Source organism: Neofelis nebulosa, chromosome 4 (genome assembly GCF_028018385.1).
Source record: "Neofelis nebulosa isolate mNeoNeb1 chromosome 4, mNeoNeb1.pri, whole genome shotgun sequence".
Taxonomy (NCBI): Eukaryota; Metazoa; Chordata; class Mammalia; order Carnivora; family Felidae; genus Neofelis; species Neofelis nebulosa.
The window spans coordinates 78,589,008-78,727,766 of NC_080785.1; the positions used below are offsets into that span (position 1 = coordinate 78,589,008).

Consider the following 138,759-nt stretch of genomic DNA (forward strand, 5'->3'; position numbering starts at 1 on the left):
AGGATGAACAGTTTAAAGAATCCTTTTCCCTCTGTCCAGAGCACACCCAGAGGGGCTGGGTTGAGCAGGGTGTTCTCTTTTCTCGGCATATATAACCTGTATGTAGTTTATGAAGGCCATTCACTGTCCCCCGGGGAAGATAATCTAAGGCAAATTGTGCCACATACCTAGATAGCTGTCAAACATGCCTTTAGAATTTGTTTCCTGCCCCCCTCCATGCACTATTGCTGTCACCACATCAGACCATCCAGCAAAGGTGATCAGACCGTATGGCTCTAGTTTTCCAAACAGTCCTTTAATGCCAAGCGTTTTTTCCTTTTTCTTTTTTTAAGCTTATTTATTTATTTATTTATTTAGAGGAGAGAGAGCACGCACGCACATGAGCAGGGGAGGGAGAGAGAGAATCCTAAGTGGGCTTGATTCCACAAACTGGGACCATGACCTGAGCTGAAATCGAGTCTGACGTTCAACCGACTGAGCCACCCAGGCGCCCCTGTAGGTTTTAGTTTCTTAGCATTGTGACAGACTTATTCATTGAGACTAGATTTCCTACAGTGGCTTTATCCCCCAAAGAAAGCAAAATATACATAGTGCCCCCACTTTGAGGAAAGCTCCTAGCATATGCATTATCACCCACTGAGAATCTTAAAATACTTGACTCCAAAAGAAATTAATTTTAAAAGTGCGTCAAGGAGTTCCAAGTAACATGAAAACCCAGTAAATCTCCTCTGGTAATGACATGGTGAAAATATGCACTCGGGCACAGCCTGGTAACTGATAACTTGGTTGTAGATTTAAAAAAAATGGATTCAGTGAGCAGTTCTGAGCCTCCTGCAAATGCTGGCTGTGGTGGAGCGACACCTTCTGGCAACCTTGGAGTACTGCATGCCAGCTCCCCAACAACCCCCCCCCTCCCCCCACCACCCCCCCCCACCTTGGAAGAGGCTGTTGCTCAGGTTAGCTTTAAAGTAAGAGTTCAGTCCATTCTACTGACCAAGTTCAGTTTCATCAACAGAGTCAAAGGTTGGTGAGCATCTTGTTCCCAGAGTGAATAATTTGCCCTTCTCGGGGCACCTGTGTGGCTCAGTTTGTTAAGTGTCGGACTCTTGGTTTCTGCTCAGGTCATGATATCACAGTCGATACCAAGCCCTGCTTGGGGCTCAGCACTGCTGGTGCAGAGCCTGTTTGGGATTCTCTCTCTCTCTCTTTCTGCCCCTCCCCTGCTCTCTTTCTCTCTCTCTTTCAAAATTAATAAATAAACTTTAAATAGAATAATAATTTCCACTGCTTGATTTTACAAGTTGTTCCTGGCTATGGTCCTTTTAGAAAGAAAGCAGCCTTAAATACACTTATCATTTACAATTATAGGAAGTATCCACCAGACTCTCCCCACCCCCACTTCTTGTCCAACCCAAAAGGAAACTTCATAGGACCAAAAATTAAATGGAGTCTTTGCAACAGCAATCAGTCCAGACACTTTCTGGGTGATATAGGTAGCTGACCAGTTATTACAGGGTGTTACAGCTCATATTGTTCTGGTGGGCCCTGAGACAGTGGGGAAAAAAACCCACAAACACAGTAATGGAGTTCATAACTTCATAGGAGGAAAATAGTGCATTGTTATTTAAATGTATTACTTCCTTACGGCTGCTGTTACAAAGTACCACAAACTGGGTAGTTTAAACAATAGAAATGTATTGTCTGCCACCTCCAGGAGTCATAGATGTAAGCTTCCAGCAAGGTTTGTTCCATTAGAGGGCTGTGTGTGTGTGTGGGATTGGGTGGGTGGAATCTGTCCCATGTCTCTCTTCTCACTTCTTTTGTGTCTCTTGGCTTATAGACACATCATCTCAGTTTTCACCTTTATGTTCAGATGATATTCTCCTAGTATGCATATCTGTCTCTCTACATGGTGTTCTTTTTTTTTTTAATTTTCATTTATTTTTGAGAGAGAGAGAGACAAAGCATGAGCGGGGGAGCGTCAGAGAGAGAGGGAGACACAGAATCCGAAGCAGGCTCCAGGCTCCGAGCTGTCAGCACAGAGCCTGACGCGGGGCTCAGACTCGCGGACGGTGAGATCATGACCTGAGCTGAAGTCGGACGCTCAACCCACTGAGCCACCCAGGTGCCCCTACACGGTATTCTTTATAAGGATACAGTTACATTCGATTAGAGGCCCACCTTCCTCCTGTATGACATGACCTTAAGCCATTACATTTGCAATGACCCTATTTATAAATAAGGTCACATTTGGAGATAGTGGAGCTCTAAGCCTTCAAGATATGAATGGGAAGGGGGGACACAACTCAACTTCTAGCAGTTTGTCCCTTGGTCCTCCCAAAACTCATGTCGTTCTCACAGGCAAAATATAATCACTCCATCCCCACATCCTCAAAAGTCTTAATCCATTCCAGCATCATCTTTAAATCCAAAGTCTCTTTTAAATCAGGCATGGACAAGACTCAGGGTATGAGTAATCCTGGAAAAAATTCCCCCTGTCTGTGAACCTATAAAACCAGACAAATTGTCTGCTTGCAAAATTTGAAGATGGAGCAGACATAGGACAGACAATACCATTTAAAAAGGGAGAATTTGAGAAATCCCATTTACCAGTATCTGTGCCCATGTTTCAATTTATATTTGGAGAATACTGGCCATGCTCTCTCTCTCACCTGGCATTCTATAACCAGCTCTCTCAACTGGAGAAATTTTATTTTGCTCCCCTCTTCTCCATATAAAAATGCACATTACTCCGATTCCTGGATTCCTTTGAAAGGAAAAGCATCTTGAAATTCAGTGCTTTTGCTACCACATCCCTGTGCTGCCCACACACCCACCCACACACATTCACAAACACACAAACACAAAATAATACTTCCGGAGCTGCTGCTTTTGAACATTCGGAGGCTACGTGATGGATACATGGAGCTTCATTATATTATTCTCTCTACTTTTGAATATATTTGGAAATTTCAGCAATAAAAATACTTTTAAACTATTTTTTAAATGGAGATATGAAAAGAGGAAAGGGGCAAGATTTCATTCTTTTTTTATGGCTGGAGATTATTCCATCGTGTATATATACCACATTTTCTTCATCTACTTATCAATCATTGGACACTTGGGCTGCTCCCATATCCTAACTATTGTAAATAATGCGTCTATAAACATAAGGATGGGTGTATCCTTTTGAATTGGTGTTCTTGTATTCTTTGGGTAAATATCCGATAGTGCGATTGCTGGATTGGTTACCAGAAGGGAGGAGGTGGGTGGATGGGTAGAATAGGTGATGGGGATTAAGGAGGGCATTTGTGATGAGCACCCGGTGATGTATGGATGCATTGAATCGCTATGTTATACACTTAAAACTAATATAACACTGCATGTTAACTAACTGGGATTTAAAAAAATTTTTTTTAATTAAAAAAAAAAAAGGGAAAAGGAGTCATGGGTCCCAAGCAAATTGGAAACCTAGCACAGCAAAGTGCATTAGATTTTGAGACATGAGAATAATCCTCTTTGGATGAGTGTTGTCTTCCAGGCCCACTGGTCTGACAACAGCCTTCTGGAACCAGGAAGTGACTTTGCCCTCTGAAACCAGAGAAGAGCTGGTCTCTGCAGAGACATTCTTGCCTTTTCTTGAAGAAGAATAACACATGTTCACAGCCAAATAGCTCTATTGTCCAGTTTCTTGACTGAAGAATCCCAGATGTGTAAAAGCCTCCCTTCATTTCTTCCAGTCTCGGCCCTGCCTTTAGCCCAAGCTTGCAGTTTCTGCAGAGATGGATAACTGGGTCCACGAATCACACACCTAATCTCTTCAGCATACTCTTGCTATTCTCTCTAGAGCACTTTCTCACTTTTTGCAGTACAGATAGGCTGAGAATTTTCCAAACCTTCAAGTTCTGGTTCCTCTATGCTTAAAAATTCCTTTTTCAATTTATTTCTTTCCCCTTGCATTTTACTGTAAGCAGCAAGGAGAAACCAGGTCATAAATTCAACATTTTCCTTAGAAAACTCCTCAGTTAAATATCCAAGTTCTCTGGGACTCCTGAGAGGCTCAGTCAGTTAAACATCTGACTTTTGATTTCAACTCAGGTCATGATCTCATGGTTCGTGTGTTCGAGCCTGGTTTCGGGCTCTGCACTGGCAGTGAGGAGCATGCTTGGGATTCTCTGTCTCCCTCCCTCTCTGCCTCTCCCCTTCTGACTCTCTATCTCTTTCTCTCTCAAAATAAATAAATAAATAACATTAAAAAAAATTTTTTTTAACATCTAAGTTCTTTGCTTAGAGTTCTATCTTCCACCCAACAGAAGAACTCAATTCAGCTGAATTCTCTGCCACTTTATCAAGTGGACCACCTTTCCTCCAGTTTCCAAAAACATGTTTCCCACATCTGTCTGAGAGTTTGCCAGAAATTCTTTTAATGTTCCTATTTCTTTTTTTAAATTTTTTTAATTAAAAAAAATTTTTTTTTAACATTTATTTATTTTTGAGACAGAGAGAGAGCATGAACAGGGGAGGGTCAGAGAGAGAGGGAGACACAGAATCTGAAACAGGCTCCAGGCTCTGAGCCATCAGCACAGAGCCTGACATGGGGCTTGAACTCACAAACCGCGAGATCATGACCTGAGCCGAAGTCGGACACTTAACCAACTGAGCCACCCAGGCGCCCCTTAATGTTCCTATTTCTAATGACAGTTTCCATAAGGCAATCTAGGCTTTCTTCATCAAGGACTTCAAAGCCTTCCAGTCTTTACCCGTTACCCAATTCCAAAGCCACTTCCACATTTGTAGGTATCTGTGATAGCAGCACCCCACTGCCAAATACCAAAATCTGTGTTAGTTTCTTGGGCAGCTGTTACAAAGTACTACAAACTCAGGGCACCTGGGTGGCGCGGTTGGTTAAGCATCCGACTTTAGCTCAAGTCGTGATCTCACAATTCATTGGTTCGAGCCTGACATCGGGCTCTGTGCTGACGGCTCAGAGCCTGGAGCCTGCTTTGGATTCTGTGTCTCCCTCTCTGCCCCTCCCCTGCTTGCACTCTGTCTCTCCTCTGTCTTTCAAAAATAAATAAATGTTAAAAAACAAAATAAAAAAACACAAAGTACTACAAACTCAATGGCTTAAACAACAGAAATTGTATTGTCTCACAGTTCTGGAGTCTAGAAGTCTGAGATCTGCAGAGTTGGTTTCTTCTGAAGGCTCTAAGGTAGAATCTGTTCCATGTCTTTATGTTTAGGTGGCATTTTCTCTGTGTGTGTGTCTGTGTCTTCACATGGTGTTTTTTTTATAAGGTCATCAGTCATATTGGGTTAGAAGCCCATCCTAATCTTAACTGTATCACCAACAGTGCTATTTCCAAATAAGGTCACATTCAAAGGTACTGGGGGGGTTAAGACTTCAACTTCAGTATGAGTTTCAGGTGGGTGGAGAGGACACAGTTCAATCCATAATATTAAGAAAATACTTTCTCTCTTAATCTCTTCACCAAAAGGTAATAGGCGTCCATGAAAGATGTGCACGTGTGTATTTTAGTAGGTTTCATGCCTCAAGAATAGACATGCCAGCAGGTCATACTGGTGAAAATTTTTGAAAAGCAAATTAGGACCCAAACCCGCTGTAGAGTCAAAGAGCTATGACAGTAGCAATTCTTCCTGCCCCTGTGGTGTCAGCTGAGTGTACCATCATGGAGAGCCCAGCCAGGTCCCTCGGACTCCTCCAGACCAGATGGCTCAGGCTTGGGCCAAATACATAGTGGGGATGAGAATGGCTCCAGGCTTTGTGACTGCTCCGTTTGCCTAAGGGCTGGTTGCCTGAAGGAGACAGTTGAAACTGATGGGAAGAAATGGAGACCAAGCTCTTTGGGACGGGGGAGCATATAGGAGGAGATCTCCTCTGCGGAGGGCCCTCTGTCCTTTGATGCTGCAGGACTCTGGCAGAGCTCTAGTTGGCAAGTGCTTTTGGTGTATTTTCTGTGGTATAAATCTCCTTGAAGATTTCCTAACCTTTCAAAGAAAATGTTTACTGACCCTCACAGGACAATCCTGATGAGATGGAAGGAACCAGAAGGTCAGGGAAAGAGAAGCATGAGTCACTCATTTTGTCCCTGACTCTGATAGAGAAGGAACATTATCTAGTTAAGTGGGCTATTTAATGAGTGGTGAGACATGCAGCCAGTGGTGACCCAGTGTGGAGCTGCGAACAGTGGGGACACCCATCTGACCTAGCAGCACACTTCATCCAAGACAGACTACCGAGCTGAGACTTCTGTTTGCCCATCTACATTATAGGAAATGGGGGGAGCCGGTGGACATCTGAGGTACAAGGTTAGTCTGGCTGATAATAAACTCCCACCATTTCCTGCAGTCCTTATTTTGTAAAAGGATGGGCAATGGCTCTCTAGATAGGAGCTACTGTGTAGGGTTTTTAAAAATGTTTATTTATTCATTTTGAGAGAGAGAGAGAGAGAGAGCAAGCTGGGGAGGGTTAGAGAGTGAGAGGGAGAGAGAAAGAATCCCAAGCACGGGGCGCCTGGGTGGCGCAGTCGGTTAAGCGTCCGACTTCAGCCAGGTCACGATCTCGCTGTCCGTGAGTTCGAGCCCCGCGTCAGGCTCTGGGCTGATGGCTCAGAGCCTGGAGCCTGTTTCCGATTCTGTGTCTCCCTCTCTCTCTGCCCCTCCCCCGTTCATGCTATGTCTCTCTCTGTCCCAAAAAAAAAAAAAAAAATGTTGAAAAAAAAAGAATCCCAAGCAGACTCCATGCTGTCTGTGCAAAGCCTGACATGGGGCTTGATCCCATAAACTGCGAGGTCGTGACCTGAGCCAAAAACAAGAGTCAGTTGCTTAACTGACTGAGCCACGCAGGCACCCCTGTTCTTTAAAAACAAACAAACAAAAAAAACCCCCAAACTAATAAAAGGAAATAGGATACCTCTGAGTATTTCCTGGGATCTCTAAATTTTAAACTTAAAAATTGGCTTCAGAAGGAGAAAAAAGGCCTAACCTTTGGGGAAAGGTTTTCAAGTTCATCTCTGAGAAAGGATTCATCAAATGAGTGCCTTATTTATTAAAGAACAACAGCCCCACCCTGCCAAAAAGGGGAGGGGGTAAAAACCATTCCCAGCAGTGCAGTCTAGTTTTCAAAAGCACATTCAATCCATGGTTGTGGATTCCAAGCAGAGGACTTGGGACGAGACAAATACCTTTTGGCAGTTCTGGGTAATGGACAGAAGGTCATATAGGATATCTTTTAGACTGAATATCTAGAAAATGCTAATAAAAGCACGATGGCTTCAGTACTCCTAATACACCCTGTCAAATCAGATATCCTATTTCCAAATCAAATCTCACACAATTACAGAGCTTGGCTGCTGATAGTGTCCTTAGCAAGCACTCTGGTTTCCTTATTTTGCAAATGAAAAAACAAAGCATAACAAAACAAAACAAACAAACAGAAACTCAAAGAGGAGAAGCTGGGGCCCAGAGTCGGCCTCAAATGAGTGGCTGCCTTTAGTTAGTGCCTCTATGGCTAAGGTTCCTAAATGTGAAGTATGTCAGGATCACCTGCAGGGCTTGTTAAAACACATATCGTGGGCGCGATCCCCTCTGCCGCTAGAGTTTCTAGGGCTGGAGAATTTGCATCTCAGGCAATGCTAATGCTGCAGGTCTAGGAGGCCCCCCTGCTTGAGAACCACTGGTCTAGAGACTCGAAGTGAGAAGAAAAGGAAGGTAGAAGTGCCAAGAAACTAAAGCTGTAGATTTTTTGTTGTGTTGGATGAGCTTTTGGGGTTATATGGACCGAAATTAATGCAGACTAACTGCATTAATAAAAGCCTATTGTGAAAATACAGAATATTGTATGAATTTCAGATAGTGTGAGACCATCGATAGAAATTTTTAAAAGGCAGAGTCCTTGTATGCAGTCCATACAAAGCAAGCCCACACTGGAAAAACAGGTACTGCGGCCCGCCCAGGCTTTAAGGTGACCAGAATGTAGTTTATTTCATTTTATTTATTTATTTTTTTAATGTGAAATTTATTGTCAAATTGGTTCCATACAACACCCAGTGCTCATCCCAACAGGTGCCCTCCTCAATGCCCATCACCCACTTTCCCCTCCCTCCCACCCCCCCATCAACCCTCAGTTTATTCTCAGAATGTAGTTTAGAGCTGAAAGTTTCAGAATGCGGCGAATAACCTGGTTAGCACCTTGTCTCCGGAAGCTGAAGGAAATTTATTTGCTGTCATGAAATGCGAACTTTGGCTATGCAATGGACATCTGGGGAGCTTAAAATGAAAAAAACCTGAAGCCTGAGTCACATTGCCAGAGATGGAGAAGTAACGTATTTGTTGGGTGGCCTGAACATAGGTGTTTTTGAAAGCTCCCCAGGAGGTGCTAATGTGCTTCACCTCTAAGGCGAGTCACCACCTGTCTTTGCTTCTGGTGGCCTCTGAAGCTGCCAGTCAACTTCCTCAGCTTCCATTCTGTAGGACTGGTAAGCTGCTCATCATTCAAGGTGTCTGCTGCCTGTGTGCAGCCGTGTTTATCTGTTATAACTGACTGATTCTCGCCTGAATCTTGTTTTTACATTTGGAAAAGACAGTAACTAACCGGTCACTTCTTATCCCTATTGGACAAAACTTTCACATTAGGCCGACCCATAGGCTAATTCTTAAAACAGGTGCCCTCCTGCAGCTCAGTCAGCTAGCTGTTTTGATGATGCTGGGTCAAGATAACTCCGTGGAAAAGAATCCCTTAGAAAGAGACAATTCGTGTAGGATTGTCAGATTCCACAAATGAAAATACAGGATGCCCAGTTAAATGTGAATTTCTTTTTTTTTTTTTTTAATTTTTTTAACGTTTATTTGTTTTTGAGACAGAGAGAGACAGAGCATGAGCGGGGGAGGGTCAGAGAGAGGGAGACACAGAATCTGAAACAGGCTCCGGGCTCTGAGCTGTCAGCACAGAGCCCGACGCGGGGCTTGAACTCACGGACCACGAGATCATGACCTGAGCGGAAGTCGGCCTCTTAACCGACTGAGCCACCCAGGCGCCCCAAATGTGAATTTCAAACAAATAATGAATGATTTTCAAATATGAGCATGTCCCATGCAGTATTTGGGACATATACTAAAAAAGTAGTTATACCCAAATACTGCATGAGATATAGGAATAATATAAAAAAAATATTCCTTGTCTAAAATTCAAATTTAATGGGACATTTTGAATTTTATCTGGCAACCCTAAAGAGGTGGGAATACCTTTGATAGCCATGGTTTGGCCTACCCAGTGTATACAGTGGTGTGCTTTTAAATGTTTCACATCCGGCTCTCTGGAGGAAAACAAAACACCTGAAACCCTTGACTGTAAGTAGTTGTGAATTGGCATGGGGGAAATCCTCCCACTGGTGCTGGTTTTAAGCTGCCAAGATGATGCTACTAAACTCAGAGTGGGAAACAGACATGCAGGAGGACATCCTCAGGTCACAGACCCACCAGACAGACACGACATAGTAAATAGCCTCAAGAGTACACAATATAATGTGCTAAAATGATTCAGAAGTGACGAGTGTTAAGTATCTAATATCTGTGTTTTAAATTTTATTTATTTAGGGGCACCTGGGTGGCTCAGTCAGGTAAGCGTTGGACTTCAGGTCAGGTCATGATCTCACGGTTCATGAATCTGAGCCTCACGTTAGGCTCCGTGCTGATGGCATGCAGCCTGCTTGGGATTCTCTCTCTCTCTCCCTCCCTCTCTACCCTTTCTGTGCTTTTCCTCTCTCTCAAGATAAGTAAACTTTAAAAAATATTTGGTTTATTTGTTTGTTTATAAGTAGGGCTCACGCCTAGCACAAGGCCCAATGCAGGGCTTGAATTCATGATCCTGAAATCAAGCCCTGAACCTGAAATCAAGAATCTGATGCTTAATCGACTGAGCCACCCAGGCACGCCTAAATAAAATTTATTTAATTGTAAGGTTTTGAACATCAGTTTTTCATAATGGCTGGGGGTTTTAATAACTTGTTCCTGGAATTTCTGACAATTTAACATTTCATTCTTGCAAGCTGGGAGGAGATGACCACTAAAAGTCAAGCATATTTCAGGAAGCATATAGTTTGCTAAAGCCAAAACAGTTTCAGAAGCAGAAAGGAACTTGGGGTGGATAAAAATAATCATATCCTGTGTACTTTGTAGTGGTTTATTTCTTTTATTTGAACTGTTATAGATATAAGATGGAAAGTATTAATACCTAAAACAAATCAGTAAAACAAGAAAATTGATTTCGACACATTATAAGGTATTAATGACTTAAAAGGAAAATGGTTCTAAAGTGGTTGTGCAGAAATGCAGATTCACAGCTGAATAAATCCATTGTATTTTGATATACTTTAACAAACTTTCTGCCATATCTGTTAGTAATAATACCTTTTATTATCAAGTGTTGAATGTTGTAAACATTCAGTTTGTATTGCCATGGATATTCCAGAACAGCTCAAATCTCTGGCCACACAAAAGCAATTTGGGTTGTGTAGTCTGTTATTTTGCAATTTAGGTTTGTGATTTGAACCAATTTAGTTGAATTACGAAGCTAAAAATGCAGTACTTGGCACTATCAGTAGACTGTGAAGGTATAAAGCACCAGGGATTCTTATTAGAGTGAAGATTGTTCTTGTAACATTTGGAAAACAACTCAGCGCTAGACAGAAAAATGAACAATTTTCCGATGCCAAGACGTGCAGTTCTGAGAAGCGTGCTGATTTCCTAATCAGCCTTAAAACTTTTTTCTCTGTTAGATATTTTCTAATTTAGTACATCTTTTCTTCCAATATTTAAAAAATAATGCATATGAAATGAGCAGGGAAATATGGCTAACACTGACCTGATATTGGTGTCACCAAAGGAAATAAACAGTCAAAGTTAAATACGTCTAGGTCTCTGTCACTTGAATCTGAAGTTCAAGGGGAGTTTCTGCCTATGAAAGTCCTGTTTACAGTTATTTATGTTTAATATTCAATTCATTAACATCACTAATTTAGTTTTCCTTAAGAGATAAAGTTCAACTTAATCTTTTTTTTTTTTTTTTTTGAGAGAGAGAAAGAGAGAGAGAGAGAAATTGAGTGTGAGCAGGGGAGGGACAGGAAGAAGGAGAGAGAGAGAGTCCTAAGTGGGCTCCGCATTGGGCAGAGGATCTCCGGACCATGAGATCATGACCTGAGCTGAAATCAAGAGTGAGACCCTTGACCAACTGAACTACCCCAGGAGTCCCAAGTTCAATCCAATCTTTTTTTTTTTTAATTTTAAACTTTATTTTTTTATTAAATTTTTTTTTCAGTATTTTTATTTATTTTTGAGAGAGAGAGAGACAGAGCATGAGCAGGGGAGGGGCAGAGAGAGACACACACACACACAGAATACCAAGCAGGTTCCAGACACCGAGCCATCAGCACAGAGCCTGACGCCGGGCTCGAACTCACAAACCACGAGATCATGACCTGAGCCGAAGTCGGATGCTTAACAGACTGAGCCACCCAGGAGCCTCCAACTCAATCTTAAATACAGAATATTGAGTTCATCTTGATTTTCCATTTATAAATAAAATAATTTTGCATACCTTAACAAAAATCAAGTATTCTTTAATCAATGTTCCCCTAACAGTTTAAACTATCCTGGACAAATAATCTCTTTATAAACTTACTTAATAAATTGCCTCAAACCAGTGTTTCTTAAACTTCTGGAAAGTTATTAAAACCAAAGTTGATGATCCAACTCTATAATTTCTGACAAAGAAGACTTAGGGTGAGTCCCAAGAATATTTATATGTAACAAATTCCAGATGATTTAAATTTGATGATATAAATCAACAAATATAGATGTAAAGTACCTGACTTTCTTGAACACTTCAAACATCTTATGAGACACCCAACTGGACACATAAGCAAGATCTTTCTTAGTACTTCACTGTAAGTTGTTGTGTTGTTTGCTTTCCAATTTAAATCCAAGCTTCTTAACATAGAGTATAATAATGGCTTCAGGAGTAGAATTTAGTGATTTATCACTTATGTATAATACCCAGTGCTCATCCCAACAAGTGCCCTCCTTAATACCCATCACCCATCTAGCCCATCTCCCCACCCAACACCCCTCCAACAAACCTCAGCTGGTTCTCTGTATTTAAGTCTCTTATGGTTTGCCTCCCTCTCTGTTTTTATCTTATTTATCCTTTTCTTCACCTATGTCCATCTGTTGTGTTTATCAAATTCCACATATGAGTGCAATCATATGGTATTTGTCTTTCTCTGACTGACTTACTTTACTTAGCATAATACACTCAGGTTCCATCCATGTTGTTGCAAATGGCAAGATTTCATTCTTTTTGATGGCCGAGCAGTGTTCCATTGTATATGTATATACCACATCTTCTTTATCCATTCACCTTTTGATGGACATTTGGGCTCTTTCCATAATTTGGCTATTGTTCATAGTGCTGTTATAAACATTGGGGTGCATGTATCCCTTCGAATCAGCATTTTTTTGTATCCTTGCACTACCTAGTAGTGCAATTGCTGGGTCGTAGGGTAGCTCTGTTTTAATTTTTTGAGGAACCTCTATACTGTTTTCCAGAGGGCTGCACCAGTCTGCCTTCCCACCAACAGTGCAAAAGGATTCCTCTTTCTCCACATCCTCGCCAACATCTATTGTTTCCTGGATTGTTCCTTTTAGCCATTCCAACATGTGAGGTGGCATCTAATCATGGTTTTGATTTGTATGTCTCTGCTGATTAGTGATGGTGAGCATCTTTTCATGTGTCTGTTCATGTGTCTGAAAACAGCCATCTGGATGTTTTCTTTGGAAAAGCATTTGTTCATGCCTTTTGCCCATTTCTGTACTGGATTATTTGTTTTTTGGGTGTTCAGTTTGATAAGTTCTTTATAGATTTTGGATGCTAACCTTTTATCAAATATGTCATTTGCAAATATCTTCTCCCATTCCATTGGTTGCCGTTTAGTTTTGTTGATTGTTTCCTTTGCTGTGCAGAAGCTTTTCATCCTGATGAGATCCCAATAGTTCATTTGCTTTTGTTTCCCTTGCCTCCAGAGACATGTCTAGTAAGAAGGTGCTGTGGCCGAGGTCAAAAAGATTGTTGCCTGTTTTCTCCTTTTGGATTTTGATGGTTTCATCTTACATTTAGGTCTTTGAAAAAGATAACCAAAACTGAAAACATCACAAATGCAGACTTCAAGCTATATTACAAAGTGTAATCATCAATACAGTATGGTACTGACACAAGAACAGACACATAGATCAATGTAATAGAATAGAGAACTCAGAAATGGACCCACAAATGTATGGCCAGCTAATCTTCGACAAAGCTGGAAAGAATATCCACTGGGAAAAAGACAGTCTCTTCAGCCAATGGTGTTGGGAAAACTGGACAGCAGCATGCAGAAGAGTGAACCTGGACTACTTTCTTACCCCATACACAAAAAATAAACTCATTAATGGATGTAAGTCAAGTTCTCATATATATTCAAATTCCATTAACAAACTTAATTAAATTCTTCTACACATGTGCTAAATCACAATAGAAAGTATAATCACACATTTCAAGTAAAAAATCACATGATTAGGGGCACCTGGGTGGCTTGGTCGGTTAAGCATCCGACTTTGACTCAGTTTCATGGTTCATGGCATGGGTTCAAGCCCCGTGTTGGGCTCTGTGTTGACAACTCAGAACCTGAAGCCTGTTTCAAATTCTGTGTCTCCGTCTCTTTCTGCCCCTCCCCCACTTGTGCGTTCTCTCTCTCTCTCTCTCTCTCTCAAAAATAAATAAACATTAAATTTTTTTTTAATCACATGGTTAATATTATCAGAGTCAATAACAAGTCAGATTACAAACACCTTAAATTACAAGATATGCAGGGTTTGTGTCAATAAGAGCAAAATTTATAAACAAGGTTATCATCACTGATGGCCTGAAGTTACTAGAGTCAAGGTTTTGGACCAGAAAATAATCACTGGTATGAAAGGAGGACACAGAAACAAAACTATCAAGAAAAGAAAGTGAGTTTTACTTGCAAATTTTTGTGAAGGAGTCAGATTTTAAAAGAACTGGCTCACACACACACACACAAGACACCTAAACACAATATTTTAAGAAAAAGGAAGTTACCAAGACTGGTCTGTTCATGCCCCCAAAGCAGCATTTCTCCTCCTCTGTGAATATGGTATGTACAAGAGTCATCGATATTTATGGACATCGGCTTTACAAATGTCAGGGTCAGATGGGCTCTGGTTAGGAAGTCGATTCCATCGAGAGCTAGAGAGAGCACCTTTTAAGAAATTATGCTCTGGGTGGCTCAGTAGGTTAAGCGACCGACTTTGGCTCAGGTCATGATCTCGCGGTCCGTGAGTTCGAGCCCCACGTCGGGCTCTGTGCTGACACCTCAGAGCCTGGAACCTGTTTCGGATTCTGTGTCTCCCTCTCTCTCTGACCCTCCCCCGTTCATGTTCTGTCTCTCTCTGTCTCAAAAATAAATAAACGTTAAAAAAAAAATTATGCTCTAAGGTAGCATTTCATATTAGATTGCATTTTAGGTCTGTTTTTTTCTCTAACTGCAGTATGTGATGCAGCAGCAGGACAAGAGGCTGGTTGGTGGTCCTCACTTGTTGACAGTAATTGGGTACCAGGTCGAATTTACCTGGACTGGACATGCCATGCCCTTTCTTATAGTTGGATATGGCCAGCAAAGTAAATGAGGGATTCCCTAACCCACATTTCAGCTAGGACTTAGCTATGCAACTATACAACCTCATGGATCCCATGAGCATTTTCCATTTTTAATTATATTAAGATTGTATTCTGCTCTTTTTCTTCTTTTATCTCCTGATTTTGATAGATTCTGAAACTCCATATTTTTCAGATTGCTGCTAATTTCCTTCACCAAGAATTCAACTAATCTCTTCACTGCCTGATTGGTTCTACACTCTTTTCCTTTTATCTGGACTTAGATCACTTATTGGCAGTCTTTAATGTGGAAAATCAATAATCAAAACTCCATAGTTTTACTAAAAAACTAACCTATGAAGAAAATGCTACAACATAGCTAGAGAAAAATGATAATTAATCTTATTTTACCTCTTAGAAAAAATTACTTCATTAGTAACACAATTTTAAGAAGTATTCTTTTAAAAAAATTTTTTTTAACATTTATTCATTTTTGAGAAACAGAGACAGAGCATGAGTAGGGGAGGGGCAGAGAGAGAAAGAGACAGAATCTGAAGCAGGCTCCAGGCTCCAAGCTGTCAACACAGAGACCAACATGGGGCTTGAATTCACCAACTGAGAGATCATGACCTGAGCTGAAGTCGGACACTTAACTGACTGAGATACCCAGGTGCCCCAAGAAGTATTCTTAATAAATCTATGTAAAAACACAAGATTAAACTTTTTAAATATTTCGAATGCCTCAGTGCTCTGTTGTTGCCTTGGCATATTTCTTAGAAGCATTTTATAGTCTAGGAGAATCATTATATTAAAGAATTATAAGAATTACAACAGCATTTCCAGATACACTAGAAAAACTTGCTACTCAGGCATGTAAATGTGTTGCCCCATAGGGAAGATGGTAACCGTGTAACCATTTTGGTGGTAAAGATTTAAAAAAAAAAAAAAGGAAAAATAACCCTTTTCAGCTCTTAATTAGCAAAGAAAAAGGAAAACTAAAAAAAAGATAATAAGTTAAAACATGAATTTCTTATCAAAAAGCACAGGCACTGTAGATACACTTGCTAGGCAGGTGAAATATTTACTCTGAGGCAATGGCTGAATATATTAAAAAGAAATAGAAAGCATTTGCAACAACATTGTGTTCTGCCAGATATAAACTGCTAATGGAACCCCACTCCTGCGCAAGGAAATAAGGCACTGTTTTTAGATGATTTACAACATGATTGACTATCACTCACTACTTTTTTATTGAATTGAGAACAGAAGACAATGCCAAGCAATTTCTTGTTGATCAAAATGAAAGATTGCTTATGTAGTCCAAGAGAAAGTCCCTTCCTCAGTTAACCAACAAAGAATTAACCACAAAGCCTTTGGGGTTGAGGTTCCCATGAATGCAAGAACATTTCTCTGCAAAGGCATTAGCAACAGTTGCGTGAATGTATGATTTGATGTACTAATGTAGCAAGAAATAATGTGCCCCCGGGGCTTGTACTGGCGTAGGTTCCCAGAAATAAGAGTGACGGTCTAAGCAGCTACATTTGTAAAATTGTAGACTTGAATAAGGGATTTCAGGAAAGGTTTCCTGGTTTAAAACTTGAGGGAAATGAACTGACATTGTTCAGTTTTCTTGTTGCAATTAATATTGATAGTGTGAATGAAAAGCCAGAATCGGAAGTTACTGAACTGTGGTGCAATACAATACTGAAAACCAACTAGGAGGCTGTTGGAGAAGCAAATCTATGGTAAATATTTCTGAAACCATTTTCTTAACTACAAAAATCAGGGATTTTTTTTCAAGTTCAAAAGTACCCATGTTTGTGGATTACTGTTTTTCATTTTAAGTAAAGCCAACTTTTGCTTTCAGTTCAACAATGTATGGGGGAAAGTCTATAATAAACACAAGACCTGAGACTGACAGGTAGAAACGGAAGAAAAGTTCCAGGTTGTCAGTTCCAAATCAAGGGAACATGTAGTGAATTATGAGGTCATGTAATAACCAAGATACTTCTATTTTTCACAGCCACATTTAAAATATCTTCACCATTTGGGTGCCCGGGTGGCTCAATGGGTTAAACATCCAACTCTTGATTTCGGCCCAGGTCATCATCTCATAGTTGTGAGATTGAGCCCTGCATTGAGCTCTGTACTGGGCCTGGAGCCTACTTGAGACTCTCTCTCCCTCTCCCTCTGCTTCTCCCCCACTTGAACTCTTGCTCTCTCTCTCTTTCTCTCAAAAAAACAAAAAAAATGAAAAACATTAAAATATCTTCACCATAATACATGCATAGGAAGTCACATCTATAAGTATGTAAGCAGACGCTGTGTGTTTATTGTTCTGGTTGTTCTTTCTAATCTCTGCTCCTTCCTTCTTCCCACCCCCTAATCAGTAGACTTAACTTACTTGCTTTAGAAGCACACTTATAAAACAAACTTTTTGTATTCAGAAACTAGGTAAGACTGAGGAAGAGGATAGAAGAATGAAGAGAGACCATAAAAGGGAGGAAAGAGAGAATGGAGAACCTCAGTTCTGGAAAGGAAAAGAGGAAGGAGGGCCCATCGCAAGTGCCAGGGCACCATGTGGAAGGGACTGCCCAACGATGATAGAGCCGGCACCAATAGCAGATGGCCCACTGGGCCAATCACCTTCTAATGGTACCTGAAAAGGACTGAATGCTTGTGTCTCCCTCAAACTGATATGTTGAAATCCTAACCCTCCAGTGTGATGGCATTTAGAGGTGGGCCCCTCAGGGGATAATTAGGTCATGAGTGTGGACCCCTCATGAATGAGATGAGTGACTTCATAAAAGGGACCTAGAGGGTCCCCTCGCCCTCTTTCTGTTGTGTGCGGACACGAGGAGAAGTCCATAGTCTGCAATCCAGAAAAGGGTCTTAATCAGAACCCAGACATGATGGCACCCTAATCTCGGGTTTCCACCCTGCATAACTGTGGGAAATCAAATTCTTGTGTTTATAAGCCATATACATACATGAAACAATTACGTGTGATTTTGTACATTTTACGTGAACCTCACCTCAATGCTCTCATTTTATCTCCATTTTACAGATGATGAAAAGGAGGACGAGAGACACTGAGAAACTTGATTAAGGATTCAGAGCTGTAAGTAGTGAAACCAGGACATTAACACTGAGTCTACCTGGCTCCAAAGTCCCTTTACCCCGTATGGTAGTCTTCTTGCCCCAGGTCACCGGGACTTGATCAGTGAAGGGCAAGCCCAGTGGACCTGGACTCTACCTTAGCTTCCTGGCACCTTCGCCTGTCTTCTCTGAGAAGTTTCTATGCTTTCCAAGTGTAACTTGTCCACATGAGCTCTTTTTTTTTTTTTTTTTTAATGTTTATTTCTGAGAGAGAGCAGGGAAGGGGCAGAGAGAGAGGGAGAGAGAATTCCAAGCAGCCTCTGTGCTGTCAGCAATAGATCCTGACTTGGGGCTCAGTCTCACATACCATGAAATCATGACCTGAGCTGAAATCAAGAGTCAGCTGCTTAATCGACTGCCACCCAGGTGCCCCTGTCTACCTCAGCTCTTGATTGCATTTCTTATCACTTCCCCTGGAATCTTTCTGCATTAATTCCATCCTGATTTTCTTACATCTTGTCATTCTCTCTTCACAGATTCCTTCCTCTTAGACTTACACACATGCTTCAATTTCTCCTATCTGACAAAAACAAATACCCTACCCCTTTCCCTTTCTGCTCCTCCTTTCCCAAAGCTTAACTTTGCCCTCAGATTCACTTCCCATGTAATTTCCTGTGTAATTTGGCTCCCCCCACCCCCCCACCGGCCAGCTCACGTCAAACACACCTTTTTAAAGTACTTGAACAAAAACCTAGTCTATTTTGTAAGTGCCTAACATTTAACAATACCCCATACAATATAAACTAAGGCTTATTAAGCTCCTTCTATATGCCAAGTGTGGTACCAGGCACAGATATTAGCATTTGATAGGTCTTTGATTAAACTTGCTAAACTGACCATAGGCTAGCAATCACCTTTCCTGTGTTTTTAGCTGGATGCTTCTCCTTCTGTTCACGGTCTGGCAGATACTCTCATGTGATTTTTGCCAAATGAAATGGAAGCTTCTTCTGCTCCTAGTAGGTCATCTGATATGTGGGGAAAAAATGTTTCCCGGAGTATGTTTTGTTATGCCCAGAATTCGTGATCCCCAAAGACCACTAGGGAGCCGAGTCCGATGCAAAAGCAAAGAGCCTTTATTCGAGCTAGCTCGAGCTCAATCCCCTACCTGCACCAACGCTGACGCTGCGGTGAGATACCAGGGAGAGAGCGAGTTTCAAAAGGACAAAGGTTTTATTGGGGCCTAGGGGCAGTTGGTGAGGTAATGGCTATGGCCTCAGCCGATTGGCTGGGGAAGGGTCCTGGGGAAGGGTCCGAGTCCTGTTAGGCAGGTGAGGGGGGGTTACTTAAGGGGAGGAGGTGTGGTCAAGGTGAAGGACACAGAACAAGATGGAGTCGGCCGGCGTAGGCCCGCCCTTTCAGTTTCTGTCCTTATTTATAGTTTTTACCATGGGGACTATATGTTCCAGCATGTATTGTGGGATTCCAAATACCCTTTTGCCTAATTGTTTTCTGAGTATCGTGATCCCCGGATGAATACAGAAAGTACCTGGTTCCCTTAACACTCATGCAAGGAATGTTTACTGGAGAGTGTGAGTTAAGCATTATAATAGGCACTCAGGGACACAGAGGTAATAAGAGAGGTACAGTTCAAAGAGGGATTTTACACAAAAGCAAATTGATAGGCGTGGCAACTGGGAAAATGGAAAAAGCACACTAGCTGCCTCAAAAAGCAGCATCTAGGGGCACCTGGGTGGCTCAATGGGTTAAGTGTCCGACTTCAGCTCAGGTCATGATGGTTCATGGGTTAGAGCCCTGAATTGGCTCTGTGCTGCAGCTTAGAGCCTGGAACCTGCTTCAGATTCCGTGTCTCCCTCTCTCTCTGTGCCTCCCCACTCATGCGCTGTCTCTTTCTCCCTCTCTCTCTTTCTCTCTCAAAAATAAATAAACATTAAAATCTTTTTAATTAAGAAATTGTGGTTTATATACACAATGGAGTACTACGTGGCAATGAGAAAGAATGAAATATGTCCCTTTGTAGCAACATGGATGGAACTGGAGAGTGTGATGCTAAGTGAAATAAGCCATACAGAGAAAGACAGATACCGTATGTTTTCACTATTATGTGGATCCTGAGAAACTTAACAGAAACCCATGGGGGAGGGGAAGGAAAAAAAAAGAGGTTAGAGTGGGAGAGAGCCAAAGCATAAGAGACTCTTAAAAACTGAGAACAGGGGTGCCTGGGTGGCTCAGTCGGTAAAGCGTCCGACTTCAGCTCAGGTCATGATCTCGCGGTCTGTGAGTTCGAGCCCCCCGTCGGGCTCTGTGCTGACAGCTCAGAGCCTGGAGCCTGTTTCAGATTCTGTGTCTCCCTCTCTCTGACCCTCCCCCATTCATGCTCTGCCTCTCTCTGTCTCAAAAACAAAAAACAAAAACTGAGAACAAACTGAGGGTTGATGGGGGGTGGGAGGGAGGGGAGGGTGGGTGATGGGTATTGAGGAGGGCACCTTTTGGGATGAGCACTGGGTGTTGTATGGAAACCAATTGGACAATAAACTTCATATATTGGAAAAAAAACCCAAAGAAATGTAGATCCTAAACACTGAAAAAAAATTAAAAAAATCTTTTTAATTAAAAAAAGGCAGCATCTACAAATGGTCAGTGGACTCTGCATTTCTGAAATGGAAAGCAAGACAGTAGAGAAAAATTAAAGGCATTCCCTCTGTGAAAGCCAGCTTGTTTGCTCAGTTTCCAAAGCATATAACAGGTTGCCCTCCAATTGTGCTTTCGGTTCGTTTCTGGGAGACTTAGTTAACCCCGGGAATGTGGTCTGATAACAGCTCTCCTTGTTGGTGAGGGTGTGAGTCTTTGTCTTTCTTTTCTTTATTGGCATGGCTCTCCAGGTCACTGGAGACAGGCTGGGATACCTGTATGGGGTAAAATAATTAGATCTCTATTGCACATCAATGCAAACATGTTTCAGATAGATTAAAGATTTAAATGCGAAAAGCAAAACTTTAAAACATCTAGAATGAAACCTAGGAGAGTGCATGACTTCAGATAGAAAAATGCTTTTTAAAGCAAGACTTAAAGAAAACAAATGAAGTAAAATATTAATAAGTTGTGTCAAAATGAAAACATCTGTGCATCGGAGGATACCTTTCAAAAAAGTGAAAAGACAAACCATGGGTTGGGAGAAGATGTTCACAGCACCTGTGACCAACAAAGAATGGATGTCCAGAATTTATCAGAGGACTCCACAAATCAATAAGGAAAGGGGCAAACGTGCCTATTAGCAAAATGAACAAAGGATCTGAACAGGCAGGTTGCTAAAGAGAAAACCCAAAGGCCAATAAGTATTTGAAAAGATGCTCAGTCTGACTGATAACCAGGAAAATGCAAATTAATACAAGATAGAATTTCAGACCCATAATACTGACAAAAATTTAAACACCTGTGTATACTGACCACTGTAGGAATGTGAGGCTAAAGTAACTTACACACAGCTGGGGGGGAGCAGAAAACTGTGGCACCCGTTGGAAAGCCATTCAGCTGTATCTAATAAGGTCACAGATGCTCATATGTTCCTGCCCTTGGTATATACCAAAGAAACTCCCACATGTGGTACAAAATTTGGAACAACCTAAATTTCCATCAGTAAGAAAATGTATAAATGAATTGTATATCTTCAAACAATAGGTAAATGAATGAAGCAGATGAGCTCCATGTATCAGTATAGATAACTCTTAAAAACATAGGTTAAGGGAAAGGCAAGTTGCAGAATTACAATAGCATACATGAGTATTACAAACCCCAGGGCAGACAAGGATGGGAATGAGATGGGACAGTGTGATATGCGGGGCTTCCATTTTATCTGTTGAATATGCATCAAACATGATCAAGTGTTGGGAAACCTCAGGGGCGGTAGACGTATGAGTTAAGTGTTACCTATAAGAAAAGAAAAAAAAAAAAAAAAGAGCGACCTGATTTGGGACTGCAGCTAACAGCTGTGGGCTCTTTCACTTAGGAGCTCCATCCTCAGGTGAGTTCGAGAACTTGCCAGAGCTCTCACTGCGCCACATACAGGCCGGGTGTTGGGATACTTAACACTCTTTCACGGGCAGCCTTTATGGTTCTGATTCTGGTGTCTCCTGCCTGCTGTCTCTCTGAACTCTTGTTCATGGCTGTTTCCTTATGACATTGGGATTGTTGAGAGTGCGTTCAGATTCCTTGGAACTTTCTCTGGGAGAATTCTCAGAGGCCTGACTTTAAAGTGTTTTCCACCAGGGAGGATATGTTTTCCAGAGCCTGTGGCACTACAAAAGCAGGGCCACTTTAAATTTTTGCCCTGAGGGCTTTTCTTTTTCCAGAGTACCCTGATAGTGCTGTGTGTGGGTGGAGATCTATTGTGAGGGCGTTTTGGGGTCATCAGTTCTTGCCGTTGTTTTAGCTTCACCCGATACCGAGGTTTGAGACGATCAATTCTCCTTGTTGCTACATGAAAAGCTCATTCTTTCAACTTTACATTCACACTAAACACGTAGCCCTGTGGCACCCAGCATAAAAGTGGAGGAATAGGAACCATTACGGTGCTCGCTGCTTTGTGTCGATTCTGGGTTTGGGTCTCCATCCCCTGAATTCATGGATACCATTGAGAATGGGAATGAATGCAACTTCATCTGGGTTTAGTTAAAATCCTCAAGGTGAAAGCCAGTTTCAGTTCTTTGCCTGCTCTGATTTTCACTTAGTTTTTTGCCTCTGAGAATTCCTTTCTTTCTTGCCAATTCTTCAATGCATTTTCAAAGATATTTTCCCTTAATTTAATTCAGCATTAAAAAAATTTTTATGTGAGATGCTTCCTGACGATATCTCATTCATGATACTGATGGAAAATGAACTTGTGTGTTCTTTTAAAAAGATTATGTGAAATCATACCTGGGATTTGCATTAAAATAATTCCATCTCCCCCCCCTCCCCCCGCCCCCACCACCGAAAGCCCTACAAGATTGGCCAAATTAGGTGATAGGTACAAAGGAATTCGTTATGCTATTCCTTCTACTTTTATGTTTGCTTGAAAATGTCCTTAATAAAATTTCAGAATCCAGAGATTTGATCACAAAGGGCTCCCTTTTCTGTTCCTCTCAAGGGCTGTCTAACCTGGACTACCTTTTTGCTGCCAGCCACAGTGCCTATACACCTTTCTACTCTCAATACATATAAAAATGTAAACATTTGAAAATAAAAATTATATTTTTTACCAGGAGCTATGGTTTACGGTCTTTACTCTGTCCCAGATGAGCAGCTTCCCCACGGCCTAGGCAGGAGGTGTTAGTATCTCCATGTGCAGAGGAGGAAACAGGCTCAGGGAGGTTCAGAGTAACTTGTTGATAATCACGTATTCCTCCAGTGACGGGGCCATGAACTCAAACTCAGTGACCACAAATCATTCCGTGTCTGGCTGGCTGCTCCTTTTTTTTTTTTTTTTTTTTACTGTTTATTTATTTTTGAGAGAGAGAGAGAGCAGGGGAAGGGCAGATTGAGAGGGGGACAGAGGATCCAAAGCCGGCTCTTTGCAGACAGCAGTGAGCAGCCCAATGTGGGGCTCCAACTCATGAATTGTGAGATCGTGACCTGAGCTGAAGTCGGACGCTCAACCGACTGAGCCACCCAGGCTCCCCAAAGTTCACGCTTCTAACCACCACAGTAGATTGGCTCCCACCACATTGTACTTTACCAGAAAGAAAAAAACAAAGACATAAGCTCCTGCTCCATTTGGAACCTGTCAGTGTCTTCTTCCCACTAGCTTAGGGGAAGAGATGCTTCACCTTCTTTCCCCTCCTGCGTTCTACAATCCTACTGTCTGCACCTCACTGGACCTTTCCCTCACCTCCTCTGCCTTCCCAGGCCTGTGTCTCCAACTTCCTGCTGGGAATTTCCTGTTAGCCATTCCTGGCAACCAGCTCTTGTGGCCGTAATGTCTTTAAGCCCACTGCTCATCCCCAGGGAACTGTGAGGCCTTGAATATGTAATAGGCTCCTACCAGTTTCTGCCCACCAGTCTCTTATTTCTCCAGACTGATCTGTATTTCATACAAGTTACTTGCCCTAAAACACTGCTTTTGTGTGGACTCTGTCCTAAGAACTTCAAGTCTTCCTAGGACTTAGAGCTGGAATGACAAACACGGGTCACAGAAGAGCCCCTCGGTGCTCCCCTGCCATCCCTCGCTCTTATCTGAGCACACAGTGTTCAAAGATCACCACCATCTTCTCTCTCAACCCAGTACTCCTTGGAATCCCAACTAGTCAGGTGCACACAGGAGACACTCTTCTTGCACTGTGGCCTAGAGCCCTGGGGGTAACCTCCTGCATGCACGGTCGAGACCTCCCCAATAATGGTTTCATTCTTCAAGTGAAATCTCTATGGATCCTTGCATGAGCCCTACTATTCTAGCCAAACTGCTCTATTCACTGTCCCAGGGACACGTCTGGCACTTTCTCACCTTGGCCTTTGCTCTTTGCTTATGCTGTTTTCCAAATTTTGCTTCCCACGCCCTCTATGCTTTCCATCGAACCCTCTCCCCTGCTCAGATTCCAGCTCAGATTCTAGCTTTTTAAAAAAATTGAAGTATAGTTGACATACAATGGTATGAGTTTCAGGTGTACAACATAGTGATTTGACAACTCTATATGTTATGCAGTGCTCACAACAATAAGTGTACTTACATCTGCCACCATGCAATGTTATTATAATATTATTGACAATATTCATTAGGCTGTACTTTTTATCCCTGTGACTTATTTATTTTATAACCAGAAGCTTGTATCTCTTAATCTCCTTTACCTATTTCACTCATCCCCCCCAACTGCTCCCCTCTGGCAACCACCAGTTTGTTTTCTCTATTTACGAGTCTGCTTCCGTTTGTTTTGTTGTTTAGATTTCACATATAAGTGCAATCATATTACACGATCTATTTGTGTAATACAGTGCAAGTTCATCTGCCCAATGCACAGCAAAGCCAATCACTGGGACACTGAGTATGTAGGAAGGAAAGGGTTTATTCTTGAGGCAGCCAAATGAGGAGACAGAAAGCTAGTTCAAATCTGTTTCCTGGACTGAGATTAGAACAAGTTTTTTTTATAATCATAGGGATGGGATTACATACATATTGATGAAAAAGGTGGAGAAATTTATGACTATTCATGAGGAAAGATGAAGCATGTGCACTGTGCAAACATAGATGTAAAATGTATCCCATGTTCACTTTGGGGTGGACACTTAACATTAAAATGAGGCAAAATTCACCCTCTGACATCAGGAGGTTATTTTAGGATTAGGAGAGGAGCTACAGGCATGCTCCTAGAGCCCGTATAAACTGGATGTGGTTTTGGGCTCATTAATCTAGGGTAAGAAATGCAGGCTCATTCTTGGTCGTACGGTGAAACAATATCAATGACCCTTCCCGTGGATTTGTTCATGGAGTCTGAAAAGAAACAATGGTTGATGAGGGAGAAACAGGTGTCTGAAAAATAAGCTTTAAATTTCTTGTTAGTTTCAATCAAGTTGATTGCCCCAACTAGACATGCCATTTTGCATCCTCCCCTTCTTTAAACCCTTTCCCTTGTCTGGCCCATCTATCACCTCCTGACAGTGACTACTTATGAATCTTATTATGTCTCTCTCTAGTCCCATCCCTTTATCTCTTACACCGTATAGCTCATAGGCAGATGTTAGAAACATAATTTGTTTCAATCTCATTAGTTAGTTTCAATCTCATTAATTCTATGAGTCATGTTTTCATTAATTCTATGAGTCATGATTTATTTCATGTAGTATAATACCTTCTGGGTCTATCCATGATGTTGATATCTTGCCATGATGTTGTAAATGGCAAGATATCATCTTGCCATGGATGCCAAGGATGATATCTTGCCATTTACAACATCATGGATGGACCCAGAAAGTATTATACCACGTGAAATAAATCAGACATATGAAAACATGCCTCAGACAGTTAATGAGATTGAAACTAACAAGAAATTTAAATTCAGACACTAAATTCAGACACCTGTTATATATATATATATATATATATATATATATATACACACACACACACACACACACACACACACACATAAATACACCCCACATGTTCTTTATCCATTCATCAGTCAATGGACATATCTTGGCTATTGTAAATAATGCTGCACTAAATGTAAGAGTGCATATGTCTTTTCAAATTAATCTTTTTATTTTCTTGGGGTAAATATCCAGCACTGGAATTACTGGATTGTGTGGTATTCCCTTTTTATTGAGGAACCTCTATACGGTAAACCTCCATACAGTGGCTACACCAGTTTACATTCCCACCAACAGAGCATGAGGGTTCCCTTTTTTCTACATCCTCACCAGTGCTTGTTATTTCCTGTCTTTTTGATAATAGCCATTCTGACTGGTGTGAGGTGATATCTCACTATAGTTTTGATTTGTAATTCTTTGATGATGGGTGATGTTGAACATCTTTTCATGTGTCTATTGGCCATCTGTATATCTTCTTTGGAAAAATGTTTTGTCAGATTCTCTGCCCATTTTTAAATTGGATTATTTGGTTTTTTGGGTGTTGAACTAAGTTCTTTATATAGTTTTTATATTAACGCCTTACCAGATATATCATTTGCAAATATGTTCTCCCATTCATTAGTTTGCCTTTTTGTGTTGTTGATGGTTTCCTTTGTTGTACAAAAGCTTTTAGTTTGAGGTAGTCCCAATAGTTTATGTTTGTTTTTGTTCCTCTTGCCTGAGGAGATATATCTAGAAAAAATGTTTTTAAGGTCAACAATGTCCAAGAGATTGCGGCCTATGTTTTCTTTTAGGGGTTTTATGGTTTCAGGTCTCATATTTAGGTCTTTAACACATTTTGAGTTTATTTTTATGTATCCTTGAAGAAAGTGGTCTAGTTTCATTCTTTTGCATGTAGCTGTTCAGTTTTCCCACCACCATTTATCAAAGAGATTGTTTTTCCTCATTGTATATTCTTTCCTCCTTTTCCATCAATTAATTGACCACATAAGGTTAGGTTTATTTCTGGGCTGTCTATTCTATTCCACTGACCTATATGTCTATTTTTGTGCCAGTACCAGACTGTTTTGATTACTACAGCTTTGTGGTATAAATCACAAATTGAAATCAGATTCTTGAAATCAGATTCTTACCTCTACACAAATCTCCCTTGATTGCCCCAACTACAAGTGCCATTCTGCATCCCCCCCCTCCCCCGCTTCTTTAAACCCTTTCCCTTGTCTGGCCCATCTCTCACCTCCTGACAGTGACTACTTATGAGTGTTATTGTGTCTCTCTCTAGTCCCATCCCTTTGTCTCTTATACTGTATAGCTCATAGGCAGATATTAGAAACATAATTTGTTCTTGATTTCCCTCAAAAAGAAACAAAAGTGCAGTGAGGTTGAGGGATTTATGCAAGTTGACACAGTAAGGTACAGCAGACCTGGGTATAGAATGTCAATTTCTGGGTGCCCCTTCAACATCATTCTCCCCTCACTCTGTTGCTTCCTTCACCAAATAATGGGTAACTTCCTTGCGGGAAGAGAAGGTACTTCATACTTTGTATACATAATTGGTCCCTCATTTCCCCCCTTCCCCTTCCACTCCACATAACTTTTCCCATGCCTTGCACCCAGTAGGCTTCATGCCCAATGCAGGGCTCAAACTCACAATCCTGAGATCAAGACCTGAGCTGAGATCAAGAATCTGGATGCTTAACCAAGTGAGCCACCAAGGCCCCACCCAGTAGTTGTTTTATAAATATTTGTTGGTGAATTCTTATACACTAATAATGAAGCAACAGAAAGACAAATAAAGAAACTGATCCCATTCACAATTGTACCAAGAAGCATAAAATACCTAGGGATAAATCTAACCAAAGATGTAAAAGATCTGTATGCTAAAAACTATAGAAAGCTTATGAAGGAAATTGAAGAAGACATAAAGAAATGGAAAAACATTCCATGCTCATGGATTGGAAGAATAAATATTGTCAAAATGTCAATACTACCGAAAGCAATCTACACATTCAATGCAATCCCAATCAAAATTGCACCAGCATTCTTCTCGAAGCTAGAACAAGCAATCCTAAAATTCATATGGAACCACAAAAGGCCCCGAATAGCCAAAGTAACTTTGAAGAAGAAGACCAAAGCAGGAGGCATCACAATCCCAGACTTTAGCCTCTACTACAAAGCTGTCATCATCAAGACAGCATGGTATTGGCATAAAAACAGACACATAGACCAATGGAATAGAATAGAAACCCCAGAACTAGACCCACAAACGTATGGCCAACTCATCTTTGACAGAGCAGGAAAGAACATCCAATGGAAAAAAGACAGTCTCTTTAACAAATGGTGCTGGGAGAACTGGACAGCAACATGCAGAAGGTTGAAACTAGACCACTTTCTCACACCATTCACAAAAATAAACTCAAAATGGATAAAGGACCTGAATGTGAGACAGGAAACCATCAACACCCTAGAGGAGAAAGCAGGAAAAGACCTCTCTGACCTCAGCCGTAGCAATCTCTTACTTGACACATCCCCAAAGGCAAGGGAATTAAAAGCAAAAATGAACTACTGGGACCTTATGAAGATAAAAAGCTTCTGCACAGCAAAGGAAACAACCAACAAAACTAAAAGGCAACCAATGGAATGGGAAAAGATATTTGCAAATGACATATCGGACAAAGGGCTAGTATCCAAAATCTATAAAGAGCTCACCAAACTCCACACCCGAAAAACAAATAACCCAGTGAAGAAATGGGCAGAAAACATGAATAGATACTTCTCTAAAAAAGACATCTGGATGGCCAACAGGCACATGAAAAGATACTCAACGTCGCTCCTTATCAGGGAAATACAAATCAAAACCACACTCAGATATCACCTCATGCCAGTCAGAGTGGCCAAAATGAACAAATCAGGAGACTATAGATGCTGGAGAGGATGTGGAGAAACGGGAACCCTCTTGCACTGTTGGTGGGAATGCAAACTGGTTCAGCCGCTCTGGAAAACAGTGTGGAGGTTCCTCAGAAAATTAAAAATAGACCTACCCTATGACCCAGCAATAGCACTGCTAGGAATTTACCCAAGGGATACAGAAGTACTGATGCACGGGGCACTTGTACCCCAATGTTTATAGCAGCACTCTCAACAATAGCCAAATTATGGAAAGAGCCTAAATGTCCATCAACTGATGAATGGATAAAGAAATTGTGGTTTATATACACAATGGAATACTACGTGGCAATGAGAAAGAATGAAATATGGCCCTTTGTAGCAACGTGGATGGAACTGGAGAGTGTGATGCTAAGTGAAATAAGCCATACAGAGAAAGACAGATACCATATGGTTTCACTCTTATGTGGATCCTGAGAAACTTAACAGAAACCCATGGGGAAGGGGAAGGAAAAAAAAAAAAAAAGAGGCTAGAGTGAGAGAGAGCCAAAGCATAAGAGACTGTTAAAAACTGAGAACAAACTGAGGGTTGATGGGGGTGGGAGGGAGGGTAGGGTGGGTGATGGGTATTGAGGAGGGCACCTTTTGGGATGAGCACTGGGTGTTGTATGGAAACCAATTTGACAATAAAATTGTCATATATTAAAAAAATAAATAAATAAATATTTGTTGGTGATGAAAAGGCAGTCCTGTTTGGAACTACAATATTTGTGTAATAAATAAGAAATGCATTTAAACACTCTTATGTCATCAAACAATTCTCAGCACAAAGAAAGGATATTGCCGGGGTGCCTGGGTGGCTCAGTTGGTTAAAGGGCCTACTTCGGCTCAGGTCATGATCTCGCAGTCCGTGAGTTCTAGCCCTGCATCGGGCTCTGTGCTGACAGCTCAGAGCCTGGAGCCTGTTTCAGATTCTGTGTCTCCCTCTCTCTCTGACCCTCCCCCGTTCATGCTCTGTCTCTCTCTGTCTCAAAAATAAATAAACGTTAAAAAAATAAAATTAAAAAAAAAAAAGAAAGGATATTGCCTCTCTTTGCCCAAGGCATTTTGATAGAGTAGAGAGATCAATGATGTCTTCCTTTTTCTAACTGCCAGATTTTTCTGCTCAAAAATTCATCGCAGAGATCAGATGTGGTGACCGTGATCCCTAGTTCAGCTGAAATGTACTGGGAACGATTGTGTGCACAATTTATGCTCAGCCAGAGAGGACAGTTCCAAAGTGAGAGCTTCCCAGGCTAATTGGGAGAGTCACATGTAAAAGTAACTCTACATCAAGACACATTATCAAGGTGTTCTAGTGGAGGGTCGAATATTAATGGCCAGTAAGCATTTGGAAAATTATTTTACCTTACCAATAATCACAGACAAAGAAATTCACATAAATATCGTGAGTCCTTGATCAAATTGGCAAAGTTTTTTGTTTTAAATCATGATATCCAGTGTTGACTAGAGTTTGGGACAGTGGGCTCCCAAACACTTGAAGATCCTTTCAGGTGATAATTTAGCAAAAAAATTAAAAACCTTATAAATGTACATAGTTCACCTAGCAATTCTATTTCTACAAGACCTAAGAAAGTCTGTTCTCCAAAGATTTTGGTACCAATATATTCATTGTATCCGTATTTACTTGTAAGAGTGAAAAATTGGACACGATCTAAATAATGATAATAGATAACAATTAAGTATTTACAACATCCCACACACTTGCCTGAAAACTTTATATAGCTTAATTCATGCAGACCTTACAAAAAAACAATATGGGGAGATACTATTATTAGTAGTACCCCCATTTTACAGATGAAGGACTGAAGCACACAGAGGTTAAATAATCTGGTCATATGCCTGGTAAGCAGGAAAATCAAGATTTAGCCTCAGCTGTCTAGCTTTAGTGTCCACAGTCTTAACCATTCCTCTCCACTTCCTGTCCAATCTAAACAGCCAATAATAGCGAGAGGGTTAAAATCAACAATGTTCAATGTGTGTATGTGCGAGGGGGTGGGGAAGAGGGAAAGAGAGAGAGAAGGAGGAGAAGAAAAAAGAAAAGAGAAGGAGGAGGAGGAGAGCATGGGGGTAGAAAAAAGAGAGTGTATATGAATTATAGAACATTTATACAAATACTATGCAATTATTAAAAATGTATAACTATATAGGTATAGCTCGTTTTATTGTAGTTTGTAGATATTGTGGCCTTTTTTTTTTTTTTTTTTACAAATTGAAGGTTTTTGGCAATCCTGCTTGAAGCAAGTCTGTTAGCACCATTTTTCCAAAGAATTTGCTCACTTCATGCCTCTCTGTCACATTTTGGTAATTCTAACACTATTTCAAACTTTTTCATTATGATTATATTTGTCATGGAGGTCTATGATCAGTGATTACAACTGGCTGAAAGCTCAGATGGTGGTTAGTATTTTTTAACAATAAAGTATTATTTAATTAAGATACGTACTTTTTAGACATAATGCTTTTGCACACTTAATAGACTATATACAGTAGCATAGAAACATAAATTTTATGTGTACTGGAAAACTAAAACATCCATTTGACTCAATTTATTGCGATACTCGCTTTATGGCAGTGGTCTGGAACTGACCCCGCAATAGCTCTGAGATCTTCTTGTATTGAGTTGTGTTCTAGAACAGTGTCTTTCAAACTCTTTTGACATGACCTCTATTAAGAAATAAACATTTTGCATTGCAACCATGCCGATCCATGACAGGTTGAGGGTAAGGTGGCTTCTACCAGCACAGCTGTGCTATTTGTATATTGTGGGTGTCTCTTTTCCTATGTCATGCCAGTTCTTAAATTTTTTGGAGTATCACATACATTGTTTTATACACACATACATTGTTTTATACACACACACACACACACACATCTGAAATAGAAGTTTCGTGAAAACAATACCTAATCTTACTAAGTATGAAGCAGTCTTATATTTTTTGTTGTATTCTATTCCATTCTTAAAATTCTGGTTGTCACCCTCTAGTTGAGGTCATCATCCTGAATTAATGTGACAAAATTTGAAACAGATTCTGGAAGCAAACCATGGTGCTTGTAAAACCTCAAGTTTCCACAAGAAGGCACCACAATTCTAGCCAGACACATTTTCCGCCAAAGGCTCCCCGCACTGGGGTTCAGGAGAGGGCAGGGATGTTGTCTTTTGCAGGATACAATTAAATGGGCCAGGCCCATTGGCACCTGGAAGAGGAGATAGGATCAATATACAAGGAGGTGCAGTCATGTTAATGGCGGAGCCCCGGAGGGAAGTTCTCACTCCTGCTGCCAGCGTCCCTGGACTTCCCAGTTCTGTAAGGCCTGGTCATACTTGGATTCCCTTTCTAAGAGTCTCATGGAACCCTGTATTCCTTAGTGCCAGGGATCTTTACAGTAAACTCTTGTTTCGTTTGCTGACCAAGCCGCAGTGCCTCATCGAGAAAACAAAAAAGAGAGATGTTCTCAGTATATTCAGTTAAAAAAAAAAAAAAAAAAAGGATATCCCTTGACAGCACTTCTTTATAATGTAATTTTGTTTTAAAATGTATAACATAAAATCTGGAAGGGTATACAGCAAGATATTAACAGTAGTTCCAGCTGAATGATGATTTGGGAGCATATACTTTTTCTGCACAAGTTTTTTTTTTTTTTCCCTAAAATAACTGTATACTACTTGTTTAATGTTTTAAGTGCAATGCTCATTAAAAAGAAAGAAGGAATCTTAGGACACCTGGGTGACTCAGTTGGTTAAGTGTCTGACTCTTGATTTCAGCTCAGGTCATGATCTCACAGTCGTGAGATAGAGCCCCACATTGGGCTCTGCAGTCAACATGGAGACTGCTTGGGATCCTCTCTCTCCTTCTCTCTCTGCTCCTCTCTCACCCTCTAAAATAAAAGATAAATTAAAAAAATTTTTAAAAAGAAACAAGGAATTTTTAAAACCAAGATATTTTTAAAGACAACAGCACAGGGTTGCTGAATGTCTTCAGAAGTATGATGGGATTCAGGCTGGGTCCCAGAGGCCTTTGATGGAACAGGTGTCCTGGGAATTTTCCTCAATGGAGCCACCGAGTGAAGTCCGCAGGCTAGTTCCCTCAGGAAATACTGGGAAAATGGTGAGGGTTGACTACGGCTGAAGTAGAGTACCCCAAGCTCATAAAGGACACAAAAATTTGAATGTGTTTGGTAGAAATAGTTTTATCTTTTAGACTTCCAAAAATTGCACACTTTTTGACAGACATTGTAAATGATATAATGTATACGCAAGTTGTAAAGCATAATAATGAAACAACAAAAATATCTCCATTATCCAACTTAAAAAATAGGACATGACTAATGCCTTTGAGACCCTCAAATACCTCTCTCTAAACCCACCAAGCTCCTGCCTTTCCAAAAATAACCACTCTTCTGAATTCTGTGTTTAACATTTCCCTTACAGTTTTATTGTGAATGTATACATCCTTTTTTAAATCTTTACTTATTTTGGAGGAGAGAGAAGGGGGCAGAAAGGGGGTGGAAAGAGGATCTGAAGTGGGTTCTGCAGCAGAAAGCCCGATGTGGGACTCGAACTCATGAATGGTGAGATCATGACCTGAGCTGAAGTCAGACACTTAACTGACTATATACATCCTTAATAATAGTAACAGTTAACATTCTTTGAGTTCTTTCTCTTTGTAGGACAATATTTTTAAAAACATTTTTTAACGTTTATTTTTGAGAGGGAAAGAGAGACAGAGAGTGAGCCAGAGGAGGGGCAGAGAGAGGGGGAGACACAGAATCCGAAGCGGGCTCCAGGCTCGGAGCTGTCAGCACAGAGCCTGACATGGGGCTTGAACTTGCAAACCACGAGATGGTGACCTGAGCCGAAGTCACACACTTAACTGACTGAGACACCCAGGTATCCCTGTAGGACACTATTCTAAAGTCTTTACATATTTTAACTCTAATCCTCCCAACAACCATGCAAGGTAAATATTGTTATTAACATCTCAATTCTGTAGTTGACAGAACTGAGGCATGGAGTGGTTGAGTGACATTCTCAGAGTCACGCAGCTGGCAGGTCCTGGTGTCAAACCCAGGCAGTTTGCTCTAGCTTCTGTACCCTTATCTACTTATCCTACCTACTCTTTTTTTAAACGTTTATTTATTTATTTTGAGGGGAGGAGGGGCAGAGGAAAGGAGAGAGAGAATCCCAAGCAGGCTCTGTGTTGTCAGTAGAGCCCGATGTGGGGCTTGATCCCATGAACCATGAAATAATGACCTGAGCTGAAATCAAGAGTCAGACATTTAACCCACTGAGCCATCCAGACGCCCCATTATTCTACCCACTCTTAACAATATATTGTCATTCTCCTTATTTTTGAATCACATACAAATAGAATCCCACCAAGTTAGCTCTATTTGCCCAGAAGCACACTCTGAGATGTGGGTTCTAATGAGAGTGGTTTATTTGGGTCTATTTTAGTCAGGGTTCTCCAGAGAAATGGAACTAATAGGATATACATCGATATATATGAGGAGATTTATTTTTACTATAGGAATGGGCTCACATGGTTTTGGGGCTTAGAAGTCAGTCCCACCATCTGCTGTCTGCAAACTGCAGAACCAGGAAAGCTGGTGGTGTAATCCAGTCTGAGTCCAAAGGCCTGGGCACCGGGGCCCCATGGTATAAGTCCTGGTCTGAGTCTGAAAGCCAGAGAATCAGTAGTGCCAATGTCCAAGGGCAGGAGAAGACGGACGTCTCAGGTCAAGCAGAGAGCAAATTTGCCTTTTACTTGCATCTCTGTTCTGTTCAGGTCCTCCAAAGATCGGATGATGCCCGCCTGCATGGGTGAAGGCAATCTTCTTTGCTCAGTCTACCCATTCAAATACTAATTTCTTTCGGAGATGTTCTCCCAGACACATCCAGAAGTGTTCTACCAGCTCTCTGGCATTCCTTGGTTCAGTTAAGTTGACACATCAAATTAAGCATCACAGCCACAAAAACCCAGTAAGGGAGTGGAACACTGGAACAGGGAAGGAAAAGCCAACACAGAACTTACCCCCGTGGGCAACTATATCTTAATCACACTGAGGAGCCAGAATAGAATATACACTAAAGATTTATCCCACCCAAGGGGTGAGGGAACAAGAGTATTACTACAGCAACTCCTGTCAATCACAGGTTGAAGTTTGGCTTCTACAGGATGTTAATTCCTGGGCGCCCTGGCCTGCCATGCCTGCAGGCGGAGCGAGCGTCACAGAGAAACCCCTCTGGCAAATGGTTGACATTACTGACATAGGGGCTGGACTGGCCTGTGCTGAAATGGTAAGACGGAAGGGAATAGGAGCAGGGAGCCTCCGGTATCTTGATACATACCCTGTGAGCATTCTGCAACTTGCTTTCTTGGCTTACTGTTCACCACTATGGTTGTGAGGCTCATTCCTGCCAGCATGCTGGGACATCTAACTGCGGTTTCTCCATTTTTCACTGCTCTAGTCCATTGTATGAATATGTTCCCTTTTATTTATCCCTACTTTTTTGTTGATCTTTTCTTTTGTTAGTGGACATTTGGGCTGTTTCTACCTTTTTTTTTTTTTTTTGTCTTCAGAAATAGTGTCATTTTCTTTCACAAAATCTCCTGCATTTGTCAAGAGGTTCTCCTCCATACCTAGGTTTAGAATTGTTGGGGTAGGAAGTATTTGCATCTGAACTTTACTACATAACGAGTGCAGTATTCTTCCAGTAGAAGTATCAGCAGCAGAGTACCAGAGTGCTAAAGTTTCATATCTTTACCAAAATGATATTGTTAGGGCACTCAGCTGGCTCAGTTGGTTAAGTGCCTGACTCTTGATCTTGGCTCAGGTCATGATCTCACAGTTCGTGAGTTTCAGCCCTGAGTCAGGCTCTGAACTAACAGCGTGGAGGCTGCTTGGGATTCACTCTCTCCCTCTCTCTTTGCCATTCTCTCTGCCCCTCCCCACTCATTCTCTCTCTGTCTCTCTCTCTCTCAAGCTAAAAAAAACCCCGATATTGTTAGACTTTTAATTTTTGCCAGTCTGAAGGGTATAAAGTGAAATTTCTTCATTTTTTGAGAGGATACACACACACGCATTTTTTAAAATTTAAAACTCATGTGGATTCAAGTTCAATTTTGGTATCTGTCCTTTCAAATTAAATTGTCTAAGAAGAAAGTTTGGAAATAACAGCTGGAGTTGTGACTATAAATGACTGAAATTGTTTTGCTTGCATAACTCGTATGACGGTTAATTTTATGTGTCGACCTGACTGGATCACCCAGATATTTGGCTGAACGTGATTTCTGCATGTGTCTGTGAGGGTATTTCTGGATGAAATTACTGTTTGAATCAGTGGACTCACTTGAGCAACTTGCCCTTTCCAATGTGGTGGGCATCCTCCAGACTGGTGAGGGCTTCAGTAGAACAAAAAAGTGGAAGAAGGAAGAATTTGGCCTTTTCTGACTTGAGCTGGGACATCGATGTTCTTCTGCCGTTGGCATTCCTGGTGCTCAGGCCTTAGGTCTGGACTAGAATCTACCTCATCAGCTTTCCCTGTTCTCAGACTTTCAGAATAGGACTGGATTCTATCACCAGTTTTATTGGGTCTCCTGCTTACAGTTGGCAGATCACGGGACTTCTCAGCCTTTATAATTGCATGCGCCTATGTTTAATAATAAATATTTTGTTTGTTTGTCTGATGATTTGTTTATTTATAATTGGGTCTGTTTCTCTAGAGAACCCCTACTAATACAACTTGCCAACAGGTTCTAAGGTCCATGATGGGAGAAGACTTTCAAGAGTGTGATTGAAGTTAGCACCTTGAGTTAGGTGTTGTATCGAAGGATACACTGTAGGATGACACCAAAGTTTTGTATGTCTAGTCAAAATTCAGTGTCCTTATATTACAGGCAGGTCTCATACCATACAGATGATGATAGCCTTCCCTCTTTGTGCTTCCCTCTTTTCCACCTTGGAACAAGTGGTTCTTCTAGAGGGCTTATCTGAGGAGAGAACTGTGTCAACATTAACACCTTTTTGCAATATCTCTAGTGAAGGAGGAAGTGGTTCCCAGTATTAGTTTCATAGGACGGCTGTAACAAATTAGCACAAAGTGGGGGGCTTAAAACAGCAGAAATTAATTCTCTCACAATTCTGGAATTCAGAAGTCCAAAATCAAGGTGTCCAGCCTCCTTCTGGAGGCTCTGAGGGAGAATCTGTTCCGTGTCTCTCTGCTCGCTTCTGGGAGCTGCCAGCCAGCCTTGGCGTTCCGTGACTGCTGAAGTCCGAATTCTGACTCTGTCTTCACATGACCTTCTTCTCTTATAAAGGCACTTGTTACTGCCTTAGGCCCCAACTTGGTCCAGGATGCTGTCATTTGGAGACTCTTACCTTCGTTACACTTGCAAAGACCTTTTTCTCAGTAAGGTCAAAGTGTAAGGTTTTTGGTAAACACATCTTTTGGGAGTCCACAATTCAATCTGCTCCAGGAGGCAACAAAGGATGCTGTTGAGAGGGGAAGCTAATCACATCACACATTCAGAGGTTCTGCTCATATCTCTCTTTTAGTGGGTAGAGCAGAAAAACGCCATGCTGAACATGACAGATGAGAGTTCTTCATTTGTGTATTCTGAGAGTTCATAGCTTTTCCCTAAATAGAGGCTCAGTAACAGATGTCTGATCTCACCATAGGGATTGTCAGGGAAGCCAGCCAACAGGAGGTAGTGCTAATAGTTTCACTGGGGAGAATATAAATGACTCTCTAAGAAGGAAAAATATATGTGCTGTTGGATAGGCAGGTTGCAAAAGAATTTCCTTATGGTGGTTGTTATTTATTTAACTTTTTCTCCCTGATCTTAATATCCTTCTTAAAAAAAGAAAAGGAAAGGAAAGGAAAGAAAAGAAAAAGGAAAAGGAAAGAAAAGAAAAGAAAAGAAAAGAAAAGAAAAGAAAAGAAAAGAAAAAGCCCTCCCTGGAAATTTCTTCCCTGGAAAATAAACCTATTCTGTAATGTCCTATTTATTTTATTTAAAAAGTCAGAAGCGAGAATGACAACATGTGACCTTTTTTAATTCTTGGGATTTTTTTTTTAACTTTTCTGTATTCTTACAGTGAAAAAGTTAATTTGGTAAATTTCCCATCATTAGCAAGAGACATCATAGATATTTTAAGCAATATTTACTTCTTCAGATGTTTATTTTTCACTCTGAACCCGGATTTCTAAGCAGTAAGAAAGTTGTATTCCTGTCTAGTATTTCTTAAAAAAAAAAAAAAGTGACATTATTCTAAGAAAAGAAGTGTGAGGGGCGCCTGGGTGGCGCAGTCGGTTAAGCGGCCGACTTCAGCCAGGTCACGATCTCGCGGTCCGTGAGTTCGAGCCCCGCGTCGGGCTCTGTGCTGACAGCTCGGAGCCTGGAGCCTGTTTCCGATTCTGTGTCTCCCTCTCTCTCTGCCCCTCCCCCATTCATGCTCTGTCTCTCTCTGTCCCAAAAATAAATAAAAAATGTTGAAAAAAAAATTAGAAAAGAAGTGTGATGATCCCATTGTTATGTCTATTTAGACAACACTCAAATAATTAGTACAGGACATGTGCCTCCAGCAAGGTGAGGAGTTTCAGACTGGAGTGTGCAGGGCTGTCCATACAGTACTAAAAATAAGCATCACAGGGAAAATACCTTTGTGAAAAAGATCTTGTGCCCTCCAAAAAAAAAAAAAAAAAAAAAAGTCCCAAAGTATCCGAAGAAGCTAATAAAAGCTTCATAAGGAGCTTACTACATAAGAAGAAAATAAGAAGCTAGTATAACTGCACTGTGAACACATTATGCTTATATTTTCCTTTCTTTCTCCCTTTTAACTTTAGACCTTCCTCTCTTAAGGTCAGAGTCACAAGGTTTTAGTGCTAAAGACTCTTGAAAAGTTACTTATGCTATTGTTCTCATTTCAGAGTGAGGAAATGGAAGCTCTTAAGGATAAATGAAAAACAGAATGTGACACGTGTGGTGACAAAGCCTTGGCCTGGCACACACTTCTTCTGAATCTAAATGCCTGAAGTTTAAACAATTTATTCAAAATCATTACCAGGAATATCCTAGATCTCCTATAGAATGATTACAAAAAATAACTGTCATTCCCAGCAGTTTTTCATAAGTTTTCTTAAAAGAAACTTAGAAAAATACTTTGTCTTTGCATCTTTATTTTCAAATTTCTAATTCATGGAATTAAAAACAATATACACACACAGGTACAAAATTTGAAACCCAGAAGTTACTGTAGGTACAGTGAAGTGCTTACCTGCTCAAAATTCTGTATGTTCCTATTTGAGAGGACTGGCTTAAATTGGCATATTTGTTTAATCTAATTTCTCTGTGTAAATTATGTACTTTTTTGTGAGAACAGGGCTTCAGCTGTGGGCAACAGACAATTGCTTCAGATTTTATTTACTTCACTGCTAAGTCAATCATTAAAACACCTGAAAATTACTTTCTATCAGTTGTGGCTCATTCCAGAGAATAACACTTCAGAGTATAAAAATCAATTTCCCCCACCATATCTCACTTAATTCTCACATGGTAACCCTGAACGGGAATGTATTTTCCTGATTTTTTTTTTTAGTGTGTATAAAACTGAGCTCCTGGGATTTGCTCAAGGTCACAGTTCTCTATTATACATCAGCCTTATTTAAAGTAGAGAACTCCAAATAAAGTGTCTGTATGTAATAGTATTATACCAATAATTTTCTTAGGTTTGATAAATCCCTGTGCCGTGTAAAATGTTAACATGGGGGAAAGCTGGGTGAAGGGTATATAGTGGATCTCTCTGTAGGATCTCTGTAGCTTTTCAGTAACTTTAAAAGTATTTAAAAACTTAAAGTGATTGAAAAATAGGTCCTCTAATTATTCTCTGAGTTGATTAGAATTTTAGATCTGGTGGGCTAGAATATAATCTTTCCACTTACAGATAAGAAAATGGGTTCCAGGCTGACTTTCCTAAGCTCACACCAGACCAGACTCTCAATTACTAAGCTGGTTCTTTCATGACACCTGCCTGGTTTGCAGGGCATGTATAGAGATCGCATACTTCTATTCAGAAAACTTTGTCAGCAAGCCCGTAGATCCAACCTACTCTTGGAAACACATGCAGAATGATATGTCCAGTATGTTGCAATGCCCGAATTCATGATATTTGTGAATCAATCTTCCTATCACATGACTATTCAAACCATGTGCACCTGCAAAGGCCCCCAGCAGTTCCTGCCATCTGGCCCCATGATGTAGGAAGACACTGGCTCCCTTTTTCTCATTTCCTTTGCTTTTCATTGGTACCACAGCCTTTCTTCCAGCTTGACTTCTTTTTTCCAACTTACCCTTCTCCCTGTGTCCGTTGAGTGAGGTTGTGAGGGCGGGACTCATAGCAGAATTTTGAAACCGTGTGCTTCTCCCCATCCCTACAATTTAAGAGACATCCCAGTTGGACAAGACTCAGGAACAAATTACCTGGAGTGGACTCCTCTCATCTTTGAGCTCTGGGGTCAAGGAGAAGCACAATTCTTCCAATTCTGCTCGGTGACCCTACCCAAATGAAGCTGCTTAATATTATTCTATCCCCCAGCAAGGGTTGTGTGTGGGTAACTGCTTCATTCCTTTCGCAAGCCACCTCACTGACAAGTGTTGGAAGGTGAATTTTTCCTTCAACTCTGTTCTCGCCCTTGGCCTGAGAACACTGCTTCTCTCCTCACTCTCTCTGGAGCTCTAGTGTTAGTCTTTGAAAACTGTTGCCCTTGGCTATTGAAGGAACATGCTATGCCAGGAAGCATATACTAAGAGAAAAAAAGGAGAAAAAACAGGGGCACCTGGATGGGCCAGTCAGTTAAGCATCCAACTTCAGCTCAGGTCATGATCACCATTCCCAAGTTCGAGCCCTGCATCGGGCTCTGTGCTGACAGCTCAGAGCCTGCAGCCTGTTTCAGATTCTGTGTCTCCCTCTCTGTCTCTGCCCCTCCCATGCTCATACTCTGTCTCTCTCAAAAATAAATAAACATTTTTAAAAAAGGAGAAAGAACAATAAAGAAGCACAAAGGCATTATTATCAGTTTTTCTATTTTCTGGCGAAGGCATGGAACTGAGAAACCATTCTGGAAAAGAGAGAAAGATTTAAAAAAATGACAACTCTGCTTTTATATTTTCCATTTAAAAAATATTTTATTTTTCTAAAGTAATCTCTACCCCCTAGTGGGGGGCACAAACTCATGACTCTGCGATCAAGAGTTGCAAATTCCACCGACTGAACCAGCCAGGTGCCTGCATGCTTTTATATTTTTATGTTTCTTCCCAGTCTTGGTTCACATGCATAGATATCTTAACAGTACTATAAAGATTCTACTTTATAGTTAGTTTTTCCCTTTAACACTAAATCATGTGCATTTTTTTTCATTTTGCTACTGTCTTTATTATGTTCATTTTAGTAGATGCATAATGTACAGTGTTAACTGTGTGTCCAGTGTTTAAAATGTTATTTGATTCCCATGAAACCCTACAGAGCAAGAATTGTTTTGCTCATTTCATCTTAATTACAAAAGTGAAAACGGAGGCTCAGAGAGGTTAAGTAAATTGCTCAAATTCATCCATCTACTGAGGGGGTAAGTCAGGATTCAGACCAAGGTGTGTGGACTTCAAAGTCTATGATCCTGACTTGTCAGATAGTAGAGTGAGGATACACAGTGGGACTCCAGGTCCTGTTACTTAGCCTGATACTCTGTGCAGAAACCGGTGGTTCCCTGGCTGAACATCAGCATCATCTGGGGAGCTTTGAGAGACACTGCTGCCTCATCCTTAGAGATTCTGATGTAACATCAGGGTATTCCAAAAATCCAAGTGTTTTAATGTCCAGCTACTGCTTTCTGTGATGACCTCACTGTAGAGAAAACAGAAGAGGAGAAGCAACAATTAAATCACAACCGAAATGAATGAGAGTTATTTAGCTTCAAAAATGGTTTCGTGAGTTTTCTGTCTCCTGCCAAATTGTGGAAGTCTGTCTGTATAAGTTTAGGAGTCATTAGCATAGAGATATAAAGTGAAGCCTTGAATGTAGATGAGCGGGCTCTTGCAAAGCATGTAGCAAGGAGAGAAAAAAACTAAGAACAGAGCCTTGGGGACTAATGCTGAAGGGATGTGTGGAGGAAGAGAAGAGCGATAGGACAGGATATTTCTAGGATTTTTAGATGCTAAATGCTGCCAAGAGGCCATGTAGGAGAATGCCTGAAAACCCGTGGATTCAGCATCAAGTCCTCATGGGAACGTTTATGGCGGAACACTGGGGGAGCAGTGTGGATGAACAAGATTTCAGTGACTGAGGCCAATGTGGGAGGGAAGGAAGCAGATACAATCTATATGGACCTTTTTACTGAAATGCTGGCTTTAACAATGTGTCAGTATGTTTTCAGCTGTAAGCATGAGAATCCCCAAATAAAAGTGACTTACACAATAGAGACCCTCCCATTCAACACACACGCGCGCGCGCACACACACACACACACCCCACATATATAACAAGAAGCCCAGAGGTGGACGGTTCAAAGATTTAGACTCTAGTTGGCTTCTCTGGGATACTTTTGGCCACCCCTTCATGGTCATGAGATGGTAGAAGCATCTTCAAATATTACATCCTCATATGACAACACCTAAGGGACAGGGCTCCTCTTATACCTCTCCTTTTGTTAGGGAGGAAACCTTCCTGAAAGCCCCAAGCCGACTTGCTCTAATGACTCATCACCCTTAACACCCACATTGCCACTCCTCCAGCTATAAGGGATCTCTCAGTGAGTGAACATCTGGCTTTTTTTCCCTTTATACTAGGAAGTAGGCTCTGCTTTCAAAGAAGAGGGGAGAAGATGGCTATATAGGCAACCACAGAGTTCCACAGAGAGTATGAAGGAAACATGATAGTCAGAGGAAGACATGGACTTAATGCAAGTTTGCCGCATGTTTGTGTTAACATCTTGAAGCTGGGCATGTTTAAATGCTTTTCACAGATAAAATATAATAGTGAGACCCCCATGGTTGTGCGATGCATGGAAAGTAAAACATGAGAGACGGACAGGTGTCTCTTCCATTCTAATTGGAGGGAAGGAGAAATGAAGAGGGTGGATACCCTGAATGTATTGGTTTGCTGTGGACTTGAGGGGATCACCCCTGATGGCTTCGGTTTGTTTCTCGTGAAGTGGGTGACTGAGTTCTCTGCCAAGGGTAAGGGGGACACAAGACAACACAGGAGAGAGTTGCCCAGGCAACACAGGAATTCCAGCTGATTTTAAGGGCTCAGTTGAGGTTGGCTGCCCTGAATTTAAAATTATTCTAATCAGGGGAAGTCGTGATTTTTCTGCCCCCTCCACCTGCACTACACGCCTAGTGTAGTGGGGGTTGAGAAGGCACAACGGCTACTATCTCAGGGGACTTTCCGTACAGGTGTGACAAAATAAATGCGACAAGGGAACTGAACGCATCATCTAAAGAGCAATTTCACTGATATCACACACAATCTGAATGGGAACAAAGTGAAAACAGGGGAGTAGTTTCACTGGGAGAAAATCAAGACACCAAAGGATCAGGCATGGAAGTGGCCGAGGGACTGGTGTGAACGAATGAATTGGAAGAATTGGAGGACAAGGCTTAGCAAATGGGCTGACTTATTTCAAACATGGCACCATTCTGGGTGTTGAAAACATCCAGAATGTTGCATTAGAACGAGTGGCTTACGTATGATGAAGATTGAGAAATGACAAGCTATGGTATTGGAAGGGCCATCTATATGGCCTGAGGCACAATTTGTAAAAATGGAAGCGGATGAAAGAAGTGATTTTCAAACTTTAATGTGCCTATGAATCTCCTGGGGATCTTGTTAAAATGCAGATTATGATTCTGTAGATCTGGGATGAGGACTGAAGCTCTGTAGTTATAACGAGTTACAAGGTGATGCCGATTTGTTGATCCGGGAACCACAATTTGAGTGGCAAAACACTGGATAAGCCCACCATCGACTTCTACACATACTCTCTTTATTAAAAAACCTTCTATCCCACTTTGCTGAAGGGGATGGACCTTAGAAAGTACGTGTTATACCTGGTCCCACTTGTTGCCCTGTTGGGGTAGAGGACCTGATGCAACTAGAAACTACCCATAATCTGAACTCAGCTGATTGAAATCTCTCATGAGATTCTGAACTTACACACTAGAGACTAAGTCTGCAAATCATTGGTGGGCAGTGGCTCTCTAAGACCTATTTTCCCCAAGTTTAGCAGCAAAACAAGCTTAGGCCATATGTCACTTGAAATTTTGGGGAGTAGCAATCAGGAAGAAGCTGGTTCTTAGGATAAAGAACGGAGCACAGGCACAGAAAATTAATGAGACGAAAGAATAAAGTGCTAGAGTGAGAAGGTGATTATCTCCAACTCAACCTTCCTCCTCAAATACGCCCTACACAAGTATGTGGCCTCTCTGGCCTGCATTGTTGACTTTCCTCCTCACACTGGCTAAATCATATTCTTCCTTGGTGTCTTGATTTAGAAAGCTCCTTAAGGAAGCTTTCTCTGCCAGCTGAAGCTGGTGGGTGGCCTCCTATGTGTGCCTTTAGCACCTCTTAGTGTCCAGATCATAGCATTTATCACCATGACAACTACCATTGGGATATTTATTTGCCAAATGTCTTATATATTCTCTACGCATTTTTCTTGATAAAAACTAGTTGAAGTTAGATATTCTAGTTCCATTTATTAACATCATTTTCACTTTTTATATAAAAAGGAGCTCAAGAGAGATTACATGACTTGCCCAGGAGCACATAGTTTGTGGGTGGTGGTAATTAGGGTTTGAGAGCAGAGATGATCTACGTCAAAGCTCGTCCTCTTAGCCATCGTCTTTCCCCAGACTCTTGATCACTGTATTGCCCTGTCTGGTGGTGGGCTGGTACAGAGCAGTTCTCAAAGGTATTTGTTTAATGGATGTGGCTGAATGTGAGTGAATAAAGCTATTTGTTAAGCCAATTAGCCTTATAACAGAACTGAGTGAAGGATTGTGTAGTACTGCTCTTAAGAAGTCCTTAACAAAAATATCTTTTATGAAATCTATAACCGGTAGATCAGATGTGCACCACACCATACTCTGCTCAGCGTCGCAAATTTTCGAATTGATGGTGGTTCTTAGTCCATCCCTTGTCCTAATCCCTCGACCTAAACGTTGAAAGACCACCTGGAATCTTTGCTTGGACTCTAAATATTATATGGCTACAGCATTCCAACATGGGTTCTCCCTGCACACAGAATTGTCAGAGCTCTCTCTAATCTAGGAGCTGCAGTGTCCAGCGAAGCTAGCGTGGTTGCGTTTGTTTCCCAACACTTGTACTGTATATGACTCCAAATGCAGTGACACTATGTCGTCCACATCCAGTTGACTATGCTGTAGCACCCGGGAAAAAGGTTGACACATGAAGCGTTTTCCGTGGCTGCTAACACGCTTAGTCAGCACAATCACTAGCAGGATGAGTGGGCAAGTCAAGGAAGTATCTTCCTTACAAGTATCACGTCCCAACTGTTCTTTAAACGCCACAGGATCCCTATCACAGAACAAAAAAGAGAAATACACAAACAACCCTAAACCAAATTTATCAGTGACCCCCGTTGCGTCCTAGTCGTGCAAAGACTAGGCTGGTTGTTTTTAAGATCTTTTCAGCCAAATGCAAAGCTACCTTCAGAAATGTTTTTTGCCCACGTGGATCGCGCAAACGCTAATTACTAACGGGCTAAGAAACACGCGACCAGGGAGACTGGCCGCACCTCCGGGAATAAACTGGCACCTCTAGAAATAAAGCTCTGCAGCCAATGCAGCGCCACCGCCCGCGGGATTGGCGGCCTCGGCCGTGACGTAGCCTGGGCGGGCCGAGTCGGTTTGCGACAGAGGCCGCGGGTCCCGGCCGGGGAAGCTGAGAAGAGGTATCTGCAGCGCAGTGCTCGGCCCGCGAGCTCGCTCTTCGCCAGCCCGGAGGGCTTCTTTCTCCAACGCGCGACTCGCCGGCGCTGCAGAGCCTCGGCCCCGAAACCCGGCGGGGGTGTGAACCTGAGACCAGCAGACCCCGGCGAGGCCAGGACTCCCCAGCGCGAGGGCGGCAGGGGACGCAGAGGTTTGGCCTGCGGGCGCGGGGCGGGCGCGGGGCGGGCGCGGGGCGGGCGCGGGGCGGGCGCGGGGCGGGCGCGGGGCGTTTCCCGGGAGGGTGGCCAATCTGTGCGGGGCCGAGGCGGGATTTTCTCTTCCGCTGGCGCGGTCCGGACCGACTCTCCTGCTGAGAGAGGAAGGGGAGCTGCTGAAAGCGCGACGCTGCGCTGGTAGTTGCAACACTTGAGAGGGGAACCGAGTTGTCCTGCGCGGCTGCGGCCGCGACCTGAAGGTGCACCGGTGCGGGAGAGGTCCGAGGGGCGCTCGGCTCGGGCAACTTCACTTCTTCCGCCGCTCGAGAATTGGAGGGGTGGAGAGGTGCCGGGGGTTTGGAGAAGGGCTTGTAATGAATTCTCAGGACCACCGCCTCCTCGAGCGTGGAGGTATTGGTGCTCACCAGAATACTTAGAAAGGTTGGGAAACTATCGCGTAAAGTAATGGGGTGGTGAGGGGTGGGGATCGTGGGTAGCCCCGGGAGCGCGGGGCCGCCGATTTGCTTTGCAAGCCGCAGCGTCCGGCGGGGTTGAGCGCCGAGATTTGGGGAAGTGGGAGCTGCCCGGGCGGGGCGTCCCGAGGAGACTCGGCCACGCGCTGTTTGTTTCCTTTCACTTCCTGCAGCGGCCGCTCGCTATGAGGAGGGGAGCGGGCCTAGGGCGGAGCGGCCTCGTCCCCCGGGCCTGAGCGCCCACCCGCTGCCGCCGCGGGACGTCCCCAACCCTCCGGGGCTTTCGGCCATGGGCGATCGGTGAATAGGCGGCGTGGGGAGTCGTGGACCTGCCACTTCGGGAGGTAATGCTGGCTCAGTTTTGAGTGGCCCGGGGAGAGCGAAGAAACCCTAAAATGGAGGACTTTACTACCAGGACGTACGGCACCAGTGGCCTGGACAACAGACCTCTGTTCGGAGAGACGTCGGCCAAGGTGAGTGCGGACCCGGATTCCAGGGTAGTGGGTTTATGTGTCTGTGTGTATGCGCTCCCGCCCAGAGTCCTGGTTGCGGCCCCGGGAAGCACTTGTGGGTAGAAAGAGCTGTTTCTTTTATCCTGCTTCCCTCTTAAGATGTTTGTCCTGCCACTTGGCTCTTTTTTGGGGGTAGGGTTGGCCCGGAGCTCTGAAAGCAGGGATGGGGGGGTGGGTGGAGAAAAGTTCAGGAAGTTCTGGGCTGATAGGGGCCCTTCAGGGGAGTGCGGAAGCCTCTCTCCGTGGGGATCGAGTGCTAATCTCTGAGAGGCTTCAGGTGTGAGACCAAAGCTTTGGTAAGAAAGAACCCTGCAGAGGTGCTTCTGATTAGTATTTATCTAGAGCCATTAAGGGTTTATACTGAGGCAGCCAAGCAAAGAAAAAGAGGCTTGGAATCAGTTTTTGTTTGATGGCATTCCATTCCTGGAAGGGATCAAAGGGTCTCTGGACCTAAACAAGCTATAGTATCTTGTTTTAGCCTTCTGACAAGGATAATGCCTTCTTACAAGCTTTATCATGTGATGCTCAGGGCCAGTAATTGAAGACAGAGCTCTTTTCCTGTCTTCAGCTGTAACTTTGAGTTGTTTTGGCAAGATTAGCCTGTGTTTTTTTGTTTTTGTTTTTTTTCCAGCTAGAAAGTGATCTTGGTAACCTTTCACCCCTGAAAAGGACTTTCAGGCCTCTCAGAAAGGAGGGCACATGTGGAGTCCAGAGCTTCTTCTTGGGTTTCTCAGCTTTGGCGGGGGACCTCTAACACCAAGGATTGGAAACTTGTACACCCGGGAGTGTGGGGCATAGTCCTGAATTTGGGCTGCCAGCCTGCCACAGGACAACTACTTTATTTTTTAAATTCTTTGTGGATGTCCTTTCTTAAAGTATCTTAACAAGAAAATGCTTTAAGCTTGTTCTCTAGGAAGATGCACCTTGTTTATTTGGGGGCTTTGCATAATCCCTGCCCACATTGCTTGTGGTTGTAGTTTATTAGACGTACCTGTTTCTGCTAGTTATTGACCATTATGTGACAGGCCCTGGGGATCCAAGGAACATAGGTGAGGGAAATATGTAAACTAATGTGATGCGTTGAATCTGTGCTATGGCGGGGCATAGAGGGGGTATGTTGGGGTACACAGGAGAAACTGGTCACTTTTGTTTGGGAAGCTTTGGCAAGATCTTGGATGGCTTCTCCATTCAGATTTTCTGATAGCCTTGGGCTTTCAGATATAAATGTCCCTAAATTGGGGTTTAACAAGAAGAGGATTTGAGGCCTGGAGAGTGGAGGCAGCAGCTTGCTGCTTGTTGGACCCAGGGCACCTGACTGTCCAGCTGTTCCAAGAGCTAAGAGGTTCACTGTCAGCCTCATGTGCCTTGGTGCATAGATTGGGGTTCTGGGTGATGTAGACTTCTGATCCCCTTTTTAAGCCCCACAGCCCATGAATACTGAGGTGGATGATTTGGTAATGGACTTGATTTATAGAGGCACTGAGAAATATTGATGTTTTCTGACTTGCTTGGGCCTAGATAGTTAATGACTGTAAGTTTCCTATTGCCTGTGATCAAGTTGAAACCATCCAAGAACCTTTCAAAATGTTTATCTGTTGGCTTCATAATTATTTAGTCCAAGAGTATATGGGCCTGGCATTATTTAGGCAGCTTTGGGCATTTATGACAGAAGATTTGGCTACTCAGAGACAACATTAAGAATAAGATAATTGGGGCACCTGGGTGGCTCAGTCGGTTAAGCATCTGACTTCTGCTCAGGTAACGATCTCCCCGTTGAGAGTTCGAGCCCTGCATCAGGCTCTGTGCTGACAGCTCAGCGCCTGCAGCCTGTTTCAGATTTTCTCTCTCTCTCTCAAAAATAGATAAACTTTAAAAAAAAGTTTTTTTAGATAAGATATAATTCCAGATAACAGAATTGCTCCCTTTAGCCCCCTCCATGAGGCTGACAGAATAATTGGACATAGAGAAGTTACACAGAACTGAGAAACAGACCAGTGGTCTGAGGATGGGAGAAAACCTCGTGACTTTTTTTTTTTTTTTTTTTCCAGTCAGCACAAAAGTGTTATTTCTTTTAAGGATAACAATTAAACCATATCCAAGGTCTTAACTTACAGTTAGAAGCCAAAGTGGCATCTATTTTTATTTATTTTAATGTGTATTTTTGAGAGAGAGCGCACGTGCGAGCAGGGGAGGGGCAGAGAGAGGAAGACACAGAATCGGACGCAGGCTCCAGGCTCTGAGCTGTCAGCACAGAGCCCCCGAATGCAGGGCTCATACTCAGGGACCATGAGATCATGACCTGAGCTCAAGTTGGATGCTTAACCGACTGAGCCACCCAGGTGCCCCCAAAGCGGCTATTGAAAGCATTAGCTATTGAGGTGCAGTACACGCACTCAGGGAAATTGCTTCGCCATCTGAAGCTTACGTCAAACTTTGCTTGGTTGACAGCTGAGCTCTGCTGGTGCCTGGGTGTGGTTGAGGGTAAGAGTATATCTGTGCATCGTATGTCTTACAAGTTGAGATGTCAGGTGTGAAGAGACGGAGATTTGTGTCTTTAAGGACAGCAAATGATTTTATTGGAGGATCTGAGGTGGGCAAGGCACAGGAACTGGGTAGGACATGTTGCAGTGGAGCCATTCCCAAGGAGGACAGTCAGTGCCAGAGCAGGCTGGGTTCCTGCAGACCCAGAGAAAAACCTTCATTGGCCCCTACGTGTAGGTTTTCCCTGCTTGCTCTCTTTCAGATGCTAGGAAACTGGACACAAAAGTCACTTAACAGTGAAACTTAATACATTACAACTCCTGAGGAGAAAATCCAGAAAGGGGAAAGCCTACGTCCTGTCATAATCTGATAGAGCCTCTGAGCTTCCAGTAACCATGTTTGCTCTACAGCAACTGACCACATATGGCCTCTCAATTTGAAATCGAGAAAGGACCGGAGAGCTTTAGGTCCAGTCTCTAGCTTTAAGGCAAAGGTGACTGAAAGCCCACAGAGCAGAGCAACGTCTTAAGGGAAGTCGTGTGTCCTCAGTGCCACAGGCACCCTGCTAGGCGTTCCACTTTCCTTTGCTTGGTCACCCAATTCCTTTGTGAGGTGGGCATTGTTACTTTTGGAATTAAGGAAACCAAACACAAAGCAGGCTGCTTGTTCAGTCACGCTACTAGTTCTTGCCTGGTAATGTTTTAACAACTTGCTTTCTTGAGTTGAATAGGATAGTAAATGGTAAATTATGCAGTCTGTGCTACGTACTTTGTTTTTTATTAAAAATTCTTTTTTAATGTTTATTTTGACAGCACACGCATACAAGTAGGGGAGGGGCAGAGAGGGAGAGAGAGAATCCCAAGCAGGCTCCACGCTGTCAGTGCAGAGCCCGATGTGGGGCTCAAACTCCTGAACCATGAGATTATGACCTGAGCCCGTATCAAGAGTCAGACGCTGATCTGACTGAGCCTCCCAGGAGCCCCTGTGCTACATGCTTTGAAAAGCACTATAGACATTCACATACCAGTTTTCCATTCACAGGAAACAGGTGAGTCACAGAGTAAGTGAAAGATACTAGAATCTACTATAGAACAACTGATACATAACCCAGTGGGACTCGAGCAGCTCTCTTGGGCAGTCTCTGAAGGAACTTTTGTTTTCACCTGTACGGGATGCACATACTTCATTTACCAAAGTCCAAACTTACTCAAACTTAGAGTTTGGTAAATGAAGTATGTGCATCGTGTACAGGGATCCCGTACTCAGAATTCAGCATGATGCTTAGGAATACCCTCTCACATAGAGCCATAGAGGGAAAGGCGAAGTGAAGCAGTTCTGTCATTACCCAAATATTGAAGGGATAATAGACAAAGAAAGAAAGGAACGATGTTTATCTTTTTGGAAAACTGTCATTCCTTTGGAATTACATATTGCTAGGTGGGGTAGCTTTAGAATCCTGGTCAGAATGTTGTTTTCATCTATTTTTATCCATTCCCAAGTTCTGGGATATAGGTATGTATATTCTCTAGAGTGAAAAACAGCTGTGGCACAGTTACCTGGATGGATATATCTGGGATTTCCAAGCCTATGCTCTAGCTTAGCATTTTCTAAAGGAGCACTAGCCAGTAGAAGTAAAGTGTGAGCTGCATATGTGATTTTAAATGTCGTAGTAACCATGCTAAAGTATAAACAGGTAAAATTAATTTTAATACGTCTTATTTAATTTCCTATCAAAAATACACTTGAGGGGAGCCTTGGTGGCTGAGTCGGTTGAGCATCCGACTTTGGCTCAAGTCATGATCTCGCGGTTCGAGAGTTCAAGCCCCGCGTTGGGCTCTGTGATGACAGCTCAGAGCCTGGAGCCTGCTTCCGATTCTGTGTCTCCCTCTCTCTCTCTCTCTGCCCCTCCCCCACTTGCTCACGCGCACATGCGCGCTCTCTCTCTCTCTCTCTCTCTCTCTCTAAATAAACATAAAAAAGGTTAAAAAAAAAGTACATTTGAGGGGCGTCTGGGTGGCACAGTTGGTTAAGCTTCTGACTCTTGGTTTCAGCTCAGCTCATGACCTCATGGTTTATGAGTTCAATCTCCATGTCAGGGTCCTTGCTGACAGTGCAGAGCCTGCTTGGGATCTCTGCCCCTCCCCTGCTCACTCTCTTTGTCTCTCTCAAATAAATAAACTTAAGTACGTTTGAATGTACAATCAATATAAAAAGCAGACATATGTTTACATTTCTGGACTAAGCCTTCGAAATCCAGCGTGTATTTTTCACTTTGAGCCCCTGTCAGTTTGTGCTGGACACATTCCGGGTGCTCAGTAACCACAAACAGCCAGTGCTACGTTATTGGACAGCACAGTTCTGAAGCAGGTGAGTTCTTAGTTACGGTGGTTCCATAATCATTATCACAAAATATTTTTCTTTTCTGTGGGACTTCTCAGAACCTTTAACATGGCAATTTTCTCAGGGACTCTGATTGGAGAGAGTGATAAGTAGTACTTCTGGACTGTTGGTGACGTAGCCTTTTAGGACTGGCACGAGGTGTTATGTATGGAGTTCTTACCTCCCCCATGGGAGCGTTCATGAGACCAGTTTCTACAGGACACCCTTTGGGAAATACTACCGTGCAAAGCCTCATCCTTTGCTCCTTCCTTCCTTCCCTCCCTCCCTCCCTCCGTCCTGAACTAAAACCTGGAGAAATTCCCCCTCTCTTGTGCAGGGCAGTCTTTATTATTATTATTGTTATTGTTTTTTAAGTTAATTTATTTGGAGAGCGCACACACGAGCAGGGTGGGGGTAGAGAGAGAACCCCAAGCAGGCTCCAGTCTGTCATGCTGTCAGCACTGATTTACAGGGCTTGATCTCATGAACCCTGACATCAGGACCTGAGCTGAAGTCAAGAGTCCGATGCTTAACAGACTGAGCCACCCAGGAGCCCCTCCAGGACTGCCTTTAAAAGTATGCCTTAGGACAGCACATAGTTGGGTGTCTTTCTGTGTAATGGAGGGGCGCTATGTTAACCTCAAGCTTGTGAGTCGGTCTTCGTTTGGTGTGCTGGCTACCTTCCCAATCATCTGAAGTCCGTGTGTTCCAGTGCAGATGGGGTGAACCCAGGCCGGGAGGGAGAGGATGGCTGTCTCTGGGGAGAACGGAAACCAGCACCTCCTCGCTGGAGCAAGCGGGAATATACTGGTAGAATATAGTATAAACTGCCTTCTAGACCAGCCTATTCTGTTGATTTGTCACTGATCCCCAAAATAAGTGATTGATTTTCTAAGGGGGTGGTGATGGTGGTTGGATGTTATAGAAGAAAATGAGTGACTTTGGCCAAGGTGCATACATTGAATTCTGATGATCGGGGTGGGGGTGGGGCTGGGGCTGGGGCGCTCTGTGTAGAGGACAAGTTACTGGGCCCTGAGGCTCAGATCTTTGGTTCCAAAGGCAAGAGCTGCGTGTACAAAAAGCATCCTCTGTTCTTTTCCTGTAAACAAAACATATAAAATTGTTGGGGGCGGTGGGGGGGGGGGGGGGAAGGTCTTTTTATGACCGGTACTCCAGTTAAAGCAATTCAGACTTGGGGCATGTGGCTTCTGCAAATGATAGTGTAAAATGAGAGTGCTCCTTCGTGTTCTTTTTTTGTGGGAGGGTGGGTTTAAAGGTTGCTGCTTATTTAAGGACAAAGCTACGATTAAGATAGTTGTGTCTGGCTGTCGCCCTTCCCCCTGCCTAGAACCCTAAAGTCTTTCCTCTGAGGGGTGCAGGCTTCTAGCTTCTTTCCTCTTGACACAGCTTCTGGGCAAACCTCAGAGCACAACTCCTGTCTCCCTCATGGGAGAGGTCGTAGCCCAAGGGACCAGATCAGCCGTCCCCTTGCCTCTCAGCCGACAAACCACTTTGAGTTGCGGTTTCTTGTGCTGGAGACAGTTCAGGATGATTCAGGCCATTGCTTTTTTCTTCCCTACCATAATAAATTTGCTCTTTCTCATCCTCAGACCAGAGGACTGGGGATCTCTGGGGGTTGGACTCTGGCAGAGGTAACTTGGGAAGGCTCTCAGAGGATGCTGGTGCATAGAGAGGGCTGAAATCTCTGGGTCTTACCCAAGCTGTGTGGACACTCCGGGCAGGCTGGCGCCTCTCCACCCACCTCTTTGCTTTTAGCTGTCTCGTGCTATGGGCAAATGCTGTTTACCTTTCCGTAGCATTGTTGCCAAACCCTGAAATCGGATTGGTGGTGTGCAGTAAGCCTGTCTCTGAGTCACTGGGTGTGAAGCAGAGAAAGTTGTAGTAAGAGGAGGGCAGCCCAATAAGAAGACAGGGGAGCATCGCCAAATCTGAGTTGCCCTATTGAGCCTAGGAACATGATTAGCAGAATATGTGGCAGTCATGGCAGGACGTGGATGGGCCTTGAAACTTTTCAAGGGGGCCTCGAAACTTCTTGAGGTTATCATGTGCTGTGCTCAGAGTCTTGGTGCCAGCCAGAGGGTCCTGGTATGTTACATGTTAACCTGGTGTCTGTTACCGGTTCTGCAAGACAGACATTTCAACTGGTATCCCACTCCTGGTCTCTGTAATTAGCTTCAGGAAAAAGAATGAGAGGACAGAGTTATTAATTGTTGCAAGGTGGCGAAGGAACGTGTCTGTATGCAGCCCCTGAAGTTACTACGAGGGAGAGCCTCTTAAAGGTTTAAGTGAGTAAAGAAACCTGTTCCTGAGGTTCAGCACCCTGTCTTCTCCAAATATCTGAATCCTGTTCCGTTTCCGTCTCCACCTTAGAGCCTTTCTTAAAACCCAGCCTGCACCCATGCTGCCCTTAAAGGAGCCTGGTGGTCAGAGGGGCCCCCTGGAACTTAACTCCTTGTGTTGTCTGGGATTTGTTGAGATTGTGCCTTCCTGACCCGAGTGTAACCTCCTTGAGCTCCAGCTGCCATTTCTCCAGCCTCTCTGGCACTGAGTGTAATGCCTTACCCGATTCTTGGAGTTACGTATGCTAAGCCTTAAGTGAACATGGAGCAACATCAGAAGGGTAACCTACATTCTTGGGACATACTGGGTGACAGTAGAAGAGGGGGCTGGTGTTCAGAAACCTGGAACACTGGATACCACAACAGGAAATGGTGCTTCAGGCTCTCATGCAGTTAGAGTCCTCATGTGATCCTCTCCTTGCTGAGCTTCAGCAAAGGGGCAGGTAGGAAACTTCATACAGTATTGCATAAAAACTGTAAACCGAGGTTGGCCTCTAAGAGGGCTGTCTGGTCTGCTGAGTTGTCCTCTCGATAGGTGTGAGTTTTGCAGGTGTGTGGTGGTGGGCTGGGTCTACGGAAATGAGTCCTTTTTTTCATACGGTCAGTCTATGGGCCATGTATATGTATGATCATACACACACACACACACACACGCAGTGTTTTAAAATTTGAGAGAGAGTGTGCATGAGAGAGAGGGGCAGATGGGGAGAGAGAATCTCAAGCAGGCTCTGCACCGTCAGTGTAGAACCCAGTGCAGGGGGCTCCATCTTATGAACCGTGAGATCACGGCTTGAGCTGAAATCAAGAGTCAGAGACTTAACCAACTGAGCCACGCAGGCGCCCCTCTAATATTTTTTGAGCTGCTTTAGGATCCAGTGGGTTGAAAAATTTGAGTGTCCCTGTGGGAATGATGGAATGCATTTGAAATTGGGGCTGACTTAGAAATTGGGGCCAGGGTCTGGACCGTCTCCATTCCCACTCATCTCCGAGGACCCAACATGTCATTGGTAAGACACCTCATTAGATGTAGAAATAATACCAATGCCATTAGCAGCTGTTGACTGGCTCTGGTAAATGTCACTCTGTTCTAGGGGCTTGACGTATATTATCTCTAAATCCTTAGAGCAACTGTACATGTTTGACCACTGTACAAATACGGCAATTTAGGCTTAAAAGTTGAGTGACTCCTCTAAGGACATAGGCTGGCATATGGCAGGAGAATAAATCTGCCTGGTCCATCAGGCACCTCACCTCATAGTGTTGTACTCTGCCTCCTGTGCTGAAGGTCACGGCACATAAAATAAGGCATTTCCTGTGGGTACCTTTGCCCCTTAAACTTGTGGAGTAGGTTCGTTCTCTATTTTTACTGCTGCTGAATGTCCCTAAGTGGTGCTTTAATAAAATTAATACAGTTCAAGTGCGCATGTCTATGAGAAAGAATCTGGTGGGATGGATATACAAAAGTATTCACAAATGCAAAGTACTTCAAAATACCGATCTGTGAAATAAGGGAAGCACTTAAAGATGTCTATGCATGGTACTTTGTCCAAATGGAGATAGGGGGCCGTTAGTGTTCAGATGTACACGCAGTGGTGGTGGTCGTGGTCCATTTGTGAGAGTTGTGGGTGTGAAGGTGATAAAAGCATGGGCGTGTCTGCGTTCTCATAAATACTGTCTTACGCTGCCTCTGCTCCTGGCATCGTTCAAAGTCCCATGTGTCTTCGGGAAGTCTGAGCAGTAGCACCTATGATCAAGTGCACTATCACCTAGATTTTGCCAGTGAGATAAGGTGTCCCCTGGCTTTCCACCCTTTGGATGCTGTCCCTAGGTTTGCTCCAGATGAAAGTGTGAGGGGTGTTCCTATTTAAGAGTATGTAGCTCTGGGGGAACCAAATGAACCCACTGGAAGGTGTGAGATTTCCTGCTTCATCTGGGCCCCAACCTTCCACATTTTACGTCCTCTCGGTATGTTTATTCCTATAGGGCTGCCTCTTAAGACCTCTGACTGGGCCATTCCCAGAACTTTCCTGACAAGAAGTTTTGCACTGTGATTTGGAAGAAATAAAAGGAAAATCATTTCCGAGAATTGGCCACTTATTTATGGTATTGGAACCCTTACGTTCGAGAAATGCAAGGACTTTTGAAACAGAATTGTAGGATGTGGCTCAAGGGTCTGAATCACTCAGTCTGGTTAACAATGGTAGGAAGTGGTGTCCTTTGGACATTTCATACGTGCTGAATGGATTGTTTGCTCTTTCCCTCATAAAAGAAGATAATCACTGTCTTTAATGACGTGAAGCTCTTGTGGGTTATGGAAGATAAGTTTTGAATTTAAAATGGGGTTGAGGCCTTTATTGAAAGAATGAGCAAAGTGCTGGAAGCCTGTTCTAGGGGCTAGAGAAAATTATAGTTGGGGCACCAGATCGGAGGGTTTTGAGTCTTAGGCCTTGAAGCAAATGTAGGATTTTTGACGGGAGGAGGTGACTGGGAATCCCAAGCAGGAGGTCCAGCTGTGTCAAAGGGGTAGGAGCAGGAAAGTACAGGGAATGGTAAAGGAACTCTGAGCACCACTGTGACAGAGGAAAAGCTGGGCTGGGCAGAGAGCCTTGAATGCTGTACTAGGAAGAATGATTTTCTTCTGGAGGCTATAGGTTGTTGAGTATGAATGTATGTATGTTTGTATTCAGTTATTAACTGAGTGCATACTACGTCTGTGGAGGTGTAATATATGTTGGGTAGTTATCTTTTTTCACAGAGCATGTGTGTACCGCACGGAAGATAGAAAGGCATTAAACAAATCATTTTTCTTCTCTCTGTCTTCCTTATTATAAGCTTCAGTCACTCTGCACCTCCCCCCCCCCCCCCTTTTATTCATCTAGTACCCAAGCTTACTCCTGCTTCAGGGCCTTTGCACATGCTGCAGTGGCTTGTTTGCAATACCCTTCTGCCAGATCCTTGCCTGTGTCATTCCTTTCCCTTATAAAGGCCCCTGCTCAGTGTCACATCCTCAGGATTCTTTGACCCTTTTTTAAAAATAGCTCCCCATCTCCACCCTGGTCACTCTCCATTGACCCTGTTTGATTTTCTTCCTAATTTCTTAACACTTTGCCTGTAAAATGAATGGAGAATGAATGACTAGCATCAAAGTGGGATGCAGTATGGATGGAAGGCTCTTCCGATGTTGGAGGGAATTGAGATTTTTGGGCTGGAGATGGACTCCATGAAGGAGAGATTGAACATAAAGATGGAAATGGTGATAATTACTTGAGCAGGATCAGAGAAGCTGGTCACCTTTTGATCCTCTTCAGGCTGAAAGGGGTGGAAACAGGAGGAGTTATCTTCCTGTTGTTGGCATCTTATTTATTTATTTAAAAATTTTTTTTAGTGTTTATTTATTTTTGAGACAGGGAGAGACAGAGCATGAGCAGGGAAGGGGGCAGAGAGGGGGAGACACAGAATGTGAAGCAGGCTCCAGGCTCTGAGCTGTCAGCACAGAGCCCGACGCGGGGCTCGAACTCACGGACTGTGAGATCATGACCTGAGCCGAAGTCGGACGCTTAACTGACTGAGCCACCCAGGTGCCCCGGCATCTTATTTTTTTTTTTTTAATTTTTTTTTCAACGTTTTTTATTTATTTTTGGGACAGAGAGAGACAGAGCTGAACGGGGGAGGGGCAGAGAGAGAGGGAGACACAGAATCTGAAACAGGCTCCAGGCTCTGAGCCATCAGCCCAGAGCCTGACGCGGGGCTCGAACTCACGGACCGCGAGATCGTGACCTGGCTGAAGTCGGACACTTAACCGACTGCGCCACCCAGGCGCCCCCCGGCATCTTATTTTTAAAAGGATGTCTGCTGATGTATAGGCTTCAAGAGTGGGATCAGGAAGCTGAGTTGAGACGGATCTGCAAACCGCTTTCTGGAGAGAGACAGCGACAGCTCACTCACAAGGCAGTGGCAATACAGTGAAGGCTCAGCTGAAAACACGAATTTGCAGTAAACTCCGGTAGTGTGTATTTCAGCTAATATTTCAGCATCCAGTATGTGCTGGGTACTGTGGTCAGCAGAGGGAAATGACCACTTCTACTATCCAGTTCTCTGGCACCTTTATACAGTCAGAAGGTTATTTCCACTCTGGACAGTGGCAGCTTCCCAAGCCACATAGCTTGGTTTTGTCTGAATTACAGAAAGGTTTTCCTGCCAGTGGGGTGATGCAGGCTGGTGCCAGGGTGCCCAGCTTGGAGAGTGAAGCATTGGGCTGGATTGCAGCCATGTGGCCGTGTGTAGTGAGTGGCCCACAGTGTGACAGTGAACAAGGAATACGTGGCCCCTGGGAGACGCACGGGAAACTGATAGGTAGGGTTAGGACAGTCGAAAGGCTTCACAGCGAGGCTTTGTGCCAGAGCATAGAAGCGGTCGAGGGTTTGGAGGGACTCAGGACTGGGTTTTCAAAGCATAAAGAGCAGATGAACAGATCCCCTGGGGAGTTTTCCATGCATTAGAAGCTGCTGACTCCATGGTCCGAAATTGAAAGGGGGGCCCTCAAGTTAGAGCTTTGGTGTAACTGATGGGGAACGGTCTAGTCAGTGGGTGTACGTAGGGCAGAGTGTTGCAGGAATATAGATTTGGCCGAAGCAGGTGCTGAAATAAGTGAACTAACTGGGACGAGGGGAAGAAGTCGACCGGTTATTGCCAGGGACATATAATTTAAAGAGGATGCTTTAGTCCGTTCAGGCTGCCACAGCAAAATACCACAGACTCGGGGATTTTATAAACATCAAACGTTTTTTTTCTTCTTTGTTTTCGAGGCCGGAAGTCCGAGATGAGGTGCAAACACAAGCTACAACCTCACATGGCTGAAAGGGCGAGGGAGATCTCTGGAACCCCCCATCAGGGTACTAATCCCATTCCAGAGGGCTCTACCCTCGTGGTCTAATTATGTCCCAAAGACCCAACCTCTTAATATGGTCACACTGGGCATAAGGGTATCAGCCTGAGAAATTGGGGGACACGGACACTCAGCCCGTAGCAGAGGATATTAACTGAAGTTGCTAACTCCGCCTGGCCTGTGAAGCGGGGAACACCCTGCACCCTACAGCCCGGCCCAGTGCACTGGGGATGAGTATGAGGGTGACACAGTCTCTCTTGGGGACCGGGTTCAGAGACCGAGGCAGCAGGGGAAATCCAGGGTGTGGGAGAAGTCTGCAGGTCCACGAAGCCATTTGCTCACATGGAACAGGTTTTGGGGGCTCACAGGGATGGCTCACAGGACTTGCAAGTGTGGGTATGAGGACTGATGGGAGAACATTTAGTGGGAGGGAGTGGGTGTGCTGGGATCTCTGGTGTTTGAGGAGCAGGATATTAAGGAGTCACAAAGTTAGAGGCGACACCAAAAATGGAATTCTCAGTCTTACCCCAGCCCTTGGCCCCTCTTGTCTCCTTCCAGGGAGTGGAAGGGCACGTTTCCATGGCTTTGTCCCTCCAGGGGTTTTCTTTTCTGCAGAGAGCCTCCTGTTTTCCTTCCTCCTACTCCCTGGGAGTGACCACCAGCACTGCCGAAGGACGGACTCCGCAGCAGGGGCTGCTGCTGTGCCTCTGAAACCGGGGCTTGGTCTTGCCCTGGCGGAAAATGCATAACTGGGCTTGTACTCACATAGGGAAACCTAGATAATTCCATGGAACTAATGGGACCTAGCCTGGGAGGCACCAGTGGGCTGTCGGGCCTTTGTGGCTGGCAAAAACCTGACGTTGTGGGCTGTGGAACCAGGCCGTCGCTTGGGTGCAGTGGTGTCTCCGTGCTGCGGCGTGCCCATCCCGGAATGGTGAGGCCACGTGCTCTGCTGCCTGGGAGCTGAGATTTCTGAGGAGCCGGGCCCCCGATGAGTGATGAAAGTGGCCTCTGGTGGTGAGAGACCCTCTAAGCAAAATGCCCTCGGCTGCTTCTCTTGACGATTCTCTCCTCAGAGTGCAGGAGGTGTGCCGGGCTGCACGGAAGACAGGCCGCGTGCCTCGCCCTAAGCTAACTGCCAGTCCTGATGGAGGATACGGCTCAGAGAGCATATTGCGATGCAGGAAGCATAAATCTGGGCAATGTGATCTTGGAGCCCCAAGACCAGCACATCTCTTCCTGAAGGGCGGTGAGGGGGGAGGTGGGGTGTGCCCGAGGATGGTGGCCAGAAAGGAAGGACAGTGGACTTGCTGTTCGAGTTGAGCTCTGAAGGGTGAGCGGTCAGATGGGGAGTGTGGCATGTCAGCCATCCCACCTCCCACCCTACAGCTCACTCTTTTGAGAACATTACGCCCTTTGTTTATCTTGTGGGTCAACGTGAGACGGTTATGTGTTAAGTAGCGGTGTTTTCTGCATCCGTGTATTTGCAGAGATCCATGCCACAAACTCTTAGATCCAGAAGTTTGTCTCTTCTAATGATCCAGTGTGCTTAACAATTAGCAAGCCCTTTTAAACCCTATTGTACTTCCCACTTGTTTGTCAGGAGTGCTTAGGGCTAACATTTGAGCTTAAATCAGAAACATTTTCTTCGCTTCAATTTATAATATGTTCATCATCTATCTTTCCACTTGCCAAACCCCTTTAGAAAATCTGCCTTGATCTTTTTATTGTTACTTAAATGGGTTAGAATTTTACTACAGTAGCCCAAGTCCTGAAATCCATTTTGGAAGTAGACAAAAAATAAGTGGCTCTGGAAATGTTAGCATTCCAAACAGTCTAGAACCAGGATGTTTCCAGGTTGCTGAGGGCAAATGCCAGTTTTTGGTTATTTGGGGAGTTACTGCCAGTTTCCTCCCAGAGCCATCATTAAACACCTGAGCATTTGATAAGAGTTTGGGGTTCTCTGTCTTGTATCAGGATGCTGGCTAATGACTGACCAGGCAAGATTGGGGGCTCCTCTGTTTTTTGATTGCTGGGGAGTAGGCCTTCTACTCTGGCCCAAGTGCAGTCTGAAGCTGATGATTCAGAACCAGAAACTGTTAAAGCAGGAAGGGACCAGATACCATGTAGCCCAATCCTCTGATACGGTAGACTCAGAGTTAGCCAGTGGCAGAATGGAGATGAGAACCTTCGTCTCTTTAACTCTTAAAATTTCAGGGTCCACACAGATTAGTTTAAGGATTCTTAGACCTTTGGCCTCCATTTTGCTAAGAGCATTGGATAGACTTGGCCATTACCTGCCTTATGACCTTGACAGATGAATCCCATTGAACCTAGTTACTCATTAGTAAATGGAGATTGTATGTTCCTTACTTTACGGGGTTACCTTCTGCCATCCCAGGTACAAACCATTGGGATGTATGTTCTTCGTGTTCTCCTTCTCCATTTCAAAGTTAGATGAAGACTTAACTGCTTTGGGCCCAGGCTGACTCCAGCCCCTTTTCTCAGCTCTGACAAAGCTGGCTCAACTATTGGCCATGTCCATTTGCCATGCTTTTGTTCTCTCTGGGGTCTTGGTTAAGTTCCTTCTTCATGGGCCACCTTTTCTTTGCTTTTTGTTCATCTGCTAGTCCTCTTTCAGGTTTGACTTTCTCTTAGGTTCTCTCCCTTTCGCCTTAGTGCCCTCTTGAGCTCTGGATGGTATCAACTTGTGGAAGGTAAAGACCATTTTATTTTGCTGTGTTTGCATCTGGAATATAGGAATTTTTTTCATTTTAATGAGATATAATTGAGATGTTTAAATGAATAAATCACTTACAAGGTTATACATGCAGAATTCCTCACAAAACTATACTCTATTTTCTGTGCTCATGTATACATACATATATTTATATATATGTCATATGCATATAAGCTAAGACTCTGAACTTGTTGCTGAGTCTTTGGCAAGGATGTCCCAATTCTGTATCCTAGCCTCTCTGCAGGTAGGATCAAGGCTGATTCTGATCCTGTCCGGCTTTCTGGGGGAGTGAAAATAAGCAGCAGTACAAGGTCTGAAGAAAGATCTGGGAGGGGAGAAGTTTTGATAGATGGAAATAGGATAATAATAAAACTGGGGAAGAGAGTTTCTTTGAGAAATTATTTCTTTTCATGTACTTTTTTCTGATTTGGTGCATATTAGTTTGAAAACTGCCCTTTGAAATGCTGACTATTTATAATTATTTCCTTACAGTGTTTTCTCTTTGGAGACTGGGACCTGGGAGAGCTACTAAAGCCTTGAAAAGTAATCTCTGTGCTAAGTGTCTTGTTGTGTTTGTCTAGACCAGCTGTAGCAACTGTAGGTGTTCTTCCAGTGAGAAGTGTCAACAGAATCCACTCTCTTGGCGTTGAATCCTGTCTCCTTCACTTACTGATCTGAGACCTTGGACAAATTGTTTCCCAGAGCCAATTTTGCTACCTGTAAGAGTCCTAATGCCACTTCACCCCAGGATTTGTAGAAGATAGGTACAAGGTCTTGGCATAGTTACCATCCCTTCACTATTACTATTATTTTTCCTCCTGCTCTGGATCCTAATTGGCATCTTGCTGTTTGGACATAAGTGATGCTTCTTGGCTACCTCAGCGGAACCTCTTCCCTGTCTTCTATTGGTAAAACAGCTGTTGTTGTGAGGTAAAACCTCACAGAGCAGACCTTTGTAAACTTTTGCAAATCCTTGGAACTCAGAGCAGATATTCTCAGTACAGACAGGAGTTAAGTTGAACCTTTTTCCCAAAGATGGTTGTTGCTGGGCAGGCTTCTCTAGCTATGGGATGAGAAGTGAGGGTGTGGTCAGTTGTTACCTTTGTCCACAGTGTGTGAATTGCAGTGGCCTTGGTCTGCAGAGTGGTCTGTCCTTGATTAGATCAAACACACCCAGTTTAATGCTTGGCTTTCCTTCACTTTTCCCTCCCAGCTTTGCCTGCCTCTTAACTTTGGATTCTTATCTTTAAATGCAGACAACTTGAAAATGGCTCTGAATTCAGTTGCTTCTCTGCTTGTCCCTGTGCCCTTCCATCTGTGAGCTTTTGTTTTCTGGCTGCTCGTGGTCCATATCCTGCTGGTCCTTGCTCAGATGTTACCAGAACACTCATTAACACCACTGATTGCTCAGTTTTGACTTCTCAGAAATAAGACTACTTGGTATTCTCGCTGCCTGAAAATAGTGTTTCTTAATCAGGTCTTAAACTCTTAGGACTTTGTTCTGTAAATCCATATATTATACATGTATTATATATTACTAATATTATTATATATACACTAGTTTTATATATGTATAAAATATTTGAACTTTTTAGTCCCTACAGCTGAAACTTTATTTAGCCAGTGATCTTGATTTGGGAAACATGTTAAAAGTTGCTTTTTACTTGCTGTATGACTTTATGCAAATAATTTAACCACACTCAGTGGACCTAAGTTTATATTAACTTATAAAATGAGGATTGAATTACATGAGAAATTAAAAAATTTTTTTTAATGTTGGTTTTTTATTTTTGAGAGACAGCACAAGTTGGGGAGGGGCAGAGAGAGAGACAGACACACACACACAGAATCCGAAGCAGGCTCCAGGCTCTGAGCTGTTAGCACATAGTCTGATGGGGCTCATGAGATCATGACCTGAGCCGAAGTCAGATGCTCAACCAACTGAGCCACCCAGGTGCCCTAGAAAAATTTCAAACCATCCTATGGAGTTGATTGGGTGGGCATAGGAATGAAGAGAAGGCTCAATGGGTAGGACCCCAGGCTGCAAATTCAGCCATATGATTCTACTTTTGGTATGTATTGAAGGTTTTTGCTACTAAGTAAGTTGGAAAAGCACTGGACTAGATGTTCTGAGATTGCCTCCAGCCCTGGCATGGTGTGACCTCTGCTAGCAGAAGCATCTCCTTGTAAATGACATTAGAGAAGGACATGTAAGCAGTATCACAAGTAGGTCCAAACTCACGGCACTCAACATCATCTGCAGTCTGGTTCTGATCTCTTCACCACGGCTCTGGGCTGGCCATCCTAGTGGCTCCCGTCCCTTGGCTTCTGTTCAGACTGTTCCCAGCGTGCGTGGAGTATTGATAAGCATCCCTTGCCCATTCAGTCCTTCCCAGCTTTCAGAAAACTGTAGTGTAAAAATGGCCTGTCCTTTCAAGGAACCATTTCTTTCTTTTCTTTTAAATATTTACTCATCTTTCAGAGGGAGACAGAATATGAGCCGCGGAGGAGCAGAGAGAGAGGGACACACAGAATCCAGAGCAGGCTCCTGGCTCCACGCTGTCAGTACAGAGCCTCATATAGGTCTCGACCTCATGAACTGTGAGATCATGACCTGAGCGGAAGTTGGATGCCCAACTGAGCCTCCTAGGCGCCCCAAGAAACTTTTTCCAACTAGTTGTCCCTGTCTTCCTAAAGTACCTTTTCCACTCTGGTGGCTCAGTACACTTTGCCTTTCTGGCAGTTGTATGTATGTGTCAAGCTCAGAGAGAGGCAGGACCTTGGTGTCTTAATTCTAAGTCACCCCAGTGGCTAGCATTGTACCTTTCTGAAAGTGGATCCATCACAGGGCTAAACAGTTATTTTCTATTTCAGGATCGAATCATCAATTTAGTTGTTGGCAGCTTAACATCCTTACTGATTCTAGTAAGTACCTTTATTTTGTGTCTTCTGCAGGCTCTGAACCAAAGTTATTGAAAACTTGAGTATTGTGGTTACCACTCAAACCCAAAAAATAAAAAACTTAAAAGGGGCCAGTACATGACCATGTGAGGTACTGAAGTCATAGTTAAATTAATGCTTTCAGTTTCATTACTGCTTGAATAAAACTGCAGTTGGTAACAGGAAGAGCTAAATTGATTTCAGCCTTCAGTTGAGTATATGAAATAGCACACAGCAAATAACAAACTGAGTTTGCCTTGTCTAGGAACATTGTACATAACCCACAACTGCCCCCTTCTACTACCTTAATTTATCACTAAAGCACATTCATTATCCTTTGGTTTAAAAAGATTATTTGGTCATGTAACAGTTCGGCATCCTGTGTAGTATAGCTTGGTGCTATCGCTGTAAAATAAAGACAAGGAATATTTTCTGTGGTCTAAAGATGCCACATTTTTATTAAGTCTACGAATTTTAGTGAAGTTGGTTTCATTGACTTCTTAATAAAAAGAATGGGTATCATGTTTTATCTATGGTAGAAATAGAACTCCAGTGTATTAGAAACCTGCGTATTCTCCAGAATGTTCAGCAAAAACGGTTTTGGTTTTCATTTTTGTTGAAGTATTCAAAATAACATAACAAAGGTTGAACTTTTTCCAGTGTAATCCTTAATCCTGGAATGAGGTTTAAATGCTTTCTAATCTTTTTGTTAAGAGGGTTTTTTGGAGCTTCGCTAGTTTTCTGAGCTGTGATGTTTTGTCTCCTTTGATGAAAGAGGAAGAGGAAGTGCTAAGAGAAGTAAGACACTGGAACAGATTTACAAATACTTTACTATTAACATACCTGTTGGTAGATACTATATAATAGGACATTGCTTAAACTCCAGTCTAGCCTACTATTGGAATTACTCCTAAGGCCTGACACAGTTTCTCTTCATACAGGTAACGCTGATCAGTGCTTTTGTTTTCCCTCAACTACCTCCAAAACCGCTGAATATATTTTTTGCTGTCTGCATCTCTTTGAGTAGTATTACTGCCTGCATACTTGTGAGTACTACTGAGAACCCTTGAGGGCAGACTGCTGCAGTGCCTACCTAGGACAGATTCCCAGCCTTAGATCTATAAGAAGGGGTGTGTCTAGTTACCCCCTAGTCCTGGCCCCACCAAGAATGTTAAGAATTCTCAGTATTTACTAATTTTAGAGATTTTATTTATCTTTGGAATCAGTTTCCTTTTCCCTTAAATCTCAAAGTTAAGTTCCTATCTAAAGGAAAACTCTTTTCCTTTGAAAGTGAAAAACAAAAAACCCCAACAGGAGGAAGGGGGAAAAAAAAGAGTTAAGACTTGGGTGGCCAAAACTTAAGGTTTAAGTTTAACTTACTTAATTCATCTTCCTTCAAGGGCTACAACATACAGGGTCCAACAGGCTTTGGCAAATGCCAGTACTGCTCTTAAGGGAAGAGATACATAGCACTCTGGATTTATTTCTGATAATTACAAAATTAGTCTATTTTAATCTCTGTGCATATCTCCCCAAATGAAAGTAATTAACCCAAGAATCTCCTGGGAAATCTTAAGCTACAGTTGTATCCTTATCACAAGAATGTACAATTTTACCATAAAGATGCTTTTCTTTTACATAAAGAAACAAAGATGGTGATAGGTCCTCACTTGGATATTGGACAGGTGCTTATTCATTAGTTGGCTTGTTGTTTCATTTCTTTTGAGAAGAGGTAGAACCAAAACTATAAATGACACCCTTAAAAACAATAGTTTTGATTCACATGGGGCTTAAATCTTCATAGTGATGTGTTTAATTGACTTCGTTTGCTCGACCCCTATGATCTGAGGGAGACTTGGCCCACACCCTTCCAGAGCCTTTGGAACAAAGCTACCAGAGATGCTCCCCACCCTCCCAGCCTAACGCCCCGGAATGACACACAGGGTCTAGTTTGGTATAAAAGCTCTTATTTTGTATTGGCAATCTGACTCTGCTCTGTGAATTTAAAAGTTACCCTCCTTCCCAGTACCTAAAGAGAGCTGTACTTTTTACTCCTATAGAATTAAAACAGATCTACAAGGTACAAATTGTTGGATAGCTGGTCAATAATTGGATGACTATCGGTTTGAACATTACCAAAGGTGAGAAAGCAGGAATAAGCATCATCTTGGGTGTGGACACTCAGTACTACTAGAAAAAAGGGAAACAAAATTACATTCTGGCTGCATTAGTTTTAGGAATGTAGACTAAAAGTAAAGAGGGCCTCATTGAAGGAGAAAAGTTTATATGCATGAAATCTGTCACAGTGGAAAAAAGATTAGTTGAATTAAAATTTTTTAATGCCAGGACCAGTGACTTAATTAAACTTTGATTTAATGCTTCTTTTCTTTTTAGATCTACTGGTATCGACAAGGAGACTTAGAACCGAAATTTAGAAATCTAATTTACTACATCTTATTTTCGATCATCATGTTATGTATATGTGCAAACCTGTACTTCCATGACGTGGGGAAGTGAGGCTGCCAAGGAGAAACACTTATCAGGTCTCTGCGAAGCTGTACACTTGGACTGTAAGAGCTGGGTCAGGTGTGCTGAAGAATCTCCTGTGCAAGTCTGATACATGATTTTCATGTTAATTGTAAATCTAAAATTCCCTCTTGCAGGGGAGACGTATCCTAGATTGCTTTGCTTTTTTCTTTAAGGAGCTGATGTTGCACTGAAACATTCCAAACCTTAAAGCTCAAACAGCACAAGCAATTTTCACTTTTGAAATTAAAATTTTTTATAATGTAGGTGCATGGCGAAAGGCTATGTGACAATCTTGCATTTTAAGACAAATATTCTTTTATTTCTGTTAAACTGAATATACAATTATTGTTCCCTAGGCAACCAACTTTTGCTTATAACTACAATTAAATTTCACATTAACAAAACACAGACGGTGAAAAGACAACTTTGATTGTGAAGATCTAATTACAGTAATAAATAAAATAATTTATACAAGTTTTTTTCTTTTTTTTTTTTTTTTGTTTTGTTTGTGTGTGTGTGTGTGTGTGTGTGTGTGTGTGTGTGTGTGTGTGTGACTTTTCTATTGGGGTCATGTTCATTAAAGTCCTAGAGGCTAATTTTGGTTTAACCTTCTCTAATACAGGAATGACTCTTGATTTCTTTCCTTTGCTAACAGAAGCAAGTTTTGTGTTTTTAAACTGCCTGAGAGGGAGAAGTTAAGTCGCACCCCACCAGCTAATGCACTAAAGTGTAGGGCAGACTGCAATACCTTCCTCAACTATTTCCTGGGTAATCTGTATAGCAAAACGTGTAAGAAACATGCCTGGTATGGGGTAGGCAACTTTCCTTCCTTTGTCATTTAGTTTAATTTTACTTCAAAGTGCTAACTTTGTAAACCAACAACGGGGGGTTCCGAAGGGGTGAAAAGTCTACTTAGCTTCTGGTGAGCTGTGTTGCTACTCTCTTCCATATTCCCTTTAAAAGTAGTAAAAAACCTGTAGTGAATTTTAATTCTTTTAATGCTTTTCTGTGTACCCAGCCTAAATCAGCTCCCACTGCCAGCAATGGGTAAACCAAAAGCAACCGCCACACAATCGTCTCTTAGGTCTCTGTGTGTGTGTGTGTGTGTGTATGCTGGTTAACTTTCAGACTAAGGATACTTAACATTTTTGAGGGTCGCTGATAAGCTCCACGCCATGTTGACAGGACTTCTCTGAAATATGAAAAGGCCTGCTTGAGAATGGATAGAGCCATGTCTGATCTTCAGAGATGAATATCACTGCTTTTAAAACAGAGTAGTTAAGCTTTGGTGATTGTAAACTTTTTTTCAGTAGCTGAGTGAAATTCCCTGCTGTCAATTAACACTAATCACAGGGATCTATGCAGTTAAGTCCTCCATACTCGAGTCACCTACACACTGTCATAAGACTAGACCTCAGATGATCCACTTAAAGGAGGTAAAAAGTCATAGCAGCAACACTGTATGTGGCTTCAGCACTGTAGCTATTTAGAAGCCATAGGAATGGTAAATTCAGCCTCTTGGGAGTTGCTCCTATTTCTTTGGAGATGTAATTAACAGTGTGGCTTCTTTGCCTGAGGTACCTGTCTCTTAAGAATTACCTAATGACAGTTGACCAAATCTTCAACATCCTTTGAGTCTTCTGAAACAGGACTGCCCAAAGATGATCCAATGATATTTGATTCTTCTCGATGATGTTGGAGTATTGGATCTGTAAGAAGTTAAGTTTTAAGTGTATGTACTCTAAACCAGGTCAAGAAGTTAGAGTAAGTACTCTACCAAAGTGGAAAGTTAAACAAGATGATGAACTACTGCTGGATCAAGACTAAAACAACAGAACTAAGGAGCCTGACTTTCCCCTTAAGATGTAGCAGGCACAGGATGCAGTTCTATTATAGTACCTGTTAGTGTCGTCAAAGGCAAGACCGATTCGGTATCGATAACGTCAGATGCCTGGATAAAGCCATGTGGTGAAGGAACAATAAGTATTGTTTCATCGTCAATGGTTGTCTGATCAACTTGTTCTTCTATGGTAGGAGACTCGAGGTCCTAAACAATAGCAATTCAAAAAAATCAGATTCTGACTTGTCAGTTTTAAGATCCCTAACACATTTAGGTTTAAAAGGACTTAAATTCAAACACTGTCCCATATTTTATAAAGCAAAGAAAAACGAAGACTTAAAATGGACAAAAGTAATGACCCCCTACTCTCTTAAATATTGACAAAACAGAACCTAAAAGAAGCAATTCAGTTACAGGTTCCCTGAATGTAGAAGAAACAAATGCTGTTAACACTGGGGTCAGTAAGGTGGTTAAGCTGAACCACCAGGACCTATTATTAACCACCCTCCTGAAAATGATTCCATAGGTTTCAACAAACAATTCTCAGTCTACTGGAAGGATAGCGGGGAAAGGTTTTAGTGAAGAACAGTGCTAAGAGCAATACTGCTGTCTGACGGATACTTGTGAGGTCACAGGTAGGGGTTTGCACTTGATTTTGTGTCTAGAGAAAAAAGGGAGGTATTGGAGGATGTATGACCTTTACTTCCCCCAGATCATTTCTAGGCTCTTTAAAAACTGCAGGTTTGAGGCTCAAGGCAAGAGCCCAGAGCCTGTTTCCCTGGCTGCAACTTACCTCAGTAACGTAAGCACGGGCTAAAGGAGAAGACGACTCCTCTTGTTTAAGGTCGGTGTCAGAGATTTCTTCTGTTCTGACCATAACACTATCCATCAGTTCTGTGCTATTTTGGTTACTGAATTTGGATACATGAGCATCATTAAATGATGGCTCTACAGTTATCTTAGGCTGATGAATTTCATCGGGGAAAGTGTCTGCTTCTAGGGCATCTGGAGGCTCAGGAAAATCAGATGAGTGAATATCACTATCTACCGTCAGTTCTGCTTGGGACATGGAAGAAGTGATGTCCTCTGTGGCAACAGTCTGGATGATGACTCTTGGTGTGTGACACTGTACTGTGACATTGTCACTTGTGTTCAACAAATGTTCTGGCTATAAAATGTTAAAGAAAAACAATGGTAAAGTGAAAAAGGACCTACCAGACTCGTGTTACAGGCAAAAAATACCATCTACAGATGGTACCCTACTGTCCCTTCCCCGCCCCTCCCCTCTCCCCTCTGGAATGGTTGAATTCTTACACTATTTTTCTAAAACCCCTGTCAATCTCCTGTAAGGACAGACATGGGATGAGGGTTATATCCCAATGAAGGCAGAGTGATGGTGTAAAACCTTGTTCCCAAGGCAACGGTGGTAGGAAACATTGTTTAAATAAATGGACATTAGTTCTGGTTCTTAAACTTTGTCAACAAATCCTGTTCCCTAACAAGTACTTGGATACTTGAAGGGAATACATAATCGATTTTTCCCCCCGAGATACATTATTTTTGAAGGCACATGGGTTTCATCATAGTATTAAAAATAAAAGCCATTTGGTGACACTTAATCAGTTTAGCCAGTCTAGAGAAAGTAGAAAAATCAAAGAACGAAGGTAACATACAGATAGAGCATGGACAATGATCTGTTCAGGAGAAGCAGGAGCAGCAGCTGTCAGGGTTACTGTGGGACTAGCCGTCAGAGTTAGGGGAAGGCCTTGGCTTGAGCTTGTTTGAAGTAGGTATGTGCCTGGAGTGCCAGTGGGCTGTAAATGGAAAGACTAAGGGAAAAAAATGAAGATCAATACAGGTGCAAGAACACTGAGTAAGTACGCTTATGTGCACTCATAAGTCTAGCTTTACATCCAAAACAGGGACTTCAGTTTAGCCACACACGTATTTCCCCATCCTGAAGATGCCATCAAGTAAGAAAATGAAGGCTATAATATTCTTGACTTGTCCCAAGTCCTTAGTTGTTCTGGAGATTTACCAGAGAGACAAGGTCAAGCCCTGATCCTGCTCTTCACTTCCATGTATGTCTATGATCTGGTCTTAGCTATTTATTTCAAGGCACCAAGAATGGCTGCCTAAGCCACTGTGTCCAGCGCAGTAACCTACCTGCACAATCTTCCTTTACCACATATATAACTGGCAATCTCCGCCCCCAACCCCCCACTTTTTTAAAGTTTCACATTTTTGAAAAGGTACTACAGCAGAGTTGACCTGGACAGATTTTTTTCATAGTATAAGAAGAAATGTACACGGATAGCAATTCAAAATCTGAATGAAAAAGAAAATTCCTATTTGAAAAGCTGGTTAACTGATAATATGTTTATCTCTGGAGATTTTTTTTTAAATAAAACTGTAACAAAACTATCCAACATCAAGTCTTTCACAGCCATAGGTTTCTATAGAATAATTTCAGTTTGCTTTATCCTTCCTCCCCCACCCCCACAGGAAAGTATTTGCATTTGAAAGACAGGGTGACATTGAAGTCCTAGAGCCTGTGGTCTTGTGTAGTTGAGTCACAACAATTCTTCTGGGTACTAATTCAATGAATCTAGGTTTCCTTATTGGCAAAGGGGGCATAATCACTAACCCCCAGGGAAGGGGTTGTGAGCATTACAAATTATTACAAAAGAGTGTCTGGCACACGGGGGCTCAATTTCTTTCCTCCCTCTTCATAAAAGTAAAAGCTGATCTTTTAATAAATACAACCTTTAGTAAATTACATGTGGTCAGGCAGGACAGTAAATATTACATATATGCATTTTATTTAATACACTTAAATTCACATAATCAGTTTTTTGAAGCTGAAGCACTATTATCATCCTCTTTTACTAAATTAGGACAGAAGTTTCTAAATACTTGATCGTAACCCAAGTTAAAACCTGGACACATACTCTAAATGTATGTGTATTTATTACTTTGGCCAGGGGCAGGAAGGGAGTTGGCAAAGGTTATCCACCTGTGATAAACACATTCCTGTTTTGGAGACCACAGGATTAAGAAGTGGAAGCTTAGGTTAAGTAAGTTGCTAGTAAAAGTTCCAAAATTGTTCTAAAAGAGAACTTCTTGCTGTGTTGGCCATCCTCATGAGATTTGGCTGTGCAGAGGATAAATTCTTGCACTAATACCTCATAATTTAAATACTATCTACTTTCTATATTCTTCCTGAAAAATGAGCTAATTTTGGGCATTACCCATTTTAATAAACAGAACAAGAACAAGGACTTAAAGTTTTTCTATCACACCCAAAAGAAAAACCCATTCAAATTAGCAATCATGGCCCATTGCTCCCCAAAACCTCTTAAGAAACCTCATAATAGGCATTAATCTACTTTTTTTTTTGTCTCTGCAGATTTGCCTATTTTAGACATTTCAAAGAAACAGGAGTCAAACGCTTTCCAGTATTTTGCATCTCATTTCACTTAGCAAAATGTCTTCAAGGTTCATCCCAGGGACATGTTATCAGTACTTCCTTTGTTCCTTTTTACTGCTGAATAATTGTGTGGCTATAGCACATTTTAATTACCCATTCATTGGGATGGACATGTGCGTTGTTTCCACTTTTTGGTTATTATGAATACAAACATTCATGTTCAAGTTTATGCAAACGTGCTTTCATTTCAAGAGAAATGAATATATATTGGATTAGAATTGGTGGCTCAGATGTTAACTATATTGTTTTACCTTTTTAGGAACTGCAAGATTCTTTTGCAAAGGGGCTAGTACGGTATTTACTGAGAGTACTGTGAAATAATTCATTCCACAAACCTTTTCTCAGATAACCAGTATAAACTTTTTGGTTGCACATGGTGTCTGTTTAGCACTCCACCCAGGGGCACCAGGATGGCTCAGGTCATCATCTCACGGTTTGTGTGTTCGAGCCCTACAGCGGGCTCTGTGCTGACAGCGCAGATCCTGCTTGGGATTCTCTCTCACCTTTTGCCCCTCCCCCACTCACGCTTTCGATCTCAAAATAAATAAATCAACTTAAAAATACTTTAAAAATTAAAAACAATAAAAAAATTAAAAATTATTAAAATGGCAAATTAAAAAAAGGACTCCATACAAATCCATAGCATGCACCCTACTCATTAAGCACTGTCACTTTCATATATTATTATTGGCTTATATACAGGTGAAAAAAAAGACTGAAGTTAATTATAAAAGTGAAAGTCTGATTTATGTCCTCTTAACCATCTGGTCTCAAAAACACGGACACAGTTGTACGTAATGCCATTTATGGTAATTTTTGTTTCTTTTGTTCATGTGATAACAGTGTAAAACCAGTAATTTTTTTAATGCATAAAATGGCCAATATCTATTTTGTGCAGTGTTACTCACTGGAAGAATCTCAAATGTCTGTAGTGTTCCACTGTTTAGTGTTATTGTTTCCGAGTCAACAGTAGCGGCAGGGGACTCCGTTGAAGCTATGGTGAGAACAAGGACAAAATAAATAAAAGACGTATTCTCATACTGAATAATCTGCATGGAAACCTGAAGTCATTTAATCTTATGAGAGAAGAAATCTAATGGATTTACCTGGGATGGCATAGATCAGGGTTGGCAAACCATGGCTCATACCCAAATCCAGCCCACTACCAGTTTTTGTAAATATTAGAGGAGCAGGGCCACACCTGTTTATTTTCTATGGTTGCTTTTGCACTACAAGGACAGAGATGACTAGCTGTGATACAGTATCTGTTAACCCCTGATATTAATCACAAAATATTTCTAGTATTGGGGCGCCTGGGTGGCGCAGTCGGTTAAGCGTCCGACTTCAGCCAGGTCACGATCTCGCGGTCCGTGAGTTTGAGCCCCGCGTCAGGCTCTGGGCTGATGGCTCGGAGCCTGGAGCCTGTTTCCGATTCTGTGTCTCCCTCTCTCTCTGCCCCTCCCCCGTTCATGCTCTGTCTCTCTCTGTCCCAAAAATAAATAAAAAATGTTGAAAAAAAAAATTAAAAAAAAAAAATTTCTAGTATTAAGAAGTAAGAGGAAGACATTAAGGCTAACTTACAAAGCAAGAGAAAGTGGATAAAAAAAATAAATTTTCCCTGGATATTCTGGTAAGCAGTACAGATGACTGGAATGGTAGTCCCCAAACAAGAGGCTTTAGTTCTAGCAACATTACTTCCGAGAATGTAAACCTGAGCAAGTAACTCAATTTGAACTTAACTTATTAATGTTTAGAGATTTTGGCTGTCCTTCCTACATCATGGGAGTTTTTGGGAGGACCAAAAACATGAAATATAAGAGAGTACTATTTCAGAATACCACATATGGGAGACTGAACAGCGCATTAGAGATCACATCATATAATCTCCTTATAGATGTGTCAATTGAGGCTTTATTTAAACTTGGGCAGTGTTGGTTACACCTGATCAAGGTTATTAGGAACTATAACTAGAAGACATGTTATCTCTTGGTGCTTTCAATTGTACCTACAGATAAATCCATGTGAAAAAAAGATTTGGAATTGGCTTTTAATCTGTAGTTTTTACTACAACTATAATACATCTCAGTGAGAAAGGAAGAGACCCTTTTCAAAATAAATGCACTTGATTTATGTTATTTCTCTATTAGATGGATTCTTAAGATCATACCTAGAATAATTTAAAGTGATTCCCAATAAATAACCTAAGTCATGGGTAAACAAACTATGGGCAGGGACAGATGTGGCCCAAAGCGAAGAATGGTTTTTACATTTTTACAGGATTGTTTAAAAACAAACCAGAATATTCCACAAAGACCTATGTGGGCTCCAGACCCTACCATGTTTATATTTACTATTCTGGCTTAAAGTGTAACAATCCCTGACTCCTAACACAAAGGAAAAAACAATCCTGAGATTTTAGCCTGAATGCAAACAGTAACTGATGTGTTGTAAAACTCTTACTGTACTCACATTTCTTGCTGAAAATTATTCTACATATATTTTAAAAAAAAAGCCATCTTGTAAATATTAGGGTACCAATTCTAAAATGTCTGTATTGCCAGTAACTATAGTCATTCCAATGGCCAAGGAAAGTTCTACCAGTCTCTGTGCACAATCTATAGCCAACAGTAGCTCTCATATTTGTGGCAGACCAGTAATTTCAGTTGCTTTGCAATTCTTCATACTATAAAGGAAAATAAACAGGGCTAACGAATTTTTTCATGCTTTATATTACATTGGTGGAAAGCTAATGCAAATAACCAAACTTAAACTAGGACTGTAAGACAGGCATGATTAAAGATCCAAGGTAACTTTGACAGTCACTGGATACAGGAGGTGTTACTACCACCAATAGATAGCTCAGTGATTCTCAAAATGGGATCATAGGGTACATTTGAAACCCTGTAGGGTGTTTTTATATTTTGCCATAATGATTAGAAAGTATTACTGGCATTCTGTGGGTGAGGTCAAGGGACAAGGAGCATCTTGCAATGTGTAGGACAGCCCTGGTAACAATGAATCGTCCCACTCAAAATGCCAATAATCCCGACTGAGAATGACACACAGCAATTGGTATACTCTCGGCAACGACCTTGCCATAGGCATAGCATTTAGGGAGAGAAAAGAAATGAGGTGAACGTGAATAATAATATGTTTCTGAGAATTTTATTTTCATTCTTTTTCTGTTACTCTATCACGGAAAAAAGGGCAGAAATACAACCTGGTTTAGATCTCAGGAAGTAAGTTTCCCTCCCTACACCAACTGTTGGTTTCTCATAATCTCCTTAAGCACAAAAGATGTCAGAGGCTAAGGAAAAGAAGGGTAAACACAACAGTTCCCACAGGAAACTGGCTCTTCACTTCCTGAAGAAAGTCTTTAATCTCACCAAAACCATTTCTTCTACATATGGCCTCAAGTCCACCCCCAATCCCTGTGCCTTCTGGTGAATTACTACAAATGATGTGCCCTTGTGAAGTTTATTTCCTTACTAAACTGACTAGAGTTCAGGTAGTGTTTTATTAATCATTCTTTGTAACATCTAAAAGAAAGGATTTCAAATGGTTTATGAAGGCTGGGCAGTTGCTTATCAGTCCTTCCTGTCACACTCAACTTTTGTGCAAATATTGAGCTAATAAACATAAAATGCCTTGGACTGCCTTTGTCAACTTGTACAAATTTCTATCCACATTCTAGAAGAATGAAGGGTATTAGATGGTAAAGCCATTAACAAATCGTATAGGTCCCATAATGGCAAGGGGTCTGGAGTAATAAACACTTACAGACATGGGTGATCTGGACCGGAATCTGCAAGGCTGCCACAGGGCTTGGAGACATGGCTGTGCTATCTTCCAAGCGGGCGACTCTGATCTGGACATGCTGTACACTGGAATTGGAATTACTGTTTGGAACTCCAGATCCTGATTTATTCTCCAAAAGCGTTGGGTTGTTTTTTTGGTTCTCATGTAACTGTTTAAGACCTTTTATTAAGACTGAAGGGAGATGGGTAGACAAAAAGAACATTGATTCTCCGACAGACCACCATCTAAGCAGCAAGGGAGGTGGGGGTAAGGAGGGAAAGTATTTGGAATAGATAATTGTATACTGCATGTGAGATCTCAGCAAAATAGTAATAAAAATATTTTAAGGCTACAACCTGTCTGGAAATTTGTGGAAACACTATCCATCACAAGAAATTAAAAAAAAAAAAAAATCATAGTATTATTCTTGTCAACGAAGATGCATTAGAAAAAACACAAAACCCTGTGTGGAACATGAAAATAAGACCTCTTCAATGTCCTAAGGCTTCAGGATAAAATTCTTATTACTTAAGAAGAATACTGTTAATGCAAAGTAGCTTATTTTCTTTTCAAAATGAATAGTGTATGCCCTCCAACCCCCTCCAGGACTCAAGGACACTTGATAAACTCTGTAAGCCCTTTCAGGTGATAGTAAAATCTGGGTGGGTTCATGTCACATTAGTATTCACTCACTCTTCTGGGGTTAACACCTGATTTATAAATTTATAACTATATGTTAAAATATATATATATATTTCCATCAAGCCAGAGTTCTTCAGAATATAATTTTCCTTTGGAAAAATGGAAGTTGGATAACTATACCAAGGGGAATGAATTTGATGCCCTTAATTAAACAGACTGTATGACTTAGATGCACACCCTACGTGCAAAGCAGGCAATGAAGAGCCAAACGTGCTCTGCCTCATTTTAAGCAAACCCAAGTTAATATCTCTAGATTTACATAACAAACGAATTACAATTTAGTCTTTGTACTATAAAACCACTAAGGAATTTCTCTAAATGACAAACCCAGTTAAGATATTTGAAATTATTCAACACATAAAAGTTGATTTAAACCTAAGTTTTCAAAAATACATCTTTGTACACAATATCTAAAATCAATTTCTTCTTCACAGTTTATATGAGAACAAGAATGTATGTCAATTGTGTATATTTTCATCTCAGCTGCTTTAAGAATTACAAATCACATCAACTCTTCTCAAGGGAAGAAAAGACAGTTGCCCCCAAAAATAGGGCAGAGGTTTAAATGAAGTTCTGCCATGATTCAGATCTCTAGCTGAGGCAAAGAACTTCTAACCTCTAAGTAAGTCCTGAGGAGTAAAAATGGTAAGACTTGGGAAGGAATGAAGAATCAAATAACACATTACCAGGAAACGAAACATCCTTATGATTTGCAATTTGCCTTTTGATGGTCCACCATTTACTTCGAAGCCACTGTGGTGAACGGACACTGCTCCATCCCTCTGCTAACAGATCCCAGTTTATGTCATTTTCATCAGCTACATCAAGCTCTGCTATCCTACAGGTTAAAACAACCATTTGTTACATGTTATTTATTTCTCTGTAAGAAACCTCCTCTGACTACACGTGATGGCAATGGCAATAAAGGGAATGTCAACTTATGTTGGAGATGCTTTGTTAAGGTGCATGGGAAGGAAGGGATTCCAGGAGTGCACACTGCTTCCAGAGCTGAGAGCTATGAAATCCCACCAGCAAGAGCCTTTTGTTAATGGTGCAACTGATGGGCCTGAGTGTAAATGGTGACAACCAGATGAAACACTGTAAAGGAAAGGGAGTAGCTAAAGGTTATTAGAACAGGATAAGAGCAGGTTTAGTTGTATAGTGTTCTGCAATGTTTTATAGTGTGTTAGAGCAAGTGATTTCCTACATCTGAGCTTTTCCGTTTCTATACTAAAAACGTTTAGAAATGAGCTATTTGTAGACGACTATTTGCAAAAAGTGTATTAAAAACAAAACCCCAAATAAAATGTTGAAAAAACAAAAACAATGCTCCAGCAACAACCAAAACATTAACAACCATTATAATAGCACAACTAAATTTTGGGGTATGAACGGTCTACTTGTTTTCTAGCTTCAACTGTCATGATGATTTTGATCTTCAGGAGGGAGTAGCTTCTATTACTTCAAGGTCTCAAACATTTTCTTGCTGGTATTTTTGCCCATTTGGGTCACTGATTCTTAATGGTTAAAACGACTAATTTAAAAAAGAAGCTTAGGATTATCTCCTAGCTATGTTTGGATACGTGTGAAATGAAGTATCTGATTCGGCCCAGTATGAAGGTGTGGGGTAACTGTAGTTGAACCCCCTTCTTGGCAATCCAAACAGCCCAAGAGTGAAGGGCATGGAGACTGAACAGCCCTCTTCCCCGTGACACGGTCTCCCTCTGCTAGGAGTGAGGCACATTGCTGGGACGGTGGCAAGCTGCAGGGCCACCGCCTGTGCCATACCTGTTCTGTGGATAGAGAGGACTTCAGTCTCTACGCCTTCAATCTGCTACTTTGCACGAGCACTAAATCCACTAAAAAGGAACACAAAACAAAAAAAGCTCAATATGAAATACATAGGATCTGAAGGATCCTCTATGGATCCTTTCTCTATGGAAAGGATGCTTTTCAGACATTAGGCATCTAGGGAGACCCAAAGAGGAAAATCCATCAAGATACCTAGAGCCATTAAGCAGCTTTTGTTATTAAAAGATCTAGGACACAAACCTGAGGATGAGATTGATTTCATCTTCCTTGGTCCATTCAGTACCTCCACTTTGTTTCCAGTTCAGGTAGTTGAGCCATTTAGAGCGACACTGCTTTTCTGAGCGGGTCCCCACTCGTTCTGCCACAGCTGCCCAAGACACGCCCTGTGTCACTATGTCACCAGGCTCAGTGCTTGTCAATTCATGAACCACCTCTGCAAGTCTCTTTTCCTCTTCTTCCGTCCACTTCCCTAAAAGAAGGAAATCATCTAGACTACTACTGCTACCTTTTTTTTTTTCCCAAATCAGATTCAGCCCTGTATTTCCAAGGACTGATGGGAAGTACACAGTAACACCCAAAGTATTTCTGAATGACCCGGGGGTGGGAAACTGCACACTGCACACATCTACTAAGACAGTTGTTTTACTAGCCTATACTAGCCCAGTAAGGTTCTTGGTATCAAAGAAAATACAGAGTCTGGTAGAAAACAATGACCGACTCTTAAAGGAAAGAAAAACTACCCAACATATACCTAGAAAGAATTCTGTACCGTCAAGTTGCATTAATTGTAAGTAGGAAGAGCTTCACGAATGGCATGATGGACAAAGAAACACACAATTTTTACTTAGTATCACCTAAGATTCCTGCTCTGCAGAAGTGTAGTAAGCCAACAGAGATCCTTCATTACAGTAATGAATGGTGTAACTCCTATGGGCTTCCGCCCATTTTAGTAAAAATGAAAACTAGGTTTACATGATCTCCTTTCCCCCCATCCCAACTCCAAGAAACTGTGATAAAAGAAAAGTCCGAGACTGGCACTCACACATGATTTTACTCAAGGCTTTCCTGAAGCCATAAACCAGTAATAACACCAAATGATTCTCTTTGGTCTTTTCTTAAGGATCGAGCAGAAAAACAGGAAAAGAAGAGAAACTTTTTACCCCTTCCACTTCTGTTTCCATTTTGTTATTAGTAACTAAAAATATCTAGAAAATTTCAAAAGTGCCACTATGACTGCTTCAGGGATTCCATTCATTCAACAAATATTTACTGAACATCTATTATGTGCTAGGCATAGTTCTGGATACCACATACTCAAGACAAAGTCCTGCTCTCCTACTTTAGCATGAGTGTCTCATAGTGTGGTACAAAAAAAGAGAAGTCATGATCAGAAATACTATGTAGCAACATGAAAAGCAAACAGGCAAATCAATCCCTCAGACTGGCAATCAGGAAATGGCAGTGTTTTTCCATTATTATGCTAACAAAAGGAGTTCTGCTCTCAGAATGTCTTACATAAAACGCTAGGGTCCCATCCTAAATCTAAAGCTCCTATTCCAGCTTCATTCATTAAGCTGTCATTCACAGAATAACAAGAGTTAGTGGAATTTCTGTTCTGTCTTGCAGGTCATAGTGGTGGTGGAATGGTTACTCAGAAAATATTCCTAATTCCACTTTAGCAGGATAGGGAGGTGAAAACAGAAAATATATACACTGAAAGCTTAACTTGATAACTTTTTTTTTTTTTTTTAATTCAAAGAATGAGCACAGAGTGTGGATCCTTCAGAGAATTTGGGGGCTAAAAGGGAACAATGAGATCATTCTAACCTCTTTCTTTTACAGAGGAAACTGAGGCTCAGAAAGATTGAGTGAGAGTTAGTGGCAAAGTCTAAATACTGTTGTTGATCACAAAGGTTAGGTTTAACAGTGTCATCTGTTAAAAGTTAAAAAGGCATTTGTGGTCTGGAGGTTGAAACAACAGTCGCAAGTTTTTTTCTATGGAAAAATATACTTATTTGTTTGAAATAAGCAAAAGAGAGCCACACCTTTGGAATATAACTTCTTAAATTGTGATCTGCCTGAACTAAAGTGTTTTATAAACCTGAGTAGATAAGCTTGTTAACGTAAGCTCCACAGTTAGATGGGCTTAAATTAAAACAAACTCCTGTATGTAAGCCTTAATGATAAATACTTTCACAACCGGAGCAGTTATGAGTTGCTACAAAAAGGAAACATGGTACATATCTAAAACGTCTGAAAAGTGAGATGTGTCCCTGTGAACAGTGTCATCTCACACAAAAGAAAAATGAAGGATTACTTAGGTCTATAAAGCTTGATGAAAAAGCAAGACTAGAAAATAAAATCTCAATTAAAATTGTGGTAGGGTCCCCTCCCTAAGGAAAGAAAAGGGAAAAAAAACCCTCAAGGCAACCTTGCTATTTGCTTACTTGACAACATCCCTCAAGACCTTGTAAAATGAGACCACTTAACATCAGACCACATGTTTGTGTGTTCCCATATATGGGAGACGAAGTAAAAAAATACATAGAAAACTACATGTGGCGTTTGGGGCTCAGTTCTTTGGGTACGAACCTAACTGAGCGGTGCCAGCAGGAATAAAGTTGCTTCCTGGAAAGAAAAGCCTCGGTGTTATGACTCTCTGTGCGAGGATCCTGCTACATTACTGGGGGGCTCGCCCAGGATTCAGACAGTGCATTTCCACCTCCTTTGCCACCGGGGCTGCAAACCTCGGGGTGCCGGGAGAGGCAGCCTCACCTGGTGCCAGCAGACCGCTTGATCCACAGGAGACCAGCCCTCCTGGCACACCGGGGCAACAACCCCCCTATGTGCTCATGGAACCCAAGAGGCCCAGGAACCGGCTCAGGGATGCCCATCAGCCTTCTAAGAACCCAGGTTCGTTTTGGCAGACCTGCCCGTAAGAGGCAGAAGGGGAGCCTGATCACCTCCCAGAGGTCCACTAATAGTTCCACAAGGGATGAGGAACGAAGCTGCAACACTAAGGTGTTGGTGCTGGGCAGCAGGTTGGAGTTGCCATGTGACTGTGTATGGGGACTTGTGTCTCCTTCATTTCCTTGGTCAACGACTATAATTCGAGCCAACTGTCTCTGGTTATTCTACCTCAGAACGGGGACTTGAGGGAATATTCCAAAGCAGCTGCCGAAACTCCTTTTGTTTCGGGGAAATTCCCTGTCTTCTCAGGACTGACATGGACTGTCTCGTTCCACTGGTGGCAAACAAAACAAAAGAAACCTGGAGTCTGCTCCTCTGTCTGAGCTGCCTTCCGCTGGCACCTGTCTCTTCTGCCTTCCCTTCCCCGCTCCTGTTTCTGCACCACCTGGGGGGCGGCTGGCACAACTGGCTCCTCAATGCCTCGGGCACCATCAGCTCCTCCTCCCATCCTAGATGTCCAGGAACAAAGACCACTGATGTCAGATTTCCCCACCAACGTTGCAGGTAAAAATTAACCAAGGGGAACAAATTGTCTTACGTGGACTCAAGTAAAACGTATTCAGTGTTTAAGCTAATTTAAGTTTGTTGGTTTGAGATAGATGTTTATCAACATTAAAAAAACTTTTATTCTACCTTGATTTGCTGAGGGTCAAATAAGCTCATGTTATCTCTGTTCCAATTTGTTAACAAAAGGATGACTTAAAGTGACAGTTAATTTTGTCCGTCTCTTAAGTTTTCATGGGTAATTGTTAAGATAGCTTTCAGTCTTTGGTAACCTAAAACGTTAATGTTTTGCTTGCAGGTAAACTAAGATTGAATTCATTGGATATCTAACAAGATAAGAGGCTAAAGCACTAATTACTAGATGTGGGTTTGTGCTTCTGACTTGTGGCAAAAAAACCCAAAAAACCTAAGGATCTTTGGAACTGGTGAAAAACATGCTTTGTGCTTAATGGGTTTATAAGCTTGCCATCTAAAAAAAAATTCTGATGTAACAGAGAGTTCACAATTGGTGACTAGTTTTCACTGGAGACTAAGGTTTCTAAGAGTTAAAATCCTGCTACAAAGTGAATGACAAATTTCTTCCCAGGACAGAAGACAGAGCATAAGTGAAAGGCCAGGAAGCGCCAATGGAGACCAGAGAAGCCAGTGGGGGCGCTCACAGTACCTGTGTTGCAAGTATCCTTCATCAGTCGGCACCGATCTTTGACGGAAGACGCGCTTCTTCCTAGCGCCGCCCCTATTGTTGCCCAGTCATTGCCATGCTTTATCCGGAGCCTAAAACAAGAGTCTGCCAATCAGCATTTGGTTCAACTGTTTTCTCCCTTTTAATTTCATCATTTATTCTTCATTCTTCTTCTTCCCATTTGAGTGGTTTGGAAGTTGTGGGCAGCAATACTTTGAGAGCCAAAGTTTGAAAGTGTGGCCTTTTTTTGGGGTCCACAGTTGTCTGTGGGTGAAAAAAAAACAGGCAGCAATTGCCTTTTTCCTGGGTCAGAGAAGAAATAAGTAACTTGGATATGTGTTCAAAAAAGACCAAATTTCCCCTCAGGTTACTGACAATCTCCCAGGCAATCCCCAGATTGTTCCCTTTTGAGTACTCCTAACAAGCTCTTCTCAGTCATCTGAAAAAGTTTCACAAGGTGCTATCATTATAACAAGGACCAGCCTTCAATTTTCACCATGATCCATACAATCCATTTACCCATACTTTACGGCCCTGCTCAACGAAGCAAAATTATTTTTCCTGTGAAATAGCCTTTATAAGGTAGAGTCTGCCCAGATATTAAGTAAAACATTTGCTAAGTCATCATTTTAAACACACAAGTAGCACAACCCTGGTTTTAATTCCATATGTAAGTTCCTGAGGTCCAGTCTTCAGGCCACTAAGAATGGCCATCTAGTCTCTTCTGTAACCCTTACCAGTGGTCTGCCACACATTTCATTCGGCAGCTCACAACAGGAGACTAAATTTATGGGCATTTATGGGCATACTCTGCACGTATGGATCTGAAAAGTTCTTTTTTACGGTCTCTCATGCTTAACAGCATGATTAAATATACCAGTCTACTAAAACTCTCTTGACATTTTCAAAATAAAAGTTTTAAACACAAAGATTTTTTTTAGAAAGGTAAAACCCAACTATCAGAATTAATGAAAAGGAAAAAAATTGTTAAACTTACTCCTTGAGCTTTTCAATTTCTTCAGGTGTATATCTAGAAATTTAAACAAATTTTTAAAAAGATGAATTAAAACAAAGAATGCTAAACAACCTTGATAAAAATCAGATTTTCACTTAGGGAGCCAAATGGTAAGTCACTTAGCATAATGATAATATTTTTAAAGTGACTCATTTCAAGGTAAATGACTGAAAATTAAAACTAATGCTTCTATTTTTTTGCAAAAAAAACCTTTTAGCTGTAACAAAAGTAATTAATGTATATTTTTCTCTAGGAAAATTCAACATTTAAAACATACTGGCTCCTATTCTGTTTAACTTTCCCTTTATTTCAAAACTGGTTTCAGGTCCTCTGATAGTTATTCCCAAAGACTTATGCATGCCATTATAAACCAGAGCCAAGATGCAAATCTATGGTGAATTCTCACAAGGCACTGAAAAATTTAAAATTCTCTTCATTTCCACTATCCATGCATGGACATCTGCCATACTCTTGCTTTAATGTAAAGGCTCTTTTTCTTTAGTTGGGCAAGTACTCAAAACAGCCATTGCAATTTCTTTTTAAAAGCAGTATCTAATAAGCTGTCCCTATGACTACCTAAAATTTCCAAAGAGAAATTATAAATACGTTAGTAACACTATATAATCATTGAGTTGAAAAAAATGATGCCTTCCCATAAATGTTGCCTATAACAGAAATCCATGCATTGTATTCAGAAATTTAGTTATTTTTCCACTCTGGTTTTATTAAAAAAAAAAAAAAAAAAGTCACTAACCTAGGAAATGCTATACTATAAAAAAAAAAAAAATTGAATAGGAACAATGTTACTGATGAATTGAGGTTTTTCCACACTTCCTAAATCTTTAACCACTATAATACATTTTATTATAATGTTACTTTATTACAAAGCAGAGTTTGACGTATGAAGACAGCTAAGTCTAAAATCTGACATATATAAGCGGATTTAGATTCTAGTTTCTAGGAGCCCTTGTTAAAATGAGGTTTCCATATTTATAACATGGAAATGGAGAGAAAAAATATTAACACAACAAACTAATCATAGCTGTCTCCAATTAAAGTTTTAATCATAACTATACTTTAAAAAATGAAAGCTCCTTAAGGTATTTCCCCTAATTACATGAAAACATGCAGCATTACAAGTTTTCATACTTTCCCACATGGTTTCTGTCATCATACATGCGAAGCACTCTTCTATAAACTGCAAACAAAGGCCGGTTCAGACCCCATGCTATAGTCCTGTAGAAATCTTTTCTTTCGTCTTTTGACATCTCAAAGATGATTTCTGTAGCATCTTTTATTCCGCGTGCCTAAATGGGTTACATTTCTTTGATTTAGGGATTTCTGATAAAATGCATATGGATATACTATGCTTTTTAAAAGTTGTTTCTTTTATGTTCAAGATCACCAATGGCATTTAGAAAAATAATGCATTGTTAATTCATTAATAAGTCAAATATAAACTTTAGAATGTTTCAAGAGATAATAAAGTGATACTTTAATGTTCCAAAAAGAAACTGTATAAAATTCAGTAAAGTTGTGTCAACCCCTTTTAAAACAGAAAAATATTAAAATCTAAAGTAGAAAATCATAACAAAATTAATGGAATGAGGAATCAAGTAACAGAAATGACAAGCAATGCTAAAAAATCCTTCTTTAAAAAGACCCATTAAGACTAATAAAATATGAAAAGATAAACTTACAGCAAAACTAAAAAACAAAACCATACTGGAAATGAAAAACATGGGGCCTAAATAGAAATGCTACGGAGAGTAGAGAATTAAACATTATGAAAATTCTATGGCAATAAATTTGAAAACTTACATAAAATGAACAAACTCCTAGAAAAATTAAACTTACCAAAATAGACTCAGGAAGAGAAAGAAAATCTAGTAAGCATAGACCATCAAGAACATTTAATAAGTTATTAATAATTTTCTCACAATGGAAACACCAGGCCCACATGGCTTTATAGGTAAATCCTACCAAACAATCAAGATAATTCTGATTTTTAAACTATTCTAGGGTATAGAAAAACAGGCGGGACACTTCTTCATTCTCTTTATTAGGCTGACATAACCTCAATAACAAAACCAGACAAGGACAGTTTCAGAAAAGATTTTTCAGGTAAGCTCATTCATTAACATAGATCCTCTAAGTCCTTAAAGTATTTTAGCACAATAAACCCAACAATGTATAAAAAGGTTAATAATCAATGCAAAAAGTGAGCTTATTCCAGGAATACAAATTTGTGTTAATTTCAGAAAAAATTAGTTATTAATTATAAGATTTATGGAAAAAATATAAATATCGTTTGGTTTTGCTGACAATTTGATAAAAGAAAATATTTAGCAAGGCTGCCGCTTACAAAATCAATATATAAAGTCATCTGCGTTTCTATAGAAAGTTCGTAACAAAGTTTACAAGTTCTCATTTACAGTAACATCAAAATTAAAAGCAATAGGACTAAATCTTAGGCAAGTTACCCAAGTCCTTCATGGAGGAAAACAAACTATCAAAAGGCATTAAAGAGGAATTCACTACAATGGAGGGCTATACGATGTTCTCATTAGCAAGATGAAATACTATAAAGATGTGAATTCCCCTCAAACTGATGCACAGATTCAATGCAGTCCCCCCAACAAATCCCAACAGTTTCCATTCTCTGCAACCTGATTCTAAATTTATAAAGGAAGAGCAAAGAGCCAAAACTAGCCAAGACATTCATAAAGAGACTTGTTCCACATTTATCTATACTTGTGCAGGTATCAACAAACAGAACCTGGGAACATATTAGAAAACCTAGAAACAAATGTGTGGAAACTAGATCTGGGACAGAATAGACATTGTACATTGGGAAAAGACTGATATTCCATAATGATGCCAGGACAACTGCCATCCATACAAAATAAAACAAAAAACCCCAACAACAGTGAAATCCTATCTCACAGCTATGGGAAAAAAAATCAGTATGAAAGGCAAAACTAAAACTTTTATGTCCTTGACGCAGAGGAGGAGTACCTTAAACAACCATGCAAAATATAAAGGTAAAAATGATTATTTTTATATTGAAAATCAAGAATCTTTTTTCATCATATGACCCCTAGGGAGAAGGAAATGCTAGGCCACTGAATTGGGACAAGATATCTACAATACAAATAAACAAAAAAAAAACATTTACAATACAAATAAACAAAAAAAACCATTAGACATATGTTAAGAATGTCTAGGGGCACTTGGGTGGCTCAGTCAGTTAAGCATCTGACTCTTGATTTTGGCTCAGGCCATGATCTCAGGGCTTGGGGAGATGGAGCCCCACATCAGGCTATGCGCTGAGAGCACGGAGCCTGCTTAGGATTGTATTTTTCTTTGTCCCTCGCATATGTGTGCTCGCTCGCTCGCTCTAAATAAATAAATTAGTCTAGAAAATGAAAAAGAACCCTATGGAAAAACTGACAGAAAATACAAATAGGAATTTCAAAAAGGAAACACTAAAAATGGCCACTAAGCATATATTAAAGTATGTAATCAGAGAAATACAAATTAAATCCATAATAAAATACCATTCACACCCATCAGATTTTTACATATTAATAGCAAAAAACCTAAAAAGACCCTAAATGACCATTGACTGCACCTGGGTAGGTATTTATCCTAGCATAATGAAATACAGCTAAAAAAGTCAACAGGGAATGGATCACAAGATCACAACAAACAACAGAAATCAGTTAAAGAACACTCAGGATAAATCTATTTACATAAATTTCAAAAAGAAGTAAAATTATACTGATATGCATTATATACATTCTTTTGAATACGTAAAATTTCAGAGTAAAAAGTCTCTAAATTTTTTAAAATTAATTTTCTTTTTTAAGTAATCTCTACACCCAACATGCACTTCAAACTGACGACTACAAGATCAAAAGAGTGACACACTCTACTGACTGAGCCAGCCAGGAACCCCAAGTTTCTAAATTCTAGAATCGAAATTTTTCTTATGCAGTTTCAATTATGCAAATAATTAGGCCTAATATTTATAAGCCTAAATATATGAAAGGCAATGTGTTGCAGGATGACCATACAGTGAGATGGAAAGATTTTCTTTTCCTTCTGTTTTTTTTTTTTTTTCAAACTTGTGACAGTTACTTTCATTTATCTGACATCTAATTAATTGGTTTAAAAATGGCACCACAATGTTCTTAAACAGCAGCACATAATAAAAACCATGGTCAAATATCAAACAAATTATCTTTTCCCAAGATCAGTACATCTTTGTGGACATTTCCTATCTCTGCCAATCCATTCATTATTCTCCCAGTTATCCAAAAATAAAACATTCTGAAGTTATTCCAACCCCTCATTTTCCCTCTTCCCCAACATCCAGTCACCAGGTTTCCTTAGAGATTACCTGCTTATCTACCCTTTCCCTGAAAATTCTTCTCCCACCACCATAGTTTAAAGTCCTTACTACTCTCATCTGGTCAACTGAAATGGTCATCTAAAAGCTCTCAAATTTCAGTCACATTCCCACCCTTTAATCCCTGGAAACCATCTACTCCAATCCCCTAGACAAGAAACCAGCGTAATTCCCAAAGTTCAATGTTGTTACTGTTTGTCATTGCCTTATCTAAACCTGCAACATTTTTCCAGGTTTTTCCATTTTAACTAAAGTGTATGTGACCAGTGGACAACTTTAATACACTTCTAGATACATTGTCAATGGTCACTGCACTTGTGTTTCTCTTAAAAACAAACAAACAAAAACCCCAAAAACTTAGTTTGCTAGGAATAATCTTTACCCATTAACAAAGAAATGAAGTGTTTCACTCTTTACAGTTCATAAAGCTTAGCTTGGGAAGAGTACAGCTTAAAATTAAGCTTTACAACGTGGATATTCTAGGCAGCAAATGTATTTATAATAGTGAAAAATAATATAAACCACCTAAGGATCAAACAATAGAATGGTTAAATAAATACTGTACTCCACCCATTCCCAAACAGTGCTAATGGTCTATATTTCAAACATGCACTAACTCCTTTATAGGAATGGTCAGCAAATCTCTGGAAACATTTCCTTGAGAAGAGCACAGATCTACTCCACCAATTCCTCACTTAACTAAGTTACCAGTTTTTCTCATTTTCCTATAGGAAAGAGTTCTAATTTTTTGGACTGGATTTCAAAGTCAAGTTTCCAGAGGCTAATTAACTCAGTTCAAGTTAAAAGGGCTAATTCAACGTGCTCTGGGTTTCATTTCTGATTCCTTGGTACTCAGCATTTACTCATGCTGTTCCCTCCAGCCCTATTCCAGTCTAAGTTCTATTTCTTAAAGATTCGGCTCAAATCCTTGATCTTCCAAGTATTTTCCCTAACTGCCCCAAACCCTAAAAATACACTCTTCCTTCTCTGATTTCATGCAGAATTTATCACTCACATGGTACAAACCCTTGTGTTGGTCTTCACCTGCTTTCAACACTCCCAAATGAACTGCTGGCTTTTCAAACACCAGTACCATGTGTTATAGGAATTCCTATCTCCAGTGCCTCAAAAATACTGTGTTCGAGAGACATTTACTGAAGAGGATGACTTAGCTAACATATAAGCCTCAACAGGAAAATGAACTAAATTATCCATTTTTTTAAAAAGGGAGGACTGTCATGTCAGAAATTCACTCGAAGAAGATGTGTATCTTAAGCTTTAGACAATACAAGCTTAAACTCTTAATTATTAGGTTGCTTGAAAAGACAGGGCCTTAGGGTTTTGAGAAGCTGTTAGGATTTTGTCTAAACTTTTGGTATTAACTAAAGCAGTAAAACCATTTTAAACTAAGAATTCAAAATTTGTTTAAAAACATACCATAATCATACACCTTACAATTATTAAGCCAAGACACATATTAGCCAATCATCCATTATAAAAATTACTGAAAAGCTCCTAATAAGTACATACAATATGATGCTTTGATAATTTTTGCAACTGGAAATGAAAAAATTAGTGAAACAAAAATATGCCATAAGATACCTTTAGATAGCGTTCAATATTGTTCATCAAAATATCAATTTCCTCCTTAGACCACATCCCCTGTTTCCATTTATGTCCTTTAAAGGAAAACAAATAATATTATAGAAAATGTTATCCTTCAAGATGGATAAAACACTAAAGATTTGCTTTGTGATTAAATAAATTATCTATGTGAATAAAATGTAGATAATTTCTCCTTCATCTGAAGTCTGAAAGATCTCCACGTAGTTGCTTTTGTAACCTCTGGTTTTTAAAAAAGAATACATTCAATCTTACTAAATAAAGACAGTAAGAAGTAAAAGATGAAAAAATTATTACTTCGTATCAGTTATATTTCTTATTCAATAATAAAAGCCTGCTAAAAAAAGGCATGAGAATTATAAAAGTCAAATCATGCTCCAAACTTTCTGAAAAATTTATCCAATGCAATAAATAAATTTTATGGGCAAAAGAATGTGCACAAAAGATTCTAGGACAAGGTAAACATAATCCAATGGATACCAAGTGAATAATACATTCTTAACGAGTATTTACCATACAGTGGTTGAAAACAATCAATTTACTTACTTTTGCTTCCTTTTCTCATTTCAGAGTGGCATATCCATGACCTGCACTTTGTTGTAGCAGTTCCCTAACAATCCTTATGAACTCTGCAGCACTATAAAACACTTTAAGCCACTAAGCTGCCTATCAGACCAAAGTTAGATCTCTGAAAAGACTGGTCTTTCCACTCCCATGCAGTAACTATACTGTCTTTTAATGGACATCTGTTTATAATTTACTGCATGTCAGAGAAATGATCAAGTACTGAAAAACAAATGTTGGTTTCATGGTAAACTCAATTTCTGTAACTACTCAATCACAACTATGAAGCCCCAATCCAAAATCCTGATGACTACCAGATCTTTTTACCTCCATTTTTTTCCAGTGGACACTAAAATTCACAATATAGCTTACCTTTGTTAGTCAGAGAATCTTTATCTTCTTTAGTTGTAAACCACGCTTGGCTAACTGCTGAAACTTCCTCATTACCCAAGGGAGACATTTCATCTAGTTGCTCATTCTGTAGAATCTTGAAGATGTAAAAGTAGAAAAAAAAAAAAAAAGTATATCTCGATTTAATACCCAATCTGATTCATCTTTGTGTGCAATAATAAACATTCTAAAACTCTACTAACACAGAATTCATTTGTTTCAGATATAGTAAAAATATATTCAATTTATAGAAAAACAAATTTTTTTTTGCTGTTCTCATGGCAGTATGAAAACGAAACTGCCTGCATTAATAAAATATGACCTTCATTTAAGCAAGTAACTCTGTACTAGTGGCTTAAATTTTATGGAATAATAGTTAAGATTCCATTATGTGACTGAATTAATATATCTGAAGCCATCTGTACATTCATATATGTAAAATGAGCTCATACATACAATAAAATGGAAATGTTACAGATGAGTGTCACGGTTGTTCATGTCCTTATAGGTTATTTGTTGTCTAAATATTTAGTCATCTGTAATGTACTCTCTTGCTAAATTTAAAGAATTAACAAGCTAAATCAAAAGACATTGCAAAATCACAGTCTGCTTATAGTTCACTGACAACTTTGTTTTAGCCAATCTCGAGAGTTGGTTCCTAACCTCATTAATATACCTTCTTCTCAAAGAACTATATGGTATTATTTATTATTATTATGGTAAAAATAATCTTCACTGAATAACATGAAGTTAAAAACTAACAACTTTATTGAGACCTTTATAACTCCAATTTTTTAGTATATGTGCTGCTGAAGCAAGCATGAGATATAATTCACACACCATAAAATTCACCCTTTATAATATAAAATTCAGTTGCTTTCATTGTATTTATCCAACTGTCACACCAGGTACATTTTCAACTACAGATATACCTAACCTAGCAAATTGTGCAGGAACAAAGCTGCTTAAGAGAGTTGGTCGTGGGCTAAAGACAGCTATAGTGTGAGTCAGAAAGATCTGGAAACAGTGCTACCATATCAGGCATGAGCCCACCTACCATAGGCAGATAAGAATAGGAGGAAAGTCACATGCCTAGTGACCACTCAATTCCATTTGGTCTCAGATTATATTAACTAAACTATGTCACTCGCTGGAGGTAAATCCTAAGAGATTGAACTATGTCTTGAATAGACAGAAATTGAATTTCTAAAATCAAGAGGAAGTGAAATCATCCTACTTGGAAAGAGAGAAGCTGTCAGTGAACAAACCAAGCACAATGAAGAGAAAAGCCATGTTTCTTTTGTCACCTACTTTATTTTTCTATTTGGGGGTAATGAATATATTGTATTTATTAAGGTGTTTTCTTAAATCCATGGGCAAAAAGCTAGAGTCACTGGAACAAGTATGAAAAGTTTTGTAACCCTGCATTTATGTGTCATACACTTTAGATTTTTTCTTTTAAAGATCAAGAGGCTACCTTTATAAAGCTGAGAATGGAGACAGACTAGACAGATAATGTCTCTTGTATTCTGAAGAACCCAATTATCTAAGATTTGACACAGAGGTTACTGTGATAGAGACTGCTGTGAAAAGACCTTGATACAAACAATATCTACTGTTAAGAAATGTAATGTAGAAAATATTCTTCTGAAATGATGTTCTCTTATATATTAATCAGTTGCTTAAAAGAATAAAATCATCATTTCCCAGAGTGAGTCTAAATACACAGGCCACTCTATGAACTTAGGAATACACTTGTCATGCTAATTAACTGCTCTCTTTGGACAAATACCTAATACCTTTTGGCTTAAATTACCCTGATGAAGAATTACAATTATTACTTAAGTCATATAATGGTAAACATGTAAAAAGCCATCAAATGAAGCCAACAATTATTGTATTTTAGAACTAATAATCAACACTGTCCATAACAAATGAGTTACATGAGGATAGTAGGAGACCTAGTTGCCTTAAATGTTATCCATCTACAGGTAGTATGTAGATATTAAGTTTTACATTATTTTACCTCCATTTTCACTACTTTATGTAGAAGCTTTTTAAATTACTCAGATATGTTTAGTATACTTTTTTTTTTTAGAGACAGAGCTTGAGCAGGGGAGAAGGGCAGAGGGAGGGAGGGTGGATGAGGGAAAGGGGGAGGGAGGGAGGAAGAGAGAGAGGGAGGGAGACTGGGAGACAGGGAGAGGGGGAGAGGGGGAGAGGAGAAGGGGGGAGGGGGGGAGGGAGAGAGAGAGAGAGGGGGAGAAAGAGAGAGAGGGAGAAAGAGAGAGAGGGAGAAAGAGAGAGAGAGAGAGAGAGAGAGAGAGAGAGAGAATCATAAGCAGGCTCCATGCTCAGTGTAGAGCCCCACGGGACCCTGATCCCATGATCTTGAAATCATGACCTGAGCCGATATCAAGAGTCGGACACTAAACTAAACCGACTGAGCCACCCACTATAGTGGTTTTTTTTGTTTGTTTGTTTTTGTTTTTTAAATGTAGCCTTTTTGACTTGGTTGTAGGGTTTCATGCCTATAACATACATTGATTTAGGAATGTAAATCTAAGCATTTGACCCACTAATGGCTCTTGCAACCACAAAACACTGTATATATTGGGAAATTTTTTAGTTTCTAATCATTTTTCAAGATAGTTCCATTGCTGAAATGGGACAGTATAGTAACTACCATAATATGTGAAATAGCTACACCTGCTTTGACACAGAGGACAGAGCAAAAAGCAGACTATTTCTGAAATTTTAACTATGCTTTCACTCACAACCTAACGGTATTCTTATGAAACAAATATTAGAAACTATTACAAGTTTTTCATTGACTAAAATGGTTAATAATAAACCAAGAGGCTAATATGAAATTATAACTCACTAACTCTTAAGAAATAACCCAAACACTGGCACAAAAACAGACACATAGACCAATGGAATAGAATAGAAACCCCAGAACTAGACCCACAAACGTATGGCCAACTCATCTTTGACAGAGCAGGAAAGAACATCCAATGGAAAAAAGACAGTCTCTTTAACAAATGGTGCTGGGAGAACTGGACAGCAACATGCAGAAGGTTGAAACTAGACCACTTTCTCACACCATTCACAAAAATAAACTCAAAATGGATAAAGGACCTGAATGTGAGACAGGAAACCATCAAAACCTTAGAGGAGAAAGCAGGAAAAGACCTCTCTGACCTCAGCCGTAGCAATCTCTTACTCGACACATCCCCAAAGGCAAGGGAATTAAAAGCAAAAATGAACTACTGGGACCTTATGAAGATAAAAAGCTTCTGCACAGCAAAGGAAACAACCAACAAAACTAAAAGGCAACCAACGGAATGGGAAAAGATATTTGCAAATGACATACCAGACAAAGGGCTAGTATCCAAAATCTATAAAGAGCTCACCAAACTCCACACCCGAAAAACAAATAACCCAGTGAAGAAATGGGCAGAAAACATGAATAGACACTTCTCTAAAGAAGACATCCGGATGGCCAACAGGCACATGAAGAGATGTTCAATGTCACTCTTTATCAGGGAAATACAAATCAAAACCATACTCAGATATCACCTCACGCCAGTCAGAGTGGCCAAAATGATCAAATCAGGAGACTATAGATGCTGGAGAGGATGTGGAGAAACGGGAACCCTCTTGCACTGTTGGTGGGAATGCAAATTGGTGCAGCCGCTCTGGAAAGCAGTGTGGAGGTTCCTCAGAAAATTAAAAATAGACCTACCCTATGACCCAGCAATAGCACTGCTAGGAATTTATCCAAGGGATACAGGAGTACTGATGCATAGGGGCACTTGTACCCCAATGTTTATAGCAGCACTCTCAACAATAGCCAAATTATGGAAAGAGCCTAAATGTCCATCAACTGATGAATGGATAAAGAAATTGTGGTTTATATACACAATGGAATACTACGTGGCAATGAGAAAAAATGAAATATGGCCTTTTGTAGCAACGTGGATGGAACTGGAGAGTGTGATGCTAAGTGAAATAAGCCATACAGAGAAAGACAGATACCATATGGTTTCACTCTTATGTGGATCCTGAGAAACGTAACAGAAACCCATGGGGGAGGGGAAGGGAAAAAAAAAAAAAAAAAAGAGGTTAGAGTGGGAGAGAGCCAGAGCATAAGAGACTGTTAAAAACTGAGAACAAACTGAGGGTTGATGGGGGGTGGGAGGGAGGGGAGGGTGGGTGATGGGTATTGAGGAGGGCACCTTTTGGGATGAGCACTGGGTGTTGTATGGAAACCGATTTGACAATAAATTTCAAAAAAAAAAAAAAAAAAGAAATAACCCAAACAAAACAACCCTATAATTTGTCTAACACTGCCACTGCTCAATCTTTTAACAACTAGGTTGTGAACCAAATCACCTATGAATACACACCTATTTGTACGGTGCTGAAAACGGAATCTAAGTGGGACTACATAGTCTTTGAATTGGAAATGAATTTGACAAGCCCCATTTTGAAGAACGTGCTCTATTGCTTCAGAGAGCATGGAAAAAATTCCTGTCCAAATCACCCACTGAAATATAAGAGCAGATTATGAGAATCTCTAGCTGGGCTCAAAGCTGTTTGAAGTACATGAAAGACTCACTCCTCTAGAAATTCAGTCATTCTGGAACCACTGTGAAGTTCCCTATTGAAAAAGGCTCATAGTGCACCCACTTGAGATATCCTTAGTCCTTGATGTTATATTATCAACTTGTAATTCATAATGATGTAACGCCTCTACTGTCTGCTTTAAAAATATTTTATTAAAGAAATGAAACAAAAGGACAAGATACTAAAAAGAAAGGGCCAATCAGGCAGAGATATAAACTTACAAGTAAAAGAGATTTAAGCTCCAGGCTATCTAAAAGAGCAAAGGGTTCTATTACTTTTGGCAGAAATAACTCATATGAAACACAGAAGTTCACATAAAAAGAAAGCAGTAACCCCTGATTGTTATCCAACTTCTTAACTCAGGGTAAAATGTTATCTAGTCCTGCAAACACCAAAAGGTTCTACCCGAGCTACAACTGTCATAATTAAAATCCATGTTAAATAACTAGCTTCCATTCATATTAGAACAGAGAACACATGTAGCCTTTCTAAATCAGTCACTAGAGAGAAGTGCTGGGTAACACTTAAAAAGCTTTATATCAATATCTTATATAACCGGTAAGATAAAATTTAAAGTTATTTAACAGCTCAAATGAGTTCATTCCATGTAGCTAAAGAATACACGTGTACCATCTGTTTCAACAGATGTGAACCACTATAGGGAATGAATTTTAAAATTCTATCTTTGCCTACTATTGTGAGATTCATACAAGTGGGGACTGGAAACCTGAATGAAATAATAAATCTTACCTCAATTCTGTCCTTTGTCAGACAAATTATGTTCTCATCATTTTATCACCTAAGGTATGTGTTAAGGATAATCCTCTTGCAGTCAGTAAAAAGACTCACTATACCTGGATCTGTGTCACAGTTCCCTCAGTAATCTCATCATCTGCCACCTCTGTGGTTGCAGTCATGGTCACCTCAAAGCTCTGATCATTTTCTGAAACTTCAAGAAGAAAGAACAATTCAATTCCAATATAATAGCAAGTTATAATTATTAAAAAAATAAAATCCATGGGAAAAAATACGTGACCATCTAATTTCCTAGCACATTCCTTGCCAATTAAGTCTATGTCTATAAAGATACAGATATATATATATATATATGTTTAAGAGAAAGTCATTATGCACCTAATACACACTAAGTAATGCTCTGGGTGGTGGGAAGACAGCAGTGAGCAAATAAAACAGAATTGTGCCTTCATGGTGCTTATATTCTAGTAAGGAAGACATGAAATTAACATATTATGTTGGGTGTTGATAAATGAGAAAAAAGTAAAGCAGGAAAGGGAATGCACTGGGGGGAGGAGATTGAAATTTTAGTTAACAGGAGAAGAGAAGTAACCCAGACTTGGAACAAAATGGGAAAGGGAGCTAGTCACACAGGTATCCTAAGAAAGAGCACTTCATGCAGAAGGAAAGCCATGGGCAGAGACTCTGAGATGGGGGCACCTCTGGACTGTTCAAAGGGATGGCAAGTAGGATAGTGTAACCAGAGGACTGGTTCTGTGAGGACTTGTAGGCTAATGTAAAGACTTTGGCTTTAATTCTCAGATGGGAAACCACTGGAAGATACAGAGTGATATAATCTAATTTTTATTTTAACAGGATTACTTTGGCTACTAACAAGAAAACAGCCTGAAGGGTGGCAAGGGCGCTGTGAAATCAGTTAAGAAGCTAACTCAATAATCCAGGTTAGAGAAGTCAGGGACTTGGCCCAGGGCCAAAGGCAAGTGAGGATGATGAGCAGTTCATACTGTGGATATATTTTGATATGAGAACCAACAGGATTTGTGGATAAACTAAATATGAAAGAAATTGACAACAAAAGGATGTTATTAAAGTTTTAAAAATCAGACCTACTAGAAAAATGTACCTGCCATTAATGAAATGGGAAGATTTGTAGAAGCAGCAAATTTTAGAATTTAAGAAGTTTCATGGGTTGGTTTTAAACACACTACTTTGAGATACCTACTAAACATCTAGAGTTAAGATTAAGGTTGGACTGGAATAAATCTGAACAAGATCACAAGAGACAGGATTTAAAACCACCAATTCTAGGGAATGAGAAAACAAAACAGAAGCAGCAGCCTAAGAATGGAGTCCTGGAGCACTCCAATTAGAGACTAGAGACATGTGGACAGGTCAGCCTAAGAGACTCAGAAGGCACAGACAGAAAGGTAGAAGAAAACTAGAAGAATGGTTCCCTGAAAGCCAAAAGACATTATTTCAGAGAAGACTGATAAATATTCTCAGAGTAATAAATACTGTCAAAAACTGTGGATAGATCAAGTGAAGACAAAGACTAAAACAAAAAATTCATCACTGGACTTAGCAACAAGATAGTCTCTGGAGACCTGGGAAGAACAATTTTGGTGAAGTGACAGAGATGAAGGCCAGACTGGAGTGGGTTTAAGGAAGAATGGGAGAAGAAATGGAGGGAAGTATATGGATTCTTTCAAAGTATTCTGCTCTAAAGGAAAGAGGAGAAGTTGGAGGGGAGCCCAAAGTGGGCTAACAGGACTTCTTATTTTAAAGAAGAAATTATAGTAGGTTTCTAACACTGATGGGAACGATCCAGTAGAGAATGAAAAGCTAATGATTCACGTGAGAAAGGAAGAAATCCTCCAACAATGTCCTTGAGTAGGTAGAAGGGATGGGATCTAGTAAAGTGAAGGGCTGGCCTTAGTGAAAAGAAAAGATGGGAACATACGGACACAGATTCATATGGACAGATTCATTTGTAGTGGTGGAAACTGGCAGAAATTATCTTCTGACTACTTCAATTTTCTCAGTAGGGTAGAAGCAAGGCTATCAGTTGAGAGTAACAAAGGTAGAGAAAATACTGGAGGTTTCAGGAATGTATGAAAGTCATCTCTGAGTGGGAGAAAAAACCATTCATTTGTTAAGTGTGGTGTGACTGGCAGGCAACAGTATGAGCCCACCTCAAGTTAATGATCATGAATTTAAAATAAGATCATTCAGCTTGCTTGTGCTGTTTTTCAATTAGCTGTGCCAGTAGAGACATAAATAGCCAGGCATATTTAACCAGGATTGTGGTTTCACTAAAAACAATGAAGTGAGAGAAGGAAAAAAAGGATTTGAGGGTAAATGCAACAGTGATTATAATGATTAATTATGAGCCAAACCTGGTAGGGAGGAAATAAAAGATGGAAGTGGAAAAGGAACAATGAAAAAGTGGTTAAGATCAGTGGGTCCCTGAGGGGCAAAGGATTCCAAGTGTTAGAGAGGATTAGACAAAGTAACCTGGAAAGAAAGGAAGTATTGGTACAAAAACAAAGTCTGAAGTAGATCACAAATGGACTCCACTTAACAGGTAATACCAAAGGAGGTAATGGGACTAATTAATGAAGTAGTCTGGAGAACAAAAGGCAGAAGAGGATAAAGTATTGCAACAATCATCTAAACGAATAACCACCAAGAGTTGTAACTATGAGTAGGGAATGGAGAAAACGTGGTGGCAGACAGTAGCAATAAGAAGTTGTAAGTGATTTAGAATGATTAACATGAGAGTTAAGATTTTTTAAGGAACAAATTTTTTTTATCAGCTTTATAAAGCATGTAAAGAAAACGTGAACATTAAAATGAAATTTGAAGTTAAATCTTTAAAAACTAGTATTTACCTCCATCAAGTCCAGCAAACAACGACTTGCCCATTCAGTCAGTCCCAGATGATGGTGATGATACAGGACTTCATTTTTTTACGTGACTTTTTAATGGAGAAGTTTTCCTACGTTGATTTTATCAACATGCTTTTTACAAATCTAGGGAACAATACTTCAAGCCCACTTTTCACAAATTTAGTACTACTGTAAATATTAGGCTCTAGAACATTCTCCATATGTGATGATGCTCTGACCCCACAGCAAGTAGCTCAGGTCAGTACGTCCATATTATCATACCCAGTTAAGTGAAAGAGGGTGTGAAGGGTTCAGTGTGACACCGTACATAGAATATAATAGCAAATGGACTTTGAACCTACAGTCATGATCAAGGTACTCAACTTTACCCAAATGAATTAACCAGTCTTAATTTATGTCAAAATAATCCCTCAAAAATTCTGGCTTAATAAGAAATTTTCATCTTATTTTATGTCTTGGGGACATAATGTACAGCATGGGGACTATAGTTAATAACACTCTATGGTATTCTTGGAAAATGTTAAGAGAACTTATCTTGAAACTTTTCATCACAAGGAAAAAAGTGTTAACTATGTGTGGTGGCAGATGTTAACCAGACTTATTACGTTCATTCCACAACATATACAGATACCAAATTATCATGTTGTGCACCTGAGACTAATATGTTACATGTTAATTATATCTGAATTCAAAAAATTCTAGCTTGGAAAATGTCCATATAGGATTGTATCTGTATAGACATGCCAATCATGGCTGAATCACAACCTAATGATGGTCAAATTAGAGGAGTTTTAAAAAAATCGTATGAATCATCACTAGGAGTAAAGATCATTTAATTGGAAATACATATGTCTGTCTACGTCACTGGAAGCAATATTAGCAATATTAACATTAATACTGTCTTTCCATAAAGTCTCACAGTAAACTGAAAATGGTTTCTGTTCAATTGGATAAACAATAAACTCTAAATAAAGAGTACATATCTACGTGTGAAGACAAAGTCTGCCATGATGAAAACCTAATCTTAGTTTTTTCCAAATGGATGAAGATGTGATTGCGCTTGATGCTGAGTGCAAAATCAAAGTTCTCAAAGACCAGAATGCTTGGGTATGACTTTAGGCAAGTTATTGTATCTCTCCGTGCCTTAGCTTTCCTAAAAAATTTATGAAACAGGGATCATAATACCTACTCTACAGCATGCTTTCTCAATGAGGGCAAAATATGCTTTCATCTAGGAGGGGTGTGTGTGGAAAAAAAGTATCCTCTTTGTTATTAAAATGCTACATACATACAGTACATTAAAACACACACACACACACACACACACACACACACACACACACACACCAGTGTATCTGTGGTATTACAATTTCACTGGGGAGAGCATGATCAGGAGAAAATGTCTAAAAAAAGCTTGGGGTGGGGAGGGTGATAATTGTCAATGAAAAAGGCTGAAAAAATTCGAATAGGCAACATATGCAAAAGCATTTAGAGCCATGCCCACTCATTAAGTATTAGTAAAAAGAGGTTTTTTTGACTAAATGAAGAGAAAAATAATGGGTCTAAGTCTACCTTGAAATGCCAACTTGATCTCGCACAAGCTAAAATCAGATTTCAAAAGGGAACTGCGTTCTTCGTACATGGTGACTTACGTGGAAGTGCAACAACTGATATGCAAGGAGTAGAATCATCAATACTCTGATCATCCTCAGAAGACAGACAAAGCCTTTTATGTGGAGGTTCAGTACTATCTTCTGAGTCTATTTCATCAGCTTCTAATGAAACAAAATAAAACAAAAATCTCAAAAATCTTCAAACCAATGAAGAAAAACCCACATCTTCAACAAGTGTGAAACAATCTTGTCTATTTGCTCAGTTAACCCAGTTGTGCAAGTAGGACCCCCAACGACACTGCCGTCTCTATCCACAGTGCAGGGCCTCAGCTCCTATTTTTATGACAAGAACTATGAAGAGAGGTGCTACTTTTTAAACATCACACTTTTGTACTACTAACTATCTGTCTTTCCAAATATTTCACATGCAAAGACAGGGCTGGTTATTCAATTCACTCAGTTATTTACTGAATGCCTACTATGTGCTAAGTGCTGCGAACAGAACAATGACAGATACCCTTGACTGTCAAGGCACTCACAGGGTAATAGAGGAGATGACTAAACCGACAATTTCAAAATTGTGTTCTAAGAGCTATGCGAGGGGAATGAAGAAGCTGTTTCATGGGCAGAGGGGAGAGGCACTTAATTTAGATTACAGGTGAAGGTTTCCCAGAGGAAGTGTGTTGAACCGGAAAGAACTTGAATGAACAGAAACCAGGGGAAAATGATTATTACTGGCACTAGGAATAATTATTTGTGGTGACAGTATAGTATGAAAAGCTTAAGGTGTGTTAGGAAAATGAAGACAGCTATGAATTACTAGGACATAGGTATATGAAATGTGGCAGGAAGGGAGGCTAGCAGAAAAGCTGACATGGTAGGAGGCCATCACTGTGTTCTAAAAACCATGTGAAACTTAAAAAAAAAAAAAAAAAAAAACAACCTTCCTCCACTACTGAGCATCATGACCAAGGTCAATGGCAGTATGAAAGATGAATTAGCAGGGAGACTTGTTAAAAGGCTACTGGGGCCTCCCAGGTGAGAAATGAGACTCTAAACTAAGAAAGGGGAACTTGAGACCAAGGAAGCAATGGACTCAAGAAACAAAATACTATCAACAAGTCTTCATGATAGAATGAATGTAGGAGATGAAAGAAGGGTTTATTCCTACCACATTTATGATCTGGGATACTAAGTAATGAAATTGAGAAAGAAAGAGAGAACCAGGTCTCGGAATTTTGTGAAAGATTTCAGTTTGGAACATGTGATATTTAAGGTGTCTATGAGAAACACAAAGAATTCAGAATAAAGACAGAAATTTGAATCATTTTAATAGGTAGGTGGTACTTAAAATCACAAGTTTGAATAAAATTACCAGAAATTAAGTATTGAATGAGAAGAGAAGATAAAACCTAGGTTGAACAAAGATAAACTTAAAGCAAAATGAATATAAATACGGAATAGGTAGAGAAGTGACAACAAAATCACAAGCCTCAGCCTCTTGAATCTTAACTGATTACAGATAATGATATTAAATCTTATTCAAATAGTCATGTAAAATCCTCTTCTACAGATTCCAGAAAAAATTGACAGGATTGCTTTTACATTTTTTAACGTGCTATATACATTGCCGGCACCAAATGATATCAAAGAGAAAGTGTTAATTACAGTTAATCCATCATCTTTGGAGGCCCAATACATTCTACTTATTTATAAAGTAGCTACGAAAGTCAAAAAAGTTAAAATTTATGGCAAATTAAAAAAATATAAAGGTATATTTTAAAAACATAAAAATATAAATTAAGATTAATTCATAAGCCAAAAAGAGAACTCCCATTTCTATTATCCTAGCCCAAACTGTCAATCAGGGTAATAACGATCAAAGGGAATGTGAAATCCAGAAATCCAGAAAGATCCATAATTACATGTCAGCAAGTTTTCCTACCATTCTGAGGGCAATGAAGAATGAGGTTCCCGTCTGTGTCCTGGGTCAAAGTCACAGAGTTCACAGTTTCTACTGTTACTGTGTCAGAATCCTCTTCAACTGTGCTCATACTCAAATCTACATAATAGATTTCAGATTTAAAAAATTACTCCCAAATATGAACATAAAGTAGCCCCCAACTTCCCCCACCTCCCCATAAAAAACCCTCACAATTTATACGTGCTATATAGTGCTCTTTATGTGAACTTCCAATGGCAGTACAGACTTGAAATTTTTCAAAAGGTTATATCCATGATTCAGAATAAAATGTAATAATCTGCAAGAATCTGCTTCTCTAATTAAAAACCTACAGCATTTTTTTAATGTTTATTTATTTTGAGGTGGGGGGAAGATAGAGAATCCCAAGCAGGCTCCAGGCTGTCAGCGCAGAGCCCCATGTGGGGCTGGCTCTCACAAACCGTGAGATCATGACCTGAGCCAAAATCAAGAGTCAGACACTTAACTGACTGAGCCCCCATAGCATTTAGTTTTTAAAAAGACTTGTTTTTACCACATCCAATGAAAAAGACTCTGTTCCAAGTTGTTTCATCAATAAAATATGAGGTCTTATCAGTAAAACTCTCACCACTTTTTATTTACTGGCAACTTTGATACATTCAAATAGGTGTTTAACTTCTGATTCTTTCAGAAGATGGATTAAACCTTTTATCTTAGAAAGCATCGATAAATCTAAGAATTACTTCTCCAAAACACTTTTTACAAGTATGTAAGCTCTATTATTAGCTGAAACTAAGAACACTAAAAAATCATTCTCATCATTTTCCCCCCCTCATAATATTAAACAAGTACGTACATTCATCATTGACCAAATTGCTTTTTAAATGGATATAGTGCAAGGCCTTCTTTTGAAATAGAGAACTGATTTTGTTTAGAGGGCCTTCACCTGCTTTTTTACACATATATCATTTTCCTCTTGTTCAGACAGACTGAATGATCAGAGTCTCACAGTATAATACCTCATGGCTCACGGAAGGAAATGTATTGAATTAAAATCAAGGGCCTGGCTGAAGTATTCCAGTTAACCTTATAATGTTCAATGAAGTTTTTCCCTTAATACTCAATTTTGTTCTTGTCCACATACTTTTTACCAACTAAACAAGAGGCCATAAGGCTTAATGTGTACTACTCACTCAGTATTTATTTGGTTCCTATACACAACATATTAGTCTGCTCATATATTTACCATTTATTTAAGTACATTTTCGCTTGCCAGAAAAACTTAACATCTATTGATATTTACAGGGTGAAGACCCAGTGATTCGTTCAGGTTTTACTATACAAATCACTGCCTTAAAAGGACATCATTTTGCAATAATAAAAGACCACAGGTCCCAAATTCAAGATAAATAGAAATCACAATCTAGTTATAACCAAAATTTGCAAAACACAAGGTGACATCCTTGGAATAAAGGCAGGCTTACCTAGAAAATAGATGGATCAGGTATAGCCCTTCCCACAGAATCAAGTCGCCTTCCCTTAGACACCAGCATCACTTTCATGTTATCCAGATTGCTTCTCGCCCATATTCCTACCTCTGCAACACTCTGAAAAAGTAACAGCATTACACAATAAGGCTTAATAAGAACAAACAACTGTGTGCTAGCCGTATGCCCAGGACACTCTAGCCTCAATCCTCTGTGATGTCTTAACTAGAAAAAGAATGACAAAAACTAGAATTCTTTTCTAAACAGACCTTTTAGAACTCAGCCTCTAAAAGTATTCCCCAGTGAAAGGCAGAAATGATGAGATCTGTACCTATTAAGTTCATTTAGAGGCAGTTTCTCAACCTCAACAGGCAAACAGTCTCAGAAAAAATAGGTTAAACTATGCTACTAGTTCAATGAACTGTAGACCAAGGTATGTGCAACATGACCCAAGATGTAGAGTGCCACAAATGTTACTAGTAACTGTATTTTTTCTTTGTAACAATTTACTAACACCTCTTTATACATAATACCGTATTTCATCCTAAAGCATTACAAACTGTATCCTATCTGTGATCAAACCTGCCTACAGATCTGTGGAAAAAAGAAACCCTCAACAGTTGAGCCAGAAAGGTAAATTACAAGCAAGCTCTTGAATGCAATGTGAAACTTACAAAATCTGAGATGATTTTTAAAGGTTTCAATAAACTCCTCATTATCATCCCAAAGCTTCAACCAAAGAATCAAAAAGTACAGCAGGATTCGAGATTCAAGGGAATGATTCAGCAAAAATTAATGATTAACATTTCATTTTAGCAATGTTCTAATTAGAACTCATCTCCAAGATGGTTATATTTGGAGAATTGCTACTCATAAATAAGTCTGCAGTGAAAAGGTAGAGATCCTACTAGGGTCAACTCCAGTCAACTATTAAATTTCATGTTTTTCTTATTTCTGAATCCATTAAATTTTCTTTAAAAGGTGGTAATACTGAAGATAGAGAAATTCAATTCTAAAAAAAAAACCATAAACTTACCAAAAGCAGAGTTCACTCTCTTTGTGTATGTTTGTAAACGTGTATACACTACAGTGTACAAGCAACTTATATTTTGCTTTTTAAGAATTAATTCACATTAAACAGTATGATGAAACCTAACTGAAGCTAGGTACCTAACTGAAGTTTTCTGTATCACTTAGAATTTACACCATATTAAAAAAATGACATTATTTAACAATGACCCTATCGATGGACATTTATGTTTTTCCTAATTTTTCATTTCCTTAAAACATACTGGAACATTTATATACTCTATTTCCTTGAACATTAATGGAAATTATTACATGAAAGAAAATGACAAAATTTAGAACTTTTTAAATTTTTTAAATTTTACTTATGTATTTTGGGAGAGAGACAGAGCATGAGCAAGGGGAGGGGCAGACAGAGGGAGGGAGAATCTGTACTGAGTGGAGCCCAATGTGGGGCTTGAACTGTGAGTTCACGACCTAAGCCAAAATCAAGTCGGATGCTTAACTGAGTGAACCATGCAGGTGCCCCAAAATTTAGAACTCTTAAGTCACACTGAGACAGGGAAACTGTAAAGGACCTATGAAAAAGAGCTGGTTTCTATTCGTTTTCCTGCTTCTATTTTTGCCAATACCTGCACTCCTACCTTACACATGCCTTGATATATGTCCCCCTTGTAAGGGTCAAGGAGTTAATTATTTCTTTGACGTCTTCCACTACAACTGATAACAACTTTGAAGTGGCCAGGTGAGGTCATCATGAAAGTTCTCCAAGACCACTGACTCCAAACACCTTGACAAAAGACCCTGGCTCCAGAGCATAAGTGACTTATGGAGGACACCTGAGCACTCGTCCTTGTTTGATCAGTTACTGGAAGCCTGAGAGGACATGTACACCAGGCCACTATCCTTAATAAAAACTCCAGACCCCCCCAAGCAAAGATGAGACTCATGCTCCTTTTCCTTTCTGAGTCTCCCAGATGCTCTGTATCTGCTGTCTCCAATATCTTCATTAAACTCTGTCCTCCCTTCTTGCTGGCTTGAGCCTGATCTCCATCCTACGTGAAGCTTACAACCCTTTTGGCTGGTCCTGTGGGACCCCTTCTGAGTCCTCTGACCTGGCCTGCCTGCATCAGTTTTCCAGAAATGTTGTTCAAATTTATATCCAAACCAAGGAAGTATAATCTCTATTCCTGGCAACCGTTCTTTTGTTAAAAAGAAAGCACAAAGCAAGAAACAGCACAAGATTTCATTTGATAGGTGCAAAATAGTCACAGGTTTAGCATTTTAATCAATGTCATCTCAGGACCCAAGTTAATCCAAAACTCTAAGAAAAAATAAAGGCAGATTTGAGGCAATATGGAGATAAAGTGAGATAACAGTGTAAGAAAAAAGGGAGTCTGAAACAGCTAGCTAGATGCAATCAGTATTTCATTCTTGACAAGCTGTATTGATTACAGGTGATTCCATGCAGTGTGTGGTGTACCAGCTTTAAATAAGAAATCTGGGTTCGGTTTTTAAAGTTCAGCAACTCATGTTTGAGACTAGTAAATGGTTCTAAGGTGCTGTGCAAATTAACAAGCATATGTGGTCAATCAACAAATATTTATCACATGTCTACTATCTACATGTTAGGCGCTCTCTAGGCATTGGGGATATGGTAGTCACTTTTATTTATTTATTTATTTAATTTTTTTTTAACGTTTTTAATTTATTTTTGGGACAGAGAGAGACAGACAGAGCATGAACGGGGGAGGGGCAGAGAGAGGGAGACACAGAATCGGAAACAGGCTCCAGGCTCCGAGCCATCAGCCCAGAGCCCGACGCGGGGCTCGAACTCACGGACCGCGAGATCGTGACCTGGCTGAAGTCGGACGCTTAACCGACTGCGCCACCCAGGCGCCCCATCACTTTTATTTTTTTACCATCTTGCTCTCGACTCATTTTCCAGGGGTCTCTCCCATTTCCCACCATAGTTAGAGCTACAAGGTCTAACTTAAATATCTTAAATATTATTAATATTTAAGAAACTGACCTGGTTTTACCTTCAATTATTTTTATTAGGTAACACATTTACATGGTTCAAAATTCAAAATATAAAGAGGGTTATACAGTTTAGTCTACTTCCCGTTCCAGTTCCCTGGTCATCCAGCCCCCCTCCCTGTAAGGGAACCATGATTTCTCAGGCTTCCTTACACTTATCTTATGCATTGAGAAGTCAATACAGCCCTTCCTACTCTTCCTACACATACTCTTTTTACAGAAATAGTATCATACTACCAACACTGAACAGTACCTTAAAGGCTACTTTCCACTGCCTCAGCAGCAGGATGAGGAGACATCACTACAGCACGCAACTGCAAGGTAGCCAACGGATTAGCAATGGCAAAGTCCCTAAAGTGGGACCGCTTTGGCCTGTTGCAGGGAAAAAAAACAACAACCCCACAGCTGGTATCGCAGAGGCTTTCCATAAAGAGGGAGAGCAGCTGAACTGAAGATTGGAGATAAAGACTGGGGCAGATCTCACAAGGCTGTACAAATCCTTGGACGATTTTCAGTCGAGGAATATAATTTACATTTTTAAAAGATCACTTAGACTGCAGTATGGAGAATGGATAGGTAAGTCAGAAGAGATGAAAGCAAAGGAAGGACGCTGGAAAAAGGATATATTTTGGAGGTAGTGTTGACAGGATCTGCTGAATGAAGAGATGATGGAGATTAAGAGAAAGTGAACTATCTCAAGCTGTTTCCTAGGCTTCTGGCTTTAACAGCTGAGTTTTGGGGGCACTTAGATATATTTCATTACGTATTTGCATTACTATTTGTATGAATAATTAAAGTTGTAAGACATTCAAATGAAGATATTAAGTTGACAGGTGGAAGCTGGAATTCAACAAACAGGATTAGACCTATGAAGACAAACTTAAGTTGGTGGCATGCAAGTACTTTTTAAAAAGATCACCCAGAGAGATCGTGGTACAAAACGCTTATAAGGGAACATTTATATTCGCATTTAAATAAATATATTTCTTTTCATCTAAAGCTCCCAATGAGTGAGAACCCTATTTAACATAGAACAAAAGAACAACTCTGGATCTAGTGTTTAATACAGAATTCAAAGAAATGAATCCTTCGTCCTACTTGATTCTGGTATTGATGGAAAGTTCTTATTCAATGTATTATCTTAGACTGGTGTTTTCATCAACTGAATCTACATACAGGTATAACTCATTTTATCACGCTTCACAGAAAGGGAGTTATTTTATAAACTGAAGGTTTATAGCAATCTTGCATTAAGCAAGCCTATCCACACTATACTTCCAACAGGTCACTCAGGTCTGTGTCACATTTTGGTAATTCTCAAACTATTTCCAACTTTTTCATTATTACAGTTGACCTTTGAACAATACATATTTGAACTGAATGTGTCCACTTATTTGTGGATTTTTTTACAATACAGTACTGTAAATGTATTTTCTTAGCCATGTTTTTCCTCTACTGTAAGAATACAATATATGATACATTTAACATACAAAATGTGTTAATTGTTATTAAGTCTTCTCAGCAAGAGTAGGTTATTAGTTTTGGGGGAGTTAAAAGTTATACATGGATTTCTGACTGCCCAGGGGGGCATCACCCCTAAGCTCCCATTATAAGCTCCCAAGAACTGTATACTGGCTGTGGCCATCTGTGATCAGTGATTAAGACTAGCTGAAAGCTCAGGTGATATTTTTTAATATAGGCACATTGAATATACATACAATGCATGTGTATACACATTGAGTTTTTTGACATGCTATTCACGTTTTTAAATGAACTACCGTAAAGTATAAACAGAACTTTTACATGCCCTGGGAAACCAAAACTCATTTGACTTGTTTTATTGCAACCTTTACTGCAGCAGTATGGGATTGAGCCTGCAGTTATTTCTTTTTTAAATATATATATTTTTAAGTTTATTTTGAGAGACAAAGGGGCAGGGGGTGGCAGCAGAGAGGGAGGGAACCCCAACCTGCACTGATAGTGCTGAACTTGATGCAGGGCTTGAGCCCACGAACTGCAACATCATGACCTGAGCCAAGATCAAGCAAGAGTCGACGCTTAACTGAATGAGCCACCCAGGAACCCCTCCTCTGTAACGTTTTTGTGATGTTCTTCCAAACATACTGTCACATCTTTTAGAACTTTTTTTGCATTTATTTTTTTTGTAGTATTTTTCACTATGTCTACTTACTCTTCCACAGCATTTTTAATGGGTACTTAGTATCTAAGTTTATCTAACCATGATCCTATAAATGAACATTTTTCTTTGAGGTCATACTATTATAAAGACCTCATACTGACCACCAACATACCGATCATTGCATATAACTAATGCCTTAGGACACGCTTATAAGTGGATTTGCTTAGTAATATTTAATAAAGATGTGTTTGAAAATAATCTGAAAGAATAAACCTCTTTGCTAATTAGAAAGGCTTAGTCGAAGAGAATAATTAACAAATGCTTGTATCCTCAACATGTGTACACAGCGGGCTGGCAGAATAGAAAGCTGCAGAATATTGATTTTATTCAAGATAGGAATAGGGACTTGAGGTTGAATGCTTCGGATTGTTGTTCCAGGCCCATGGGGATTTGCTTTTCTGTACACTTTGTGGAAAAGTCTGAGAAGCAAAGCTACAAATGAACATAAAGCATACTAGACTAAGGTAACAAATGATCACTAATAGCTGAGTTTTAGTGGCAAAATATAGCTGTATGCCATATCAATAGTTGTTTGTAGAATTTATTTTAATAGGCTTTAGTCACGCTTTGATTTTAACTACGGACAATTGAAAACAATGTCTAAGAGATTTCTTGGCAACATGGTTCATTTCAAGGTGTAGCATTTCATACCTGGTCTGGCAACAATGTTGCTTATTAAAAACAAAGAATATTTTTTACCCAGTGCATGATTTAAGAGCTTATAATATGTATTTGGCTACATTTAAAAATTTTATTCATTCAAAACTGAGCACTTCATGCAAGGTACCATTAGAAGCTCTTTAAATGATGGTAAATAAAGATCAGTGTTCACAACCCACTGCTGGAAGAATGGCCTGACAACAGTGTACATAGCCAAAATGACAGCTAAGAAAAAGGGATCGTGTAAATAAATAAAATTAAAAACTGTTCATAAAGGGCTCTCCAGTGTGCCTTTTCCTGACAGCTTCTGGGATTCAGTCATGGAATGGAGTATCTTCCCACAAACTTGAAGCAGCAGACATGTTAAACAGGTTCCTTCTTTTATTTATCATTTATCTTTATGGAATCAAAACAAAACCAAAACCTATTTGTGATTTCTATTACAAGGATTTTCTTCACAAAATGAAAAAAAGAGGGGGCGATGATACGAAAGCACACACAAACATTTAATATATCTGTACATTTAGCATACTTGGCACAGTTTATCATTTTCTCAGGTCACTTCATATCCTTTGAGGACAGAAAAAGCTTTGGAACTGAAATTACAAAGCATTTAAAGGTACAGCAATTCAAAAACAATTCTTTTATATGGGGGAAAAAAGTGCTGACGATTAGGGCAGTAAGAGAAAATTGACTATTAAAAAGAAAACTCCATTCCAAGAAGACAGATTACCATCTCCTGTTAAATAAGCAGCCTCTAAGACATTAGAACTCTTCCTAAACTTCATTGCTACTTGAAACTTTTGACGTCCCCGCAACAAATGAAAGTGTGTGTTCAGTATGATCTAGGACCTCAATACTTTAAAAAACTTCCCTGCCCCACTAAATTTTTAACATCTATGTGCCAGGTTGTAAATCCCTAGGGATGCTCGTGTTTCACATTAGTGCATTCATCTTCACAGGTGTTAACTTAAGCCAATGTACTTAATGGAGCATGACAAAAGCAACTGCTTATAATAATGAGAGGTTACTGTCAGGACATACAAATTTATTACAACGTTAATAAAAACTATAGGGTCTGTAGATGTTGGAGAGATAAGTGAGGTGAATAAAAAGAAAGGCATTATGTGGGGGAAGGGAAGGACTAGTTTTGTTGTTTTTATTTCAACAGTAACTAGCCATTTCTAACCTTACAAATAGGCTTCTCTCTCTCACTGCCTCAGGGTGAAAGGAGATAAACTTGCCCCATCTTTAAAGAAAAAGAAAAAGCCAGTAAAGAGAAGTGAACTTAAAAAAGACTCAAGGGGATAGGTCTTCTTTTGATATAATTCTATCAGTAATCCTTTTCCAGCCACACTCTGCTTCCAAAGATCGAATCCTAATTCCAAAATGTTCTTGTAATTGCTTCCTCTCAAAATACTTTTAAAATCTCAACATTCTGAAATACAGAGTATATATTTATTCATCTAACTGCTCAAAGTATGAACTTAAAGTTCTAAGCAAGAATGCAATGCCCAGTACTTACTGATTAACTGTAGATGAAGACAGGGCAATAGCATTTTGGCTCCACCATCTAGCTCAACTGCAATCAATTAAAGAGATTCACGCAGAAAATGCAGATTCTAGATCAGTCCCAAAAAGCATATTTTGGTGTGAGCCTATCAACTAAAGTAGTAAAAAAAAAAAAAAAAAAAAAAAAAATTAGCTTTTTGGTGGCACATAAGTATATGGAAGTAAAAATAATGAGAAAATTATCACAAAACATGAAATGTATTTTTCTTCATAACTGTAATTTTTCCCCCTGACAAATTCAAGCTGTTTTTTTGCCCCTGGTGAATGAAACAACTCTCACATCAAATTTTACACCCTGGCAATTTTTTCCTAAGGCTGAGGGATTTAATTTTAATTTTTTCTTAAAACGTAACTAAATTTCTGTATCTGAGCCTAATAAACCATCTCTTATCACTACACCTTCTTAGTAAAACGCTACGTTTTCGGCATACTATCACCAGAGTCTTTAAATGTTACAGCCGTGGTAATTACTCAAATTACTAAAAACCAGAAAACAGTGATACTAAAAAGCTGGGAACAAATTTAAAGCCAGCTCACAGAAAGAATCCTAATGGGAAAATATGAAACCCTTTGAAAAAGAAAAAAAGATTTTCCGTTTGTAAAACTTTCAACACAATGGAAGAATATTTTCTTACTTAGACTGTAGCTTAAACGCTATAAATGGTTAATCGTCTTTCACGAATTAAAAATAAAAGTATTATTAGTACAAGATCAAAAATTTCGAAACGGTATATTCTATGCTGACAACATTGCATATTCGAAAGTCACCCTACAAAATACGCATTTTATCGGATGTCCCAACAAGCTGCCTCGCCTGTCAGGAGGAACACAGACGATCAATCAAGTTATGAGAAAGCAACCACACACTGCATTTGAATTTCCAAATTCAATCATGCAAAGTAGAGATAAGTCCTGACTTATATTTCATGTAATTGTAACCCTCCCCTTAACTTCACCGAATATTTTTATTATAAAAATACATGCTGTATCATTCAACCGCATAGAACGGCACTTGGCCACCTCTACTGTCGTATCTATGCCGGAGAATGGGTCAAAACAAAGTATATTTTTAAGGACAAGAAGATTAAAAAATTTAAAAACTCATTCAGAACTCAACATATGACGATTACTACTTTGCAGACGCATTTTACTGTTCTCGGCACGACTAGGGCACTCTCACTCGCAGTTAGTCCCTGCCCCTCCTTCTTAAAAGATCCTGACATATTATGGCCAAGCAACCCCGATTCCCTCGGCACGGGCCTTGAATAGCAGAGCTAGAATGAATCCCAAATGATGGAAGAGTCTAAGACGCAAACAAGGTAAAAGAAAAAAAAAAGGGGGGGAGGGGGGACAAGACCCGCCCAACTCTCTCAAGCCCACCTCTCTTCAATGGACTACATAAGCCTGAAAAGGAAATAAACAAAAAAGGAACACCAAGAGAAAGCAACTAAGGCTCCCTTACTCTCTGCATTCTCGGGCCCAATTCTCTACCGAAGCTCTCGGCCCACCCCACCCCCAGGGGTCCCGGCGCCATTTAGCTCCTCCGAAGCCGCCGCCATTTTCCGCCCCCGCCGGATCGCTGCTGCGCCTCGGCGGCCGCTCGCTACCCCACTCAGTAGCCCGAGCCACTGCCGCGGGCCGGGCCCCGAGAGGGAGGCCCTGGCCTGAGCGTGCGGGGACGGCAGCTTCAGCGTCACGAAGGCCCAGCTCCGACCCCGCCCGCGGTGCCCGGGCGCCCAGAGCCTGCGCCGGCCGGCGGGAACAGGATGGCAGCAAGGGGGCCGGACAGGCTCCACTGGGCGGAGCGGCCCTGGCGGCGGTTGGGACCTGAAGGTTCCATCGCACTTACTTCCTGTTTTGGGTCCGGGCACTTTGGAAGAACCAGGATGGAGGCTCCAAAAAATACCAGGATGGAGGAAGCAGCCACGGGCAAGAGTGGCTGCAGCTGGAGTGAGCGAGCGCGACAAGCCACCGGAAACGGAGCTACGGCCGCGCCCCGCCCCCAGCCCCCGCACGCTCCCCCTCCCGCGCTCCGCTCCCTCGGGACTGCTGTGTCTGTTGGCTGCTCGCGTCACTTCCGACCAAGTCGGAGCGCGAAAAAAGGTCTCGGGTAATTGGAGCTTCGGTACCGTTCTGGGTAACGTTCGTTTGCGGTCCGCAGCTTCTTTTCCTACTGGGAAACCTCGGTACTGACAATTCCGCTGCTGATGCTGTAAAGAAAGCCCATCTTTCTTTGGCGTAACTGGGGTCTTTCTGGCTCTGGTGGCAGTGGCGCCCCGCTGGCCGAGTTTCATAAATTCGCAGAGCTCAGAGCGGAGACAGCCGGGTGTGGAACGGAGTGAATGCCGTGTCTAGATGCAAAAGAAAGTTGGAAATTCTGTGTGGCCCTTCACCCTTAGTTTGCGTTGCCCTAGGCGCTCGGTGTGAGGTGTACCCTCTTTGGACGTGTGATGTTGTTCTGGTCAAATGTATCCTTTGTGAGCGAAGGGAGGTGCTACTATAATGCACAGTCCGTCTTGAAGCGTAGGTTTTCTAAGCCAGCTGCTCTTGAGTAAGTGGGAAGCTTTTAGGAAGGACCTATACTCGGACCGAGCCCCTAGACCAGCCTTTTAGAAGCTCTATGAGACCCTGGCAGAGATTTTGTTTGTAGAGTTTTAAGGCGTTGAAAATCTTTTGGTGTAGTGGTGTGAAACTGTTACAACTCTGTATGATTCCGAACTCATTTTACTTGTTTATAAAACTAAATACGTTGTAGTCTTTTTTTCTGTATTGGCATGAAGGGAGATTAAAAGTTAGACTTGACTGATGTTCTTGATTCCAACAGCTTTGTGTAGACTCACACTACATTGACACAAGGGGAATGTAGTCAGCATCCGTCGTAAAGGTCAAATAAAGGCTCTGCAGAACGTGAATATGTACTACTAAGTTGGTCCTAAGGAATTAATGAGATTAGTAATACTTAGTAATTTCTCCCCTTCCATTATCTTAGCATGTTTTGATTTTGCCACAAAGTTGTGGTTTCCTTTGACTACAAAGTATAGTTGAAAGACTTTGTGGAAAGAATAATTCATCAAAGAAACATGGAGGAGGAGGACAAAAAAACCACACTGACACGGGTTTAGAAACTTATTATTTAGATTTTAAGCCAAATGTACTTAGTTTTCACCAGTGGTACCCATTACCATGCTATTCTTCACAGTAAAATAATTTCTCAGCCATAAATGCTGGGTTTCACAAAGGGACGACAACGAGATACTTTTATACACCTATTAGAATGACTAAAAAAAAAAATCCGCAGACAACACCAAATTCTTGTGAGGATGTGCAACAAACGGAACTCTCATTAATTGCTAGTGGGAATGCAAAAGGTTAGTCACTTTGAGAGTTTGGCAGTTTCTTACAGAACTAAACATTCTTACTATATGATCCAACAAATTGCTCCTTGATATTTACTCGAGTTGAAAACTTATGTCTGTGTAAAAACCTGCATGCAGATATTTATAGCAATTTTATTCATAATTGCCAAAACTTGGAAGAAACCGGGATGTACTTTAGTATGTGAAGGGATAAATTGTGCTACATCTGTACAGCAGAGTATTATCCAATGCTGAAAAGAATGAACTATCAAGCTATGAAAAGACACGAAGGAAGCCTAAATGGATATAACCAAGTGAAAGAAGTCATTCTAAAAAAGTTACATACAGTATGATTCAAACTAGATGATACTCTGGAAAGGGCAAAATTGGAGACAGTACAAAAGATCAGCAGTTGCCAAGGTTTGGGGCTGGAGAGAGGAATAGATGGAGCAGAGGGTATTTAAGGCAGTGAAACAATTCTCTTTGATATAATGGTAGATATAAGTCCTTCTACATTTATCATACCCCACAAAATGTAAAACACCCTATTGTGAACCCTAATGTGAACTATGGACTTTGGGTTCATCATTTGTAACAAATGTACCGCGCTGGTAGATGATGTTAATACGGGAGGAGACTATGCATGTGTAAGGCAGGCGGTATATGGGAAGTCTGTACCTTTGTCTCAATTTTGCTCTGAATCTTAGACTACTCTAAAAAAAAAAAAAATCTATTTAAAAGAAAGAATGAAAAGGCTAGATAAGCTTTTGGATTTGGACAACATGAGCCAGCATTTTTTGAGTGCTTACGTGTCAAATGTTTTACATGTCTTAAACTCATTTAATGTTCACAAGTGCCAAATTCATTAGTACAGTTATTACAAATGAATCCTCTTTTAGACAACCAAAAAAAAAAAAGAAAAAAAAAATGTCAAGGGACACACAGCACATAAGTAAATGGTAGAGTCAGAATTGAAGCCTCAGCTCGGACCGTACGGTTTTCCAGTTTGCAAAGTACACTTTGGTAACAGCCTTTTTATAATGAAAACAAATAATTACAACCAGTTTCCAGAGTCTTAACTGGAAGATGGACATGTTTGGCCAATTTTCAAAAATAAATGCCAGAAGCAGCGTTTTATTACATCTAACTTTATTACCAATATGTGATACTTTGCATTCCATTATGGTTATGACGTAAATCACTCAATTTCTAAATAAGTACATAGGCAAAACCATGAGGTTGAATAGTGTTGAGGAATGATGTTGGAGGTTGACCTGAGTGTGCATCTTGGCTTTATTGCTTAGTAGTGGATATGGTACCTCACCACGCAGCTGCATTAGCCTTCAAGAAATGGGAATAATAAAATCTACCGCCCCAAATAATGGAGGCATGCTTTGCACAGAGCCTGACATGTGTAGTAAGCACTTAAAAACGGAAACTAATAAACCCCTGAATTAGAAAAGCAATTAGTCTCAGAGCAGTTCTAATGAAATAATAATTACATATGTAAAATCATTGACATTAACATTTATGAGGAAGTGGTTCCTAATTAGCCACATTTTTCATAAAGCATAACCATATAGGATTCTTTTTCAGCAAGGCATAACAGAGTGGTGTCTAAATTATAGTTTGGCTGTCCATTGCCCTCTGCAAAATTTTGCAGCCTGTGCTCTGCTGCACTCTGCTGTTAATTCCCTGAAAAAGTCAAGCCCATCCTCATAATTCTCCCTTTCTTGGTGAGTTTCTTTCATAACTACGTTTAACAAGGTCCATTGGTATTTACTTGGGGAGGACAAATGTATTTTAATATTAGTTTAATACATAATTTTTTTTTTTTTTTGAGAGAGAGTGCGAGCAGGGGAGGGACAAAGGGGGAGAGGGAGAATCCCAAGCAGGCTCTATACGGTTAGCACTTAGTGCTCAGAGCTGATGCAAGGTTCAAACTCACGAAACCACAGGATCATGACCTGAGCTGAAATCAAGAGTCAGACGCTTAACTGACTGAGCCACTGAGGTGCCCCAGTTTAATACATAATTTTTTTTAAATGTTAATATTTTTTTTGAGAGAGAGAGAGGGACAGAGTGCAAGTCGGGGAGGGGCTGAGAGAGAGACACACACAGAATCCAGAGCAGGCTCCAGCCTCTGAGCTGTCAGCACAGAGCCTGACAATGGGGCTTGAACTCACAGAACCCAAGATCATGACCTGAGCTGAAGTCAGATGCTTAACCAACTGAGCCACTCAGGTGCCCCTTAATACATAATTTTAAAAGCAAATTCAACATCCATTTGTGTTAAAAACAAAATGGGTATAGAAGGAATGTACCTCAATATAGTAAAGGCCATATATGACAAGCCCACCCCTAACCATAGCCAGTAGTGAAAAGCTGAAAGTTTTTCCTGTGAGATCATGAACAAGACCAGAATACCCAGTCTTAGCACTTTTATTCAACATAGTATTGGAAGCCCTAGGTGCAATAATTAGGCAAGAAAAGGAAATAAAAGGCATCCAAATTGGAAAAGAAGAAGTAAAACTCATAATCTGTCATAAGCAAATGACATGACATTTTATATGTAAAATCCTGGACTCCATCAAAAAATTGTTAGAATTCATAATTCAATAAAGTTGCAAAATACAAAATCAATACACAAAAGTTGGTTGCCTTTCTATACACTAATAACACTGTCAGAAAGAGAAACCAAGAAAACAATCCCATTTACAACTGCATCAAAAAGAATAAAATACTAAATTTAAACAAGGAGGTGAAAGATTTGTGTGTTGAAAACTACAAAACATTAATGAAAGAACATGAAGACAAATAAATGGAAAGATATTCTGTGCTCGTGGGTTGAAAAGATTAATATTGTTAAAGTGTGGGGGTGCCTGGGTGGTTAAGTGTCCAACTCTTGATTTTCAGCTCAGGCCGTGGTCTCATGGTTCATGGGTTTGAGCCCCATATCAGGCTCCCTGCTGTCAGTGCAGAGCTTGCTTCAGATCCTCTGTCTCCCTCTCTCTCTGCCCCTTCCCTACTAGTGCTCGCTCTCTCTCTCTCTCTCTCTCTCTCAAAAATAAATAAACATTAAACTGAGAAAGCAGGGGCGCCTGGGTGGCTCAGTCGGTTAAGCATCCGACTTCAGCTCAGGTCACGGTCTCACGGTCTGTGAGTTCGAGCCCCGCGTCCGTCTCTGGGCTGATGGCTCAGAGCCTGGAGCCTGCTTCCGATTCTGTGTCTCCCTCTCTCTCTGCCCCTCCCCCGTTCATGCTCTGTCTCTCTCTGTCTCAAAAATAAATAAAACGTTAAAAAAAACAAACAAACAAACAAAAAAAAAACCTGACCCATAGATCCAAGGAACAAAATAGCCCAGAAATGGACTCATGCATGTGTGGTTAATTAATTTATGACTGAGGAGCCAAGAATATATAATGATGAAAGGACAGGCTCATCAGTAGATGGTATTGGGAAAACTGGGCGGCCACCTGTGAAAGAATGAAATGGGGACCACTATCTAACATCATATATAAAAATTAACCAAAAAATGGATGAAAGACTTGAACCACACCTGAAAACATAAAACTCCTAAAAGGAGACACGCAATAACCTCCCTGACATAGGCCTTGGCAGTGGTTTTCTGAATGTGACACCAAAATCAAAAGCAACAAAAGCAACAAAAGCAAAAACAAATAGGACTACCTCAAACTCAAAAGCTTCTGCACAGCAAAGGAAACCATCAACAAAATGAAAAGGCAACCTATTGAGTGGGACAAAATATTTGCAAATCATATATCTGATAAGGGGCTGATGTCCAAAATATGTAAAGAACTCATACAATTCACTAGCAAAAAAATAATCTGATTAAAAAATGGGCAGAAGATCTGAATAGACATTTTTCCAAGGAAGATACAGATGACCAACAGGTACATGAAAAGATGCTCAACACCACTAATCAGGGAAATGCAAACCAAAACCACAAAGAGCTATCCTGTTAGAATGGCTATTATCAAAAAAGTGAGAAGTATTGATGAGGTCACTGAGAGAAGAGAACCCTTGTACGCTGTTGGTGGGGATGTAAATTGGTGTAACCATTATGGAAAACAGTATGGATGTTCCTCAAAAAATTAAAAATAGAATAGCCATATGGTCCGGGGGCACCTGAATGCTTCAGTTGGTTGAGCATCTGACTTTGACTCAGGTCATGAGCTCATGGTTTGTGAATTCAAGCTCCATGTTGGGCTCACTGCCGTCCGTGCAGAGCCCATTTTGGATTCTCTGTCCCCCTTTTGCTCTGCCCCTCCCCTGCTCACGCATGCACATGTACTCTCTCTCTCAAAAATAAATAAACATTAAAAAAAAAAAAAAAAAAGAATAGCCATATAGTCCAGAAATCCTACTTCTGGATTTATTGAAAAAAAATGAAAACACTACCTCAAAAAGATATATGCACCACATATTTATTGCAGCATTATTTATAAGAGCCAAGATATGGAAACAATCTAAGTGTCCATCAATGGATGAATGGATAAAGAAGATGTGGTATATATAAAATGAAATATTAGGCATAAAAAATGAAATCTTGCCATTTTGTGACAACACGGATGGACCTATTATTATGCTAAGTGAAGGTATTGTGCTAAGTGAAATAAGTCAGAGAAAGACAAATACCATATGAGTGTATGTGGAAAATTAACTGCCCCGCTCCCCAAAAAACAAATCCCAAGCTCATTGATATAGACAGCAAATTGGTAGCTGCCAGAGGTGATGGGTTTAAGTTGGAAGAAATGGGTGCACTTAAATTTTTTTTTAGTAACAAATAAAGAAAAAATAATAAAATTAAATTTATTATAGTAACACCATTATGTCTTTAACTCGCATAATCATTGTAAGGATTATCCATAATGTTATTTGAAGTCTAGGGTAGCTTTCTGTAGTTGCACATCTAGGTCATTTCTACCTTAGTACTTAGTCACTGTATACTTAGGGGATGCAAGAGATTTTTAATATCCTAGGATTTGCCTAATTAGGAACTAAATATTTTGTAGAAAAATCATGAGAAATAATTCTATCCCAAATAGAACTTACTATATTATAAAAGTATTTATAGTACAGTTATGGTATTTGCTACATTTGCTAGTTATGATTAACTCTGTTGGACTCTATATTTTTATAACACTTTCTTGAACCTTATCAGTGATAGAATATTGATGAAATTATTCTTTTTATGAAAGGATGATATGTTAATGAAAAAGTGTTTCAAAATACTGAGAGGCAGTTTCTGTTGTTTGAAGATTAATTGTCTTGTGTTTTGGATGGTGTGAAAGAGATGTTTTTACAAGGGCTTTTGTCAAAGGACACGAAAACTACAATTATTGAGAGGTTCATTTTCTTTCTACACCATTTCTGAGTCCTGTTAGTACAGTTTATGGGTTACATTGGAAGGCCTTCGGAAAGTTCTGGATATCTGATGGGGAATCCTACGGTAATAGGGGAATGAACAAACTGTCCCTGGTTAGGCCTATACATCAAGTTCTTCCAGGTCCTACTTTGTCTCACTTCTCTCCTCTAGGCTTTTCTCTGAGACTCATGGCACTCCATCTTATAACCCTTTTCCTGCCTCTTCCATTTTGTGACAGTGTCTTATCTCCACATTCTTTTTTTTTTTTTTTTTTTAACATTTATTTATTTTTGAGACAGAGAGAGACAGAGCATGAATGGGGGAGGGTCAGAGAGAGGGAGACACAGAATCCGAAACAGGCTCCAGGCTCTGAGCTTTCAGCACAGAGTCCGACGCGGGGCTCGAACCCACGGACTATGAGATCATGACCTGAGCCGAAGTCGGCCGCTTAACCGACTGAACCACCCAGGCGCCCCTCTCCACATTCTTTTAATCTTTCAACATAGTCACCACCTCTTCATACCTTCTTCACTTTTTCTTTTAACAGATCTTTACTGAGACTTATTAATGGAACATTAGCAAAATTTGGCTTCTCTTTCAGTTAGGCAAATGGAGAACTAAGGCTTTGGATAATGCCAGCAAGTGAGGATAAAAGTTTTCATTCTGTCCTTGAAATTTTTTGTGTGTGCAAAATAAAACAGTTACTTTACTAAGGTTGGGAGAATGTCTGAACCCAGATTCAAGGACCCATTCTTTTACAGTATGTCATAGGGGAGAGAAGGACAATAAGACAATAAATAATTGCCAATTTTTATAAGTTCTGAGGACAGAAACGGAAGGCTCTGAAAGCGAACTTTCCATAGAGTGTTCAGAGTAGGGCATTCTGAGAAGACATTTGAACAGAGACTGGAAAGAAGAGAAGAAATCACCATAGTAGGGGATAAAAGGTAGGAGAGTATTTATTCAGTTAACATGGGAAAGAGTGCATTTGCAGAAAGCAGCTGGCTTACATGATGTTTGTAAAAGGGAAAGAGCACAGTGTTGGTAAGGGGGTAAGCTCAGTCTCTCTCACAGTCGTTAATTCAGTTTAAGTCCACTTCTCTAAGATTGGAAATCAGCATGTGCCCAGAGGTGGCTGGACAATTTGCTACCTCTGCCTTATCATATAGCTTCAGTTTGCCAGCATATGGTATGACACATTAAGTTAATAGACGCTTAAATGTCTGTTGAGATCAAAGATAATCAAGTATCTTAAGCCAGGAGATCAGGAAGCTAGTCATTTCTTTTCTTTGGCGATAGTTACTGACTACAGGAGAGCTCATTTGTTTTTCAGATACTGTCAGTACTTACATAACTCTGGAATAAAACAAATGCTACTTATTATTCCTGTAGTGCAAAGAGGTTATTTTAACAGAAGGTTGGGTGTTACTTTATTGCCCAAATCTCCTTATCCCCCTAGTTGCAGTATTTTAAGGATAAAAACATTACATTTTAACCAGCAGATGTCCCTGTTGTTTAGCAAGATTTTTGTTTTCTTTCCAGAGTAGTAGCTTCAACAGTAGATGGGAATTTTTTGGCTTGAATTTGTTAGTGGTACACTATGGTAGACCAATGACAAGCCTCAAGAATAAGAAAACCAGGGGGATATGCTTTGAAATCTAAATGTGAAAGGTGTTCTAGCATTTAAAGACTCGTCACTGATGTATCCTCTTCTCTTTTATTCAATGTACAGCATACAGCTAATTCTCTTGCACAGAATATGCAGTGAGTGACAGAGAAAGAAACAAGGAACTTGTGTAACCTTTATAGCTTTGCACATCTGTGATACACCTATTCATTGGTTTCATTCATCACACATTACTGAGCACATACTTTGTGCTGAGCACTATTTTAGGGAGAAGGAATATGGTAGAGAGCAAGAGAGGTAAGGTCCCTGCCCTCAAAGAACATATAATCTAATGCAGGAGCTTACATTGTACTAGTTTTTTTCAATGTGTCTTTGTAAAAAAAAACCAAACAAACAACAAACCCTTGGTTAAACTACCAATTTACTGACTTACTGCAACTGCCCATAAAACTTGCTCATTGTTAGCAACTTAATGAGACAAAATATGAATCAAATCACTTGGTGTCATCAGATTACTCTAAATTGCAAATACTAGGAAAGATCAATGTTCATTGGTCTTGCTTAGTCAAAGCACTTTGGTTTTCTTTTAATGACAATGCAGTTCTTTAATATTTTTATTAGATTTTTAATTTTCATTCCAATACAGTTAACATACAGTGTTATATTAGTTTCAGGTATAAAATATAGTGATTCAGCAATTCTACACATTACTCACAGCTCATCATAAGAGTATTCACCTATTTCACCCTTCACCTATTTAAGCATCCCCCCCCACCCCGCCCCCTGCTCCCCTCTGATAACCATCTGTTCTCTGTATTTAAGAGTCTGTATCATGGTTTGACTATTTTTTCTTTTTCTTTGCTCATTTGTTTCTTAAATTCCGCATATGTTTGAAATCATGTGGTATTTGTCTTTCTCTGACTTGTTTCACTTAGCATAATACTCTTTAGTTCCATCCACATTGTTGCAAATGACAAGATTTCATTCTTTCTTATGGCTGAATAATATTCCATTGTATATAGGTATATATACTACACCTTGGACACTTGGACTGCTTCCATAGTTTGGCTATTGTAAATAATGCTGTAATAAACTCAGGGATGCATGTGTCCCTTTGAATTAGTGTTTTTGTATTTGTTGGGTAAATTCACAGTAGTGCAAATATGGGTTCATAAGGTAGTTCTGTTTTTAATTTTTTAAGGAACCTTCACCGTGGAAACAGTGGCTACACCAGTTTGCATTCCCACCAACAGTGTACAAGGGTTCCTTTTCCTCCACATCCTCAGCAACACTTGTTTCTTGTGCTGTTGATTTCAGGCATTCTGACAGCTGTGAGGTGATATCTCCTTGTAGTTTTGATTTGCACTTCCCTGATGGTAAGTGATGGTGAACATCTTTCCATGTGTCTGTTGGCCACCTGCATGTCTTCTTTGGAGGAATGTCTGTTCATATCTTCTGCCCATTTTTTAATCGGATTATTTGTTTTTTGGCACTGAGTGTATCAGTTCTTTCATACATTTTGGATACTAACCCTTTATCGGATACGTCAATTGCAAATATCTTCTCCCATTCAGTAGGTTGCCTTTTAGTTTTGTTGATTGTTTCCTTCACTGTGCAGAAATTTTTATTTCGATGTAGTCCCAATAGCTTATTTTTGCTTTTATTTCCCTTGCCTGAGGAGACATCTAGAAAAATGTTGCTATGGCCGATGTCCAAGACATTACTGCCTATGCTTTCTTCTAGGATATTTGTGGTTTCAGGTCTCACAGTTAGGTCTTTAGTCCCCTTTGAGTTTATTTTTATGTATGGTGAAAGAAAGTGGTCCGGTTTCATTCTTTTGCATGTGACTGTGTAGTTTTCCCATCACCGTTTTTTGAAGACACTCTTTTTCCCATTGGATATTCGTTTCTCCTTTGTCGAAGTTTAATTGACCATATAATTGTGGGCTTACTTCTGGGTTTTCTGTTCCGTTCTATTGATCTATGTGTCTGTTTTTATGCCCGTACCAGACTGTTTTGATCACTACAGCTTTGTAATATAACTTGAAATCTAGAATTGCTCTACCTCCGGTTTTGTTTTTCCTTTAGGGGATCCTTTGGCTATTTGAGGTCTTTGTGATTGCACACAAACTTTAGGATTGTTTGTTCTACTTCTGTGAGAAATGCTGTTGATATTTTGATAGGGATTACATTAAATCTGTAGATTGCTTTGGGTAGTATAGACATTTTAACAATATTTGTTCCAGTCAAAAGCACTTTGAACAGTAAGTGCTCAAAAATGTCAGATATTATTATTTGTCTCACCCATCATAGCAACAAAAACTGAAAAGCAGAAGAGAATTGTGATATTTGTTGAGTAAGATTTGTTAGGTAATGATTCTATCTCCGTGAAGACAATTAGGATATAAAAAATTTCTTTTTTTTTTTTTTTTTAATTTTTTTTTCAACGTTTTTAATTTATTTTTGGGACAGAGAGAGACAGAGCATGAACGGGGGAGGGGCAGAGAGAGAGGGAGACGCAGAATCGGAAACAGGCTCCGAGCCATCAGCCCAGAGCCTGACGCGGGGCTCGAACTCACGGACCGCGAGATCGTGACCTGGCTGAAGTTGGACGCTTAACCGACTGCGCCACCCAGGCGCCCCTATAAAAAATTTCTTAACATTTATATTGAGAAAAAAGATTTATGTGGAAATAAAAATAGCTAACAGTAGTCTATTTGTAGATATCTTTTTAATTTGTTGTAAACTGCCTTTCAAAATATCAGCCTATTGCTGATAAGTATGGAAAGAAATATTATAAGTTCCATTGTTTTGAATTTTATGTTTCTCTGAAACTCCTTCTTGGAAACTGTTCTGTTTTCATGTTTCTGGGTAGTGTTTTATGCATTGGAGAAAGTGACATGGCCACTTATTTGAGGAATCTCCTTCTACTGAGGTTCACTGCATACCTTTAATATGTATACAACAGAAGCATGTAAACATATGCAAACTAAAGGTCTTTCTTGGCCTGAATTTTATGTTAGATTTAAAATCCAAACTCGACAGAAACCACTGTTTATCAAGGAAACAATTCCTCCAAGAATAGTAACCTGAAATAACAACCTAGTCTTCTAATACCTACCTATTTTAAGAACATCTACATTATATTAAATATAACCATATCAAATTAAATTCCAGAGCATAATACCTTTGTTATAATGACTGCATCTTAAGTGGGCAGACCTGGTAAAAATATGTAATATATAATTTTTAATTTAATGAGATTGAGAATAACAGGATTAGGAAAGCAGAGCTTCTGTGGCCCATCTGTTCAGACTTGAGATTAATATTATTACATATAATCCTGTTTTAGAATTGTAGCCATTGCAGCAGTATTATATTGATACTAGCAAACTTAGAGTAAGGAAGATATGTGGCTCCCACACAGTCACAATATCCCTAATGTCTTTACCCTCTGTTTATATTTCTTACCAGAAGTTTACATTTAGGCTGAACTTTGGTCTGTGTTAGTTCAACCTGGTATAATAAGACATAAGGCTGTTACAGCCATTCTTTGAAGGTGAAACTCCTTTCTCTATTTCCATTATAATTGGATAAGCTCTATTTTTGTTGAACAGGAGCCCATTTTCACATGATGTTGCAGTCTTTTCTTTCTTTTCCTTTGCCAAAGAGCCATCTGCTGTGAAATCATTATTGAGAACACTCTTGATCTTGAGCCTGTAATAAATTTTCACAAGAATCTCCTCTGAGAATGAACCCATGCTGCTTTACCATTGTAGACCAATTGTGGGAAAAATATACAATACAACAATATTCCATACCTAATGTTATAAATAACTATGTTACTTGAAAAGGTCACAGTAAATATAGTACTCTATTTACAATCTGTCTCTTGTAGTGGCCAAAATCAAAAATGAATCTGAATTCTTTGCTTCTAGGCCTTTCCTACCTCTCTCTTCACTGTAACTACACTTTGATAAAGTAATAAATTGGATGAAGAATTTAAAAATTAGATTTCGCTAGGATAGGTGGCTTATAACTGCTGGTAGGGATGTAACTAGTGACCAGAGTTTTCCTACCATTCTCATATTGACTTGGTAGTAACATATAATATTATTAAATGTTTTATTTAAAAAAAAACTTAAAAAACCCACTAAAATGGTTGATTTCGCTTCTTTTTATTGATGTTTAAACAAATAAAAGGTAAAATTCAATCCTGATGAATAATTTAAAGTCATAGATCATACACCAAAGCTTTGCAAGTAATGCCATTTCTTCAGTAACAAGCTTTCAGAAGCTCCCAAGACCCTGATAGTCGTTTGTTCCACCTCTCTCTCAACAAATGACCTTCACAGAGTCTTTAACTCCCTCGTTGGCTTCCCCCACTAACATGCTGATCTGTGTTCATCCTGATCCGTGTTCATCCTAACTTCTCTGCAATCCTAGAGATGTTCATTCTCTTATTCAAGGCTAATCTCTTCTTTGGTGCTTTTGATCTGTCTCCCTCCTAGGACTCTGCTCATGCCTTCCTCTATGTTTCAACCACTGTAGTCTGGTTACTGCCTCTAACATGCCATTGAAGATCATTAATGGCCTCCATGTTGCTAAATCCAATGAATAATGTTCTATTATCACTTAACTTAATTTTTCAGCAGCACTGCCTCCTGAAATGACGACCTCTTCTTTCTCTGAATACTATTTTTTTCTTGATTTTGAGATATAATACTCTCTTTTTTTCCAGGCAAAAAGAACACTATCTTTTATTGTATCAAGACTAAATGCCTAATATTTAGCCTAGTGTGATGTATGGTGGTTATGCTTGAAGCAATAATGATACTGTTGGCTATAATAAGTACAGATTTCCTTGAGTGGCAAGAACAACAAGAAAGAATTAAAAACTTATAGGATGTTCCTTATGCTGTAGGCATGAATCTGCTATGTATATTTATTTTTTTTCTTTTTCTAGACAAGATATTTATTTAGGAAAGTTCAAGTTTTATTATATTTCATCTTAAAAGTTTTTTTTTTTAATTTTTTAGAGAGAGAGAGAGAGAGAGAGAGAGCACACTGGGGAGAGGCAGAGAGACAGAGAAAGAGAGAGAGAGAAAATCCAAGCAGTCTCCACACCCGGCACAGACCTGAACATGGGGCTTGATCCCAAGACTGTAAGATCATGACCTAAGCCGAAATCAAGAGTCAGATGCTCAACTGACTGAGCCATGCAGGTGCCTCTTATCTCAAATAGTTTTAAGCAACATGGCAATTGTTGGTACTTTTAAATCACTCTGTAATTCCTTCTGTTTCTCTAAATACTTCTTGGCTGGCCTCACTTTTCAATTTTAGAGTTCTTTGTGGTGATTTCTCAAGCCCACACCTCCTTCTCTTTCTGTTCTCTCTTCCTAAGTGATTTCATCCACTCCAGTGACTTCAATTGCTGTCTACAGTGATGACTCCTACCTGTATAATTCTGCTAATCTACTATGCCCTGTTGGATGTGGCACTTGGCCTAAATGTGGACGATTATATTTTTCAAAGATGGCTGCAATGGTATTTCTCATCCAACATGCTCTTCATACAATACAACTTTGATACTCCTCCCACCAAGAGGAGGGACTCCTCCTCTTGAAATGGAACAGCTTCTGTGGCTATTTTAATGAATAGAGTATGAAGAAAGTCATTCTATGTGACTTCTGAAGATGGATCCTCAAAAGCCTATCAGCCATCATGTAAGCAGCCATCATATAAGTAGTCCAGCTGCCAAACCATCAGGAAGCCCAAATTTGCCCATTCAGAAAAGGCATATGAAGAAGCATTATGTAAAAAGAGAAACATGACTGGAGAGCCCCTTGCTACTCCAGCCTCCTCTCCAAATTAGGTATCTATTGCTGCATAACAAATTACCTCCAAATCTTTGAACAGCAAGGATTTATTACCTCATAGTTTCTGTGGGTCAGGGATTCAGGAGTGGCTTAGCTAGGTGATTTCCTTAGGGAATCTCTTGAGGTTGCAGTCAAACGATGTCAGCTGAGGCTTACAGTCAGACTGGGACTGGAAGATCTAGTCCCAAGATCGCTCCATTCACATGGCTATTCGCAACAGGCTTCATCCTTGGCTACTGACTGGAGACCTCAGTTCCTACCCTTGGGTCCTTTCCATAGGGCAGCTTGATTGTCCTCAAACACATGGCCACTGGCCTCCCCGAGAGCAAGTGATCCAAGAGTGAGAGCAAGGAAGAAGCTTCAGTGCCCTTATGACCTAGTTTCAGAAGTTACACATTGTCACTTCTATTTTATTCTATTCATTGGAAGTGAGTCACTAAGGCCAGACCACATTCAGGGGGATAGGGATCTGGCTCTACCTTTTGAAGGGATTTGTAGATACCTTTCTTTCATCCATTGTTACAGCTCCAGCCATTATCTGACTGTGAAGGCCTGAGAAACTTGTCAGCTGGAACTATTATCCCAGCCTATCCCCACATCCTCATCCATAGAAACTATAAGCAATAATAAAATGGTTATTGTAGTTTTAAGCCACTATGTTTTGGAGTAATTTTCCTTTCTTTTCTTTTTTCTTTTTCCTTTATCCTTTTTTCTTTTCTTTTCTTTTCCCTTCTTTCCCCTTCTCTTTCTTTCTTTCTTTCTTTCTTTCTTTCTTTCTTTCTTTCTTTCTTTCTTTCTTTCTTTCTTTCTTTCACTTAGCTAACCAGAACATGGAGTCTTTTGGACTAAGCCCTGGAATGCCAGAAGCTACTTCATTCTTCTCTGGGAACCCTACAAACTCATCTGGGGTTTCTATTCCTTTCTTTCCCTCTGACCTAGGATTTTGATTCCAAGAAGGGAGTAGCATAGGGGAGCCCTTCTCATCTACTACAGCTTGTTCTCTTGTCAAAAATTTCATTTCCTTTGGTTGCGTAAACAGCTCTTATATCATCAGCATTCTCCCCATGCTCCAGTTCATGATATAGACTCTGAATCTAGGTGGTCTAGGCCCTTCTATTAGTTTTTAAATGAAATTTTTTAGAATTCCCCAAACCTTTTTTTTCCCCCTCTATAGTTCCTGGCTCTTAAAGACTCTGAGTTTCAATATTGTCTCATATAAATTTATAAAAGTCCATTCAGAAGTTTAATTTACTTCTTTGTTCTGGTCTGTGTGTATGTTCTTCCTCTGAGGCAGTGTAGAGAAAGCTATCAAAGTTGCCTTTATGAAGGATAACAGCTATGAGAAAGTTCAGGATGGAATAGCAACCCATTAATAGCTCAAAATTGTTATTATACTGAAAGAATACTTGACACATAGCATTTATGTTAAGTGCTATTTGATTTCACATAATTAATAAAAGTTTGCATAAACTATATGTTCTAGTTATCTATCTATCTATGATAGATTTTGGAATTTGGGAGATATGGAATTCATACCCAGAACTGGAATTCTAATTTATAACATTCTACTGTGGAAAATGGAGATTAAAGGAAATATGTACCTGGAAATTATCAGCATTCTTAGGAGACAAGCATCTCAGAAGAGTGCATTCTGGACTACAGAGATGCCTCTGAGTCCCAAAAAGCAGGAATTGGTATATTCACCTGAGTCCTTTACAGTAGTGGAGAGATAGGACAGTGGTAATAGGGCATAGGAGTGGTAATGGGGCATGATACAGAGTTGTTGAGCCCTCTCACAGGAGATGAAGAGATTAAAAAGATTAGGATTTTCAATATTTTATATGTGAGAAGCTGAAAAAATTGTTTATATTACTTTAACATATTTTTTAATATAGCTGTCACAAATATTTGCAAGCCATAGTGTGTGCAGAGAGGGAATGGTGTCTCATTTTAATAGATATTCTCATCTTTGTTAAAGTCCCAAATTACCTGAAATTCTGCTTGTCAGTTTTTAGTAGCATAAAGGTTACCTGAATATCTGGGCAGAAAATTGAAGCACCCTCCAGTAACTCAAATTGGACAGAGTCATGTTCTCCATTTGCAGTTGACCAGACATTTTCAACTTCTGTTTTTGTATAGTTTTGTTAGTGCAAAACTCTAAGGAGCTTTCCAGGTATAATCTGAAGCTGGCCCTTGTATGAGGAGGGAAAGGAGAGACCAAGGAAAGAGTCAGATCACTCCAGGTTGTAGGTGGCAAGGTTTTTTTTGTATTGTTTTTGTTTTTAATTTTGTAAAATTTTACATCCAGATTAGTTAGCTTACAGTGCAACAATGATTTCAGGAGTAGATTCCTTAGTGCCCCTTATCCATTTAGCCCATCTCCCCTCTCACAACCCCTCCAGTAACCCTCAGTTTGTTCTCCATATTTATGAGTCTCTTCTGTTTTGTCCCCCTCCCTGTTTTTATATTATTTTTGTTTCCCTTCCCTTATGTTCATCTGTTTTGTCTCTTAAAGTCCTCATAGGAGTGAAGTCACATGATTTTTGTCTTTCTCTGACTAATTTCACTTAGCATAATACCTTGCAGTTCCACCCACGCAGTTGCAAATGGCAAGATTTCATTCTTTTTGATTACCGAGTAATACTCGGTTGTATATATATACCACATATTCTTTATCCATTCATCCATCGATGGACATTTGGGCTCTTTCCATACTTCGGCTATTGTTGATAGTGCTGCTATAAACATGGGGGTGCATGTGTCCCTTCGAAACAGCACACCTGTATCCCGTGGATAAATGCCTAGTAGTGCAATTGCTGGGTCATAAGGAAGTTCTATTTTTTAGTTTTTTGAGGAACCTGCATACTGTTTTCCAGAGTGGCTGCACCAGCTTGCATTCCCAGCAACGATGCAAAAGAGATCCTCTTTCTCTGCATCCTCGCCAACATCTGTTGTTGCCTGAGTTGTTAATGTTAGCCATTCTGACAGGTGTAAGGTGGTATCTCTTGTGGTTTTAATTTGTATTTCCCTGATGATGAGTGAGGTTGAGCATGTTTTCATGTGTCGGTTGGTCATCTGGATGTCTTCCTTGGAGAAGTGTCTGTTCCTGTCTTTTGCCCATTTCTTCACTGGATTATTTGTTTTATGGGTGTTGAGTTTGATAAGTTCTTTATAGATTTTGGATACTAACCCTTTATCTGATATGTCATTTGCAAATATCTTCTCCCATTCTGTCAGTTGCCTTTTAGTTTTGTTGATTGTTTCCTTCACTGTGCAGAAGCTTTTTATTTTGATGAGGTCCCAGTAGTTCATCTTTGCTTTTGTTTCCCTTGCTTCCAGAGACGTGTTTGTAGGTGGCACTTTTGATAAACAAAAGGAAGCTTACATATCAGGCTTGTCTTGAGCAAGAGGGAGCAAGATGAATGGATTCAGGCACTCACCCTCCAAATCATAAAAGTTTACAAAGAGGGCCTCATTGGGCTCAGTTACATATGCTATGTAGGTTTTTTCAACACCACATCCCTATCTCAAGGCTATGTCCTTGGGGCAGCCTCTGGCAGCTGAAAGGCAAACAGAACCCACATTTGAAGGATAGGAGAGGGGCAAGGAGCCTCCAAGTGCCCAGGTCTAGCTCATGGATCAGTTGGTGGTCACGTCTTTTTGATGATGTCTCTGACAAGCTTACATAGGAAGGACAGGACTATCTTGTTCAACAAGGAATTTCTTCTATGAAGACCTTCTTGTACCTGGTTAACATCTGAAAGGTCAGTTTCTGTCAGAAGTGACAGGTGGACACTCACATAGGGCTTCCCGATGACTCTTGATTTGTGTTTATTTGGTTCTAAATAAACTTTCTCCATGACAGCTTCTAATGGTGATGAGGCCTATTCACCAATGAATTATTTTGTAATCAGGCATATTGCAATCTTTTAGAAATGCACAGTTGTCCATCTGCTAGGTCATTTCCACTAATATGGAGTCCATTTCGAAAGACAGAAATTAGCCAGTTCATCCTGTTTGCTTAACTGATGTGTTAGTGTCAGTACAGAAAATATGGTTGAGAAAATTAGGTGAAATTCTTAAAATCTGCGAAGGCTACGTTTAGCCTACTTTTCAGTTAAGAAAGTGATTCATACTTCTTATTTATTTCCAGTAGCTAAAACTTAACATTATTTAGACCTAACTAAAAGCTCTCTCAAATTGCTAACATTATAGTTGCTATAAGTAGCATAATTAGAAATTCTGCATTGGTTTCTTTTTGATTATGTTTTAACAACTATGCTTAATCCTGTTCTCAGCACCCTTGTTTGTTTAAAAGTTGTGGATTTTCTTTCTTTCTTTCTTTCTTTCTTTCTTTCTTTCTTTCTTTCTTTCTTTCTTTCTTTCTTTCTTTCTTTCTAAGGAGCTGTGGTGGTACTCTGGTACTCACATGTTGAGGCCTCCCATATCCTATCTCATAAAATCAATGAAAGATTGCTTCATTTCCAAAGTCCACTTATGTTTAGATCTTTCCATAGGGTCCTGAAGGTTCCTCTAATTCTTGTATCAAAGTGTACACTCTATTTTACCTTGAAGAATTGAATCTTGGGGCACCTGGGTGGCTCAGTCAGTTAAGCATCTGACTCTTGATTTTGGCTCAGGTCATGATCTTGTGATTCATGAGTTTAAGCCCCACTTTGGGCTCTGTGCTGACAGTGCGGAGCCTGCTTGGGATTCTCTCACTCCCTCTCTCTCTGTCCCTCTGTCATTCTGTCTCTCTCTCTCTCAAAAATCAATCAATCAATCAATATTAAAAAAAAAAGAATTGAATCTCTTCACCAGTTATCACAGGGCTTCTCATTCTAAGAGTTTAGAGGCTTTGTGGGAGAGTTAAAAGTTTCAGGGAGGAGTTATAGCCTTCCACCATTTCCCTGGCTTCTATTCCTGTCTCGTATTCTCTTCTATCTTTCAGGGACAAAGCTAATTTCTCTTCTTGCCTTACATATGGCATTTTAGTAGGCTAATACACTTGATCTAACTTGTGGTAGATACTACTACTGTTATCCATATTTGTTCCTCTCTTCTTCCATAGTTTAGTAGAATATTTGAGTGCCAATGTAACAATACATTTCCTGGCTTCGTGTACAGACAGGTATGATTGTATGAGTGTCACTAGCCAATGTAATGTAAACAGAACTGAAGTATATAACATTAGGGGTTTTCCCTATAAAGGAATGAGCCTTTCTTTCCTCCTTTTCACTTTTCTCTCTTCCTTCTGGCTGGAATGTGGGTGTGGTGGTAAGTATGCTCTCGAACTATGCAGATAAGAGTGACAGGACTAGTGGAGCAACAAGATGTACTGACATGATGGAGTCCCTATGCCTGTCCTTGACTGACTATGCCTTGAGAGAGGTAAATGTTTATTTTCTTAAATCACTCATATTTTGAGTTTCTGTTTCTGCCACTGGGTCTATATTCTAATCGTGCAATGCCCTTAAAGCTCCCACCCTTCACACCAAGGCATTTCTTAAGAATACTAAGGGGAAGGGGCGCCTGGGTGGCTTAGTTGGTTGTCTATCTCTTGATTTTGACTTATGTCATGATCTCACAGTTTGTGAGTTCAAGGCCCACATTGGGCTTTGCACTGACAGAGTAGCCTGCCTGGGATTTTCTGTCGCCCTCTCTCTCTGCCCCTCCCTTGCTCATGATCTCTCTCCTCCTCTCTCTCTCTCTTTCTCTCTCTCTCTCAAAAATAAATAAACATTAAAAAATGTTTTTAAAAAAAGAATACTAAGAGGAAGTCAGTGAGCCAAAATTTCTCCCCCTTTTTATATTCACATATGAAACTTTCTGTACAAGGGGAATATGAGTGATATTTGCTTAAGCAGAGATGTGAGAGTAAAGGCACTTCAGGTGAAAGAAAATTTCATGAGGAAATATTCAGGAAAGTGAAAAGAACTTATAGGGAATAAAAACACCTGCAATTTGGGTGAAGCGTAGGGGAATTCTGGAAAACAAAAGTGGAAATGTGACTTGGCTGGGTAAGGTATTAGAGGCATACATCCGTTCATCTTTGCTGCTTTGTCATGTGGCAGTCATCTCTCCCCGCCACCACCCCCCAAAAGCCATAATTTTAGTGTGTTAAAACAATTATTCACTTACTACTTACTGAGTTGGCAATTGGGACTGGCAGCAGTTCATTAGTTCTTCAACTCTTTTGCTTGGGTTTACTCATGTAGCTGCAGTCAGCTGGAAGATCAGCTGGGAATGGATGGCTTCATTCACATGTCTAGTTGATAGATTGATGGCTGGTGTGGCTCAGTTCTCCATGTTGTGACTTCAGCCGTTTGCGTTGGGCTTGTTCATAGAGCAGCGGTGTTTCAAGAGCAGCAAAGGCAAGACCCAGTGCTCATGGACTTGCTAAGCCTCTGGTTGTTTCACATTACCAAGTCACTAACTGAGCCCATATGTGACTTTGAAGAAAGGACTTCACCTTTTGATAGGAAGAATTGTACATTATCGGGGACAATATTTTGCAATCTGCTAGGATACTTGGATACTAAGAAATTTGGACTTTCAATTGGTAGACAGGGAGGAAGGACACAGACTTAGAGATCAATCCTAGATGTAACCCAAAACTGTATTTTTGAAAATAGTCTTTATTTTTTAGAATAGTTTTATTTTTTAGAATAGTTTTAGATTTATAGAAAAATGAAGATGATACCGAGCCCCTATATATCCCACACCCAATATCCCTTGTTAATAACATCTTATATTAATATGGCATATTTGTTAGAATTAATGAACCAATACTGATATAGTATTACTAGCTAAAACATACTTTATTTAGATTTCTTTTTAAATCATTTTATCTTATTTCATCATGATAAGTATATTCTTTAATCCTCATCCCCTAATTCACCCATCTCTCCACCCACCTCCCCTCTGGTAACCATCTGGTAACCATAAATTCCACATATGCATGAAGTCATATGGTATTTGTCTTTGACTGACTTGTTTCACTTAGCATTATATTCTCCAGCTCCATCCATTTTGTTGGAAATGACAAGATTTCATTCTTTCTTAAATGAAAGTTTGAATTCCAATATTATTTATTCATCTATCGATGGATACTTGGGCTGCTTCCATAGTTTGGCTATTGTAAATAATGCTGTAATAAACTCAGGGGTGCATGTGTCCCTTTGAATTTGTATTTTTTGTTTTGTATGTATTGTTTTGTATGTATTGTTTTTGTATTTGTTGGGTAAATTCACAGTAGTGCAAATATGGGTTCATAAGGTAGTTCTGTTTTTAATTTTTTAAGGAACCTTCACCGTGGAAACAGTGGCTGCACCAGTTTGCATTCCCACCAACAGTGTACAAGGGTTCCTTTTCCTCCACATCCTCAGCAACACTTGTTTCTTGTGCTGTTGATTTCAGGCATTCTGACAGCTGTGAGGTGATATCTCCTTGTAGTTTTGATTTGCACTTCCCTGATGGTAAGTGATGGTGAACATCTTTCCATGTGTCTGTTGGCCACCTGCATGTCTTCTTTGGAGGAATGTCTGTTCATATCTTCTGCCCATTTTTTAATCGGATTATTTGTTTTTTGGCACTGAGTGTATCAGTTCTTTCATACATTTTGGATACTAACCCTTTATCGGATACGTCAATTGCAAATATCTTCTCCCATTCAGTAGGTTGCCTTTTAGTTTTGTTGATTGTTTCCTTCACTGTGCAGAAATTTTTATTTCGATGTAGTCCCAATAGCTTATTTTTGCTTTTATTTCCCTTGCCTGAGGAGACATCTAGAAAAATGTTGCTATGGCCGATGTCCAAGACATTACTGCCTATGCTTTCTTCTAGGATGTTTGTGGTTCCAGGTCTCACAGTTAGGTCTTTAGTCCCCTTTGAGTTTATTTTTATGTATGGTGAAAGAAAGTGGTCCGGTTTCATTCTTTTGCATGTGACTGTGTAGTTTTCCCATCACCGTTTTTTGAAGACCCTGTCTTTTTCCCATTGGATATTCATTTCTCCTTTGTTGAAGTTTAATTGACCATATAATTGTGGGCTTACTTCTGGGTTTTCTATTCCGTTCTATTGATCTATGTGTCTGTTTTTATGCCCGTACCAGACTGTTTTGATCACTACAGCTTTGTAATATAACTTGAAATCTAGAATTGCTCTACCTCCGGTTTTGTTTTTCCTTTAGGGGATCCTTTGGCTATTTGAGGTCTTTGTGATTGCACACAAACTTTAGGATTGTTTGTTCTACTTCTGTGAGAAATGCTGTTGATATTTTGATAGGGATTACATTAAATCTGTAGATTGCTTTGGGTAGTATAGACGTTTTAACAATATTGTTGTTCCAATCCATGAGTATGGAATGTTTTTCCATTTCTTTGTGTCGTCTTGAATTTATTTCTCACTGTTAGTATGGATCTTGATCACCTGGCTAAGGTAGTATTTATCAGGTGTCTCCACTGTAAAGTTACTGTCCTGTGACCTGCACCCCCCCCCACCACATACTCTTTGGAAGGAAGTTACTATGCTCAAACCGCACTTATGGAGTGGAGCGTTATTCTCCCCCTTCCTGAGGCTGGAGTAGCTACATACATTATTTGGAATTACTCTACATGGGAGATTTATTTCTTCTTCCCCGTATTATAGTTGACCTCTAAACAATGTGAGGGTTAGGGGTGTACAGTTGAAGATCCCTGCATATCTTTGACTCCTCAGAAACTTAGCTATTAATAGCCTGCTGTTGACTGATAACAATAACAGTTGGTTAACACCTATTTTGTATATCATATGTATTAAGTACTATATTTTTTACTATAAAGTAAGCTAGTGAAAAGAAACTGTAATTAAGAAAATCGCAAGAGAAAATACATTTGCAGTACTGTATTGTACTTATCAAAGAAAGTCTACATATAAGTGGACCCACGCAGTTCAAACACACATTTTTCAAGGGTCAACTGTAATTTATTCAGTAATTTATTTGTATCAGTGTGGACTCATGAGCATTTATCATATGCTTTTGGGTTATAATTCAGTACTACTTTTTATTTTCTTGTTCAAATTGTTCCAGCTTTGATGACTAAGAGCTATTTCACTTGGTTCCTATGCTCCTTTGACATGCCCCTATCAACCACAGGCTGATGTAGACTAGAAAGGCAGGCTGCACAAGTATAAGGAACAGATGGCTTCGGGCGTGCGGGGCAGAAAGAGAGGGTCGCATGAGGACAATTGAAGGGTGGTGGGCAGTAAAGAAAGGCTTACCCCTCTTTCTTTTGAATTGGAGAGAGTAAGAAGAATTATCCTGTTATAGCAGATTTCAAGGTTAAAGATACCATCAGGGAAAAGCCAGATGTTGACTATATTATCATAGCCAAAAAAATACTTCTAGAAAAGTTTAAAGGTACAGTGAGTTTTGACAGTGTCCTGCAGAGGTAGAGGGCTGTGAAACAGGGAGGGAGAAACATGGATATTTAGCTTCATGAATCATACTTATCCAATGTTGCAGTATCTCCGTATGAGCCCCAGGCAAGGGATATGGTAGTTAAATGAATGAATAAAAATATCTTCTGACAAATGGCAAATTAGTAACTAATAATTGTTTGCTCAAATAATTATTTGGGACAAGAATGACGGACGAGCATATGCTGCTTGTTTGAGCTGTCAGTACTTAGATGAGCTGTTGACAAAAATGGAAGGATATTAAATTAGAACCATGATCTTGCGTAACACACTCAGTGAGTTCTGGAAACAGTGGCACTTTTCACATGAAAAGTCATAATTTCAATGACTTCTTACCATATGTGAACAAATTATATAATGATATGGAGGCTTTGTCATTATACTTTCTTAGGTTGGGGAGAAGGAAATACAATGATTCCCTCTTTCTTCTGCCATACTCCACATTCCCAAAACATTTTGGTGCATGTGTCACTTTGGGTTTTCACTTGGGATAAATGGAAGGTAGGAAGAATGCCCTGAAAAACAGAGACAGAATTAAATTGAAGAAAAATAATTTTTCTTACTTATGTGTCATCTTCCCCTGCCTCTCCCTATCACTACTGGAGAACTGGATTTAGTTGACCTATACCCAAAGAGATCAAAGATCTCTGTGTGCCTTCTTTGAACAACACAATAAGAATAGAATCAGAAACTGATTTAAACTCAACTTTAAAGACGGAAACATCTGACATTTTTGAGATGAAGAACTAGACAATTTAAATGACCCAAAATAACGTAACTGCTGTCTCCTGCAGGGAACAATCTTTATGAATCTGGGCCAGAAGTTTGCATCTCTTATTTAATGTTATCTTCTGTCATTTACTAGTTACCTGTCCTTGGGCAAGTTAATTCACACTAGAAACTTTCTTCATTCATAGTGTTCTGAAGAGTTAAATATAATCTATGTATATAGTATTTTCTCCCTGGTTTTATTTTTTTATTCAAAACAAAAGCATTCTCAAACTTACATGAAAGTTGCCAGTACAGTATAATCAACTTTTTTTCCTAAGCCATTTGAGAGTAAGTTGCTAACATGATACATCATCACCCATGATTACGTT

At 40.2% G+C, this 138,759-nt stretch overlaps 2 protein-coding genes across 12 annotated transcripts; one reads left to right on the top strand and one right to left on the bottom strand.

The window, feature by feature from the left end:
* Positions 1-45,774: 45,774 nt before the first annotated feature.
* TMEM243 (transmembrane protein 243) lies at positions 45,775-67,783 on the top strand. 5 transcript variants are annotated; one of them, XM_058725233.1, is made up of 5 exons: positions 45,775-46,006; positions 46,657-46,956; positions 64,715-64,765; positions 65,722-65,826; positions 67,175-67,783. In XM_058725233.1, the coding sequence occupies exons 2-5, from the start codon at positions 46,879-46,881 to the stop codon at positions 67,295-67,297; spliced, it is 357 nt and encodes a 118-aa protein (XP_058581216.1). In that variant the 5' UTR covers positions 45,775-46,006; positions 46,657-46,878; the 3' UTR covers positions 67,298-67,783. The 5 variants fall into 5 exon arrangements, with proteins under 5 accessions (XP_058581216.1, XP_058581218.1, XP_058581215.1 ...); XM_058725235.1 differs by lacking the exon at positions 45,775-46,006 and adding an exon at positions 46,129-46,270; XM_058725232.1 differs by lacking the exon at positions 45,775-46,006 and adding an exon at positions 46,130-46,289.
* A 51-nt stretch (positions 67,784-67,834) lies between these two features.
* DMTF1 (cyclin D binding myb like transcription factor 1) lies at positions 67,835-114,333 on the bottom strand. Of its 7 annotated transcripts, none has more exons than XM_058725225.1 (19): positions 113,800-113,932; positions 111,904-112,043; positions 104,450-104,572; positions 102,969-103,085; positions 101,063-101,185; positions 96,600-96,694; positions 91,096-91,210; positions 90,139-90,215; positions 85,272-85,429; positions 84,105-84,137; positions 83,090-83,199; positions 79,192-79,420; positions 77,826-77,977; positions 76,420-76,629; positions 73,548-73,633; positions 70,823-70,978; positions 69,943-70,317; positions 69,209-69,356; positions 67,835-69,018 (listed from the first exon to the last, which is right to left on the bottom strand). In XM_058725225.1, the coding sequence occupies exons 4-19, from the start codon at positions 103,075-103,077 to the stop codon at positions 68,909-68,911; spliced, it is 2,286 nt and encodes a 761-aa protein (XP_058581208.1). In that variant the 5' UTR covers positions 103,078-103,085; positions 104,450-104,572; positions 111,904-112,043; positions 113,800-113,932; the 3' UTR covers positions 67,835-68,908. The 7 variants fall into 7 exon arrangements, with proteins under 7 accessions (XP_058581208.1, XP_058581206.1, XP_058581209.1 ...); XM_058725223.1 differs by lacking the exon at positions 113,800-113,932 and adding an exon at positions 113,413-113,752; XM_058725226.1 differs by lacking the exons at positions 111,904-112,043; positions 113,800-113,932 and adding an exon at positions 114,080-114,333.
* Between the last annotated feature and the right edge of the window lie 24,426 nt (positions 114,334-138,759).

Bases quoted from the DNA above. Each gene is read 5' to 3' on its own strand.
- TMEM243 (XM_058725233.1), top strand. From the start codon at position 46,879: ATGGAGGACTTTACTACCAGGACGTACGGCACCAGTGGCCTGGACAAC. The intron at 64,766-65,721 runs GTAAGTACCTTT...CTCTTCATACAG, and splicing joins TAACATCCTTACTGATTCTA to GTAACGCTGATCAGTGCTTT. The intron at 65,827-67,174 runs GTGAGTACTACT...TTTTCTTTTTAG, and splicing joins GTATTACTGCCTGCATACTT to ATCTACTGGTATCGACAAGG.
- DMTF1 (XM_058725226.1), bottom strand. From the start codon at position 103,077: ATGAGCACAGTTGAAGAGGATTCTGACACAGTAACAGTAGAAACTGTG. The intron at 96,695-101,062 runs GTAAGTCACCAT...TTCTTCTTGAAG, and splicing joins ATCAGTTGTTGCACTTCCAC to TTTCAGAAAATGATCAGAGC. The intron at 91,211-96,599 runs GTATAGTGAGTC...TACATCTTCAAG, and splicing joins GAACTGTGACACAGATCCAG to ATTCTACAGAATGAGCAACT.